The sequence below is a fragment of the Akebia trifoliata genome, chromosome 4 (genome assembly GCF_017979445.1).
Source record: "Akebia trifoliata isolate Shusen 1 chromosome 4, ASM1797944v1, whole genome shotgun sequence".
Taxonomy (NCBI): domain Eukaryota; kingdom Viridiplantae; phylum Streptophyta; class Magnoliopsida; order Ranunculales; family Lardizabalaceae; genus Akebia; species Akebia trifoliata.
Window position 1 is genome coordinate 17,554,223 of NC_141378.1, and position 144,179 is coordinate 17,698,401.

Genomic DNA, 144,179 nt, shown 5'->3' on the forward strand with positions numbered 1-144,179 from the left:
GGTTTTCTTCTTCCTAAGGAATAAAGAGCAGTCCCAACAATGAAACAAAACCAGCATTGAGGAGGGAGACACCCAAGAGATCTTGAATAGAGAGAAAAAGAATAGAAGTCGAAAACTTGCAATGAAATAGAACATGGTCAATAGATTCCGCATTGGAGTTGCACAGAAAACAACGGTATAGAGTTATCATACCATGAGAAATAAGGAGGTCCAAGGTAGAAAGTCTACAAAGGGTGGTTAACAAAAAAATAAAAAAAGGAATTTTCAAAGGAATCTTTAACCCCCAAATAAGAGTAAAATGGAAGTTAATGACAGTACCTAGAAACACTTCTATCACTAAGGTGAAAGAGCTAACAGAGAAAGAATTACCTTTCGAGCAAATCCACTCCCTCACTAATGCCCTACTATTTATTATGCATTTAAGTTGAGTGAACGAAATCAATAACTCGGGTCAATTCAACATAAAAGATTGATCGGTATATATGAGAATATCTGATAAAAAAGTACGAAAACTAAGCAATTTGGGCCAATTACGCAGAGCCAGACCCATAACACAATATAGGTTTGGTACGATTATGACACTTGCTATTTGTTTGATGCAGCCCACAAATCGTCTTTCGAGACATCTCTAAATTTTAACTAGTTCTCATTGCTCCCACGCAATTGGTTATGGAAAACTTCTTCTTTTTTGCATCTCGAAAGATTTCAACAATGGTATTGAGTTTTGATCTTACTTGTTTTGTTTTATCCTAATACCTAAAAAATTCAATCGAGTCGAAGTAATTCATTATATGAAAATTTTTGTGTGCGAAATTTTCTATCTGGTAGGTCTATACTGAATCATTTTTGCAATGTTTGGTGGGTACCTACCGATCATATAAATAGAGACTTAGTACTAGTACATCGAACACAAAAATTTACGTGAGAGAATTATGTTTGGTAAGCACCTACAGAATTAGTTAAAACAACTTCGATCTGAATCTCCTGAACAAAATCTGTAAAAAAAAACTGACTTTTTCCATCTAAAACCATCATTTTGAAGGTTTTATAAGTGATTTTTCAGTTTCCTCGAAGATTAAATACAAAGGAATTTTTTTTTTTTAAAGAAATAAGATAACTTTTGGTATAAAAAACAAAAAACGCCAGGTGTGTTGAGTATTGTAGGAGTTTGCAAATAACGCCACCCTTTTTCTCGTCCCAGATCTCGCTGTCCAACGAGATTTAAAAGTTCAAACCATTTCTCGAATTCGTGAAGTTTGGAGCTTGGACTGGTCTGAGGTCTCAGTCATGGACGATTTGCAGAGAGCCCTATCAGTCGTTGGGTTTGCTGTTTCTTCAATCCCAGAGAAAGGTCGTTGTCTCGTCACAACCAGAGACTTCTCACCGGGTCTCTCTCTCTCTCTCTCTCTCACTCACACACACACACACACACACGCACGCACGCACGCACACACGCACACCCTGAGAACTAACCTTCATGTTCTTCTCGTTTTGATGGATGATGGGTTTTCGGTTAATTTCATAGTTTGTGAATAATGGTGGAGTTCTTACTTCTTATCATCTTTTGTAAAAATATACAAAAATAATAGGTTTTAAGAGAGTGGAGTTTAAGGTTTTGGGTTTTCAATCTGGTTCTCATTCACTCATGAAATTAAGAATTAAACTTGGTTTTCATCATAATTGTACGAATGGGTCCAAGTTTTCATCTCCCAAAATAAAGAACTAAACTTGGTTTTTAATCATAATTGGGTTCATGATTGACACACTTAGGCCAAGTAGGCCATTACAATATAAAATTCCTGCAAGACCCAAAGATGATTTTTCAGGAAGAAAATAACCCATCATGGGTAAGCAATTCAAGTAATAAATCTTGGGTTTAGAATAACAAACACCCGCGAGTAACTATATCCGGATAAGCGAATGAAGGTCTTGTTTGATCAAACGAAGACTTGATTTTAAGTGTTGAATTATGAGCATGGTAGGTAGTATTGCTTATTATGAAAAATTGGTGACATTTGTAACTTACAAATTACTAATGGAGCTTACATTGTGCAGGGGACATGATTATATCCCAAGAGCCTTATGCCTACGTACCAAATAATTCATCCGATTCAAGATGCGATGGATGTTTTGCACAGGGTAATCTCAAAAAATGCTCGGCATGCCACGTTCCCTTGTACTGTGGGAGTGTATGTCAGGTATAAATTTTGTGGCGTCTAAAGTTGGGTCATCCGGGAATGAATCAATCTCCCTGGTGGAGCCCATCAAAGTATTGGTCCGATTTTGCATGTGGAAAACATTCATGCTTATGCAAAACCTTAAATTGTTCCCTGAAATTATGCCTACATGTGTGTGTGTGTGTGTGGGCATCCTCTAAGGGGTTTAGGGGGTAGAAGAGGAAAGACAACAAAGTTGGAGGGGAATCATTGGAAAAGGGGGAGAAGAGGAAAGGCAACAAGGTCGGAGGGGTATTCTTGGAAAGGGAAAAAAGAAAAGAAAAGAATAAAGTTGAAAGTTTTCCTCAGTATTTATGTTGAGATTAAATCCCAGCCCATCTTTATTTGTGTGTGTGTGTGTGTGTGTTGGGGGGGGGGGGGGGGGGTTGATAAGGAGGGGGAAAACCATCCTAAAAAAAATAAAAAATTATAGTGCCTACGGCACGGACATCCTCTTTGGGGTTAAAGAGGAAATATAGTAAAGTTTTTTTTTTTTTTTTTGATAAGTAGAAATATAGTAAAGTTAGAGGGTTATTATTGAAAAAGGGGTAAAAGAGGAAAGATTGGGTTGGGGGGGGGGGGGGGAGTGGGGTAGCGTTTTATTATATATAGATATATATTGGTGGTGTTGGGGTGGTACTATTTAACTTTTTTTAGCAGTTGAACATGCTTAAGAATAGAAATGGATCAAATGCAAATTTATACCTTGCAAAGCCCAGGGCATTAGTCACACTGTGTAGACATCTCTGTTAGTTTGCACTTCTGTGCATTTTATTACTGCTTTAGACATTATTGCAAAACTATGGGACTGGAATTCTTCTCTTATCAAATCATTTATAGTCTTTTCTAATCCTTTCAGAAATCAGAATGGAAGTTGCATCAACTTGAATGCAAAGCTCTCATAGGACTTAGTAAGGACAGAAGAAAATCACTTACACCTTCGATACGTTTGATGGTGAGACTCTACTTGAGAAGAAAATTACAAAACGAGCAGGTGAATGAACTTTCATTGACTTGTTTTATTGTTGCATATTTTGATGTTGGTTTTAATTTCTTTGTTTCTTTCCTTTCCATGTCAATCGTCAAGTCGTCAACAGTTCTATTCAGTTTATCTCCTCCCATCTTTTTAAAGAGTGCCCGTGGTACCTTAATTACATGGATATGGATATGGATATCCTATCCGATATTTGCTAATGTAATTTTTATTATTTACATCATATTAAAGGTAGTTAAACATCTAATATTGCAAAGACTTCTACGACAAATCTGTTTACAATATGATATATAGTTTAGTTGAAAAAACAAATGAATAATTTTTTATTAGTTAAGAATATAACCAGTAGATCGTGTGGATATGGGTGCACTGGGCATATTGGAATTTAGGGTATCATAGGTAGTGATCCAGAGGACCAGAATTTGTTCGTTTTGAAGCTGTAACACAAGAAGCTTGATTTAGAATAATGCCTCTATGAGGTTTTATGTGAAATTTCTTTCTCATGCCAGCAATACGTTATATGTTAATGTCTCAATTTGGACAATGTTGTTAAGATTTTGTTACTTGTTATACTATCAGGTCATACCAATTACTGCAACAGATAACTACAATTTGGTGGAGGCATTAGTGGATCGTATCCTTATTCATTTTTTTCTATTGTTGATGATAATCATACGTTGCTCATATCTCTTCTAGCAGTTTCGGATTTGCAGTCGTTAAGTTTGAACTGACGTTCACCTAGATATGTTCGATATTGATGAGCAGCAACTAGTGTTGTATGCACAGATGGCTAACCTTGTCAACTTGATACTTCAGTGGCCTGAGATCAACATAAAAGAGATTGCACAGAATTTTTCCAAGGTTTGCTACTAGATTGTGTGCATGGGGACAAATTATACAGATTATAAAAAATAAAAAATAAAAAAAAACAGAAAGATACAAGATCTTCCGAGAAGACGGAGATACTAAAGGGAATCTCAGACCCCTTTTGGGATGGGACTGGTCCCTATGGTTGTACACCTCGACCCCACAGACTTACTACCTTTTGATGTGTACCTACCTTACCAAGAACCAACTTCCTCTCGACCCCCACCCCCTTATTAGTTTTTCATGGCTACCAAAATTTAGTTTACAACAGCTATCAAAGAGGTCTCTGTTGAGTGTATATTTTCCTCCACTCTTGGGTATGTCATACCTCAGTTAAACCCCATGATCCTCTTATATTCATAGTTCTCCCCCTCTCCAACAGATCGATCTTTTGGAGTAGTTGGTTGGTTAGCATGGTATCAGAGTGCTAGGTTTGTATAGGTCACAGGTTCTATTTTTCCACCCTTATGGGTGAGAGGGAGTGTTGAGTGTAGGTTTCCCTCCACCCTCGGGTGTGTCATACCCCAGTTAGGCCCCATGACCTCTTATATTTATAGTTCTCCCCCTCTCCAACAGTCTCTACTAAAAAGATTGAGGTACACGGTTGAAGGCTTGTTTGATCATCTTTAATATTGTGCAGCTTGCATGCAATGCCCATACAATCTGCGACAGTGAACTGAGACCTCTGGGGACAGGACTATATCCTGTAATTTCCATCATTAACCACAGGTAATCAACTTTTTTTTCATTCTATGTAACATGCTCAATTTTTTCTTATAAATCTTCATATTGTTAGTTGTTTTAAATGTCTTTGGATTTGTAGTTGCTTGCCCAATTCGGTGCTGGTTTTTGAAGGAAGGAAGGCTGTGGTTCGTGCTGTGGAACCTATACCAAAAGGTACAGAGGTAAGACATGCTTTCCTGATCTCTCTGCTCTTATATATATAATAAAACAGGATGGTTGTCCCCCTCCTTCGTCTCAATCTTTATCCCATCATAAAGAACATATCTCGAGGACAATTTTGTTGCCTTTCCTCTTCTCCTCTTTTCCAATAATATCCCTCCAACTTCATTGTCTTTCCTCTTTTCCCCCTTCACCCCAAAGAGGATGCCCGTGCCGTAGGTGTGGGAAAACTCTAGCGTATACATATCACATTTCTTTCTCATTTTGGTTTTTGTTTTGGAGTTGCTTCCTAATGTTGTTTACTTGGTTATATCTTGTAAGGTGTTGATAAGCTACATTGAAACTGCTGGAAGCACTGCAACACGGCAAAAAGCTCTCAAAGAACAATACCATTTCTTATGCACATGTCCTCGCTGCATAAAAGTGGTAATGTTTAGACTGATTTTCATACAATACTTCATTGTTGACCTGTGGCCTCTTATCTCTAAACTTGAACTTCTCTCAGATTTAGATGGCCGCAATTTAACTTATCTACTGCTATATCGAAGGGGCAATATGAGGATATTCAAGAAAGTGCTATTCTGGAAGGCTATAGATGCAAGGACGATAGGTGCAATGGTTTCTTGCTTCGTGATTCTGGTATGTCCTCAACTGTGGCCAAGATAATTAACTATGTCTTTTATCCTCTCTTTTTTCTGTTTCTTTTGGATACATGTTTATTTATTCTGCTTATGTTTTAAAGTGGGAATTTTGTGTAGATGACAGAGGATTTATATGTCAACAATGTGGACATTTTAGAAACAAGGAAGAGATAAGAAAGATTGCAAGTGAAGTAAAATTTATGCAAGATAAGGCTTTGACATTTCTATCCTCTGGAAGTATCCTTCTCTAATGCATGTGTTGAGAGTAAATTTATATTTATTTGCAACATCGCTGTAGTATGATATATATAGGGTGGCGTTCGGAGGCCCTAAAGAGAACCAAACATTGTGCCAAACATTTTTCAATGTATGGGTTAGAAGTTTCCGAATGGGCTGATTTTTGGTGAGGATGATCTCCTATGGGTTAGAAATTTTGGAATGGGCTGATTTTTGGTCCCATTCCGAAACTTCTAACCCCATCAAAAGTGGTTTACAAAAATTGGACAGTCCACAATTCTTCAACTTGTAAACTAGGGTTAGAAGTTTTGGAATGAGCTGATGTTTGGTGAGGAAGATCTCTTCACCGTAGAGATCAACCTCACAAAAAATCAGCCCATTCCAAAACTTCTAACCCCAATTTTGAAAAATGTTGGCTCTCTTTAGGACCTCCGAACGCTTCCCATATGTATATATCTCATCTAACTCTTTGTATGTTTTGCCAATTTGATGTACTTCTACTTCACATACAAAAGAAATTTATTCTTGAATATATGTCCAAACCATGATATTGTTCCCTTGACAGAAGGTAGATTATCTGGAAGCCAGTACCATGTATAGGACAATTGAGCAACTCCAACTGAAATTGTATCATTCCTTTTCGATCAATTTGATGCGAACTCGAGAAAGTCTTCTGAAGGTGCCAGTCACAATTTGTTTATTCCCTCCCCCCCCCCCCCCCCCCCCTTTTTTTTTTGCTACTTTTGCGCTTACTTTTCTTACTTGTCATAAAATTTGTTAACTCTTTCTCGAAACTAATCAAATTGAGGATATATGGACCTTAATCTTGCTTCCCAAAATCCTCTTTGTTTGAATACTTATCCTTGATTGCAAAATTACATAATGTTTTGATCACAAAACCATATTTCTCTAGAAGCTCAGGCAGTATGGAATATATTACAATATTTTTAACCAATTACTTCCTCATGATGTTTATGCCTCATGGGTAATTTTTTACTATAATGATGACATCATTTGTCTGCTCAGATTTTGATGGAGCTGAAAGATTGGAGAGGAGCACTGACATATTGCAGGTTGACCATTCCAGTTTATCAAAGTATGTGAGGTTTTAACTCCATTTACATAAGAGACCTATCTATTAGTTTTCCTGAGGTATTTTGACCACCATCAATTGCATTATATTTGGTCTTAGTGTTTTGTAGTTGAAGCCTTATGTATCAGAAGAATTTCTTTGGTAATTATTATTCTTGTTATTTATTCGTATCCCATTGACTCTATTAAATAGTACACATTGTTACTTAACTAGATGCATTTCCCCCTTTTCAAGGTCATATTTTGGGCTTATTATATCGTCTTTTCTTGAGGCTTTCATCTTGTTTGTGCCCCTTAAGATTTCTTCTTGTACTACACATGAGCTTGTGTGGGGCTTTCCTTTCACCAATAAGTAACGTTTTGAAGTAGTGTATTGAAATTGAAAATCAAGATAAAAGCTAAAAGCGCTTCCAATATGTAACCATTGCCTAAACATTCCTTTCTTTGCCAGTGATGGCACTTCTACGCAAGGTTTGAAATCTTGTCTCAAAGCAATGTTTCAGTTGAGAGAAAACCCAAGTTGTCTCGACCAAAACATTGTGAGACAAACCAATTTTTTTATGAAACATTGAATGTTTCAGAATCAATGTTTCATTCCAGTTTTGGTCGAAACTAAAATGTTTCAGCCAAAATATTCTGGAAACGTTACAAAACCTTAAATCCTGCTTCTATGAGTATGCCTCTACTAGAGTTTCAAGATCTATGCATAGTCTCTGATATTGTCCACAATATTGCAAGCCTTCAAGGACTGCAGAAGTATCCAATCCAATGCCCATGCAATAGCATTCTTGACAAGTTAGGATTGAATCAAAATGCATATAATGCGGTGTGGATTCAGACATTTTTGTGAGTAAGTCGTGTGGATGCAAACATTATCAACCTCTACGAATGCTTATAATACATTCCTCAGGCTCTAAAAGTGATGAAAATGGAACATTGGGACCAACGAACTATAATATTTGATTTTGTGCACTAAGTATATTGGTCATAATCATAAGCACGCCACTTTACTTAATTTAGGTGGTTAAAGGTTGGTACTGAGATATTTGCTAGAGTGGGACTGAAGAAAATTCAAAATTATAAAAGCTCCATGAGATGAATGGTCGTGGTCTACTTTTTGATCTACATATTAATTGAACGCTTTCATTTTTGATCCCTCACCCCCCACCCCTCAATGCTTGATAAGATATAGAAATTTTGGTTTGTACCCCTTCGAAAACTTTATAAAATTAAAATTGAGTAAATTTTCTGTCATATGTGGAACCAAGTATTTGGTGATCATGGTGGATCAGAAAATGGAAAATAGCATCAGACTTCGAATTTTTCTTTGATGTCTTTTTGCGTAGTCCTAGGGAAATTCCCAAGGGTAAACAAGGGTATTTTATTATATGTACCTACAAGTAATTCCCATCTTTGTATTCCTATTCCCTTCCTAAATCCATAATGCCTCCCTTATGATGAGTAAGTTGAAGAGAGAAAAGGGTAATTTGTAATGGGTCTTTTGTTTTTGTGTTGTAAAATTTCTAAGGAGCATCTTTTTTGAAGATTTCATGGGGCGGTGGGAGTGGGTCTATAATTTAGCTTCTTTGTAATTTGGGTTGTGGTTCTTTTCTCTCTTGTATCTTTGATGGTCATCGCGAGTCGTGACCACATTAATGCAATTTGCTTTTACCGATAAAAAAAAATTTGTAATCAATGTTGAACTAGTCTCCTTCCATTTCTAGTCATAGATCAAGATCCCATGTATACGAGTAGATGTAAAATCACAAAATTATGTATGCTAAATTATTATAGCTTTTAGTTTAGATCATATTTTGCAAAACCTTATATTAGCTTTTTGACCCCTTTTATATTTGAAAAAAGCCGATAGTTCCCATGCATTGATTCCATAGTGATTTTGTCCACTTACGATGTAACAAGGAAAAATACCTCTGTGCATATGCTCGTCTTAACATGAACTTTTATGTATACTGCACATTCTGATTTCTGATACTGAAAACTAAATATCATTGCCAGTTTCCTTTTGATGTTTGATTTTTTCTGTTTTACTGCAGGAGTGTATCCAGCAATTCACCCTTTACTTGGACTGCAATATTATTCCTGTGGGAAGCTCGAATGGTCAGATTCTAGTTCCTCTAATTTACTTTTTTCTTTTTTAAGATTTTGTTATTGTAAAGAGAGGGAGGTCAAGGAGACCCTAAGAAAAAACACAGAAAAACAAAATTAGCTATTAGTCATACAAACTGAATCCCATCGAAACAATAAATCCTCTAAAAGTACCCCTTTGAACTCCGAATACAACTTACACCAAAAGAACAACAAACCCAAAATGGAAATATTACCGCATGAAGGGAATGCCCCTCCCCTTCAAAATTCCTTCTATTTCTTCCAGATGTCCCAGTAAACAACAAAAGGTACAAGTTTCGACATGATTCTCTCTGTGTCAACAAAGTCCTTGATCCAACAGCTTTGGAACGAATGAATCCACATCGTTACTTACATTTGACATTTTCAGTGAATACAAGCAAAACTCCTGGAAAATGTTCCCTGGCCTGGAAACCAGAGACATAGAAATAGGTGATACATACACTTGTCACAAACATAAAACACATTTTGAAGCCTACCCAAATACCAATCCATGACATTACGTACGTGGAAGGTTTAGATAATAACTCTAGTGTGTGAGGCAAAATAACTTTCAAACATATCTTGTAAGTATCTATATATGAAAGAAATGGGTTGGAAGTCAGTTGACCTAGGGTGGTCTTTCTGAAGAATTTAAAGGCAGTTTGATGAAAAAAAAGTATCTTTCAGCAATGCTAAAGGGGGGTAAAATAGTAACTAAACTGTTTCTGATTTATTTTATATTTTATTTTTGTTGAGTGTATATGTTCCTCCTCTTGGGTGTGTCATACCTAGTTAAGCCCCGTGACCCTCTTATAGTTCTCCCACTCTCCGACAGATAGCTCTTTTGGTGTAGTTGGCTGGTTAACAATTTTTATATTTTTTAGGGTAAATTACACTTTGACTGCCCTAACATTTTGACAATTGAACTTACCTCCACTTTCACAGGGTGTTAAGGTTTAGATGTTCTTTTACTATTTTAACCTCTCATTTTATTTTTTTTATGAAATAAATAAATTTTAAAACTATAAAAATATCCCATCTAAGCATTCACAAGTAAACCCATTTTTTTTTTCAGACGGATATTTTTGTTTATAAAAAAGAATAAATTTTAAAAAGCCCAAATGGTCTTTATGAAAAGTTAAAATCATTTTTTAACTGTTTAGTTGATGGCATGGGGTACCTGTTAGAAAACTATAGGGCAGGTAAGTGCAATTGTCAAATGTTTTGGGGCCAACATGTAATTATGCCAAACCACAGTGTGAAAGTGTAATGTACCCTATTTCTTGACAAAATTTTCTCTCATTTATTTTCTATAGTAGGCTCCATGCTTCTGAACCTATGGCATCCCAGTTTTTTTGGTATTTTTATTTATTTATTTTTGAGAGAGACGGATAATGGTTAGCAGTTTAGTGGGTGAAGATGGGTTTTAAATCTGGAATGTAGGATTTTAACAAACTGGCATCGTAAACGATAAATTACTGCTGACTGTGGCATTCAAACTCATTCAAATTTACTACTTGAAACCCATTCCCCCTCTATTTGCACTCTACACATAATGACTGATGCTAGTCCTCACAGGTTACTTGGGGATACAGAGGATTCCATTAAATCTCTGACCAAGGCTATTGATATATTGAGAATTACTCATGGGACAAATACATCTTTCATGAAGGATCTTCTAATCAGGTTGGAGGAAGCCCATGCTGAAGCTGCGTACAAAAAACGTTCATCCGAGGACAACTAGCGGTGTCTAGCTTTCCTTCATTCCTGTAAAACTAGCTGTGTTGAGGAAATAATAAAAGTTGCAATTTTAGGAGTACTTTCTTGTAGGATTGTTTTTTGTAACATTAACTTTGAAGACATACATAATTGTTGTATTAAAAATATTTAAATATGAAAAAGAGAAATGACTTTACCAAATAAAATTGTCATTATCATCCTAAAGTTTTGCAATCAGTTTAACGAATCTCGTTATTCAATTTCTTTAAGTTCTCTCTTTTGTTAATTCTACTTTGTTCATATCTCCTTGTACCACCTTATTTCACATTCTTTTTGGTCTTCCTTGCATTGTTGTGGAGCCTTCAATTTGCACATTCCTTCTCAGACTATAATTAAGTCCATGAACAAGCCATCTCATTCGATTCTCACCCAATTGATCATCTATTGGTGCTATTCTTATTTTTCTCAGTCGAATACATTTCTAATTTATTTTGTTTTTTAGGTTTTCTTCTCATTCATCTATAAGTAAGATCATCTTTGCCACACTTGACACGTTCCATTAACATTTTTTTCTTGACATAATTTATTAATATTGGTGCTGGTTCAGTTTGAATACCATATTGCCAAGATTCGGAAAACATTACCGAGTCGACTTGATCAGCCCCAAAACTTGATGAAACTAACTTGCCAAGTCAGCTTGCAAACTTGGCCAAGGTAGCATGAAAGTGCATTGAGTTGGGTTAGAAACTTGATGGAGCCATTTGGTTATCTATCTTGATAAAGGAAGCTAATTAATGATAGTTGATTTTCTTCATCAAGATTGGGTTGGTGTTCAGTGTACCGTAGTACTACATCGAAATGGTGCATCCCATGTCTTTCTTGGTTGACAACCCAATTGGCACTGCTCCGACAAGAACAAGTCTCTCTATTTTCTCTTTGGGGGAGCAGAGTAGTTTAGTAAGAGAATGAATCAAATCAAATGATTGTTCTAGAATGACTATTATTCACAATCACTCCTTGTGATGCAACGCGGAATCATAATCATGGCAAATAGGATCTCAAGATGCAACACCACCTATGATGCAAGGAATATGCAAGGAATAATTGACTTACAGCACGATAACTTTTTCTTTCTCATTCTGATTTTAGGAGAATAAAAAATAATAATAATTTATGTTAAAATATTAAAATTTATATATTCATATTTGACTCATAAAAGTTAATTTGTGAGTTTTGGACTTGACTCAACCAGTCAAATTTTAAAAGTATGCATGATGCCATGGGACACTGAGTGGTGGCCACAGAAAGAAATGAGCTGGTATTTGAGTTACATCTCATACGAAGAATTTGTATGACCTAGGTTTAGAATCTCTTCTTAAAACAATGTTTCGATCAGGAGAAATTTGAAACGGTCTCAAAATATTCTATAACATTTCCTTGAAGATCTTTAACAATTATTAATCTTTTATCTGATTTGATTCTCAAATTGCCCAAAAAAAATCCAAACCAACATCTCCAACACTAATGAGTACCATTGTTATGCCATGATTACCTTGTTAAAACCATGAAATTCTCAAAATTACCTTGAATACCATACACATACTGCCAATAGGCTGCATTAAACATTGGTTTCAAGATTTAACTACATTACCATTTTTTTTATAAACCTTGTCATGAGTTGAAAAGAAAAAGAAAATGAATGCCATATCCATTAGAGAGAGAGAGAGAGAGAGAGAGCTGATATTAGCACCCCAACTTTTACTTATTACACCCCAATTTCTTAAATTATTTTACACCCCAATTGAAGATTAAAAGACAATTCAAACATTACAAAGGTTTAGCTCAAATTATTGTCTCAACATTACAACACTCATTCAAACAATTTCAGTAGTTGTTTACAATTATGATAAGGCTTGAATAAAATTTTGAACCAAAAGAGAGAGAGCTTCTATTGGCATCCCAACTTTTACTTATTCTCAGCCATTTTCTTATTTTCTTTATTTAGTTGGGGTGCCAATAGCAGCTCTCTAAAAAAAGACTGGAAGAGACTCCTAAGAACCACAATAGAGCTGCTTTTGCTTGTTAAGATGTTGAGAATGTAAACTTCGAGCCATTTACGCGTAGGAGAGACCATTTAATATTTTGCGCGTGGAAGCAATTTATAAAGCAGAGGCCTCAACACATGATTTCAGAAGACATTACTTGAATAAACGACCATGGTGCCAGCTTTGCTACGTTGGTTTGAAGTCTAGAGTCTTGATACAACAATATGAGTTCAAAATCCACCTTCACAAACTAATTATTCAGTGCCTGCAGTTTCTATGCAAATTTTGTAGATTGGTTATGAAGCCGAACACAGGAAGTATATAAGCATGAAATATATGAATGTCAATTCAGTTAAAAAAGTACAAAAATATACAACCAAAGAAGTTATAACTCACAGAAGTATATAAGCATGAAATATATATATGTCAATTCAGTGAAAAAAGTACAAAAATATACAACCAAAGAAGTTATAACTCACAGAAGTATATCGTGCTTTCTTCTTTTCTTTCCATTTCAATGGGAACACAAAAGCTAACACCACCAATTACAAGGGATTATAAAGAAAAGGAAACAACATGACCTCATTTGCTCATAAAATACAGAAGTTGAAGTTGATTTGTTCTTTACACGTTTGAATACATTACCTATTTTCAAGGTTTGCTAGGTGTTGCTGGAGTTGAGAGCAAAGCCTTGACATTTGCAATAGCAACACACAATGTCGGTCTCGTGACGTAGATGAAAGAGATGTTATGGGAGTGGCAGAGTCTGATACGAGCTGTTGGAGCTGAGAACATAGCCTGGATGCTTCGTGATCATTCCGGTAAACTTCAGCAATTTGATGAAGAAGTTTACAGTCTCGGTCTTGAATTGAGAACAATTGGGTTGGTATTGGAGGAACAAGGAAGGGATGATGAAGAAGTTGAGGTATTCGCCACCTTTCATTGCGGTCCCATGCAAGACACTTCTTCATCAGATCAAGTAGCCACAGGTTTGTAATGGGTCTATAAGTAATACAATGGTTTCGATCTGTTATGACTTTGAACTTGGCCCAGAATGTCTTGTATTCTGAAAATGGTGTCCTCCCATATACCATTTGGTATAAGATGCAACCAAGGGACCAAATATCAGATGGCCGGCCACACTTGATAGCGTTCCCATTTGCATCATTCTCATTGCACATGAATGCTTCTGGAGACATGTAGCTCAATGTACCCACCTGCAATAGTAGACATTACAAGCAGATGAGATGAAAGTAATTTGTTACTTTTTCTCATATTTTTCTATAATGCGCTTTATGTATATACTAGAGTCTGCCCATGCCCTCTTTGGGGTTAGGGGGTAAAAGAGTAAAGCTAGTAAAATTGGAAAGATATTATTGAAAAAGACGGGGGAGGAGGAGAGGAAAGACGATAAAGTTGAAAGGGGTTAAGAGGAATGGGGAGAGTAGTGTGGACCCAATGCATCACCAAAACAATGATTTTTTTCACGTCTCTGAAAAGGAATCCTATTTTGTCGTTCAGTGGCAAAAGGCAAAGATCTCATTGCCATTATGCAATGGTATTTTTGTAAATAACTATTCAAGTTACAAAAATATATTATACAATGAAATTTAAATAAATATATAAATAAAAACTTTTGGCCACTAAAAGACGATAAAATTGCTTTCTAAAGGCATTATGGAGAAAATAAAAAAAAAGAACATGATTTTGGAAGTTAGCATTCTCCTTATACAATGAAGTGAAGTGAACTGAACCTGTGAGTCTCGTTGGATGTTGGTCGTATCACTCAGTATAGCTTTGGCAATGCCAAAATCAATCAGCTTGAGCGAGCCTCTGACAAGAAGGAAGTTAGCCGGCTTCAAATCTGAGTGCACAATGCGCTCCTCGTGAATTGTGCTTACTGCTTGAAGTATTTGCTGCCAAAACAGAACATGTCAGCATTTTTCAGTGCAGAGAATTTCTGAAAGATTAGTCTGGTGTTGCCTGAAGATCAAGAAGTAGATCAAAGACAGTACGGGCATAATCTGAATTCGATCAAGATATCAAAATTAAAAAAAAAAAAAAAAGTAAATATAAAAAATGTTTTGCATTAAAAGTTACTGATTTGAATAATTTGTAAATCATTCATAAACACTAGACACTTTGTATTTTTTTTTATAAAAAAAAATATGGATGCTTAAAATATTCCATGATTTTTGTTTTGTTTTGAAATTTCCGCTTTTAAGTGCGAATAAAATGGCAAGTTGCTGGTTAGGGTTCCGCAAATATGCTAGTTCTTGGCAACACTGCTAACATCTCAAGACCTGAAATTTTTATATAAATGATTCATTTCACCTTACCTGTCCTAGGTATAAGGAGTGCCAAAACCAATTTGAGAATGACATGGTTCATCAACAACTAATTGGAAATCAGCCAGTGATTTTCAATCCTTTAATTATACAAAGCAGAACTTATGTACCAAGGAACGGATACATGTGTCTAAGTCCAACAAGGGTATGAAGTGCCTTACGTATTGACCCCCAAAAAGTTGATAAGCCAACATGCCAATAAAGGTTACTTTATTAATTTGAAAGACAACTTGCTAGAAATACACTTTTTTTCCAAAAAGAATTGGATTCGAATCCAAGTTGTACGAATAATTAACCTATAAAAAAAAAGTACGAACGAGTACCCAAGATAGAAAGAATGTACAGATGTTAGTACATTAGAATCTCATAAACAAGAAACAATATCCAAAAATAAAATTTCTTAAATAAGTTAAAAAAAAATTCTTTGGTGAAGAGTGTCGCCATGTGTCTGAACATGGGTACAAAACTGTTTCTGGAATTAAAAAATTATTAAAATACGAAGTGTCCTTGTTACACAGAACAGAACTATGATCAAATAAACTTTTAGAATAAAGCATTGTTTATGATAAACCAGTTATTTCTTAAATGATTCAGATTCATTCGACCAGCGTGTTGATATCGAAAACTCAGAACCGAAACAGAAAAAAAAAAATTTATGAGAACACCATCTGATTCATGTCGTGCAATTTTAGCATCACATCATCTGCTCATGCAATTATGAATAAAAATGAAGACCATGACTTACAGCCATGGGAAAGAATGTCAAACAAATTGGAAAGCAATGTTAGAAGCATATCAAGCAATCAAATGCAGTTAAGGTTGATACTTAACAGCTTGAAGAAATGATAAACTGCCAATGTGAAATGGATGAGAAATTCACTGAAAAAGATGAGATGGTGACAGGATACAACTAAGATGGTGCTGAAAACAATAAAATATAAAAGCAAACAGTAAGTCAGATTTCAATGAAAAATTTAGCCTTCATAAAAGTTAGAATATTGATTCCTAAATATATAAAGTAGGGTCTCACAATTTTCAGGGATGGAAATTAAAAAGTGAAGATACACGAATTTGGAATAGAGAACATTTTTTCCCCGCTATTATAAAGGAGTTTCTCAGAAGGCAACTGTACCACGCTGCTGCTCAAAAAGTCGAAAACCGGTTCATACCACATCATTTGATAATATCTGGTTTCCTACCTTCATAGGTGACTCAGATGGCTATGGTTTAAACGACAGTAAGAATAATCCAAACTATCAGGCAAAATCAAATGCTACAATCTAGTTTCCTACCTTGCAAAATCAAAATGCTACAAGTAGCAACTGTTAACCATCATTAGTAGATTCTTTGATCACATATAAATTACTAGTTACAATTCACTATCAGGAATTAATGCATAGTGTAGATAGAAGACCTGCCAATAAAACCGAAGCCAGTTCTCATCTGTATTCCAACTGGAGCCGTCCATTTCTTTCCATTTTAGGGACAGCATATGAGCCAAATCAATCTCTCCATATTCAAGTACCATGTATATATATCCATCATCTCTGATTCTGCCATCCTTTATACTCATGGAACCATTCAGTACTTCCTCAAGCAAAGTTTTATCTGTCACCTAAGAAGGAATGTGGATATCAGAAATAGTATACATAACAATAATATACATGATAACCAAAACAGAAAACTATCATTAGTGATGCCAGACATGAAGACAATAACAAAGTAACTAATTTTTTGAAGTATAAATTTCGTGCGGTGATTTTCCTCTGAGAGATGAATTCCATGTTCTTTTATCCCTATTGAATTAGAAAGACCACCCAATCTCTTGGGACTTTAGATTCAAAAGGGAAAATGAATAACAGGAAAATTGACTTAGTTGTTAACTGTTGAATTGTGGGTGATGATGGGAGTTATGATCGTGGAATCAACATGTTTCTTTTATGGTCTGATCTTCAATTTCTGTTTGGGTCCCCAAAATCCCTTCTAAATTGTCCCTTTGTTTGAATTGTCTCTTTGGATAAATCTTGAGTGCGATCATTTCATACTCAGTAAGAGACTTATTACATCTTTTGTTCCATTTGCAAGCCTATATACAAATTATGTTTTTTGATAAGTAATAAAATTTATACTATTCATCTATTACTCCATTTCGATATAGCTAGGCCTCTTTTTAAATCAACCTAATATTTGTTAGATTCTTCCAAAGCTAATTTTGACCTTTTTAACAGTTGGAAGTAGGTACACCGCAAACGGTATCATTCTCTTCCAAGGCGCTTATTTCAAGATTCCTTCCCTTTGTGATCACAAGGCCTTCAAAAGAAAAGAAATGGGAGGGCTATTCAAGGTAAGGAGGAGACAGTCCACATTATCATCTTGACTATCAGAGTGCTCTTGTACCTCAAGCTATTTAGGGACTGCAGGGAAATATATTTTTGAAGTTCTATTTTCAGATAGGATCTCTCTTTTGCTTTTTTTTTTTTTTTTTTTTCTGATAATTTGAAATTTTATTAAAAAGAGAGAAAAAGGTAGATAGGATCTCTTTGTAAATGGCATTAAGATAACATTTTATTGCTTTAGTCGTTTTCCTTGGCAAAGCTCCTCAAACTCCTTGGTTGCTTGTACTTCTTTTATGGTTGTAATAAATTGACCCATGCCAAAATATACGAGGATCAGTTGAACAAATCAAGTTCCACCATTCAACTTTATCGAGAGTCGTGTTCTTTCTTAATTAGACGTGTCTTCAAATCTGCCATAACCACATCAATCAACATCGGCCAGCACATTCCTTCTAACTAGACTTCCCCCTAATTGATCACCTTTGCACTTCCATATTTTCACAAATTTGTGCACATTTTTTATTTTATTTTCTTAGAATTTTCACACATCTAATTCAACATTGACGTCTCTATTGTGTTCATTATATGAAAATGTTTATTGATTACTGGACATTTAGCTCCATAAATAATTGTCAGTCTTATAAAATTTACCTTTTAATGCCAAGAAGTAACTGTAGCAACCGTTTTTATCATGAATTTATTATCCATAAAAACGAAGAGACTGATGAGGATTTGCCCATAGAATTAGATCTAGGTGGTTAAAATGGAATGTACATAGCAAACAAAATATCTTCTAATATAATTATTCAAAAAAGATATAAACATTTACATTTTAAAATGGTTAAAATTGTCAGTACCTCGTAGTCAATCAATTGTATAATGTTGTTCTTCCCCTTCAGCTTGTTTAGATACTCAATCTCCTGGCAAAACCCATAAGCAGTAGAGTAATCACGACCTTTAAGCTTGATCCTTTTAAGGGCATAGATAGTACAATCTGATGTAATGACTTTGTAAACCTCACTGCTTCCTCCACTACCTATCTTGCCAAGCTTTTGATAGAGCTTCCCATTAACTTTAAAGAACAACTCTGGATCATAATTCTTCTTACGAGGAGCTGATGGTCCTTTGGAACTTACAGCCTTTTCTGGTTTAACGGATTTAGAAGTCTCCAATTTCAAACTTGAAGACGAGGTGTTCGTCAATGGAGCCTGAGATTGTACTTCGGTAACGTCACCCGAAAACCCTTGCACTTTAGTTGACTTATGTTCCAAAAGCGAAGAACTCTTTGCATGATCAACAATTCCATCTCCCAACCCATCACTTTCCTTCAATAATAATCCTTGCTGTCCCTTTGACAGCAAGTTATCCCTGTTTCCCACTTGGGTCTCTGGAGCAGAGAGAGACAATTGGGTTGGAGTGGCCAACGGATCAGCTAACATCCCACTAGTGCACTTAAATGTGGGCCACGATGGCTGCTCTTGATCTCCTTGAGTTGTAGATTGAGGGTTCACATTAAACTCTTCCACGGATTCTATTTCCTTGTGAAAATTGCTATCTTGACATGGATACGAGCTATGGGTCGTAGAATTCAACATGGGTGCAGATCTTGAATGGACCGAAGTTGTGGTCATACACGACGAAGCTACAACCGAAGATTGAGTCATGGGATCCTTCCCAAGAAATGCATCAAATTGGTGATGCTGATCCTGCATTAGTGCGTTTCTCTTTGCTAACAAAGAAGAAATACCATCATCGGACATTTCCGTTTGCTGAAAATCCCGCTGTTTCGGATCCTGATCGTTAATGCTTCCACCCCTATTGCTCACATCCAATTCCATCTCTGTCAATGCAAGATAACCCATATGAGACGACAAGTTGTCCATTGTAGTGCCCACTTGCTCGTGGACCCCTGCATAAACAGAACAATAGAAATAGATGGGAAAAAATAGCCCATCCAAAGCAAAGTCACAAAATTCTCTGAATTTTTCATAAAATTCTCTGAATTAGAGACTAGGCAAACAAATCTGCGAATCAACGAATTAATCAGCAATTTCTTGATTAATCTTGAAATATGGTAAAACATTTTGTCCTTCACCATCAAAATTTTATTTTCTTCAATATTTAAATCTGAAGAACAACATGGGGTTTTTAGGGATGTTGAAGATGATGGATTTTGGTAAGAAATTTAAATACATCATTGGTATATTTTCTGAAATTTTTACGAAACATTCTCAAATTTATTCAAATTGAGCCCTTTTGATCATGGTTTTAAAACTCGGTTTCACGTCTCGTCTCGTACGAGTTTTTCGATACATTTGAGGCGTATCGTCCAAAAATAAAAATAAAAATGAACGTGAGGTATTAAATCTCGTTCTAAAAATTGACTTGTGTGTCCATCAGTTCATGCCTGAGACCAAGACGACTCGGACGATACATCTCGGTCTCATACGAGTTTTGAAACCATGCCCTTACCGAATAAATACCGAATCCGAATTTTGTTACTATGATCCAAAGCTGCTTAATGAAGTAATTCTTTTAGTAATATCAGAGAATCATCTACTTACTCTTGGAATTCGTAGTTTCACCCGAAACAAATTGAACTTTCTTCTGACAATCGGCGGTTGAGACGTGTTGATTTACAACATTTGAGGGCGAAATAATGATATCCTCCTTTCGACCAATTGTGCAAGTTGTTTCATTTTTCCGCAAATCAAACGGGTTCATGTTCCCATCATGGGTTTTCGTTATAGTCCCTGTAATCGAAGGCGGAGTAATTGAAGAATCATCAGGAGTTTCCGCAACAACCGCGACACTCTTCCTCTGCTCAAACAACTGCTGTGATGTTTTAGCCTCTTTCAACGACGCCAACTCTTGTGACTCACCCGTGTCAACCATAAGGTTGGCATCGGTACTATGGGTATTCAATGGTTCTCTTTGGGGAACCAATATACGCCTAGCTCGAATACTACTGGACTGCATTGTACCTGGAAATGTATTTTATTTTTCAGGAAACCCAACAAAGCTTAGTGACAAAGTTCGAGATAATTTAGCAAGGAAAAAAATAGAAAAAATTATTACTCATGGACAATATGGAGGTGTATAGTTCATATGTTAAACATAATATTAAACAAAAATACGATTTTTCATAATTATTAAACAAAATTTCATACTAAACATAATATAAAAAATGCATTTTTTTACGAAACTTTGCAAATAAGTCAGGATTAAATCCTCTATGGAAAGAATTACGAATTAATTGTGACTTTTTCAAAAAAATCGAAGAATGTTGTCACTATCCAACAAAGAAACAAAACCCTAACTTTAAATTTTCATTCTAATTTTTCAAACCCTAAATGTAAGATAAGAAACCCTAGAGAGAGAATTACCGAGAGGTCTGTGACGCTTGAGAGCGGCTTGAACATCTCTGAGGAAATCAAGCGATGAAGATGAAGAGGTGAAAGAGCGAGAGGAGTGTGGCTCAGCCAGGATCGGACGGTTGAGATTCGAAGTTGATGAAGGTTGGGCTGGAGGAAGGTTAGCCTCCCTTTCCATGGCTAGATCTCAACGGCATTTCTGATCCGTGAAGAGGAAACCATCGAAGTTGTAAAAAGCTCTAGTTGGGGAATATTAGGGTTTCATCCATGGATTCAAGCAGAGATGATTTCGCTGTGTTGCTGCGAAATGGAGTTTTGCGGATTAGGGAAGAAAAGTTTGGAGGAACAGAGCTCTACATTTGCAGTGTGAAGTTTGAAGTCTGAATGCCGCTCTTTTTATTACATGAACCGGCTTTTGGTTCAGTTCGCTATGAGCCATTCCGCTTTGAACCGGCTATTCAATTCCCACTTTCCACTCAAATCGGTTCAAATCCATTTAACCAAGTCGCAAATTTGAGTAAAAGTGGTTCGACGCCAAAATTCGAGTAGTGCCCCCTACTTTTACATTTATATTTAATAATAGTCCCCTCAACAATTACTAAAGAGCACATGGGTTTCCTCCCCAGGTCGTGTCTTTGAATCTTTATATGCCCCTCCATCAAACGGTGGTTACTTAATGGTTTCACACGACAAGGGTGGGATGGTGCATGCTGTCTGGGGATTAGTCCTGTTGGATAAGGTTGGTGTTTGGATTGGGCAAAGCCCGAAGGACCGAAGGTTGACATGTTACCATAGGATCACCTTATTAAAAAAACAAAAAAAAAAAGAAATAGTAAGGATTCCACCCTTGTTAAGGGCCCTTGGGATCACCTCTTAGCATCCAAAACCATGATGTTGGATGCTTAAAGGTTATAGATAACAAAATTTTAAAGGGGAAAAAATTAAAGAAAAGTTATTTTTCACTGATGAAATTTCCTTTTTTAAGTTTGAGAGTTAAATGGAAGTTCAGTAGCCATCCATTTTTATTTTTGGATTTGAATTTTTCGATGAAACTTAGAGGGTTATGGTGTTGGACTTTTGAAGTGATAGTCCATTTGAGCAAAATGACTCTTGGTAAAGCTCAAAATCTTACTATGTTAGTAACGTAAGGGTTTCACTATATTTAATAATAGAATTGTTAATCAAGATCATTTTGGTAAAAAAATCAAGAAAATTATAAGTCTCATTGCTTAGTTTTCAAAATTACAAAAGTATCATTTTATTATGTCGTCTTAAAAAAAAAAAAAAGACCCCTTTAATCAAATTATAAATAAATCTTTTTGATACATATATGTTTAGATATGCCATCTTCTAGTTGAAAATTAAGGTAAAAAAAGTTTTAATAGAGATCGACTAGTTGCACGTAAATAAGTTCTCAGTTGCACCCCAACCTCAAAAAGGCTCCTGCTTGAACAACTGTGCTCTTAGAGGGATCTTTACATTTTTGTTTTTTTTTCTTTATTTATTATTATTATTAATATTATTTTGGGGGGGGGGGGGGGGGGATTACTTGTAAGAATGAGCCTTGTAAGAAAGTTCTCAACATTTCAGATATGGATATGAGTATGCAAACTTTATTAGAAGAATGAGCCCACCAACGTAATTATTTTCATTTGTTTGCCTTTTCTTTTCTTCTATTTTTTTACGTTGAAATCTCCTTTATACCCAACATTACCAATTGAGTCCGTTTGACAGGGAATATGTTGGAGGAGTTGACCTCTTTTGCTTAGTTTGTTGATGGTATCACAATGATGCATGGATTTGGAAAGATGTTAAGGATGGTCTATTCACAACGAGGTCTTTCTATAGATCACTCCAAGAGGATGACAAGTCAAGCTTTCTAGTGGTAGCTATCTGGGCCTAAAGTTCCGTCTAAAATTGCATTATTTGTTTGGACAACGACTTTAGATAGTATCCTTACTCTTGATGGGATTATTTGTATGACACTTTACAATTCAAATTTCTACCATGTGTAGGAGGGATGGAGAATCAACGAGATACTTACTGTAACATTGGTCCTCGACTCATGAGATCTTGATGTATTTCTTTAATCTTTTTGGTATTTGGGATTGTATTCCCTACTCGGTCAATGTCTCTTTGAGTGTTGGCTGGGATTGGGGTCTGCTTTCTCTTTGTCCAAAAGTATCCTTTGGTCTCTTACTCCATTTGTCAGTTGTTAGAATATCTAGAGAGAGAGGAATCATCGGATCTTTTAGTATAAAGTCTTTGAAGAATTCAAAGGTGTCTTCTTTAAGGATTTTATGGGGTGGTGGGACTAGGTATGTAGACTATCTTGCTTGTTTTGGGTCCTCGTTTTGGTTTCGATTCTTATTTTCACCTTGATCATTTTTTATGAAAGTTACTTTTACCCATCGAAAAGAAAATAGTTACACATGCAATTTGGTAAAGTTGGTTTATAAGAAAATGTCATTCGCAATTGTATAATTCTCGCTATATTGATTAACTAGAGATCGCCTGTGCTTGTATACGAGCATCCTCTTTGCGAGTTTAAGAGATAAAAGAGAAAAACAATAAAATTGAAGGGATATTATTAAATAATCTTTGGGATTGAAAGATTAAAAGATGAAATATAATAAAATTAGAAGGATATTATTGAAAAAATGAAAGGGCACGAGAGAAGGAGAGTAAAGACACTAAAATCAAAGGAGAAAAAAAATATAATAATAATGTTACCATTATATTTTATTATATAGATTATTTTCACTTTGTCGGAAACAAATATTTTTTCTCATCTTGCGATGATATTCATGGATTAACCTCAGTACCTTACAACCAAAGCTAAAAAATCTACTCTCCCTTTGACTTTTTAGTAGGTGCAATCAAACATTCTTATCGTGGAAAACGTTTTTTTTTTTTTTGCAAATTTATTGTGGGGGAACATTATCGTACTCCGCGGAGTACGAGATCATCTGCACTCTTACGAAGACCTTCAGACAGCAAACTCAAGACATAATTGCTCTCTGTATCTCTGTCTCTCTCGAACTAAAAAAGAAAGAAATGAAATTCGATTTCATAACGACCCGCCCAAGACCATTACCAGTGTCACCTTTTTCTATAACCCAATTCAGAGATTTTCGCAAGTTCGGATTCTCTACAAGAACATCTCCAAAACAAAGGTTTCGTCTCAAGCTCGTCTCCCGATCACTTGGAGATAGATGGAAATTAAACGATATAGATCCTAGTGAGTTTTATTTATTTATTTTCTTAATTAGATTAATTTTTAGTTTTTTTTTTTTTTTTTAAATCCGTACGTTGCTCTACTTAAAAGTAGTATCCACTATTAATTTTGCTGAAAAATCATTTTGATTGATAGATTTTTATCGGTCGAGAAATGGGTACTTTTTGAATTTAGGAGTTATGTCGATTATTTTTCTTGAGTGAATCAAGGAATTACTATTAGTTCTGCTGAGCAATCCATTTTAATTGATAAATTTCAGTTGGTTGAGAATTGGGTATTATACGAATTTTGGAGTTCTATCCATTATTTTCTTGTGTGAATCAAGGAATTACTGATAGTTTTGCTGAAAAATCATTTTTTATTGATAAATTTTGATTAGTTGAGAAGTGGGTACTATGCGAATTTAGGACTTCTATTGAGTATTATACAGAGTGAATCATTAGGAATTTGAACAGTAATCATCAGGAACTTAGATTATTGTGGGAAATAAGGTGGGTGTGGGTTTTGTACAGCTCGAGCAATCTTTACTTGATTCCATCCAAGTTTTCCCTCTCTTCTATTTAAGTTCACATTTTTTTCGTTTAAAAAAAAAACAAAAAAAAGATTAGAGCACCTTTGAACTTCTCATAGAGCATCGTCAAGCCTTTTGGCTATATCAGTTCACAGGGTCCTATTTGTTTGGTGGTTTTAATTCTCCTAGTAGTTTCATCTTTTGCAAAGCCTAATATATGAATAAGGTGCCTAGTTCTCGTTGCACCATCTTCCATAGGCTTCTTGAAGATTCCAACTAGCTAAGTTGGTTAAAGTCTATGAGTATTGATATCATGACCTAGGTTCAAAACCTGCTTTGACCTACTAATTCCTAACCACTAATCTTGCTTTCCTAGCCAAATAAAAAAGATCATTTAAGGTGTTCTATTCCTATAGAATAGGAGGGGTGTCTATGTGGCACGTTTTTGTAGGAGTTTAAAGTACACTTGGCTCCTAACTAAGCCATTTTCTACATGGCACACGACCTGAAGTGTTTAATATCCAACCAAAATGTGCCACGTAGAACCGTATGTTGCTATAGGAACGAGATACAATTTTGGATTGCGGCTCATAAAAAAAACCAAAGGCTTCCAAAGAAATATGGTGGTATTTTTAGTGTTTGATGCTTGAAATAATATGTATTCTCCCGATAATTGTGCATCACATGGCAATCATACAACCAAGGTCTCTTTAGCAATATTTGTTCCGCATTTAGGGGAGGATATACCACAAAACCTCATATTTGCATTCTACAAGCTGGTCGGTGGAAGACGGTTGTCTCCGATTCTTATAAAAAGTGGTGAGAACATCTAGACTATCTGTCTGGTTTCTAACTTTGAGGGTTTTGGTCTATGGACTTGGCAGTATATCTGCGGTCACCAATATGTACCCTCTTTGGGAAGACACCAAAGTAGTCATCTTTCAGATTATTAGTACCCCTTCCAATATCCACTTAATTTTTCTTGAGAATAAGGGAAGCTTGATGCTTAGTGATATGTGATGATGACATTCTTGATTGAATTGCGATTCATCCAGGTTCATGTTGTGGGGGTCTAAAGCTCGTGTTATGCCTAAAATAGGGTGTTCATGACCATGCTGGGTCCATATCCATGGCCTCACCTTTGAAAAACTATACATGTACGTTGATTGGAGTCACTGTCGGAGGTTGTTGTAGGTTGGCAGCAATACAAAGGCTCCTATTGATCTTAGTCATGCGAGGATAGGGGTCAAGGCTGCTCTTACTTAGATTTTGTGGGCAGTGTTGATTGAGGATCCATCACCCTGTTATGTTAGAGATTGTTTATTATCAGGTTGTTGTCACAATGGCTAGCTGATTATTGAACATGATAGGTGGAGTTACTTCAACATAAGACAAAACACAAAAAATATAATAAAGTGCAGTTAGCTTGTTTTGGGTTGGTGAAAGGAGGAGAATCCTTGGAGTTGGAACATTGTCAAGATGCTTTGGGGAGATAAGGATTTGAGGATGGATGCTTCAATGGTTCCTTCATAATCTAGGAAATGTTCTGATCCGCATAGGAAGATGCCAACATGGTTATGGGGGCTGACCTGGTGACTAGACAATATGATGCAGGACTATGAGGAGAGATAAGAAAATTGAATTTGGTTTAGGATTGGGTAAACCCAAAAGGTAAAATGAAACAATGATTGTAAGTGTATGACCACAATCCCAATGAAAATGGTTAAAGATTTGTAAGTTTCAAGAATCAAGAATAAATTTCAAGAATCAAGAAATCAAGAAATCAAGAACAAGGAACTGAAAGAAAACAAGAAAAATAAAAGAATAGAAAAGAAAAATAAAGATTAGAAGAAAAGAATGTTATATTGGACTCATTCCAAAGTGATCTCACACCACACCCTCTGTTGAGAAGACCAAACTCAAGTTTTTTTTTTATTCATCATATTCATCATTTTTCATTTTAAAAAAATAACCCTAATACAATCTATATAAAGAAAATAAATCAAAAATCATAGTCAAACTAAAATACCAAATAAATCTTATTTTCGTAACTTTCTCTCTCCTAATTTTCAAATCCTAATAAACTTAAATATAAGATAAATTAAAGTTACTAAATTGCCCTAAATATTATACTAAGACCATGGGCCAATAAAACATCAAACTAAGCTCAAAAAATATATATTAAAGTCCTAAAACATAAATCTAAATAAAAATTAAAATATACTCTTCAAGATTTGATGTCCCCATCATTCTCCTCGGTTGTGAAGATTTCGCCAATGTAGAAATAAAATTGTGTTAATTTCCTAGCAAATGAAGTCTTTGTAGTCCTTGTGCAATATGATCTTAGCTTGCTTCTCAATCAATGCACCCTCCACACTCCAATAAATATCATCAAATCAAATAAAAATTCGTTGGACTCTTATTTTCTGGCAAAAACTGAAGTTGGCACTCTGAAATATTTCATATATAATTTAACTCATTAGTTTATCCCAAATGTCATCTACCTTTTCTTTTCTGTGGGACAAAACTTGTGTAAACGGTAAAGGATGTAGTGATTCAACAATTTTCTTTTCCAATTATTCAAAATTTTCAAACATTGATTCTTCTTCAAGTCCCAATAATGATGTCTCACATTCGTCAATCTCACTATCGCTTAGATCGGGCTCATAGATTTCTTCATTTCTCGCTTTGAGTTTAGGTGCATGGATTTTCATCACATTTGCTTCGTTATCTTTGTTCGAGCACTCCGATTTGAAGTGTCGAAAATGATTCCACTTGGAGCGCAAGTTTTGTTACCTGAACTCATACTATGGATCACATAATTGCTTATGCTCTTTGCTTTGCTTTCCTTTATGATATGGTCACAAACAATGCAAAAATATGCCCAAGAGTGGTGTATTTGACGTTGTTCTAACAACATATTTTTCAGCTCCTCTGAGAACATCTCTGTTGTATCCATTTCTCATCAACGTGATCTGTTATTTTGTATTGCATGAACTTAGGCTATGATGCCAAATTTGATGTAGGACGATGAGGGGAGATAAGAAAATATGGGGGGTTTAGGGAATTTGATTTAGGATTGGGTTAAAGATTTGGGCGAGGATAGGGTAAACCCAAAAGTAATTTTTTTTTTTTTTTTTTGCAATTATGATGGGATAGGTGAAAAGGGTTAAAGGTTAACGTTTATAGGTTAATGATTAAGGGTTGATGTTTGTAGGTTTCAAGAATCAAGAAAAAAGAACTAAAAAAAAAAAAGAAAAACAAGAAAAATAGAAGAATAGAAAAAAAAAAAAAATAAAGATTAGAAGAAAAAAATGTTATATTGGACTCACTCCAAAATGACCTCATACCACACCCATTGTTGGGAAGATCAAGCTCAAGCTTTCCTTTTTATTCATCATATTCATCATTTTCATTTTTAAAAAATAACCCTAATACAATTTATATAAAGAAAATAAATTAAGAATCCTAGTTAAACTAAAATACAAAATAAATCTTATTTTCGTAACTTTCTCTCTCCTAATTTTCAAACCCTAATAAACTTAAATATAAGACAAATTAAAGTTACTAAATTGCTCCTAAATATTATACTAAGACTATAGGCCAATAAAACATAAAAAATAAACCTAAAAAACATAAAATTAAAGCCCTAAAACATAAATCTAAATAAAAATTAAAATCTACTCTTCAAGATTTGATGTCCCCGTCACAATACTTTCAAAAAATTTCAACAAATAATTGGTTTGTGATATTGAGAAAAAAAAAGGCTAGGTTTGTGATTCGATGCTGGTTTTGAAAGAGTTCCGAGAATAGTATTTAGAAAATGTTTGTCCAGTCTTAAGGTGAATATGGCCAATCTACATAAATGATGTTATTTCGATGACTAGCCATGTAATAGATCACCATTCATTGTGTAGTCCAAAAGGCCCTAAGTACAAACACAAGTTTAGAACTTTTTCATGCAAGATGCAAATCTTAAGAAAATTGAATGTTAATGAAATCCCCTCGCGAACACCAATGAAGATCACAATGGTTTCTCACCTCATCCATTTACTGTTCCCTTCAAGTACTTGTACATTGTTGTCAAAACACATGAGAAATGGTCATCAAGATTTTTAAATCTATTTACTAAAACACAACAATGGACCACACTCCCTTTATCCTCTCATATAGAGGCGTTGGCTTTACTCTTTCTACGGATCTCAAGGATAACTTTTAACTTTTTTTTATCTTTCCTCTTCTATTCCTTTCCAAGAATTCCCTTCTAACTTTATTGTCTTTCCTCTTCTATCCATTTTTTCAAAATACCCCTCTAACTATATTGTTTTTCCTCTTCTCCTCTCATATTCAATAATATCCCTCTAGCTTTATTGCCTTTCCTTTTCTACCCCTTTAGTCCCAAAGAAGATGCCCATGTTGTAGGCTCAGACAAACTTTAGTATAACATAAATGGAGAAGTCAACAATCTCCACCTCTGTTTTATAATTGGGTGTGCTACCCAGGGTCGTGAGATCGAGTCTTCCCATCTGCGACTTTACCCGATACACTTGCTTGTGGTGGTAGGACGTATTCTTAAGGATTGGTCCTACTTTTAAAGGGTGGGACACCTTGTTATATAAAAAATATGTTTTTTCGTATATTTTTCTAGCTGTTTCTCCGCACCTCCTGTCCCAACAAAATAATATTGTTATTTATCATACCCAATGTGTAATAAGTATGTTTCCCTTTATCATTCCCTAGATTGAAACCCAATCTCTATTTGAGCAGACCTAGTTTTGTATCCCATATATTCAAATTATCTAGAAGACCTTATTTATCAAAAACAAATTATGTAGAAGACCTTGACGAAACTACATCCATGTAGAGGACTCGATGTGGTTGTACTATGATAACAAAACAACAATTAGTATTGTACACAACCCAATTCAACATGAAAGAACTAAGCATATGGTGGTTGACCGTTCTTTCATCAGAGAGAAGATTATGTCTGGTATTATTTGCAGAAATTCTCACTAAAGGCATTAATAGACCTCAACTTCATGGTATTTTGGGCAAGTTGGGGATGGTGGATATCTACGTACCAACTTGAGAGGAGAGTTATAAGGGTAGATTATCCTTTTACTCCACCATTATGTAATTATTAGTATTTTCAGTCTATGTATGGGGGTATTTCTGTTACTCTCAATTTATTTTAATATAAATAATAATTTCCTGGAGCACGAGAGTTAACTCATGATCTCCTTTTCTCTCCATCTATCTCTTCTCTCTTCTCTTTTTCTATTTTCGTTTTTCTTCTTTGTTTTCTACTTAATTTTCTACTATCCTGACCTCCTATGTCGACTTACATTATAGCTTTGCATTCCTTCTAAAAAGATATCTAACTTGTCATAAAAAAATTGGGACTTACGCTGTATATGAGCCTCTGATTTTCTTTTCACACACATGATCATTTACATTCAATTATATGCTTGTGTTGTTAACCAATCAATTACTCCAAAAGACCGATATGTTTGAGAGGGTGAGAACTATGAATATTAGAAGGCCACGGGGCTTAACTAGGGTATGACACACCTGAGAGTGGAGGACAATATGCACTCAACATATGTCACTATATTTTCTTGAGAATTATTATATATTTTGTGACTTTCGGGAGAATATTCTAATTGTATTGGAAGATATTTATTCTGTGTTAGGCACCTATTTATTTGATAAGTTGAAATTTTATTAAAATGTGTGACAGAGGCGGGGTCGAGATGACCCTTAATACAACTTAACAAAGGAGATAGAAAAAGAAACCCTCTTAGGCCGCCTCTAGTTACAAATAAACTCCCACCTTAGTTCTTTAAAAACCTTCCCTCAAAAGAACAAAATCTCTAGAACGGATAAGATGAGATCATGTCATATTTTGTTCCTTTCCCTCGAAGGCTCTTCCATTTCTTTCCTTCCAAATCCCCCAACAAATGGCTAAAGGCAGCAAACTCCACAAAATATGCTTAGAAGCTTTGAAAGAAAACCCCACGCTAGCCAAATTTGAAAAGCTCCTTGACCGTCTTTGGAAAGCAACCGATCATGTCAAAGAGACCAAAGAAATGAGACCACACCTGCCAAGCAAGAGCACAATGCAGAAATAAATGATCAGCTGTCTCCTCACTCCTCATGCACAACAGGCAACAAGTTGGAGTATGGAAGAGTTTAAGCTGCTTTAGTTGTTTGTATTTGAAGATAAAAATATTTTATGTGCATCATAGCCTGACTCATTGGTGTACCTTACATAAGACTATTTTGACCCTCGGCCAAACACATGATGATAAGACATTTTAGAACCTCTTAAATGCAATGAACATATGTTTAATATACTTACCATTTGAGCTATTTGAAACACTTATTTTTCTGACAGATTTGGTTCAAGAGAGATTGAATTTGTGGCTGCTAAAGACCCAGAACTTTTTGAATGAAGTGACCGCTCCTCTTGTGAAAACTGGGCAGGATAGAAGGCCAGATGTAAAAAATTCCTTGAATACTAACGAGATTGAAGAACTATTTATCGCGGAACAGACCATTGATAGTAGAGCAGAAAATGGGAGTCTTTCTTTACCTGCTATTGTTTCTATTGAGCAATTCAGCAGGTAAAGAAACTTATTGGCAGTGCTTTGATGTTTTGTTTTGCTCAAACCTTTTCCTTTTTTTTTTTTTTTGGGTTTTATTTTGCTGTGTATTTGATAATTGATTCTTTTACCATAGTACGTTGTATAGAAAGGATGAAGTACTTTGAAAGGAATCTGGAACCATGCTTTAAAAAAGGGATAAATTAAAAAAAAAAAAGTGCTGCTATTGGCACCCCAACTTTTACTTATTACACCCGAATTTCTTAAATTATTTATCACACCCCAATTAAAGATTAAAACACACTCTTCAAACATTACAAAGGTTTGGCTCAAATATAATCTCAACATTAAAGCACTTGTTCAAATAATTTTGTTTACAATTATGATTAGGCTAATATAAAATCCTAAACCAAAAAAGTAGACATCTAGCACAAAAAAAAAAAAAAAAAAAAAAAACAAAAAAAAAAACCAAGGGCACCCCAACTTTTACTAATTCTCAACCATTCACTTATTTTGTTTATTTTTAATTGGGGCGTAATAAGTAAAATTTGGGGTGCCAATAGCAGCTCTAAGAAAAAAAGGTTATAGGGTCTGTTATTACATTAACAACCCTATCCTTTTTCTGTTATTTACCATTAAAACACCAAAATGTCCGTTAAAATAATGGCAACAATTTCCTACCGTAAAGCCATTATAACGATCCCTTTCAAACCTTTTTTGGAACTATCAAGCCATATTATTTTCATTTATATTTCAGAATATTTGACTTGACCAAAATTTATTTTTTGAGCTGAGTTTGCTTAAATTTCAATGGAATATATTTTCCTAGACCAAAACAGATGTGATACTAAAAGATAAGTTATGTAGGCAACTTTGTGAACCATGTGGAAGAAGTTTGAGAACTTCCATTCCATTCTGAAGCCCTAATTGCATGCAAGTGCTCTAAGAATACGTACAATTCTACAAAAACAAAGCCAACCAAAGCACAAATTTAACCTTCATTATGAGAAATGCCCTCATAGTACATTTAACTGAGGCATGAAGATAAGGGTATGATGTCAGTTTTTAAATTCTTTTCCCTATCTAGCTGTCTCTATTCCTCTGTCATCATCATCATTTTTCTTTCTGTTCATATGCACGCACGCATGCATGTAAGGTAATAAAATATTAAAAAAAAGGCAATAACGTTTAGAAGTGACCTTGAGAATTATTTTTAGTGAAGTATTATTGAATAAGCCTTTTGTACACATTCGAATTTGTACAAGCATTGACTTCGTTCTCTCTGCCAGTCATTCTTGGTAAATATTTTCTCTGATTTCAATTTTGTAACATGCAGGATGAATGGATTAACAGGGCATAAAATGCAAAAAATATTTGAAGCACTCGTTTCCGAATCAATACATAATGATGCCCGCAACTTGGTGGAGTATTGTTGCTTTAGGTTCTTGTCGAGGGATAGTTCTGATGTTCATCCTTGCTTGAAGGTTTGTGGAGCTCATTGAAGTGAACTTTTATTCATTGTTCTCGTCAGTAACACAATCAATTTAAATGATAAATGGGCAGTCCTTTCTATTGGAACTAATAGTTTTTTCTTGTTTTTATTATATGAAAGGGCATTTATGTCCATTCACACTTTAGATAATATATATATATATATATATCTACCAAGCTCTCATTATGAGGCTTGTCTATTACTTTTTTAAATTCTTCTTGGTATCAAAGCATTCTAGAGGACATCCCACTCTCTCTTTGAGTTATCCTCTTTGATTTCCTTTTGGACCTTGAAGTTTCTTATCATCTCCTCTCCTTTCTTCTCTTTTCCTCCTTTCTCAAAATCCATGGATCTTGAGACCTACTAACCTAGCCGTAACTTCATTAGAAAGTCTTCCCTTTGGAGGCCTTTTTTTAATCTTTGATTCATACCCTCTTTATCGCATATTGCGATAAATTTTTTCTGAGGTTCTTTCACATGTTGCGATTCGGCGCTGTGATTTTTTGTGCCTTTCAATAGGGTTCTTTCTCTTACCCTCGACTTTCTGTGACCAACAACAACCACAGTGTGCTGTGTAGGTGAGTGCAACAACACCTTAGCAATTTCCCTTTGGCGATCATGTCAATAACAATCACCTAGGAGGTGTTATTGACCCACGACAACAACAGCTTGCTGTATTGTGCTGTATTTTTGGACCTACGATAGCAGCAACTTGCTCTATTAGCATCCATGACGGCAACCAGCCTGGTTTGGGGTCATACGACAACAACTTAGCCTTGTTTGGGGTCATAGAACAGCAGCCAGCCTTATCTGGGAGACCTATGACTGCAATTTTTGGGGGCTACGTGAAGCCCTAAGACAACAACAGTCGGATTTGGTGGCTTCTGACAACAGCAGTCGGATTTGATGGCTTCTACAATAGCAAATTGCTGTGTGGATATTTGTGACAGTAATACAGGGTTCCCTGAAGCCCTACGACAATAGTTCAGTCTAATTTGAGGGCTTACAACAGCTGCAGATTGCTGTGTTGGTGTTTGCGACATCACGAAACTTATGTGAAGCTCTTCAATAACAACCCAATCAATTTTCTGACCTACGAAAACAATTAAGGAGCTATTTGTAGTGATTTCTACTTGGCCCCTTGGTTACCTTTCAACTGCAACAATTTTGTGTGTTTCTGGAACCACAGTAGTCTCCCTTCAAACCAAAGTTTCTACCTTTTTGTTTGTAGTAAGTAATGCCATTGCATCAAGAGACCAAGGACTCCAATTCCATTCTTGGAGCACACCTCTCAGCACAATGCAGTACTAATGCCCTTTTAGATCGAAATTTTCAGTCTTGGTCTCGGTCAATTAGCTTTATTTGGGGAGTAGAGGAAAATCTGAATGCTTATTGGGCACCATTAATAAACCACCCCTTACTGATCCTAAAATTGAACAATGGGAAATTGACAACTATACTATCCTTGGATGACTCTTTAACTCCATGGAGCAGCACATCTACATCATGTTCATGTATTTTGAGACTGTTTCTTTGTTGTGGTTAGTCCTCACTTAGACATATGCGTATGCTCGAAATGACTTGAGGATTTACAAGCTTTATTAAGACATCGCTTAGGCTACCTAGGGGACTCAAAGTGTAGCTGACTATTTTGGATTCCTACAGTCTCGTTGGGAGGAGCTCTCACACTATGAGTCTATGGTTGAGCTGTTTGCAGAGGCAGTTAAATTTGTGGTTACGTGAATTGCTAAACACCGGACATACCAGTTTCTTATGGGTTTATGTCCTGAATTCGAGGCGCTTCGGACTTAGATCCTTAACACTATACCGTTACCCTCTTTATTTGAGACATTTGCAACCATTGATAGTGATGAGCATCGTCACCGTGTAGTTTCTTCTTAGACTCAAGCCCTCTGGTATTATCTCTGTTCTAGCTACAGATCAAATGGCTCTAGTAGTCAATTCGGATTTTCTGACTTTCGTACTTAAGGATCTGGGAGTCGAGGTCATGGAGGCCGTGGTAAAGGCAGTGGTGTTACTTACAGCCATTGTGGGAAGATTGGTCATGAGAAAGCCTGCTACTTTTAACTCTATCCCCATCTGGTGTGATCTTTTTCTACCCCTTCTTTGGGACAGTCTGCTCCTAGTGCTGTTACTGTGGAGTCATCATTAGTCCCTCCTACTGATACTCATACTTCTCGTGACACTATTGATTTGCAACAACTCCAAACTCAGATTGCTGCTATTGTATGAGATCAGATTCATACTCATATTCACTCATTTTCGATTGTGGTCTTAAGGTCTGTCTTCTGCACTTCATGCTACTTAGTTTGATTCTATTCCTCTGACTTGGGTAATTGATTCTGATGCTTCTGATCACATGACCTGTGAGTTTAACCATTTTATTTCTTCTATTTTTCTTGCTACTCATAAGGAGGTTCGCCTTGCTGATGGGTCTTTTACTCTTATCCACAGTAAGGGTACCATCCCCTTATCCTCTGATGTTTCTCTTGACTCTACGTTTTATGTTCTTATCTCTTAACATTTTGTTTGTGAGTATTACAAAATCTCTAAATTGCTCCGTAATCTTTTTCCCTACTCACTGTATTTTTCAAGACCCGACTTCGAGGAGGATTTTTGGCAAGGGGTATGAGAGAGATGGGCTATACTTGTTTGGATCTCAATTTACTGTGATTCCGGCGTTTGTGCTTCCACTCTCCGGGAGTCATATTTTTTCTTCTCAGACTTTAGTTTATGGAATGCTTACTTAGGACATGTTAATTTTCAACACTTATCTTCTTTATTTCTTGCTTTAAAAATTTCTTGTAGTGGATATGAGTTTTAGTGCTCTGTGTGTGAGCTTTCTAAACACACGTATTTCTTATATTTCTCGCATGCATCGATATAATACAATGTTTGATTTGATTCATTCTGATGTGTGGGGACCTTCTCCTGTTATTGCTTTTAATGGTTATAGATATTATGTTATATTTATTGATGACCATTCTCGTTGTACTTGGGTTTAGTTGATGCGTTCTCGTTCTGAGGTGTTCCTTATTTTTATTAATTTTTTTAAATGATTCAAACCCAATACAACAACACTGTTAAATGTCTTTGGTTTGGTTATGGAGGGGAATATATTTCTGATGAGATTCAATCTCATCTTCATGATCATGGTATAGTTTACCAGTTGACTTGCCCCTACACTCCTGAACAGAACGGGGTGGCGGAACACAAGAATTACCATCTTATGAATATTGTCCGCTATCTTCTTCGAGGGATGCATGTTCTCAAGTTATATTGGAATATGACAGTCCTCACTGAGGCTTTTCTTCTTAACTATGTTTTGAGTCGCACCTTAAGGGGATAGGTGCCTCTTCATGTTATTCAACTTGATAGCACTCTCTTCCCCATTACACCTAGCGTCTTTGGATGTACTTGTTTCATTTAGTATAGGACACCGTATCACACGAAATTAGATGACAAAGCCAGTCGATGTCTTCTTGGGTTACTCGTTTATGTCAAAGGGGTATTCTTGTTATGGCCCCCTTTCTCATCGTGTAATTCATTTTTTGGATATCACTTTTTTTGAAAATATTCCCTATTTTCGTGCTACATTTTCTTTGCAAGATTCATCTCCTATAGTGCTATCTTCTCCGTTTTTCTCTCAATCTTCATCTCTTTTGCATGACTCTTTTCCTTTACAAGATACACCTTCATCTTCCTTGCATGACTTTTTTCCTTTGCAGGATATATCTTCATCGTTGCCGCCTTTTAAGGTCTACTCTCGTCGTCCCTCTCCAACCATGTCAACTTCCACTTTGGACTCAGGTATACCCTCTTCTACTCTTACTCCTATTCCTTTTATTTATGACTCTCACTTGCCTATTGCACTTCGTAAAGGTAAACGGGGGTGTGTTACTGATCATCCTATTGCCCAGTTTATTTTCTATCAGGGACTCTATTCTTCTTATCAAACCTACCTTGCTGTCACTGATTTTATTCAAGTTCCTCGATCTGTATCAGAGGCTTTGCGAGATTCTAAATGGATTGGAGTTGTGACTGCTGAGATGGATGTTTTGTAGAAGAATCACACTTGGGAGCTTGTTCCCCTTCCCTCTGGAGAGTGGACTGTTGGTTGTAAATGGGTTTTCACTGGCAAGTATCTTGCGGATGGCACTGTTGATTGATACAAGGTCCGTTTAGCTACTAAAGGATTTACACAAACTCCAGGCAAGGATTTTGGTGCTACATTTGCCCCAATAGCTCAATTTTTTACTGGTCACCTCTTTATCTCTTTAACTGCTTGTTATTCCTAGTCTCTTCACTAGCTTGATGTGAAGAATGCTTTTCTGAATGTTGATCTGATTGAGGTTGTCTATATGGACCCCCCTCTTAGGTTTCATTTTTAGGGGGAGTATTCTGGAAAAATATGTCGTCTGTTCAAATCTCTGTGTGGCCTGAAGTAATTTCTTTGAGTTTGGTTTTAACATTTTTCTGAGGTCATTTTATCTATGGAGTTTTCCAGATGCCACTCAGATCATACTTACTTTGTTCGTCGAGAAGTGGATGGCCATTGCACCATTGTTCTGGTTTATGTGAATGATATTACAGTGACAGGAGATGATGCATAGTGGATTGATAGGGTTAAGATATTATTGGATTGTGTTTTTGAGATTAAGGACTTGAGTCCTTTCAAATACTTCTTGGGGATAGAAGTGACCCGCTTTTGCCATGGTATTTCGTTATCTCAGTGTAAATACACATTGGATCTTCTTCAGGACATTGGTAGGCTTGGTTATCGTCTTGTTTCCTCTCCTATGGATCAAAATCATTACCTCCATGTCGAAGCTGGTGATTTATTATCTGATCCTTCTTATTAGAGATTGGTAGGCTACCTGATATATTTGACTAACCTGAGACCAAACTTGACCTTCGCGGTTAGTGTGGTCAGTCAGTTCATGCATGCCCCCGCGTACCTCTCATCTTGATGCTGTTTATCGTATTCTTTGGTACTTGAAGTCTCGTCCTGATCTTGGGCTTTTCTATTCTTACACTGTTCAACCATATTTATCTTGCTTCACTGATACTGATTATGTTGGTTATCTTACAAATAGGAGATCTACCTCTGGTTTCTGTACATTTCATGGTAGTAACTTAATCTCATGGAAAAGTAAGAAACAGAATGTGGTTTCTCGCTCCTCAGTTGAAGCTGAGTAACGTGGTATGGCCCTTGGTACTTGTAAGTTATTTAGCTTAGATCTTTGTTGATGGAGCTTGGTTTTCCGGTCTCTTGTTCTTCCATTTTGTTTTGTAATAACAAGTCTGCCATCATGCTTACTTTTGACTTAGTTCTTCATGAAAGAACCAAGTATATAGAGGTTGATGTTTACTTTCCCAGGGAGAAAGTTCAATTTGGTGTTCTTCAGACAGTCTTTGTATCCTCTTCAGAACAACTTGCTGATATGCTTACAAAGTCTGTTGGTCCTTCTGTTACTAATTCTCATCTTGTCAAGCTGGGCTTAATTGATTTATTTTCCCCAACTTGAGGGGGAGTATTGGAAATAATAATTTTTTCTTGTTTTTATTTTATGTAAGGGCATTTATGTCTATTCACACTTTAGATAATATGTATGTATATATATCTGCCAAGCTTTCATTATGAGGTTTATCTATTACTTTTCTAAATTCTTCTCTTTCAAGAACTTTTATTTTGGTTTTCATTTTCTAGAAACTGATAAAATTTGTCATGTGTATCCGACGATGTGGCTACAATTTTTTTCCTGCATTTATTATACAATATAAGCTAGAGTTCATTACTCTTCTGATGCCATGTGATCCCAAAAGATTTTAGAAGGCTTTGTAGATAAAATAGCCGAGGTCGCAAATGACTCTAGAAAATGTTGAAGTTCCAAACAAGCCCAACTAGGATGACGTGTCAAAGTCAGCTATTAAAATTTTTCTTGAAAACTTGTAACTTCCAAGACAAATATACTCCCATTGATTGGAAAAAAAAGACATACTCCCAACATTGTGTTATCAATTTCTTCTTTTGCCTATGGACCTATGTTTATTTGATAAAGTTGGTTTGTTTACAGGAGCCTGCCTTTCAGAGGCTGATATTCATTACTATGCTTGCATGGGAGCATCCTTACAAAGAAGTCATTGATTCATCTGCTAATGTTTCAGAGAATTCTTTACAGGTTTGTCTTTCCATATACTATATATTTGTATGCCTATCACTGCTTATTGCTAAGTGTTCATTTTTGTTAATCAGCACTAGTACACTTTTGGAGTAATTTATGACTCATCTAAATTCTGTCAGAATCTGGTAGACAATTTTTTTTTGATAAGTAATTTGGTAGAATTTTTTTGGTCATTGTAATATTGAAAGCCTGATCTGTACACTTTGCTTTGTTAGTACTAGTTTAGAATCACTTGTGAAAGTAGATTGCTGCTAATACAAATACTAGAATTCTAAAACATCCAAGCAACAAATGATAGCTGTGGTGGTTCATGCTTTTAGTATGCTGGAAGTATGATGTATTTGCTTTGTTGTTCATTTACCCAAACCTGGTAATCAGCCAGATAATCCATGGGACCTCTCCATGTACTAGTAGACTTCATGGTGGTTCCGTGGTGGCTGTTCGTCATCATTCTTCAAGAAGCTGCTTCATGAACCTGATAATTCAGTACGCAAATTTCAGTTCACTATAAGGTTAGCGGTAAGTTCGTTAATCATTTGCTCCTTCCTTTCAATATGGCTCATGAAATTCAGTCCCATTTCATTTCTGGAATTGATTCTCAAGCGAATAAGCTGGCAGATCAGATCATCCATTTCTTTCGGCAATACCATTTTGGGCTGGTGGAGATCAACTCTACGACGCTCGACATTCAAAGGTGAAAGGCTATACAAATAAATTCGATTTCCTGCGGTCTTAAACCGTCCCCTTCCTGTAATATTGGTTAGAGACTGAGGATCGATGTAATTGAGCTTGATGAACCGCCTGAACTAAACCTGCCCGAACGACCCTAGCGTACGGAAAAGAAAGAAGGTTTAGTTTACCACTTCCACTAGACTGGAGCTTCCGGCTTTAATGAAATTCAAGAAGCAGTAATGTTTGTTGCCAGAGTTTTGTGTAGCTTTTGGACTAGTAGCAGCTTTCGGTGCAAGATACGGCTTTGAATCTCCCTACCATGAACGTCAACATGGAACTTCTATACGACGGCGTAAGTCACGGCTTTTGTGTCTGTCGTCTTAGGCATTGGCGCTTTTGGACTTGTTCCATATTTTTGGGTGTCTCCCCAATTTTTTCTTCTCTTTTGGAGGATTAGTAGGTCTTTAGATTTTCTTTTTCTAATTCTAGAAGGATTCTTTGGAGTTTAATCCCTATTGCCGTATGCTGGAGCACTTGGAAGGAGAGGACTTTTCGAGTTTTCGAGGGTCAGGAGCATTCACTTCAAGATAGCATTCTTGGTTATATTTTCTTTTGGTGCAAAGTTTATATGGTGTTTAAGGAGATTTCTTTGAAGATCTCATATTTAGATGGGATTGGATTCTACAACATTTGAGGGTAAAAGGGATTGTTGTATCCTCTTTTTTGTTTGTTTGTTTGTGTTTTTTGGTTGTTTTTCAATTTCTGTCTTTTCTTTCATTTCCTTTTTCTCCATCTTTAAAAAAAATTTATACCTATAAAAAAAATCAATGATGTGAACAATTTGAATGTTCACCTGGATCGTTTCAAAATTACTAATGGCTCTATGGATCTAGGAAATAATCTCTACAATATTGAGTCTTTTTGTTTTCTTGGTATTATTCCTGTGCATCAATGATTATGATAGTTGTCTCATATATCTATCGAATGAATAGAAATTTTGATCTTAGCTAATTTGTGTACTTAAATGTGTGTTTTAAAGGCTTTTGCTTTATTTTTCCAAGGGTTAAAAAAATATTTTTGGAGGTTTTTTCTGAAATAGATTCTTCCTCATTGACATTAAAGAGGAAGCTTGTAGGAGAAGAAGCTTTTGTTCGTATTGCTCCGGCTGTTGCTGGTGTAGCTGATAGGTCAACAGCACATTATCTTTTCAAGGCTCTTGTTGGAGATGAACAAGGGATTTCTCTAAGCTTGTGGACAACATACATTGAGGAACTTCTCAAGTAAGTTTGCTTATTTTTCCCTTTTTGGCTTTTGTTGTAACACATTGTAATTGGAGGTATTTTTTTTTTCCTGATTCCTCTTAATTGTAATAACATCATTCATTTTAGAAGGTATTGAGGTGTTAACAGGGGCGGAGCCACGATTTTCTTGTAGAGGGGGCAAACTATAGTTAACTTGTAAGATTGAAGAGCTTGAAAAGAATTGTTACTGGGGAGATAATTCAAGGGTTTTTGGTTAGAAGTTGAAGAAAATTGGCATTTAGGTCATTTCTCAATAGTCTATGAAAGAACACCTAATTCTAGGGGGCAATGTCATTAGTTTGAACACATAAGGTATCTCAAATATTCACTAAAACATCTATGTGCCCCCTTTGATCTTGCTCTTCTCTAATAAATTAATGCAAAATAATCTCATTACTCTCGTTTTCGATCAGAAATCAAAATCCCTTTGATTTCTCTTCCCAAAATCGATCATCTTCAACCTATTGGGTAAATTTTTTACCCTGGTCTTCGACCTTGAGGTTAATATACTTTAATCTTCAAACCAAAAGAAGAAGAAAATAAGATTTTTAGAGTAGAAGATGATATCATTTTTTAAGAGAAAATTTATGGTTTTTCAATAAAGGATTAAGGTGACTAGGCGAGGTAGTGGTGCTTGAAGATGTAGTTTAAAAAATAGTAGCTGGTTTTAGGAATAGTTTGAAGATAACTGGTTTTAGGAAGAAAAAAAAAATGGTTTTAGGTTGCAAATGAGAGGGTATTTAGGTTATTTCTGTAAGTCTGGCAAAGAAGAACAAGGTCAAAGGGGGCATGTCATCAGATTTTAAAACATAGGGGTATCTCAAATGTTTGCCAAAATGTAGAGGGGTGCCTAAATCACCCAAAAATAGGGGCAAGAAGGTCAAAGGGGCATGTCATCAATTTAAAAAAATTGGGGTATCTCAAATATTCGTCAAAATGTAAAGGGGGTCACCAAAAATTAAGGAGGAGAGGGGAGGGCAAGAAGGTCAAAGCATGTCATCAGTTTTATACATAGGGGTATCTCAAATACTCATCAAGACTTACAGGGGTCCCTAAATCACCCAAAAAAATTTAGAGGGCCAAAGAATTGAGAGAAAGGTGGCAAACAGTTTTTTGGGGGAAGGAGATGGGGCAACAGGGTCAAAGAGGCCTGCCATCAGTTTGTAAACAAGGAGGCATCTCAAATATAACCAAATGTGCAGGGGTGTTTAAATGAGCTGAAAAGTTGAGAGCCCCTCCCCCCCCAGCTCTGCCCTTGGGTGTTAATCAGCCGCACACCGTTTATCTGTAAAAGAGTTTTAAGGTCTAAGAAATTTCTCTCTGATCCAATGTTTCGAATGTAAATGTAATCCAATTTAGATTTCATAATTATGATAATCTTGAGACAAGACCAATTTTTGGGGCAAAGCTTGACCTTTAGCTCCATACATGTTTTAATTTTTGTTTTTTTATAACTAGTTGTTGCTTTTGAGATTTTTCTCATTAGCTTCTCTACGCATAGAGGCTTTTTGTATGGATGGATTTCCCCATGCTTTATGGTAAATACATACTAAGAAATACAAATAAAAGCTTGCAGAGTTACTGTTCTTCTATAGAGAATTATGGTGCAAGAACAATTTGCAAGTGATATAATCTGAGACTCCTGTCAGACTGTTGTTTTTGTATAAGGATGTGAGTGGAGTAGAATGGAAATAGTTTGATTTAGGTGATTGAATGAGGATGTCTTTGGACGATGCTATACTTTCTACGGTCCAAAATTCTGGGCTAGTCATCGTTTGGATTGTAAAGCAATATGATGTTTGAAAGTTTAATCATATGTGGGCCCTGACTTTCTATTGTTTGTGAATGCTGGCATCTTTACTTGCAAGATAGATTTCCACTATGATATATGTAAATTAAAATCAAAGTGAAATATGTAAATTAAAACTATATTTTTTCTTTCTTTCTCATATAGCATGTTTCTGATATTTGTTGTACAATTTCTTTTTTCTATTCTTGGATTTTTTGTATATGTTTCCCACTATTTCCTTAATTTGCACTGATCCACTTGTTTTCTTTTGTATAGGGTGCACAAAGGACGGAAATCATACCAGATTCGAGAAAGCCCCCAGCTTTCTACTGAGCGAATCTTATGCGTAGGATCTAGTAGGAAGCGACCTGTTCTGAAATGGGAGAATAACATGGCATGGCCTGGAAATCTTACTTTGACAGATAATGCGCTCTATTTTGAGGTATGCATTTTTTTGTGCAATTTAAATAAGGTAACTTTTATTGACACATCAAGAAACTTTAAGGGCGGGGCCAAAGTGGAAAAAAAAAAAAACCTTTAAAATTTTGTTTTTGACATGGTGTAGGTGCCCCTAAAAATATGAGATCCCTTAGAGTTTGTCGGCGTGTCAATAAAATTCCCCTTTAAATAATTTCATTCAAGTTTTCTTTGTCAAAGGGAATCTAGGAGAGGACGACCAAATTTTTTTACTGATGATGGACTATGTTTTTAGGTATGCATTCATGCGATTTGAATAATTTCCTGCAACATTAGTCTGATCAAAAGACATGTTGTAGAGGACGGAGAACCACATTCATGTGGATTCGGCTATATACTTGAATAACACTCATCTCCTAATATGGGTTGTAATGTATTATGTAGTGGTTGTAATGACACTCTAAACCTTTAACTTGAATGACGGGGTTTTCTTTGTAGGTGGCATCCAAAGTGGCAGAGTTATGGAGTCCATGTGACTCACTATGGCTTGGTATGAGACACTATAGGCTTTAGGCATAATGTGAAGGCAACTATCCATGTTGCTGACCTAGAGAGTTGTCTATTAGATGGATTAGCACTTTGCAGCTCACGCAACAACCTCATCTTGCTTCCCTTTTCCAGGAACAAGGAGTCAATATCATCCTTTCTATAAACTGTAGCAATTTCTTCTAACATCGATTTCTCGATATCCTATACTTCCAAATCCCCCCCACTCTTCTTTCAAGAACTTCTTTCTTCTGAAGACACAAACCACTCTTCCCTAAAAAACAAAAGAACTCCAACACTCCTCAACCTCATCCTTATAGTCTAGAACCTAGAGCTTGCAATAACATTTATGAATTGAAAAGAGGGTTGGCCATTATTGTTACCACCACAATCTAGAACCAAGGGAACATGATTCAAGGTCAGTTTAGGGATTGTTAATCTTCATCTCCAGGAAAGATGTCTACCCAACTACCATAAAAAGACTATTCAATCTATAGAGGGGGGATTTTCTTATTTGCGAGTAAGAAACCCTCTTTAAATCGAAACGTGCATATGGTTTTTGTTAAAAATTCCACAGTTTGTCATGCTTCTATTTAGATATAAAGTCTATCTTGAGGCATTGTATCGGTCAAGAGAAAAAAATTTAAGGTTGTTTGATGCAGGATGGTGGGGGAAGAAAAGTTAAAAAATGGTGGTTAGGGGATCTGATTTGGCATTTGGAATTGCGTTAAGGATTTAGGTGACAATAGGAAAAGGGTTTCCAAAATCCCAATTGGCTATTGAGATGTATAATGCAAAGTTTTGTAAATTACGATATTTTGGTTGGGGTTGGATAAGGGTAAAAGGAAAGGTAAAAAGATTAAGGGTTGAGGTTTATAGGTTTCAAGAATTAAGAACCAATAATTCAAGAAAGTTAAGAGAAGATAATAAAAATAAAAATACAGATTAGAAGAAAAAAAAAAAGAATGGATAGAAAGAATCTTTGAATCACACCAAGAGTTTCTTGGAATCATACCAAAAATGGTGGAGAACTCACTTCACTTTACGAAAGGAATATCCTTTATTTATCAAATTCTTCGTTAAAAAAAAGTCTTAATGCAATCTATATATAAAGAAAATAAATCTAAGAATTCTGATAAACTAAACTACCACATAAATAACTTAATTTTCGTAACTTTCTCTCTCCTAAATTTTCAACTCTTATAAACTTAAATAAAAGAAAAATTAAATTTACCTAGTTACTTCTAAATATTATACTAAGACTATGAACCAATAAAACATGAAAATAAGCCTAAAAACATAAAAATAAAGTCCTAAAATAGATAACTAAATAAAAATAAAATCTACTCTTTAATCTTTGATGTTCCCATCCATTCTCTTTGGTTGGGAATATTTCGCCACTAGAAAAATAAAATTATGGTAATTCCCTAACAAATGAAGTCTCTATATTCCATGTGCAATATGATCATGACTTGTTTCTCAATGAATGCACCTTCCACGCTCCAATAGATATCGTCAAACCAAATAAATAACAATTGGACTCTTATTTTCTAGCAAGAACTAAAGCTGACACTTTGAAAAGCTCCATGCATAATGTAATTTATTGGTTTATCCAAAATATTATTTACCTTTTTTTCCCATGGGATGAAACCTGTGTAAGCGGGTACAGGATGTAGCGACTCAACAATTTCCTTTTCCAGTTGTTCAGATTTTCCAAGCATAGATTTTTCTTCAAGATCCAATAGTGATGCTTCACACTCGTCGATCTCACTCTCACTTTAATCAAGTTCATTGATTTCTTCATTACTCGCCTTGAGTTTAGGTTCATGGACTTTGATCACATTTGCTTCATTCTCCCAATTTGAACACTCTAATTGATAATGTCCACGACAATTGCATTTGCTGCATAAATTTTGTTGTCTGAGCTCTTCATAACATTGTTCATGTCGTTGTTTGTGCTCTTTGCTTTCTTATATAATATGGTTGCAGACATAGCAAAAATATGCTCGAGAGTAGCGTGTTTGACATAAATTTGAAAACATCTCTATTGAGTCCATTTTCTCCCAATGCGATCTGCTAATTTTTTGTTGCCTGAACCTAGTCTTTGATACCAATTTGATGCAGGATGGTGGGGGAAGAAAAAAATGGGTGGTTAGGAGATCTAATTTGGGATTTGGAATTGGGTTAATGATTTAGGCGACAATAGGAAAAAGGTTTCCAAAATCCCAATTGACTATTGAGATGTAAAATGCAAAGTTCTGTAAATTACGATATTTCGGTTGGGGTTGGATAAAAGTTAAAAGAAAGGGGAAAGGATTCAGAGTTGAGGTTTGTAGGTTTCAAGAATTAAGAACCGAGAACTGGGAATCTAGAATTCAAGAAAGTTAAGAGAATATAATAAAAAGAAAAATAAAGATTAGAAAAAAAAAAAAGGGGATATAAAGATAGAATCTTGGAATTACACAAAGGGTTTCTTAGAATCACACCAAGAATGGTGGAGAACTTACTTCACTTTATGAAAAAAACTCATTCTTTATTCATCAAATTCTTCTTTAAAAAAATTCCTTATACAATTTATATATAAAGAAAATAAATCTAAGAATCCTAATAAACTAAAATACTGAATAAATAACCTAACTTTCTCTCTCTTAAATTTTCAACCCTTATAGACTTAAATAAAAGACAAAATAAATTTATCAGACTACCCCTAAATATTATATGTTAAGACTATGGGCCAATAAAACATGAAAATGAGCCCAAAAAACACAAAATAAAGTCCTAAAATAGAAAACTAAATAAAAATAAAATCTACTCTGCAATCTTCGATGTCCTCATCATTGTCTCGACTGAAAATTTAAGACATCCAAAGACAAGAATCAATATTTCGTTCCAGTCTCGGCTAGAACCGAGATGTTTTGGTCAAGTCATTCTTTGAGAGTATAGAACTTTAAGCGATTCTTGTGGTCACCTTATTTCCTCTCGTCTTTCCATGGGAAAATATATTCACATTAAAATCCATTCTCATACACCATGGATGTTCCCAATAACCATCTAGATCATCTAATTCCTACCAAAATTAGTTTATGTACTTTCTATTGTAAGCCCATAAACACTAGTAAAAACCCAAGCATGATGCTCCTCCACATCGTTACACTAGATATAATTTGAGAGTGCACCTCCAATTTCCTCTACTTGGATGGCATTCTTATCGCATATGATAACAATCCCCTCAATATATCCTAAAGTTGGAGCTCATAAAACTTATATACTCCAAAAATCTACAACAAAATTGTTCATTTTCTCCAATTGTGTCTCATAAAGGACTACCAAATTAGTCATTGAATATACGAGGTTCACCTTTTATGGACTGTGTCCTTGGCGGCAATCAATTGTCTTTACTACCGCAAGCAAATAATCACAAAAGGATTCACCTGTCTCTGTCTTCCTCCAAGAAAACTTCTTTACCTAGGCCTATATGCTAACCGATTGTTGCAACTTTTTTATAAGGTACAAATAAATTACTCTCCTAGAAAATACTTCCACCTGCCCTACTAGTCTTGGAAATCATATCATGACCACTCCTCAAAAGATCCATCCAATCTACTTTCCTACAAATCCTACCGGTCACCAAGCACACTATCATTGGCTTCCTCAAGTTAAATCCCAGTGATATAATTATTTTTTCCTTATAGTCCTCTACCAACCTTTTTGACAATCGATCTCTTAGACCCTCCCCCAAGCTCCCACAATTCCATAAAAGGGTTTTCATGGTAAGCTACAGGGTTACCCCATTCTATTTTTTGGCATTCGTCTTTTTGAAAAGATCTTTTATCGATAAAAAAGCAATTAGTGATCGTTATTACTAGTTAAAAAAATTATAACCTTTTTTTTTTGGCTTTGCATTTCTGCGTAGATTAAGGTATATTAATAAAGATCCGCTGTAAGCAATGGTCGCTTTTTTAGGTTTTTCTACTTTTTTGCACTATACCTAGTGTGTGCTGGATTTATTTTAAAGTTTTTTCATCAATCGCCTTTCTTCCAGAGCTTGGATGTTATGGTGGCCTCTCCCTGCAATTTGTTTGATTTTCGGAAAGAACTCATCATAAGGGTGTTAGATGGTACATAGAACATGTTTAGGCCATTGTTTTAAGGATCAAAGCTGCCATGTTTTGATGGTCTTCGATCTTTGAGGATTAGTCTTTTTAAATAATTTTACATTTAGGTGGGATACATTGGGGGGAGGGGGGCTGACAATCTTTTAACCTTTGTACATTCTTTTTGCTTGTTATGGCTTGTGCTGTTCTCTAGAACCCCTATTATCGGGATTGATAGGTAAATTTTTTTGTTAGATTATTTGTAAGTGTTCTTTTAAAGTTTTGTTACTGAAAAAAATTGTTATCTATGCTTATGCTTTGATATTTTAGTGGAAGATATTATGTGAAATATTTCATAGCTGAGACCATTTGCAGGAAGATGTTTTGACTAGTAGCAATACTTTCAAAACTTGAATTTTGTTTCTTATCATGAAAGCTGCAGTTTTAGTGCTTTCTTTCACTCACTTTAGTTGAAATGGTCTGGTTCCTAATTGCCTTTTCACTTGTACATGTATTGCAGGCGATTGACTTCAGGGGTCAGAAAGAACCTATAAGATTAGGTCTTACAAGACATGGTTCAAGGGTGGAGAAAGCTAGAGTTGGTCCTTTCGGATCTTCACTTTTTGATTCTGCTGTTTCTGTTTCATCTGGTTCCAAGTGAGTAAGCTTCTGTACACCTTTTCTTTTAGGAATTGTAATATTTCCCCTCAATTCTAAAACATTCATTTAACTGAAATAATTCCCACTTGTTTGGCAGCTAATATATATATTATTTCCAACTCTAGCTATTAAATTAGACACCATGCTGCAACCAGTCTTAATCTGTCATTCTTAAATCATTCAATGTTCTAGTACAGTATTCGTTACCTCATTTGTCCCTTTCTAGCAAAGCAGAAACAGAATATCTTTCTATGAGTAATATTTATTGCCATTTGTTAGGGAACTCAAAAAATTAATCTATCACAAAGCAAAAAAAAAAAAAAAAAACAAAAGGAAAATTTTAAAATGCCCCATATTTATTTCCTATTATCTCTTTGATCAATTGGATAACAATCTCATAAGTAATGCAATGCTTTCCAAGTAAACAGTAGTAACATGTGGTGCCCTTAAACTAAATGATCCGTTAATGACACCCTTGATTGGTCATGGCGACATCCACCAAATCAGCTTTTTATAAATGCCGGAAGATGTAATAGGCCCCAACCTAGTGTAAAGGCTCCATTTGTCTGCAAGAGCACAGAAAGCACATTGCACTCCCAGATCATCTAGTGAAGTGTCTGAAAGAAGCAAATGGTCAACTACTGAATTCGAAGATAAAGCTGAATTAGGAGTCATATTTCAAGTTTCTTTTTGACAAGTAGAGTTTTCATAATATCTTTAGGAAGATATTCAATTTTGATTTCTGTGTCTATTTTGGTCAACCGCGAAATGAATAGTGATTTCTCTAGAATACCTCATGTTATAGGATTATTCTGGGTCAGTTTGAACACGAGCCCAGACAAATAAATCCCCTATAGGGTTATTTTGGGTAGTAGTGGTATTCTTGCAATTAGACCATGTAGGAGATGTATTTTCTCAAGTCATTTTGGTATATAAAATAATAGATGTAGAGAGTAAGATTACTGTCAACTCATTTTCTTCCCCAAATCTCTTTTCTCTTCTTCTTCATTGTTCTTCAAACCCTGCTTGATCAACAACAACCAACTTGGTATCAAAGCATCTACAAATCATGGGAAGTACGAAATTCATCTAGCGAAGTAAAAGGAAGTAGATAGGAGATTTCTTTATGTTGTGTTTTATTAAGTTAGCAACCGTACGTGCTTAGCAAAAAAAAAAAAATTGTCAACCAGGGGCGGAGCCAGGGGGGCAGTTGCCCACCCTCAAATCTTTTAGTCTTTCAGACACCCTTAGTGTTTGGTTATAATTTGAGATTCAACATACTTCAAACTGATGATTTGCACCTCTGACTGTGTTACCCACCTCACAATTCAATTTTTTGCCCCCCTCTAATTGATTTAGACAACACCCTTGGGTTGGGTTAATATTAATTTGAAATGCCCCTCCTTTCATCAAACTGATGACATGCCCCCTTTGACCTTGCTGTCCCGGGATGGCAACGGCCCCGCGACCCACTCTCCTCTTTAATGTCTCAATACAACCAAGGCCCACCCATTTTTAATGTTAATAAGTCAAAAGAACATTGGTGGAGTTGTGGAGATTTGAACACAAGATGTAGACACTTTTTTGTGTATCTTACCACTCACCTAGTTGACGTTTTCTGATAATAGCACTAATATAAATACATATATAATGTACATAATTGGGGTGGGTTGGCGGGGTATATAAAAACCGTCCCCGCCCCGAGTCCAAATCGATTTTTAATTTTCAATACCGAAACCGTTGAAAATAGTGAAAAACCGAACCTATAGGGGCGGGGAAAAATTGTCATCCCTAGCTGCCCCCCACTCTTTCAATCTATGGTTATGTGCACACCTCCACGTCAGCAATGTGTGAAACGATGCCAAATTTAATTTCACTCCAGCACAACTCAATTGTTAAATATAGTTCCCCCCCCCGACTAAAATCCTGGCTTCGACCATGTTAGCAATCGAACGTGTTGATGTCATCTGACATGTCGAATCACGATTGTGATGGAGATTTCAAGGTGTTTTGATCTTAGGGATTTTTTTTTTGGGTTGAAGTTTCAAGTGATTCGGAGCTTTGAGCGAGTTATAAATTTTTTAGTGAAAAATTGAAGAAATACCGAAAAGTGATGTTTTCTCTCCAGATTCATACGATTAGTTTTTTTTGCGTTGGATCATAAGATAGATGGCCGTTTTTTTCTATTAGAGCTAATGGAATCGGTATCAAATTGTTCAAATTAGATTGAAGCTCCAATAATGTGTTTTTCAGACTATATTTGATATTTCATGTCATTTATTTATGTATTTATTTTTTGTCATTTTTTTATATCTTATTTCATCCATATTTCTTGGTATTTCTCATTGAATTGGGACTAAGAGAATGTCATTGTGATGGCTTGGCTTCTTTAGTCCACGCAACTAAGTATTAGTAACCAATATTTGTTCTTATCCATCACACTACTGATTTGGGATTATAATGAATACTAGATATTTTGAAACTGGGAAAACTGCTTAGGTGTATGAGCTTCAATAGAGTATCTGGTAGATAGTACATGAAGACAAGCTTTTATCTGCCTATCACTCTACTCTTCGCGGTTCGTGGGAATAGTTTGTCTACTATTAAACTTTTCAGGCCGAATGCTCAACAAATGTTGTTGTGTGTTTATTGGTTGAGGAAAGTAAGGTATTTGAATTCCTTGTTGGTTTGAATTTTGATTATGAGCAAGTGAGGGTTTAAATTATGGGTAAAAAGTCGTTTCTATCTTTTTTTGAGTTGTATACTTATCTATACCGTTCATGAGAAGCGTGTCGTAATGCTATACAAGCGCCCCCTATAGTTGAGAAATTTGTTTTGACCTCCATGTCTCAGAGAGATGGAAGAAGTGATTGTCATATTAAAAGTGTTGGTCAATTGGGAATATCTGGAAATGATTATGATAAATTGAAGTGTGAACGTTGTCAATAGACTCGTCATATTAGGGACACTTATTGGGATCTCCTTGATCATTCTCAGCAAAGATGTTTCTCTAGTAGTAGATGAGGTGGAAACCGCTACGATAGTACATGGGAATTGAGTGTCCATTATGTTACACCTACTTGGCATTTACTGCCAATTACTCTACCTACACAAACTCCTTCTGTGAGCTATATTTGCATCTCTCATGAGATTGAGGTTCTTAGATGTTTCATGACTCAATTGGAGTCACCCAATACTTGTTCCAGATCCTTTTCACATGTAAGTATATTTGTTTCGGCTTTTAGTGCATCTATTTCCATTCCTAGTCACTCTTGGATTATTGATTCATGGGGCCTTCGGTTATAGGATTGGTATAACTTTTTTCTTATCATATCATATTTTTTAATAAAGATAAATAAAAAATTGTTGATGACTTTTACTCTTGCATTACTTGCAAGAGTAATATCTCTATTAATCTTTTTCCATTATCTTTTGTTCTTCATATACCTAATTTTGTTTTAAATATTTTATTTGTTAGTCACATTACCAAGTCCTTGAATTATAGAGTCACATTCTTTCCATCTCATTGTATTTTTTTTAGGACTTGGTGACAAGGAAGATGATGATACGTGTCATGGGGGGTGACTTTAACTATAGGATCTTCCGTTGCTTCACCAATTGAGCATATACCTTTTGCAGTTGGGACTACTACTTCTAAGGAGTTGTCATGAGGATCTTCTTTAGTTATTTTAGTTCGATAATAGAGAGAAGATTAAGTTATAATTAATTAGCCCTAATTAGGCTATAAAAGAGTTACATAAGATAAATAAAAAAGAAAAAGACTATAATAACCCTAGACTTATTTAACACTCCCCCTCAAGTTGGTGCGTGGATATCAACTATGCCCAACTTGGATAAGACATCTTCAAAGGAAGTTTTACTAACTCCTTTAGTAAGAACATCAGCAAGTTGTTGAGAGGTAGGAACAAAGGGAGTACAAATCTGTCCAGAAACTATCTTTTCTCTAATGAAATGACGATCAACTTCTATATGCTTCGTTCTATCATGCTGAACTGGATTTGCAGCTATGTTAATAGCTGATTTATTATCGCAATATAGTAAGAAGGGGACCGGCACAGGAAGACATAAATCAGCGAGTAAGATTTTGAGCCACAACAACTCGCATACTCCAAGTGCCATAGCTCTATATTCTGACTCAGCACTCGATCGAGAAACTACATCCTGCTTTTACTACGCCAAGTTACCAAGTTACCACCAACTTTAGTACAATACCCAGAAGTAGACCTTCTATCAGTCACTGAACCAGCATAATCTGCATCTGTCCATGCCTCAATGCGAAGATGACCATGGTTGTTGAATAAAATACCTCGACCAGGACATCCCTTAAGGTATCTAAGAATACGATAAACAGCAGCAAGATGAGATGTTCGAGGCGAGTGCATAAACTGACTTACAACACTAACAGCATAGGCAATGTCAGGGCGAGTCATAGATAAGTAGATCAACTTTCCCACAAGACGCTGATATTGGCCAATATCTGACACACACTCCCCCTCAGAATCAGCCAACCTATGATTCTGCTCAATAGGAGTATCAGCTGGACGAGATCCAAGCTGACCAGAGGCACTGAGTAAATCAAGAACATACTTACGCTGAGAAATAAATATACCGGACTGAGACCGGGCAACCTCAATACCCAGAAAATAGCGAAGATGGCCAAGATCCTTAATCTCAAATTGACGTCCTAAGTAAGTTTTGACCTCGGTAAGGCCATCGGCATCATCGCCAGTAATAACAATATCATCCACATACACAATCAGAGCAACAATTTTGCCTTGGGAGTGACGCAAGAACAAGGTGTGATCAGCAGAACTCTGATGGAAACCAAACTGATGCATGGCCTTAGTGAAGCGCTCAGACCAAGCACGAGGAGACTGTTTCAAACCATAAAGGGACCGGCGAAGACGACAAACATGTGCAGGAGAAGCAGAAGAAAGAAACCCAGGAGGTTGGACCATATAGACTTCTTCTTGAAGATCACCGTTGAGAAAAGCATTCTTGACATCTAACTGAAAGAGAGGCCAGCCTCGGATAGCAGCAACAGAAAGGAGAACACGAATGGTGGTCATCTTGGCAACCGGAGCAAAAGTTTCCTGATAATCAATCCCATAAGTCTGAGCATAACCTTTGGCCACCAAACGAGCCTTATAACGAGCAATGGAACCGTCCGGATTATGCTTAAGCGTGAAGACCCAGCGACAACCCACAGCTTTCCTTCCAGGCGGAAGAGGAACAATTTCCCAAGTTTGAGTCTTGTCAAGAGCAGTCAACTCATCAATCATAGCTGCTCGCCACTCAGGATGAGCAATAGCATCTGCAACAGTAGTAGGAAGAGAAACAGAGGAAACAGAAGCAAGAAAACTCCGATAGGAGGGTGATAGTGCAGAATCAGAGATATAATTTGAAATGGGATAAGTACAAGTACGCTTACCCTTACGAGTGGCAATAGGACGATCATCACAGGGAACCGACGGAGGAGGAACTGGAGGCGAGGAGGCGAGCTGGTCGGACATAGAAGTGATGGAAGTATCACGGGGACGTCGAGAGTAAACCTGCAATGGAGGAGAGGACGAACTGACGGGGGGTGGAGAGGGAGGAACAGGCATGGGAAGGGGAAATAAAGAAGGAAAAGAATCATCAGGTGAATCTAGAGGAAACCACTCAGATTGAATACCAACGGACCCACTATAGTAAGGAGTATGCTCAAAAAAGGAAACATCTCGAGAAATGAAACGCCGTCGAGAAGGAGGATGGTAACAACGGTATCCTTTCTGGGTGGAGGAATAACCAGAAAGATACATTTGACGGCCTTAGGGTCAAGTTTAGTACGAGTTGGGGCAAGAATTTGAACAAAGCAGACACACCCAAACACGCGTGGAGGAAGTGGAAACACAGGACGATCTGGAGAGAGTTTAGAGAGGGGTGTGGCAAACTGAAGAACACTAGAGGGGGTCCGATTAATAAGGTAAACGGCAGTAAGAACTGCATCGGCCCAATAGGATTGAGGCACATTCATGCCAATAGAAATGGCACGAGCTAACTCTAGAATATGGCGATTTTTTCGTTCTGAGCGACCATTCTGCTGAGGGGTTTTTACATTGGACATTTGATGCTCAATGCCAGACTCTAAACAAAGTTTCAAGACTTCACTATAGGTGTACTCAGTACCATGATCAGAACGGAAGGTCTTGATGGTACAACCAAATTGGGTATGAATCATAGCAAGAAATTGCTTGAAGATCCCATAAACCTCACTCTTGTGTTTCATAAGATAAACCCAAGTGGTACGACTGTGGTCATCGATAAACAAAACAAAATAGCGAAAACCAAGAGTGGATGTGACCGGGGAAGGACCCCACACATCAGAATGAATTAAGTCAAACATAGCAGGTGTAGTAGTATTCATACTAATAGGATAAGAAGAACGCACATGTTTAGCTAATTGACAAGTTTCACAAGAAAATCAAACAAATTGTTATTATGAAATAAAGTAGGGAACATGTGTTTTAAATATCCAAAGGAAATATGGCCTAAACGTAAATGCCAACGCATTACAAGAGCCTTATTGGACTGACTACGACTACTACTAAGCTGAAGAGCAGAATGAGTGCTAGGTGAACCGGGAACGTCCAAGAGATACAATCCATTTTCTTCATGTCCAGTGCCAATCGTCCTCTTCGACTCCAGATCCTGAAAGACACAATGAGAGGGATAAAAAGTTACACTGCAGTTCAAATTTTTTGTAAGACTACTAACAGATACAAGGTTAGTAGTAAGTTGAGGAACATGAAGTGTGTTAATTAAGGATAAAGAAGATGTAACGGGTAAATGACCTTGACCAGCTATGGAAGACAAAGAACCATCAGCCAGTCGGACCTTGCGATGACCAGAACAAACACTATAGGTTTTAAAGAGGGAGGACGTACCGGTCATGTTATCTGAGGCACCAGAATCAATGATCCATGGTGAGGAAGTGGTAGAAACACTGTGTGCAGATGCAAAGGTACCTGAGTGAGCGAAGGTAGAAACTGGCTGAGATGAAGTCTCTATCTGATTGAAGAATTTTCTAAACTTGTCAAGCTCGTCTTGGGACAGAGAAACTGAATCCGATGAGGAGGTAGTAGCTGAAGGAGGTGCTAAATCATTCATTTGCTGAGAAACTACATGAGCTGAAGACCGTTGAGACTGTTGACGATGCTGGTTAGGACGACCATGAAGTGCATAACAGCGAGCCTTCACATGACCTAATTTTCCACAATGATCACACTTATGTCGCTGACGGGTAGGCAGAGACCCACTGGGGGAGTGTGAAGAAGGTAGACGAGCAAGCATAGCGGAGTGATCTCCCGAAGAAAGGGGTATGACAGCTGCGCGACGACTCTCATCAGCCAATACATAGGAATACGCAGTCTGTAGGGAAGGAAAATGATCCATTCCCAATAAATGAACTCTCGCATACTCAAACTCATCCCGGAGACCAGCCAAAAACTGAAAAACCCGATTCTTATCCAGAATTGACGCATACAATGTCTCATCAAGAGGGTCCTTCCAAGAGTAGTACGAAGAATAAAATGTCAACTCTTCCCACCGAGCACGTAGTTGTGATATATAGGTAGTAACAGAAGAGTCACCCGCGAGAGTCGAGAAATCTCACGTTCTAGGTTAAAAATGCGAACATTGTTTTGACGTTGCGAGTAAATACTCTTTGCGGAATCCCATATCTGTTTTGCTGTCGAGGAGAACATAAAACCAGCTGCAATGTGTGATTGCATAGATGTAACCAGCCAAGAACGGACCATAGAATCATTAGCAAACCATTGTGAGTAAGAACTGTCGGTCAGTGCAGGTTGTCTAATTTCACAGTAGTAATTTGAATGCCTGGAAAGTCAGTTGAATGAGAAGGAAGACCACTCGATCCATTACTAAAACCAGTGATAGAGGAAGAGGATGAGTCAGAAGCCATCAAATAATCCGAATACTTTGGTTTGAAGAGAGTTCACGAAGATGAGGGTACGACTTTCTAGAATAAAGTGATCGCAGCACCCTAAAGGTGACAATACACGATCGAAAGAGCTATAACGGTTGATTAAACACTGTTATGGATGGCCCACGTAATCATTACCGCAAGTAATCCTCTTTGCAGCCGGGTTGATTAATAAGTTGTGTAAACAGCCAAAGGTCAAGGGTTCGAGGGTCAGTAGAGAGGTGAGAACAGCCTTAAACAGCACCTGGTTGTGATCGAAACCCTTCGTAGATGTTCAAGAACACTGTTGGAACCCTCATATGACCACTATGGGGATCGGAAAACTAAAACATAGCCACCAGCTGAGTCGCACGAACTAGAACAGCACTGATTAGGTTTGTCTGTGCAAGAAACAAGTTGCACGACGTCTAAAAAACCCACCTTGGGTGTCGCCGGACCTCAATACAGCCACCTTGGGTGTCGCCGGACCTCAATACAGCCACCGTGGGTGTCGCCGGATTGAAATATAGCTGCCTTAGGAGTCGCAGGCTCTAAACAGCATCGTTGCTGTACGTAAAACTGGATCGCAGGCTTCGAATATGGTTTAACTCCCTATCGCATGATGCGATTAGGGTTTGCAGCAACAGAGAACCCCCGTAGGGGTGATATAGGTTGAAGACAAGTAGTGTAGGGGTGTACGAAGTTGATTAAGGTCTGTTACAGGTGAAGAAGGAGGAGTTCGATAAGCTTCAGAGAACAAGCTCTGATACCAAGTTCGATAATAGAGAGAAGATTAAGTTATAATTAATTAGCCCTAATTAGGCTATAAAAGAGTTACATAAGATAAATAAAAAAGAAAAAACTATAATAACCCTAGACTTATTTAACAATTTTTTTCCTTGAGCACCTATAATTCACTCTCCCTCATAACTGGAGTATTTCCACATCCAGTACAACCGCCACTTTCCATTTTATTATTACTATTATCAAATGTGTTGAAAAGAAATAGAAATAGGAAGAGTAAGTCTCTTCATTTCTATTCTCCCTGAAGAAAAGTCCTAATAGAAAAAGATTTGAGTCAAAAAATTTGCATGGGGAGGATGGAAACATTTGTATCCTTTTTTTACTCGAACCATGACTAAGAAAATTTCATTTTAGTACTTTTGAGTTGAGCTTGGTACAATCACATCAAGACGCATGAACAGAACAAGTACAACCAAAGATTTTAAGTTGCAAGGAAAAACAAACAGTTAGGGGAACACAAAACTTCCATATAAGTCTTATATTCGAAAATACTAGATGGTACATGATATGATTGATTAGATGAACAATAGTTAAGAGAACATCAAACCAAAAAACTTCAAGTGCAATCATAGCTAACAAAAGGGAACGAGCAACTTCTAACTAGTTATAGTTTTTTTCATTCTACCATGCCTTTCTACTGAGGAATATCTGCATAAGTGGTTTGATGAATAATGCCATGATCATCAAAATAAGAAGCAAGGTGACCATCCATGTATTCCCCTACTATTATTCAATTTAAGAATTTTTATTATAGCATTGGACCAGTTTTCAATATTTTGTGGAAGGACTTAACACTAAGAAAATAAAACCTACGTAACATGAGAGAAGTCATTCACAAAAGTTACAAAATATTGAAAACCACAAAAGGAAATAATAGGGGAATGTTTCCACAAATCAAAATGAACAAGATAAACAATTGAAATGTTTTTACTACCATTGGCAGGATAAAAAGTTCTATTCTGTCTAGCATATTCAAAGATCTCACATTTTAGCTTAAAAATAATAATGAAATTAAAAAATTGAGGAAACATTTGCTTTAACAAGAAAAAAAGATGGGTGACCAAGATAATGGTGCCACAATAACAACTCTTTAGAAGTAATACTCACAATTGCTAGGTCTAGTAAGTAAAGTCTTTCTCACAACCTGCAATAATCGTCTTTTTCGTCACAAAATCTTAACAATCACAATGAGATGAAAAAAATGTATGCTACAATTCAAGGACTAGGTGATATGACTTAACATACAAGAGTTTTAAAGAAAAGTTAGGGACATGAAGAATAAATGATAATGGTAAATGATTGATAGAAATACTATCCTTGCCAACAATGGAAGATTAAGAGCCATCAATTTTTATTTGTTTTTTACTTTATCTTTAATAGAACAAATAAGATATGATGAAAAAAGAGAGGATATACGAGTTATACAATCAAGGTCCCTGAATCAATGATCCAATGGCAGTTGGAGTAGAAACAAATTCATTAAGGGCTGAAACATATCTACTTTTGTGCGCAAAAGGATGTGGAAAAAGTCTTGTATGATTTCAATTAAATCATGAAATGGTTGAGAGCCTCAATGTCATCACGAGAGAGGTCAATAGTATTCACGCAAAGTCTATGTAGGTGGAGTGATCGGAGACAGAGATTCAATGGATGCAAGAGAATAACCACTCAATCCCTTTGTACTATTATTTTCTCGTCTACCATTGGGGAAACCTCTTTGCTAAGGACGACCATGGAGATCCCTAGAAGAGTCCTTAATATGATGAGTGTGACCACAATATTCACAACACTCAAAGGCCAACTTCTTATATGTTGCAACATCTATTGGACATTTATCCTAAAAAAGATTGGTAATGGTCTAACTCTTCTAATAAATATTAAAGAGTAGAGTAATAGGTGGATAAGGCTTGTCTCCCTATCTCATCTGCTAGATACTCTGTCGGAACTCATAAACCCGATTGGTATTTCCAATTCCAGAGTGTGGTATTTACCATATCCCATATCTTTTGTGTGGTGTATTAGAATAAATATCTATGACTAATATCTAGATGCATAGAATGAAAAAGTCAAGACATCACAATGGTATTGTCTTGATCTCATTTAACATACTTAGGATCATAAGGACTACTGGGCTAGGCATAGTGATGGTGCTGTCAAGTATCCTACCATGCATTTTCCCTTAGCATATAACATAGCATACTGAGATCACATAAAGGATTTTTCTCCATTAAATTTTACTGTAATAATCTAAGGTTGGGAACATCATTCCGAGTCTCATTCATGCTCTCTTTAGCATTTAAATGAACATTGGGGAAGAACTAACCCTAGTCATCAAAACAATTCACCAATCTACACATTAGATCTCACAACTTTACGCCTAATCTCCACAGATCAAATACTATGCTGACCAATGACTACACAGTCCAAAAAACTTAAACGTGGCTCTTCACAAAGAAGAATTGTAGAATTGTCAAGTCTCTAATTAAGAGCTTGACAGATATATATAATAATAAAAAAGGTGAATGGACAAAAATGCCCTTACATAGGTGAATGGACATAAATGTCTTTACACAGAAAAAGAAACATAGAAATAACAAAATTAGACTACTACTATCTACTATTTTCCAATACTTCCCCTCAAGCTGGAACAAATATATCAACTAAACCCAGCTTGATAAGATGAGAGTTAGAGATAGAACGACCAACAGACTTTGTAAACATGTCGGCAAGTTGATCTGAAGAAGATACAAAGACTGTCTGAAGGGCACCAGATCGAACTTTCTTCCTGAGAAAGTGAACATCAACCTCTATATGCTTAGTTCGTTCATGAAGAACTGAGTCAGAAGCAAGCATGATAGCAGACTTGTTGTCGCAGAACAACGAGGAAGAACCAGAAAGAGGAAATCCCAATTCTGTTAGTAAAGATCGAAGCCAGAGAAGCTCACATGTCCCAAGAGCCATAGCACGATACTCAGCTTCAGCAGAAGAACGAGAGACCACACTCTGTTTCTTACTTTTCCATGAGATAAAGTTACCTCCATGGAATGTACAGAAACCAGAGGTAGATCTCCTATCTGTAAGAGAGCCCGCATAATCAGCATCAGTGAAACATGACAAATGTGGTTGAACAGTGGATGAGTAGAAAAGCCCAAGGACAGGACGTGACTTTAGTAGCGAAGAATACGATGAACGGCCTCAAGGTGAGATGTATGCGGAGCATGCATAAACTGACTGACCACACTAACCGCAAAGGTCAAATCCGGTCTAGTATTACTCAAATAGATCAGACGACCTACAAGTTTCTGATAAGAAGCCGGATCAGATAATAGATCACCAGATTCGATATGGAGTCGATGATTCTGATCCATAGGAGAAGAGGCAGGACGACAACCAAGCATACCAGTATCCTGAAGAAGGTCCAACGTGTATTTGCGCTGAGATAGTGAAATGCCTCATCGAGTGCGAGCTACTTCTATCCCCAAGAAGTACTTGAGAGGACCCAAGTCCTTAACCTCAAAAACACGATCCAATATCATCTTCACCCTGTCAATCCACTGGGCATCATCTCCTGTCAAGATAATATCATCTACATATACTAGAACTATGGCACATCGACCCTCCAATCCTCGATGAACAAAACAAGTATGATCTGAGTGACATCTGGTAAACTCCATAGACAAAATAACTTCTGAAAAATGCTGAAACCAAGCTCGCGGGGACTGTTTCAGACCATACAGAGATTTGAGAAGGCGACATACCTTCCCACAATATTCCCCCTGAAGACGAAACCCAGGACGGGGTCCATATATATAACTTTAGTCAAATCACTGTTCAAGAAAGCGTTCTTCACATCGAGTTGATGAAGAGGTCATGAGTGACAAGTAGCTAAAGAGATAAGAAGACGAACAGTGGAAAGTTTGGCAACAGGAGCAAATGTGGCGCCAAAATCCTTCCCTGGAGTCTGCATAAATCCCTTAGCAACTAGTCGCGCCTTATACCGATCAACAGTGCCATCTGCGAGGTATTTCACCGTAAAGACTCATTTACAACCAACGGTTCGCTCCCTAGATGGAAGGGTAACAATTTCTCAGGTATTATTTTTCTGCAAAGTATTCATCTCAATAGTCATAGCTTTAGTCCATTGAGGATCTTGCAAAGCCTCTGATACAGACCAAGGAACTCGAATAGAATCAATAAGAGCAAGGTAGGCCTGATAAGAAGGAGAAAGACCCTGATAGGCGACAAACTGGGCAATGGGATGATCAGTAACACACCCTCGTTTACTTTTGCGAAGATCAATAGGTAAGTGAGAGTTAGAAACAAAAGGAATAGGAGCAGTTATAGGTGTAAGAGTAGGAGATGATATACCTGAGTCCAAGGAGGGGTTGGCAAAGGTGGAGATGGACGAGGGCGACGAGTGTAGACCTAAAACTCCGACAGAGGTGAAGGAAAAATCGGAGAGGGTAGCACTATAGGTGATGGGTCCTGCGAAGAAAAAGGTTCCTGCAAAGAAGAAGTAGTACGAAAATATGGAATATTTTCAAAGAATGTAACATCAAGAGAATGTATGACATGGTGAGAAACCGGATCATAACACCGATACCCCTTGGACATAGTAGAATAACCCAAGAAGACGCATCGAATGACTTTATCATCTAATTTAGTACGAGTGGGAGTTCTATCTTGAACAAAACATGTGCACCCAAAGACTCTAGGAGTAATTGGGAAGAGAGTGCGGTCGGGTTGAAGAACATGAAGAGGTACTTGTCCTCCTAAGGTGCGACTCGGAACGCGGCTAATAAGAAAAGCCGCAGTTAGAACTGCCATATTCCAATATGCCTTAAGAACATGCATGCCTCGAAGAAGACACTTGACTGTATTCATGAGATGACGATTCTTACGTTCTACCACCCCATTCTGCTCAGGAGTGTATGGACATGTCAACTGATGGAGCATACCATTCTCATGAAGATAGGAACTAATCCCATTTGAAATATATTCTCCCCCATTATCTGACCTGAGAGATTTAACAGTGATGTTGTACTGAGTTTGAATCATCTTAAGAAAATTAACAAAAATAGGAAGCACTTCAGAACGAGAACGCATCAAATAAACCCAAGTGCAACGAGAATAATCATCTATAAATGTAACATATAGTATCTATGACCATTAAATGCAGTAACAGGGGGAAGGCCCCCAGACATCAGAATGAACTAAATCAAATATTGTATTAAACTGATGCATACGAGGAATATACGAGGTACAAGTGTGTTTAGAGAGTTCACACACAGAACACTGAAATTTGTACCCATTACAAGAAGTTTTTAAAGCAGGAAATAAAGAACATAAGTGCTGAAAATTAGCATGTCCTAAGCGAGCATGCCATAAATCTAAAGACTAAGATGAAAAAGTGTGGCTCCCAGACGATGGAAGCACAGAAGCTGGAGCCGCAATCGATTGAGATCCAAATATGTACAACCCATCCTTCTCGTACCCCTTGCCAAAAATACTTCTCGAAGTCAGGTCCTGAAAAATACAGTGAGTAGGAAAAAATGTTACAGAACAATTTAAAGATTTAGTAATGCTACTCACAGATAAAAGGTTAAGAGATAGGTGAGGGACATGAAGCACGGAGTCAAGAGAAAAATTAGGCGATAATGAGATAGTACCCTTTCTGTGGATAGGTGTGAGGGACCCATCAGCAAGACGAACCTCCCTATGAGTAGTAGGAAAAATAGAGGATGTAAAATGACTAGACTCACCAGTCATGTGATCAGAGGCGCCAAAATCAATTACCCATGTCAGTAGAGCAGAGCCAAACTGAGTAGCATGAACTGCAGAGGATGTACCTTGAGGTGTAATAACCAATGCAACAGTCGAGGATGAGGGAGTGTGAGCCTGGATCTGATCTCGTACAATGGTTGCAATCTGAGTCTGGAGATGTTGCAAATCGATGGTGCCAAGAGTCGCTTGAGAAACTGATGCAGACTCTACAGTAGCAGCACAAGGAGAAGGATGTCCCATAGAAGGTTGTCCCACAGAAGATCTCAAAAGGTGGGGATAAAGCTAAAAGCAACGGATCTTCTCATGTCTAACCTTCCCACAATGGCTGCAAGTAAGGCCACTCCCTTTACCACGTCCACGGCCTCCACGGGCTCGACTGCCATGTCCTTGAGTACAAGAATCAGAGAACCCTGAATTGGTTGCTAGAGCCATCTGATTTGTAGCTGGGGCAGAGATAATCCCAGGGACTTGAGTCTGAGAAGAAGCTACACGGCGACGATGCTCATCACTATCAATGGTCGCAAATGTCTCAAATAAAGATGGTAAAGGAGTCGTGTTAAGAATTTGTGTCCGAAGTACTTCAAACTCAGGACGTAGACCCATGAGGAATTGGTATGTCTGATGTCGACCAATCCGCTTAACCACATACCCAGCTGCTTCTGCAGACAACTCAGTCATAGACTCATAGTGCGAGAGCTCTTTCCAACGAGACTAAAGGAAACCAAAGTAATCTACCACACTCTGAGTGCCTTGGGTAGCTTGAGCAATATCCCAATACAGCTCATTAATCCTCGAGTCATTCATAGCATGCGCTTATGTCTGAGTGAGGGCCGACCACAAAGAAGAGACAGTCTCATGGTACATAAACATGGTATAGATGCCCTGTTCCATAGAGTTAAATAACCATCCAAGAATGGTACAGTTATCGATTTCCTATTGTTCAAATTTGGGATCAGTGGGGGGTGGCTTAGGGATGGTGCCCAATAACCAACCGGATTTACCTCTACTACCCAAATAAAGTTGCACAGACCGAGACCAGGATTAAAAGTTACGACTATCTAACAGAGCAGTAGTAATCCGTTGTACAGAAGAATTTCCCCCAAGAGCAGTGTGGGAGTCCTTTATCTCGTGAGTAGATGTCACGGTTTATACTAAACAAGAAGTGACGTAACTTGTGGATTGAAGGGAGATCTCGTACAGTCGAAAATAAGGAAGGTCACCTAGGGCTGTCAACGGATAGCTATCCAATCGGATAGTGCTATATCCGAAAAAAATATCGGATATCTGATAATATCCGAACCGATAAAAAATCCTGAACGATCACCGACCAGAGAAGACGGTGGTTATGGCTGGTTCGTCTGCGTTCTAATTGTCGAGAATCAAAGCCAGGAAGTCGTAGTTGCTGTCGTTGATCACACCCAGCACTAGTGCTATATCCGAATTCAAATCCGAAAAAAATGTCGGATATCCGATAATATCCGAACCGATATCGTAGGTCTCTAAAGGCACCCTAAGTGCTGTCACACGCCTCCACAGGCTGCAGTGCTGCTATTGTAAATAAAAAAAAGGGACCCAACAGTCCAGCCAATAGGCTAACGATGAACAAAATAGGGCATAAAACACAGCGCAGAGAGTTATCGCAGCATGTGATAAAAAAAGATGAAGGAGATCGAAGGAGAACCAAGAGAGGAATTCTAATGGCTCTGATACCAAGAAGAATTGTAGAATTGTCAAGTCTCTAATTAAGAGTTTGGCAGATATATATATAATAATAAAAAAGGTGAATGGACAAAAATGCCCTTACATAGGTGAATGGACATAAATGTCCTTACACAAGAAATATAGAAATAACAAAATTAGACTACTACTATCTACTATTTTCCAATACACAACACCCAAAGAGGTCCCACGACCATACCAACGATGCTTTCAACTACAAATGACATTTTTAAAGTTTCTAAAACCAAGCAACACATTCTACCAATTTCAATGAGACGTATCATGAAATATGACTGAATTATTAAAAAATAGTTTACAAATGACGTCAAGTCATCAATATGAAACTATTTCTACTAGTTTTAATAGGTAAAAATGACTAGCCTTCTTGGGATCAAATACACACAAATAAATAAATAAATAAATAACCATATGAATATGGAGGAGAAAAACCATCATATCTGGATTTTTCGATATATTCTTTGATTTTTCATCAAAAACTTCATAACTCACTCAAAGCTCTAAATCACCTGAAATTGTGGCAAAAAGTTCCTAAAATTAAGACCTCTTGAAATCCTCTATCACAGTCATGATTTAGCAATGGGCCAGATGACGTCAACACGTACACGGTTGTTGTTTTCTTCATACAAAATATTAAAAAATCTCTTCCCTGCTCCCCTTTACTTCTCTAGATGATTTTCTTACTTTCTAGGGGTTTGTAGATGCTTTGATACCAAGTTGGTTGTTGTAGATTACGTCTTCTAGGGGTTAGGGTTGGAAGACAAATGAAGAAGAAGAAGAGGGATTTAGGGAAGAAAAATGACACACACACACACACAAACACAAAGACTTGAAAAAATCCATCTCGCATGGACTTATTTTAAGAGTACTACTACCAGCCAAAATCCCCTATAACATGAGGCATTTTACATCTCTTCCATCCTTTTGAAGAGAGTTGGACGAGCTAGTTATTTAATATATTATTTTTCAGTACATCCTTCTTTGTTTGTTCTTTTTGAAATAATGAAGTTGCCAGTCATATATTTTTCAGTCAGAGTGGTTATGATGGAAACTCAAAATCAGTAAGAATGATTTTGATTGAAATTAAAAATGTTAGATAAAGAAACAAGTATGCCTAATACGTTAAGTATAATCGAGATGGAAAGCAAGTGGTTGTATGCTCTCATTAAAGATGTGTCCAGCATAATAAAATACCAATATTATCATTGTCAATCTAATGGAAATTTTTATAGTCTGCTAATGAATCAGAAAATCAAGAGATTGCTTGAGCATTGGAGTTGAGAAAAAGAAATACATTTTCTTCATGTTAGAAGCATTGTTGACAATAATGTTCTGATCCCCATATTAATGTGGGCCTGGTGTGCAGTCTTTGGAGTGGGCTCACAATTGTGATGCTTGCCATAATGTTCAGAGCCATAATAATGTACATGCCTCCCTTTTTAGTGTATGACTCTAATCTCTCTTCTGAACAGTTCTGAAACTTGGGTACTGGAATTCGTTGACTTTAGCGGCGAAATGAGACGAGATGTCTGGCATGCTTTCATCAGTGAAGTAATTTCTTTATACGACTTCATACGGGAATATGGACCTGAGGATAGTGATCAATCAGTGCACCATGTGTATGGAGCTCACAGAGGGAAGAGCAGAGCTATTACCAGTGCCATTAATAGTATAACTAGACTCCAGGCCCTCCAATTTATTCGCAAATTATCGGAAGACCCCACTAAACTTGTTCAGTTCTCATATTTGCGAAATGCACCTTATGGTGATGTTGTTTGCCAGACTTTGGCTGTAAATTTTTGGGGTGGGCCATTGGTCACAAAATTTACAGAAACAGACCGTCTACCGCCTCAAAGGGTAATGCTATCGGACGACATTTCTAGCAATAGCGTTCATGTGTTTGACATAGATGGAAGTGTGTACTTGAGAAAGTGGATGAGATCTCCTTCGTGGGCATCTAGCACATCAGTTGCCTTTTGGAAGAATGCTTCCGTAAGACAAGGGGTGGTTTTAAGTAAAAATCTTGTTGTGGCTGATACAACTCTTGTAGAAAGGGCAGCTATGGGATGTAAAGAAAAAAGCCAGGTGGTTGAAAAAACACAAGCTACAATTGATGCTGCCATGCTCAAAGGTATCCCCAGTAACATTGACCTCCTCAAGGTATGCTCTCGGCGTCTATTTAACCATGAACTTGTTAAATGTGTGAATTATATATATATAGGTATTGAGAGTGTATGTTTTCCTCCACTCTCAGGTGTGTCATACCCTAGTTAAACCCCGTGATCCTCTTATATTCCCCTTCTCCAACAGATTGGTCTTTTGGAGTAGTTGGTTGGTTAACATGGTATCAGAGTGTTAGGTCCGTATAGGTCACGGGTTTGAATCTTTCCACCTTACGGGTAAGGGGGAGTGTTGAGTGTATTTTCCTCCACTCTCGGGTGTGTGATACCCCAGTTAAGCCCCATGACCCTCTTATATTCGTAGTTCTCCCCTGCTCCAACAGTTCAGTCTTTTGGAGCAGTTGGTTGGTTAACATGTACGATAATGTAGATAGTTGCTATTGCCACACCAACTTTTGCTAATGCTACACCAATTCCTATGTAAATCATCAAAGAATTGCACACAGTTGGGGTGGTGTGAGCAAAAGTTGGTATGGCAATAGCAGCTCTCATAATGTATGAACTAGAATAAGTACATATTACCCCTTATTAAAATGATATTTAGGTTTTTGAGGATTAAGAAACATATAATTAAATTTTCTTGTTTGGAGGAATTGATGTTTAATAATACCCTGGTGAAAGAGGATTTTTATCACGCAACATGAAAGAGAATTGTATTGTACTGCACATTCAGAGAAAATTATCTAATTGTGCCTGATGAATCTGTAATGCCCCACGAATCTATCAGGAGGAACTGAAGTTGTAACTGAGACAACATTTTCAATTAACTTCGTTTTGGTTTTGCCATAATCAGTTTATGTGTTAACAACTTCTTGAAGAAAAAGAAATTTTTATTTCATTTAGTTATTTGGGGGCTCTTATCGTTTTTACGAGAACCTGTGTTATAGAATAGTTGTAAATAATTTGTTAGACATTTTAATTGACCCAAATCTTTTGAGATAAGGCTTTTTTTGGTATGTTATGTTAAAAAAAGGGGATAAACTGGTGTGAAATCACATGTTATAGAAACTTCTAATTTAAAGAAACACAGAAACTAAATAACTGAAACAGAATTTCGTCGTGTGAACTTCACCAGTTTTTTTTTGTCTTCAACCTTTTACCATGTGTTTATTCCAAACATACCACTAACATTCTAAGTTGGCAAACTTTGTCTATTTGAGTTTTGTCAAATAAAGCTACAAGGCTTTAGCCAAATTCTTTTGTAGTTATCGTAAATAAATTCTTTATTTCTTTACATGTCATCGTTGGTTAAAAATGGTTTCCATTTTATTGCTATGCAGGAACTTATGCTTCCTTTGATGGTTACTGCCAAGAATTTTGAAAAACTTAGGTGCTGGGAGGAGCCACATTTAACTGTCTCTTTTCTTGCTTTGGCCTACACTATTATTTTCAGGTAAGTTTAATGAGCTTCACTGGTTTACAGAATTTTGTGGTTTCATAACCCTGTTTAGAGTAGACCAGTAAATTTAGAGGAAATTGATGCTGGTATGAAATATAATACAAGCATAACATTGAGTCTTATAAAGGAGTTTGAAAATAGGAGCAACCTTACCTACAATTTTCATATAATAGATTCATGTAAGAAATATAATATCTAAAGAAATTGGTAATAACTGAGGGCTTCCACTTCAAAATGAACCAATTGTTGTCAATGTAACTTGGTGGACATACACTCGACTCTATTTTGGCAACTGACACACTTCACGCTAAGTCAACACTTGCATCTTTGTCAGCAAAGCCTTTATGCTTGGCCCAAGTATCATGATCTAAATCTTCCAAATAAAAATCTGCTATACATGTTGAGAGAAGTGATCCTTGAATGCTTCCTTTTCTTTCCCTAAAATTCAATCTATTTGAGAACTTCCATAGACTACTCATTCGAACATGCATTGGATGCTTGTTAATCAATGGGAAGAATGACGCTTTTGCATTTGCTTGTGTCATTTTTTAGAGCTGCTATTAGCACCGCAAATTTTACATTTTACACCCCAATTTAAATAATAAAAATAAGTACATTTGCCCTTTTTTTTTAGCAGCACATCTGTTTCATCCCCTTTGGTAGCAGGCCATTTTTTTTCCATTTTTATGGTATGTGTTTTTTTATGAATTCTTAAATTTCACCTACAAAAAGAATTTATTTCCATTAGCATAACTTTAATTCAAACTTACATTGAGATCCTCTTTTTTCAGAAACATGCTGTCATACGTATTTCCTGTGACATTAATGGTTATGGCAGCTGCTATGCTGTTACTAAAGGGGCTTAAAGAGCAAGGTCGTCTCGGTAGATCCTTCGGGAAAGTTATAATCCATGATCAAGCGCCTTCAAACACAATCCAAAAGATCATAGCTATTAAAGAAGCCATGCTTGAACTGGAAAACGTTCTCCAGAACTTGAACGTTACACTGTTAAAAATCCATACAATTGTTCTATCAGGTCAACCTAAGGTATTTCATGTCTAATTTCAAGGTTTCTAATTCACTCTGTTAATTTTTCGATCAAAATTACTATATTCTATAGGAAATCTTCGGGATATCTCTCTTCATCCCTGTCGTTCTGGAAAAAATAACCAAAATAGTTGGCATAATTCACAGATAATCGACTAAAATGTGACAACTAGTCTTTGCTTCCATTTATTTACTTAAAAAGAATAATATTATTTGACTCTTAAAAACTTACTATACATTTCTAGTAAAAGGGATGAGCTCTAATATTCAAGTTTCCAATTGCAAGTTTTTGTTCTCTCTTTATGTAGTGCTTTGTATCTTCCCTGTTTGTTGTTTCTTTTAACTTTTCAGCTGTTTGATACATTTTATTTATTGGTTGTGGTTTGCAATTTCTACTGTAGGTCCCTAACGTAGTGACAAGGGATGTTGTAAATAAAAGGCAACATGCATGTTTAATGCAAGTGCTTTGCCTTTTTATCATTTTTGGAGCTCTTGTGTTTTGGAGCTAATTGGAAATGATAAGTGAGAATAACTTGACAGGTTATGTGGAAGTCTACACACCCACCCACCCACAACCATACCCACACCCACACCATCCCTTACCGAATCTGATTCGGTCTCCTCTCCCTCTTTCTCATTCTCCTTCTTCTTTGAAACTACATTAGTTTCAACTAGGATTTTGTGGTACAAGAAACAATGAAACCTCAACCCTAATCTAGAAGTTAGAAAATCTCAATAGCGGAAAAAAATAAAAAAAATCAAACAAAGCTTCATTCTGTAGGTCAGAACCAAATTCGCCAACATAAATTCAGTAGGAATCTACCGAATCTAACCTAAAAGGATTCAGTAGGTTTCTAGAGTGTTCCAATTGGTAAGTTCCTATCAAGTCCTTCCAGGTGGATTCATTAGGATCCCTGCCGAGTAGCAATGTAAATCTTCAGTAGCTTCCTACTGAACAAAAAATTTGTCTTTTTTTTTTTTTTTAAGTGGGTGTGACGAGTAATTTCGCTATGTATTAGAAAATAGCATTTAAGAGGGTGAATGAGTAAAAAAGTGGGTGCATATATATTGTATATGATGATGATCTGTACATCTGTCATAATAGTTTCATCAATTACTTTCTTAAAATAATTCTAATATATTATCTATGTTCTTCACTTGAATAAGCAGCTATGTGGTTTATTAAATATTTATCTCAAATGATTTACTCACCTCCATTCCGTTTTTGTTTACCCATCTGAGACTAAGAACACTTCTCTCTTTCCTAATGGATTGTGGATCTTCATTTAATGTGAGTGCAATCTCTGCTAGGAGCCAGTCTTAACCTGTCAAGCTAATCAATACGATTTGAAAAACAAGGGGGCGTCACTAACTTATGTGCTGCCTTTTTATCAGTGATGCTCTGTACCACATGAAATGCTTTTTTAACTAACGTGTATAGTCTGAAGCCTTTTGTTTATTTAATCATGTTAAGTACCACATGCCAAATCACAAAAAAAATGGAAAGATTGGTCGTCTCATGTATTTGTTTGCCCTTTATAAAGTACTAATATTCTCACGCCTGACCTTCTTGTAGATAACAGCTGAGGTTGCTCTGGTGCTGTTTTCTTCTGCAACTGTTCTCCTCATAGTCCCTTTCAGATACATCCTTGCGTTTGTCCTCTTTGATCTGTTCACACGGGAATTTGAGTTCCGGAGAGAAATGGTCTTGAGGTTCATGACCCTTTTGAAGGAACGCTGGAACACCATCCCTGCAGCACCCGTGGTTGTGTTACCTTATGAGAATGATGAAACTGGATCAGAGAGTCCAAGTAAAGGATCTGATTATCAGGGGAAATCTGAAAAAACACAAAGTGGTGGGAAGTCTCGATAGAACTAATTATACGATATTTTTAATGTAACATATGTGCATGTATAGGTTTGTGAAGAAATGAAAAGTATCATTATTTAAGGCCTTGCCCCAAGTATTACAGTACATGTCAGTATTTTCTTACCAGCTCCATCGACACTCATTTCGAGCCATTTCAGGAAGAAATGAGTCCTAATCGGTCGATCAAACGGCATCCCTGCCTTAATTATTCCCCAGGTAATGTTACTAAAACTTTTTTTCCCTTCAATTGTGATAGTTGATTCTTGGGTAAATTACAATTGACCCCCTGAGGTTTGGCATACTTTCATTTTGACCCCTAACATTTTAACAATTGCACTTACCACCCCTTTCATACTTGTTTAAGTTCAAATGTTATTTTCCTATTTTGCCATCTCATTTTATCTTTTTTTCATTAAAAAAATAAAATTGAAATTATAAAAATGTCCCAGTCTAAACGTTCACAGGGGAACTCATTCTTTCAATAGGATATTTTTGTTTATTAAAAAAAAAACATTTTAAAAAGGGTAAAACAGTCTTTTATGAAAAGTAAAAATATTTTGTAATCATTTGGTTGACGACGAAAGGGAGGGGGTAAGTGAACCCATTAGATAATTATAGGCAAGGTAAGTGCAATTGTCAAAATGTTAGGGGGTTGACAGAATTATGCCAAACCATAGGGGGTGAAAATGTACTTTACCCTTGATTCTTTTCAAACACTAGTGATACTGTTATAGTTGATCTTAGGGACCATTTTAAAATGTTGTTGCTTGCAGGAAAAGGTACGCGTTTGCAACTTGTTGCGATGACCATGCTTGGTGTCTATCGAACCAGTCAAAAGTTCCGAGTATGTGCCGTGGTTCAGTTTTTGTATGTTAACAGTACATCTGGATCGAATAAATGATGAACTAAGTCGATAGAAAATTTGTAAGGACACCCACACCTCCCTTAATTATTACTCAAGTCTAGCAATGTTAACCCAGATAATCAGGCTTGGTACCTGTTTTCACATCCTTAATTCCAACGACGCCTAAGGTGTCCTTTTTGAAATTTATTATGATTCAGAGTTCCATGGTACCCAAAATCAATTGCTCTACTTACGTTGCTTTAATGAAATTGATTACATGTTGAATTTCAGAGCTTTATGCCATCTATATTGCTACACTTCATGACCTGACTACATCAACTTTCTCAAGGATTATAATCTCATTTCAAGGCAATATTTTAATCAGGAATTTTTTCTTTTGAGATGGTCTCGGCCAAAATAACGAGACAGTCAAAAATATTTTAAAACGATTCAAGACACTTGAAAATATTCTGAATCATTTTTGAACCAATCCAAATATTCCCAGGGTTCACAACTGAATCTGAATGTTCCATCGAAACATTCTGAAATAAAATAAGATACATCACACAACAGATCATCATAATTGTCATTTTCAAGTTGGGAGGGAGATCTTGATTTTGGGGTGGCGTCAACTCCCATTTTCTTGATCTTCCTGATTTAGAGGAAAACATGTTATCTCCCTTTTCTTTCACACTGTTGCCAAGTTACATAGCCCTACCATTCCTCCTAAGACCAATGAAGACATTAAACTTTCTGTAACTGAATTCCAAATGGAGTTCTTCACACCATCAAAGGTTCATAGCTCCAAGGGCAGAAAAACTAAAATATGGGTACTTCAGTTTTTGTCATTTTAAGGAAGAACATTTGAAGCATTGGTTTCTCGGGTCCAATAGAGGATTCACTCCGAAAAAACCCACTTTGACCAAGCTTAACTCATCAGCATGAAAGTGAATCGCCCTTGATCCAATGCACCATCAACACCATTTGACAAATATAAAGAAAAAGTCCTTGCATCGAAACAAACATTCACAAGGTCTGATGAACTTCCTCCCACTTGTCGAACTTTGTTAAACTGATTCTAGGGCCCAATCGCCCCAATCACCTCGGCTTGACAGGTTCCATGATAATGACAGTAAACGCGAGGACAGAAGAAACAATGAATGGATCTTAAATCACAATGGTTAACCAATTGTGACAGCCACACAAGTTAAGAGAAATCCTGAAGGTTGTGTTGTTTATATCACGGTTTCAAGTTGTTGGTCAAGTGCATGGACACTAAGGGTTGCTGCAATCGTTGAATTTGGTGATCTTCGAAGACAGCTGCATTCCTGAGATGGGTATGCATAGATGGAAGACCGTTTGCTGACCTTTCTAATTCTAGTCCTCATCTTTCCCTCACGATCACTTTCGACAAGCATCGCTTCCATCTGCTCTTTGAAAGCCTTCCAACTGTGTAAACCAAAGATGAAAGTTTAACAGATTTGAAAAACGAAAATATGCATACATATGTTGGTAGAAATTTGATGAGAGAGAGAGAGAGGGCCAATATAAAGATGAGCTGATATCATGGTTTTAAATCTCGCCCAAGACCAAGATTACTTGTCCGAGTCATCTCGGTATCATTCAGCAATGAGACAGATATAGATGGTGTCCCAACCTTCACACCCTCTCCCGAGATAAGCAAGATGACTTGGCAGATATTTCAAAATCTCATCCAAGTCAGCAAAACTCAGCAGAGTCAACCGGGATTTTGGTTAAAATAATTAAAATTTTTAGAATTTAAATATTTATTATATAAATAAAACATGATTTTATGACTAAACATCTTCTAATCTACCTTATTTTATTAAAAAAAAAATTATAATTATTTTCATTTATATATATATAAATAAATCATTGTAAATTGAGTTAAATGGGTTATCTCATCCAGGACGACTTGACTCGTCTGAGACAACTCGGTCTCTTCTATGGACGAGGCGAGATATCAAACTGAGTTTTGAAACCATGCCTGATATCGGTGTCCTGCAGTAGAAGAGCTAGCTTGCTTTTGTCAGGCTTGATGGTCTTGGCATGTCCATAAAGAAATCTCCTGTGACCCATTAGAAAATGTGGGAAGTTTCCGCCTTGGGTTGTCACGAAAACTTCACTAAACAAGCATACAGTGTAGTCCAAAGCAGCCAACCTCGAAGAATAACCCTATAAAACATATGGAGTTTAAAAAAACGAGAAACAAATTTACGTGTTCACGGGCAGACTTGGCAAAGTATAATACCTCAAAAGAAGCTAACTCCTCTGGAGTCGCGAGGGACTCCTTGGTCTGAAGAAGAGGAAACATCTCAAGTAGAGGAGCTAAAAACTTTTTCCCACGGTATATCTTTCCAGATGCAAGATAAATTGAAGTGTTGTTACCGAAACCCATTCCCCTAAGCATCATCCCCACCTATGCTGACAAAGAAAAAGATGTAAAAGAAAAAAAGGGTTAAAACCTATTATGATGGATGATAAGTTAATGGACAGATATGACATGAATGCAATGCAGTGCGATTGTATGAAAAACAATAGGCAGACCAAATTGCATCAACCCATCTTACTATTGGAAAGATTGGGGCCGTATCAAGTACGAGCATTCGTGGATAATACATGAGAAACTATCATCTCCTAAAGGCTTTTTCCAAGAGAAGATGAAATTTATCTTTTAGAAACTATCAAGTTTCTAGGATGGCAACAGCCACCCGGGCTTCGGTAAAAGAATAATAGGGGCTTTGAAAAAGGAACCCAATGGCCTGAATGCAATATCTCTAGCCATCAAAGGCTTAATATTTGAGGGGGGTGTGAATTCAGAGACACTTCAAGGGGGTGTGTTCTTTAAAGATTTCTTTTCTCATGTGGCAGACATTAGTGCATATGAAAACATAACATCTTGACTCCCTATTCTATAATTCTTTCATCTTTGTGTTTTGGATTTTCTTTTTGCTTTCGGATGGTCTACTCAACCTCCTCTTGTACTTTCCCCCAGGTATCATTTATGGGGTGGGTTTGTTGACTCAAGAAATGACACACAATTGTAACTATGTAAACGCTGCATCTCACAGTTGAAAATTATCCACAAGATATGTAGTATTGGGATTCACATAAAATCTCAACCGTTTGATGTTGTGCTTTCACGGTTGCAATTGTGGGTCATTTCTCAAGTCAATGGAACCCGGCCCTCATTTAAATTGCATACATTTATGGGGGAAAAAACTATCAAGTGTCTATCTCTCTTTTTTCCGAATAAGAGCTAAACGATTTACTCAGTTACCTCCAAGGGAGTCAGCGGGCATCTTCCTTTAATTCGATTTAGGTCAGGTCTATCTATACGGTCTTTACGTTTAAACTTGTCTCTCCACCCTTTTTCACGAGCAGAATCCATTTCTGACTTTTCAGTCTCCCCTCCATCATAGACACAGCATGAGAAGGCCACCATGTCCTACACATTGAAGAGAAATATATGAATCCTCACAAACCACACATTATAAATCCAAAACTTTGTCAGCATATCAAGGAGATGGGCATTGCTACCTCTTCGAAACGAAGGTGGACTGATATGTACTTTCCACCAGTCTTAGAGCTCTTGTCAACCATGCGGTTAATTAATTGCTTTGCAAGTGCTGCGATGGGAACTGAAAATCTCAATGCCTTATAGTTAGCCAGGCATCTAAGAAATTGGATATTGGGTGGAATTTGCATCGCCAATCTGTTTGCAAAAGGGGCTATCCGGATAACCCTGAAACAAGTGAAAACCAAGTCTAAATGGACCCGAGTAGATATCATACAAATTAAAATATGATCGTAAATAGATGCACACAAAGATAAGACTCCTAGAAGGAAATTAGCTGTTTGATCATCTAAAACAAACATCGCAATTGTACCCACATTTATATAAACGTGCTGAAAGTTCTCAAAGGTTTGTCCTTTTTTCTCTAGTTTTAGCAGATCATTGTATTTTCAACATAAATTTTATTATTTATTTTAAGGTTACTTTCATTTACTTTTTGCGCTTAGTCATTTAATTTGGCTCTTTAATGTTAGCAAAGTAGGAGAACGAACCCCTACGCAATTTGTAGAATCTTGGTACACAATTGTATTTCTAGATCCCCAAATTTTGTGAAGATTGTATCACATTTTCTTGATGTCTTAGGTTTGTAAATGTAATAATACAAACATGGGCATGGAGATCCCTTTGAAGAAAGGAAATACTTCCCTCAAATTACATTTGAGGTCTCCATCAGATGAACAGTTGAGATAGAAGGTGTTCCTAGGGATTCTCAAGAAAAACAGATCCCAAGGAAACCTATACTGATCCCTAGGAAAACAATTTTTTTCTCCCATCTCAACCATACATTTGGAGATCCTCAAATGACAATCCTTAGAGAAAATGGAAAATTATAAAGACTCCCATAAATTTATCATATAAATATATGCTAGCAAGTGTAAGGTAAAGTCTTTGTGTCTATAATCAAACAAAAGAAAGACATAAAGTTGAACATATGAAGAGATGATCTCATAGTGGAAGAGGAAGTAACAGTTCAAGGCATACCCTTCCTTGAGCAAGATAGGGTGAACTTCTTCAAGATAATAACTAACTGGCGCCCAACCTCTGACTCTGACGTTTGGTACATTACTGATGTTGTAATCGTATCTTTCCATCAAAATGTTGGGTAACTCTCTGACCACCGTCACATAACCCTCGAGTGTGGATATGAAATGGTTCTCATCATAAATATCTTCAAACCCACTACAAATTGCAACCAAAAAAAAAGTACAGAAATTACTAGAGGAAAAATCAATGATCTTGATCCTTAACGATTTCAATGAAGAGGCTGAACCTCTACCATGACTATAGAACTTTACCACTTAATAATTCATAGTTACAAGTTTATGTTCTATTTCAAAACATTGTTACTCACCTTGGGTCCTTCCAAACATTGTGGAAATTGAAGTGAGGGATGACAAGTATTGCATTTAAAAGCCCTGCAACAGCCACTGCATTGCAGATCTGCCAGCAGAAAATTTTACAAGTTTGAAGAACTAATTTCAATAACATATATAGAAAATCATTGTGGGCATCATGTTTGGTAATTGGCATACCTGAAAAGAAACTTTGGATCATGAAAATGTCAAGTTACTATTTTAGACACAATTATAGATTGCATTTCCAGGAATTTTTTGGTTCTCTCTCTCTCTCTCTCTTTTTGGTGGGGGGTGGGGTGGGTGATATTTGGAAAGAATAATGGTTTTCTGATGGTCCCCTCTGACACACACCCCCTGACGTGGCATGTGCTAGAACCATAGATTCCTTTCCTCGGGATACACAACCACACATATTTATGGGGATGTACAGTTTGCATCCTGAGGGAAACAAATCTATGGTTCTTGCTCATGCCACGTCAGGGAGCGTATGGGGGCATGTGTTAGAGGGGACGTCAGAAAATCACGACTCATTTGGAAATTCTATACAGTATAGTTCGTAAGATTTATAGAAAAGAAAATTCAACCTAACATATTGCAAAATTAACACCATCATACAAGACGTTCAGTTTTTTTTTAAAACCCAATTAGCCTTTTGATAACTCTTAAGATATATTTCTGAGATTATCTCAAATATTTGAGCTGTAACTTTAAAATGAGAAATCAATACTACTTTTCGAAGTTGTCTTGGATGTAATAATTCTTGCAACAAGGTGGAAATAAAGACAGAGAGAAATTACGTACCGACGAGCGCTGTTGATTGAGACCACCATTAGCCTCCACAATCAAATAACCACTAGGCTCAGGGGACCCTGAAAATTAATGTTAAACGTTAGTTTTCCATACGAAATCAATATGTTTTCTCATTCTTTTTTCAGCGCAAAAAATGATCTAAGTCGTTCACATTTCTTGATTTTTTTCTTCTTGGTGTTTGTAATTTTTAGGAAACTTGCTCAAGCTAAGACAATTTAGAGGCTTGTAAGGCTAAAACCACCTAAATTCATGGTAACAAGAGATTATACCTGAGTGTTTTCCAGAGGTAGTATTTGAACAAGGTTTCAGTTCTTTCAGCCTTTTATTTTGTCTCCACACTGCAGACAACTACAAGGGGATCATGCATACATATTAAAAAATATATATAAACCATCAAAATGCAATATAGCTTCTTCTATAACAAGAGACTGTTTCTTCCCAGATTACGTAGTAAAAGTCGCGATTAAAATCTTGGTCTCGAGGTATAACTCAATTGCTGAAAAAATGAGAAATGTTCACTGAGACATTACGAGACAAATTGAGACATATAAAAGACAAGCCTCCAATGTCTCAGCCAAGACATTAGGTGAAGAAACAAGATTTTGAACCAGGGTTATATGATAATGGATCAAATATAAGTAGAATACAGCTTAAAGATCATAGGAATCAGACTTCGAGTAATAGTCAAATCCAATAAACCAGAATCCTGAATTCCACATATCTCATAATGTATAAACAAGAACTATTTTGACAAAATCATAATTTCAAAGCTTAAGCCAATTTGTAGAAATCTCCACTACTATCCAGGAAGATTTACAAAAATTTCCATTTTCGAATTTCTCCAAATACAAACCCAATTATGAGACTTCTCTACTCATTTGTCTCCTCAAACCTCATTTAGGAACAGTTCAAATTCAAGCAATAAAACATCAAAATAGACAACTGTTTTTTCCAATGTCCCAATTCAGAACTCAACAAAAATTGATGAATTTCAACAAAAAACAAAAGCATTGAAAGAAACAGAACAACCCAATTTCACAATCGAACTCAAATTCAGGAACAATTGAGAAAAAATCAGCTAACCGCAACGGCAGATGCACTATCCGAATTTTCTTGTCCTATCTTTCAGATGCAGAACTGAAGAAAAAATCATGAATGTTGCAAAGCATTGAAAGAAACAGAACAACCAATTCATAATCAAACTCAAATTCAGGAACAATTGAGAAAAACTACTGTACAAAAAAACAAGAAAAATAGGTAAACCTCAATTGCAGATGCATCACCGACTCTTTTTTTTAACATATATATATATTTCCCAATCTTGCAAATGCAGAACCCAACAAAAATTCATGAATTTCGCCCCTCCCCCCGCGCCTCCCAAAAAAAAAAAATCAAAACAATAGCATTGAAAGAAACAGAAGAACCTAATTTCACAATCAAACTCAAATTCAGGAAAAATTAACAAATACCCAATGTACAAACCTCGCTAGCAGATGCATTACAGACTGATTTCTCTTTAAAAAAAAAACGAATTTACCCTCCATCTTTCAAATCCAGAACTCAACAAAAATTGATGAATTTCACCAAAAAAAAAAAAAAAAAAACAAGCATTGAAAAAAAAAAAAAAAAAAAACAGAACAACTCAATTTCACAATCAAACTCAACATTCAGGAAAAAGTTAACGAAAACTCAAATGCACAAACCTCAATTGCAGATGCATTATCAGACTGAATTTCAGGCCAGAGCTTATAAAAAATCTTGGGACTTTGGTAGACAGACCCAGGAATTGGATTCGGTCTTAAAATGAGGGAATAAGTTCCAACACAGATGATCAAACCAGGGATGTAAAGCAGTGGTAGAACTAAGAAAATTCGGAAATTTCGACGTGAGAGAATGCTGTAGAAGAAATTATCGCGATGAGACTTCGATCGAAGACGACGCCTGTAATATGGGCCTCTTGAGGGATGATGATTGCGAGGGGAGGAAGGAGAGCTGGAAGAACTACTTTCGCTACTGTAGCCGTTACAGGGATTGGGGAGGTGAAGTTTGTGGTGTGTTTTGTTTTTCATGGTTGGAGAGATAGTTTTTTGAGAGAGAGAGATTCTAAAAGGGATTGTTTGGCTGATAAAGGAACAGAGTGAGAGCTCTATCTGGCATTTCAGGAAAGTTGAAAGATGGGTTTTTGATTGTTATGGTTCTGAAATCTGAACAGAGTCTGTAGAGAGAGAGAAAGAGAGAGTTGCAGAAGAGAGAGGACCTACATTCATTCATTTAGAATGAAACTGAAGATTCGAAGGCTTCGGGCAGCAGAACAGGGAGAGATCCCAAGAAAGCAGGAGAGAGAGAGAGAGAGATTTAGCGGCGCAGGAAGCTCAGCTTGGGTGTGGCTTCCACTCGCCACTCGAAGCCATGGTTTCAAAAGAAAGCTGTTATTGCCACACTTTTACTTATAACACACCATACATATGTAGAACACAACTGCTTAATTTCAAGGGATTTTCCCCAAAACATGTCTTTTCATTTCATCACTTTTATGATCAACGAATTCGTTGATAAATTATCAACAAGAACATCCGCTAGTTTTTCATTAATAAATTCATAGATTATAAAAATGACGAATTCACTGTAAAAACATATTTTGGGACTTAAAATAAACAGTGTATCGAAATCAAAATTTCATCATATTCAACAGACGAAATTGAGATTCACCTTAATTTCAAAAAGATTGGTGTGTTATTAGTAAAAGTTGGTATGGTAATATAAACTTTCTTTTAAAACTAGTCTATCACATAAACACACGAGAACCGTGAACTACAATGTGACTCGTTCTTCATACTGACTCGTTGGATATATAAGACAACAAAATTAACTCGATTAATATTTAAGAAGAACGCATACCTCACAAGTTCACAAAATATCTTCTTCTTTTGTCATTTTTTTATTTGCAAAAATTGTCATCTTCTTCAAATCTAAGTTATGTGCTTTAAGAGCATTATATTTTGTTGTCTCGGTTAATATTTAAGAAGAATGCATACATCACAAGTTCACAAAAGATCTTTTTTTTGTCCTTTTTTTATTTGCCAAATTGTCATCTTCTTTAGATTTGCTTCTTTCCCGTATTATTGAAGTTAAATCAATCTAACTTATATTATTCAAAAACATGATATTTCAATGTCTTGTCTTGTCTTGTATGTCTCATTCATGAATGATATCAAGATGATTCGTCTGAGCCATCCCATTCTTGGACGATTTTTTAAATCATATTTAAGAAATTAACATCCATGAAACCTTCCAAAACAAAAATAAATTTTAGTAGAAATTGAATTGAATTGAAGATTCAACGAGTCAAACTTGGAAGTAAGTGAGAGTTACATAAATTTGACATCTCTGTCGAGATAAAATGTCATTTTCTTCTCCGTTCAATATGTGTTACCTCTAAATGAGTATAAATTTAAGAACAAGTTGAAATCGAAAAGTAGTCAATGAAATGTAATACTCTTGAATCAAAATTGATAAGATCTCCCTATATGATTTGTCTGGTTGAGAAAATAACCCTACAACCATATATCAACCAAAATCACAACAAAAATTGAGATCACGAGAATTGATTATGAAATTCCAGATAATGTTCTATGAAGATTAAATGAGAAAATAATCCATACATTTTGAAAATCCAGTACTTCACGACTCTTATGGACCTAATTCATTAAAATTTCACCCAATAAAATAAAAGAATTATAAATCTCTTAAATAATAGATAGGAATATCACAAATCGAACCATTGCGACACCCATCAAAGGGGTAGTTCCCCATTCATAAGTTACTGTACTATATTCTGAATTCAATGGTTTAATAAATCATCTACAATCGTGCGTTCGTTTTGGACCAAATCTAGAACTATCCTTAACGATTTGTGTAATCATGAATCTTATTGCATTGGTTGAGATCTATTACCTTTGTATACCATTCCGTTGTAAATAAAAGATCTAATCATAGATCCATTGTGGTCTTGAAATTAGAAATTATATAATAATGAAAACATCAACCCTGGTCGGCATCTTTATATTTGGTTTATAAGTAAGTTTTATCGAGTACGCCTTATATGCCGCTTTTGGACAACCCTCTCAACAACTAAGAGATCCGTTCGAGGAACTAGTTGAAGTACGAGTCGTCCAATATGTAAATGACATTTGTTTATTTGTAGTGCAAATGACTTTCCGTGTTAAGTTAAGCAGGACGGTTTCGTGATCACATCTCTTTGTGCGGTGGCATCCAAAATTGATCACCATTTTCTTTTATGACTTTCAAAAAAAATATTGAAAAAAGATATATGCACAATAAGATTTTAATTTTAAATTTGAGAGTTTGCTGGCCGTCCATTTTCAAAACTTTGGATTAACCACAAAAACATGATTTATTTTTTTAATTTTTTTAATCTAATCTATCTCGTGAAATCTAGAGGGTTGAGGTGTTATTTGGGTAAAAAGATAGTCCACGTGGGGCACACAAAATAATCTCAAAATCTCCCACACTTCCTTTTTTTGGTCGGGATCGATTGAATCACAAAAAATACAAAATCTCAATGGTTAAAATGCTTGATCCAACGATCAAAATGTGTCACTTTTTTGTAAGATAAATCTCAACCATTGGATTTCATATTTCAATGGGGTGACCATTGTTCTTAATGAGTAAGAGCCTTGAAGAAAATGCCAATTCATCACATTATTAGAGTAGAAATTTCGGAAGTATCACGTGCAATGCACGTGAAAGGTCGCTAATATAAATAGACCAAAAGAGTACCGTTGGCCTACACTCATCGTCAGCAGGTGCGTTGCCACAGATTCAACTATTTAAACTTTTTTCTTTTGACCGTAATGCCCTCCGTCTTCCCCGCCAAAATATATGATGTGCTGATTACTAAAATCCACGATCACCATTTCGGTTTAGTTAATTCCCTTTATTATCTTCTTTTATTACATATATGCCCTTGGCAATGATTTAAAAGAAAAATCCTTTCCTTACTAACGTAGCGAGGAAAAAGTCTTACTAAGTTTCATCCTCAGTAAAAAAAAAAAAAAAAATCTCGAGATGCATACAAAAAAAATCTTGAGATTTGTTATCAATCTCAAGGACATATTGAACCAAATCAATTCATTATATTCTTTTATTATTTATATTTAAAATTTAGATTATTATATTAATTAATTTTTATTTAACATTATAATCGTCATTGCGACTTGTATACTCGAATCATGTACACACAAACGAACTAAAGGGAATCAAGAAATGAACTATCTCTACCTACCCCTACACTAACTCGGCTCATTCTAAAGTGGCGAACCACGAACCCAAATTCCAACTGAGTGAACCGACGAACTAAATGATATAGTGAGAAAGTATTTAAATTATACTATATAGTTTGCAACATATAAAGTTTATTTAGATTTCTTATATTATATGAAATTTGATCGAATTGTTATTGGATCAAGTATGGATCTTAATATTGAAATCGATAGAATCCAATCCAAAAAGATTCTCCTCTTATGTTTATCGAATTGATTTCAAGTCCAATCTTTATCAGGTTGGTCCAAAATCAAATCAAATCCATTCCATCGACAATCCTAACCCTAATAAAGTTTAGCGAAATCGGAATAATAATAAAATTGACTTATTATAAATAAGAATTGAACCAAAAAAAAAAAAATCCAATTTTTGATATATGAAGTTTATTTACATTTTGCAAATCAAATTCGGTTCGATTCCAATTCAAACATGATTCAATTCTTATTTGATCTCAAATCAAGCTCAATCCGACCCGGATCCGATTACAAAAACTGGAATAAGGGTAAAATAGTCTTACAAATAAAAAAAACCAAACAAAACATCCAATTTCCGAAATATGCGCCTCAAACGCCTCGGGATTGAGTAGGGGACGAAGGTATAAAGTTAGGTGGTGGGCCCCACTTGTGAGCTTTTTTTAAATCCGAAAAAAAAAAAAAAAAAAGCTTTAAATATCTCACTAATGAAAACAGAGCAATGCTCTGCTTGCACGATGATAGAAGGGGCCTACCATCTAGTAAAAGCAGTTAAGGTTGACCATTAAAAGGCCGTAAGAGTCAAAAGTATCACCGTTATGACAGTAATGTGGTGGAACCCGTACATTACCGCCATGAATGGGTCCTACGCTATGTTCCAAACAACGTGCTCCAAGCCTAAAAGCCTTCAACCATGGCTTTAAAACAACTCGAGCCAAGTCGAATCAACTTTGTAGGGCCAACTCCAAATCAAATCGGCCTAAGTCGGTCTGTTTAGCAAAATAAGAACCGAAAAATGAAATAATCAATCATCCACCACCTTCTTTTATGCTGCAATTCATAATAATATTTTATTTTATTATTTATTTTATTAGGAATTCGATTTTATACCAATCTTGAATCAATAATTGAATCAAATTGATCAGTTCTACATTTTCCTAACCTAATTGAATTGAATTGAAACGAAACTTGTTCAAAATCGAACTAAAACAACTCAAATTTATCAATTTGAACCAAATCAAGTTGCACCCCTAAACTTGATTAGATTTCAAAGTGACTTGATGACAAAATTAAGACAGTGTTTGATAGCGATTTTCAACCTGTTTTTTTTTCTTTTTTTTTCTTTTTAGCTTTTGCGGCTTTAAAATGCTTTTCAAAAGGTGATTGACGTTTGATAATGAAAAGCGCAAATACGAAAAAAGGCTAAAGGGTGCTTGTTCTAAGTGTGTTTGCGGGAGAAGCTAACACCTTAAAAATGGTTGACTTGAAATGACACTCAATGTTTTCTACAATTATAATTTATATCATAATTTCATTTAATCCTCTTCTTTGTCAACAGAACCCTACACAACCCTTACCTTCAACCCAACAACCATTGTCACCATTTTCATTGTCGTTGCGTGCTCCAATCGATGAAAAACACTAGTACAAACTCAGATCAGCACTGTATATTGACTTGAACTCAGATCTGCTCCATAAGTAAGTAAAATTCCTTTTTTTTATTTTTTTAATTCAATTTTGATGTAAGCTTTGTTAAATATATTGTTTTATGAAGAATTCAACATGAATAACTTGTTTAGATTTTGTACTCAATGTATTTGAAAGATAGATTAGTATTCTTTTCCAAATGATTTGGGCAAACCATAATTGTTAGTAATTTTTAATTTGGATTTTGTGGGTTTACAATTTTTATTTTTATTTTTTATTTTATGAAATCTAGAATTTGTTAGTCATTTTAATTTAATAGATGAATAAATCAAAATTTTCTAAAATTTGGTGCATTATCAATATTAAGGGTATTATGATCATTTTATCGAAATACAATAGAATCCAGCAACAGTTTCAAATAATAATTATCAAATTTTAGTAAATATTACAATACTTTTTACAATATTCTATCAAACAAAATTTTTAGTGTTCTAACTTTTTACAATTATTTTTAATTGTAAAATTTGACATAAAAAATTGACAGCGTTATCAAACATAACCTAAATTATTAGATGGAACCAACTTATCGAGTCAACTCAAAAAATTGATCTAATCAACCTAAAAAAGCATCGAATTATATGAAAAACTCAATTAATTATTGATCTTTAATTAAGAAATTTATATAATTTTTTTTTGAATAAAATGACAATCAACTTTAAATATGTTTTGTTCTCTCGTAGAAAATTAGGTTCTAGACCATATTCACGATCGCTCACTTATTACATATCAAATCCTTGATCCATGTCTCTGGTGTTTGGATTTCCGGGTCTAATATGATCCATCGAAGTATCTAGATCATGAGTTGTTAGGGGACACAAAGTGGGAGCCGCAGTCAAGATTGAACAATCAATTGTTTGTCATTTTGATTGGATACAGCTTCTGCTTTCTCTCTTACAAACTTCAATTAATGTCGGTGGTTAGAGAAGTTTGTCCAACATAGAGGGATTGTTTGGTTGTAGATATATCTTTATCACTGTCTAGACTCAAGAGTCAAGATTACACTCTCATATCCAGGGCTGGCTCTTATGATAGTAGTAGTCTAACTAAAATAGAATGACCATTAAAAAGGAATCAAGAATCAGGATTTTCAATTTCAATTGAATGGGTATCCATGGACTGGATCACAATGGCAAACAATAAACACCAATACCTACTATGATTATGGTGTATCTAGAATATAGTTATCCCAGCAACCAAACAGACCAGAACAATCATAGGTTGGTGAGAGTGACACAAGTAATGATGGTTTAATGCCCCTTTACATTGCCACCAACCTTCCATCAACCCCAACCTTTTTCACCCAAGTTGGTGACTCGATAATTAATTAACTAATGTAGGCTTAACCATGGTTTTGAAACTCGGTCGTGTCCGATTTGACTCGAGTGAGTCGTAACAAAATGCGCCAATCGAGTTTTACCTCTGGCGACCAATTCAAACTCGGCTTTTTCTATGGAAACTAGGCCATTTAATTGCAGTATAAGTGTTGAATAGATTTGAACCATGTTGGAAGGGTTTGAGTCAGTGGATCCAAACTAATCGGCTGGTTCAAACCGATTTGAAGGGTGCCGATCCAATCCTAAAATTCAGTTCTTAAAATCATGGTTGCAACTCTATGGTGGAAAAGCCATCTCATTCTCTCTACAAGAAATGCGCCTTGTCAATGGGCTGATTTTGGGCCTAGCCTGCCCCACCATGGAATGGGTTTGACCATAACATGGGCCTTTATAGAAACATGGGCCAATAAGGTACAGACTTACGCTTGCTTCTAAACATAAATTGGGCCAGATTTTATAGGTCCATTGTTCGTGAAGACCAGGCTTGAGGTTAAAGGTATAGTACCATATGCTAGAGTTCAAACCATTTGGTCATAAAAATAATCTAAACCAACCCAGTTGGCTCAATGGAAATTTTGGACCGATAAGCTGTTCATCTCCGTAGGTCATGAGTTCGATACCCATTATGGGCATGAATTCCTCAGGGGCCACCCAGGAGGGTGCTCCCTCACTTACCTGGTGTGTGTCATGTACATGCATTGCATGTGCCCTGAGACTAGTCCTTGGACAAGACCATGGTCTATGAAATGGGCAAAGCCCAAATACGGGCCCAGTCTGATGTTTACAGGGATACCCCCGGTAATAATAATAATAATAATAAAATCTAAACCTCCATAAGCATTTAGGTGAAATAGGTAAAAGGTTCATATGAGAATGCAAATCTTTGAATTTGAAGATAAAAATTCCTAAAATTTTGCAACCCTGTTTTAATGTTATATATGGCTGATAGTGCTTGTTGGGCAAGGGCCAGTTCTAACCCTCGATGGATCGGATTTGGATAGCATATCAAGACCCATTTAATTCTTCGTATGGGTTGGGCCAGAGATATTAAATTAAAGGGATTGGCTTGGGCTTGAGTTATATCAATTGGGTGGCCGGGTCCACTCTCTCTCTCTCTCTCTCCCCTTCCTTCAATTCCTTCCTTGAGACGATAGGAATCGAATAGAGCCAAGTTGACAATTGAAGCATCTAATAATGCCAATGCCCCCACATGTGAAGTTCTTTTATTCTTTCTTCACTTACAGCCAACCAAATCTTTAGTCCCATCCATAGTTTCTCAAAGAATCGGGATAATTTGACTACCCCACGTGGCATACTAAATCGACTCCCCTTGACGTGATATGTGTTAGAAGAGTAGATCTGTACTCCTTGGGTACACAATTGCATTTTTATGGAGATGTGCAGTTGTGAATCTCGAAGACTACATATCTACGGTTCTCATACATGTCGCGTCAAGAAAATCAATTGGTATGCCACGTGGGGTGATCAGATTATCACAACTCTTTCTCAAATTGATATCCTAATATAAGGTTATCTTTCTAAATACCCCCAATTTTTTTAGGGTAAGTTAACAATAATGGTCGCTTCAACATAAATTTTAAAGTAACCAAAACTTCTTTTTTCAAACTCTTTTATGAATCATTTACAATTAGTGTAGCAAAGGACGAGCGGAGAATGAAATATTCATAATTTTGAAGATTTAGATGTAACTTATAATTTATTCTGATGACGAATGACAAATAAAGAGTGATTTACTCATAATTTAGAGCTTGCTAACTTTTAATGAGTCGAGCTCTTTAATACTTGAAACGCATAGATAATAATGAAACATATACTCAATATGAAATTACGTCTAGATCTCTAAATCTACAAATATGATATTCCTCATCTGTTAATCATTGGAATAAATTGAAAGTGTGTATATTGTGTATCGTTCATCAGTTACCGTTACAAATCATTAGAATAGATGATAATCATCATTGAAAAGCTCATTCAAATTATTATATATTATAAATAAATCTATTTTTAATGATATTAATCAAATGAAAAAAGTGTATTTTAGATACTTTAAAATTTTTCAAAAATTAGAGGATATTTATCACTTTGTTAGGATCCATTAAGTAATTTTCTCATAAATAAGACCGACACTAAGGATCATGCAGATAATTATTCTTATTCTTACTTCATTATTTTTGAACTTATTCTCATTCAAACAATAGAACCTTTTGTCCTCTCTCAAATGACTCAATGATGGGGACAAGTTCAGGAATCGTAGATCTGTGTGTCTCGGGATACACTATTTTATGGGAAAGTGCATTCATGTATCCCAAGGCGTTCAAATCTACTGTACCCAAACTTGTATTGTCACGAAGTCATTTGAGTATGTCTCTTGGTCAGTCATTTTATCATGACTCCAATGAAGAATCATGATAATCTAATTAGCCCATATGGCACACTCAATGGACTCTCTTGCTATGATAAATCGTAAATATGCACGTCTCGAGATACACAATTCCATCGGGATACTCATTTTTATATGGAGGTGTAGTTTTATACAACAAGGTGTATGTATAAATCTCCAGGTTCCCGATCCTGTCACATCAGGAGAGTTGATTGAGTGTGCCAAGTGGGCTAATCAGATTATCATGATTCATCTATAAATAGAACTTAGACTCAAATAGGCGATGCAAATAAAGCATAAAAACATATCTACACCATGAAACTGCACGTAACAATTTTCCCTTGCCCCGGAATTGGCCACGTCATCCCCCATCTCGAGCTTGCTAAGCGCCTAGTCACCCTTCATGACTGCCACGTCACCTTCCTCATCCTCAATACTGAAGCTTCAGCTGTCCAAACCAAACTCCTTCACTCCATGACCATCCCCAATGGTCTCCAAATTGTTGACCTTCCCCCAGTAAACATTTCTGACCTTGTCAAAGAAGACACAAAACCCGAAACTCGTATCTCGATAATTATGAGAGAATCTCTCCCCATCATCGAATCGGTTATTGCTAACTCAACTCGGCCAACTGTCCTAGTTACCGACCTCTTTGGGACGGATGCCTTCGACATTGCCGAGAAGCTATCAATCCCAAAGTACATTTTCTTCACTTCTCCAGCGAAACTGCTCTTGTTCATGATGTACTTGCCGACCCTTGATCGACAGATCGATGGAGAGTATGTTGATCTCGAGGAACCGCTTCAAATCCCAGGTTGCAACGAAATACGAGTGGATGACCTGATTGACCCAGTTCGGAATCGGAAAGCTGATGGATACAAGTGTTTGTTACACCAGGCAAGTAGGTTCCCTATGGCCGATGGAATTCTGGTTAACACGTGTCAAGATTTTGAACCCAAATCACTTAAAGCCTTGGAGGAAGACCCAATACTACGGCAGATACCTACTCCACGTGTCCATGCAGTGGGTCCACTTATAAGATCAGATAAACAAGAACTTGTAAAATCCGAAAGCGAGTTGATGACGTGGCTAGACATGCAACCACGTGAGTCGGTACTTTTTGTCTCGTTTGGGAGTGGTGGGACCATGTCACTAAACCAGGTCACTGAGTTGGCGTTTGGGTTGGAGTTGAGTCAGCAACGATTCATTTGGGTGATTAGAAGACCTGAAGAAGCTCGGTCATCAGGGGCTTTTTTCAACGTTGGAAGTCAACACAATGATCCCTCTGATTACTTGCCTGATGGGTTTCTAAGTAGGATCAAAGGTGTAGGTTTAGTAGTCCCAACGTGGGCTCCACAAATAGATATACTGAGCCACGTGTCAACAGGTGGGTTTCTATACCACTGTGGGTGGAACTCGACGTTGGAAAGCATCGTCCACGGTGTTCCCATGATAGCGTGGCCTTTATTCGCGGAGCAAAGGATGAATGCGGTGATGGTGACAGAAGAACATGGGGTGGCGGTGAGGGTAAAGTTTGATAGAGAGAAGGGAGTGGTTGGACGAGAAGAGATTGAGAGATTGGTGAGATTGGTGATGGAGAGTGAAGAAGGGAAGGGTATGAGAGATAGGGTTAAGGAGATGAGAGATAGTGGGTTGAGAGCTTTAGAGGAAGGTGAGTCCTCTTATAATTCTCTCTCACATGTGGTTGAAGAATGGAAGCGTAGGATTGAGGATATAACTTGGATGGGAAATATAGAGGAAGATGGAACCTCTCTTGGGTTTGATATATAGTTTTCTACGAAAGGATACAACATGAAGAGAGTTTTCCTTCTCTTTTTTTTTTTTTTCTAATCAAGCAAAGATGTTTTATGAAAAAAGAAATAAAGAAATGTTGTACCTAAATGCCTTTCTAGCTTCGAAATGAAGCTCCAATTTCCTAATATATGAGAATAACACTATTGAGCTTGGCTAATTTATACTTTAATTCCTTATCATCCATCAATTGAACACGTGTAAGTGCCTGCTTTTAATAGCTTAACAAGTGAGTTTGATTTAAAATCAAAACATTTTTCTCATGAATCGTGAATGCTTTTTTCCATCTCTTTGTATGCTTCATTCACATAATCATAGATCCATTGCTTCGAGATACACAAGGATAAATATTTATAAATTTTTATGGTTCTATAAAGGGAGTATATAAAAAACTTATAAAAAAGAGCGTTAAATTATCACGATTCGAAAAGAGTCGTACGAAAAAGAACTTACAAAGCTCTCTACGTAATTTTATACAGTTCTGTGAAGGGATCATGCACCACATTGAGTGTTCACCTAAGGAGTGCCTTTTTGCTCACAACGTAACAATCGTTTGACATGTGGCGCAAATGACATCAGTAATAGAGATAAAATTTCTCTCTCCTACCCTTGCATCCTCTGTCAACAAATTTCAATCTTAAGATTTAAAATCTTAAAATGAGTCATTGAGATCACATGGATTATCACATTATCAATTTACATCACAACCTTCTAGATTTTATGAAACAACTCATATTTAAAAAAATTTATATATATATATATATATATATATATATATATATATATATATGGGTCCCGTTCGGCACCCTAAGTTTTACCACACACTTTAACAAACGCGTTTTGTCTTACCTGGGTTAGAAGTTTCGGAATGAGCTGATTTTTGGTGAGGATGATCTCTATGGTGAGGAGATCATCCTCACCAAAAATCAGCTCATTCCAAAACTTCTAACCCCATCAAAATTGATTTACAAAAAATTGACGGTCCACGATTTTTCAACGTGTAAACATGGGGCTAAACATTTCGGAATTGGCTGATTTTTGGGGAGGATGATCTTCTAATCATAGAGATCATCCTCACCAAAAATCAGCTCATTCCAAAACTTCTAACCCATGTAGGACAAAAAACGTTTGTTAAAGTGTGTGGTAAAACTTAGGGTGCTGAACATTTCCCTATATATATATCGAGCTTGATCCAAGGAATTTAAAATGGACGACTATTTAGTACCCAAAGTTAAAATTAAAATTCAACGGTGAAAAATAAAATAATTTTTTAAAGTTCTTAGAATTAAGTCCTCTACAACCTTGTGGCATCGGATTATGTTTTGAATACCAAAAGGTGATCCAATTAGAAATTTATATTTTCCACCGTTGGTAGGAAAGAGAAATTTTCTCTTATTGTTGATATCATTTGCACCACATGTCAAATGCCTATTGGATTGTGAGCTAAAAAACACTCAAAAGTGTTCACTTAAGGATTGTTTTTTTGTTCACAGTCCAACCACCATTTGACATGTGGCGTAAATGACATCAACAATAAGAAATGAAACTTCCCACTCCTTTCCATAGAAGAAAATGAAAATTTCCTTATTAGATCACCTTGTGGCACTTAAAAACATGATCCAATGCCACAAGGTTGAACAGGACGAAATTCTATGAATTTAAAAAAAAAAAAATTGATTTTTCACCATTGAATTTTAATTTTAAGTTTAGGTACTCGGTAGCCGTCCATTTTCAATTCCATGGAAAAAATTCGAAAAGTTTTTTTTTTAATATGAGTTTTTTCATAAAATCTAAAAGGTTGTGGTGTTAGATTAAGAATTTGATAATCCATGTGGTCTCAATGATCCATTTTAAGATTTTAAATTTTAAAATTGAAATTTGTTGGCATAGCACATGTAGGTAGGAGAGAGAAATTTTCTCTCTATTGTTGATGTCATTTGTTCTTCATGTCAAACGATTGTTGAGCTGTGACATCAGCAATCATTTAATATGAAGCGCAAATGACATCAGCAATAAGAGAGGAGATTTTTCTCATGCTCACGATGGAAAATGAAAATTTTCTAATTAGATCACCTTGTGACATTCAAAAACGTGATCCGATGCAACAAGGTTGTAGAGGACAAAATTCTACGTATTATAATTATTTTTTTTTTAATTATTTTTCATTGTTGAACTTTAATTTTAAGTTTGGGTATTCAATAAGTATCCATTTTCAATTCCATGGATCAAATTCGAAAAACTTTTTTTTTTTTTTTTTTAATTTTTAGAATATGAGTTTTTTCATAAAACTTAAATAGTTGTAGTGTTAGATTATGAATGTGATGATCCATGTGGTCTCAAATATCAATGACTCATTTTAAGATATTAAATCTTAAAATTGAAATTTGTGGGCAAAGGAGGTGTGGGGAGAAAATTTTCTTTATTACTAATGTCATTTGTACCACATGTCAAATGATTGTTGGACTTTGACCAAATTTGCTCACCCCCCTTTGAGCTAAAAATCATTTTTACATGGCCCTTCGAGCATTGTTATTCTTAGACCCTAATGGTAACTAATTAATTGGGTGGTTTTTTAAGATTGAGGATCTCCATCAACATGACATTTGAGATTTGAGGAAAAATTCTCAGAGATTTTCCCTGTTATACTCATTTTCTTAGGGATACATTTCTCTTGAGAATCCCTGACATCACAACGTTCAATGTTGATGAAGTAGGTTGGAATTTTCCAATTAATTGATCCAAATTGCCTAATAAGGACTTCAATAATCCATCCTTTCGTTTTGTTTGAATCATACAAATTTTCTTTTGGAGATTGGTATTGACATTCTAGTGATTAGAAAAAACTTTTCTTCAAAAGTACTTCAATTTTCAACCGTTGTTCAAAAGAGGCGGCTCGTGTTTTATGCCCAATAATATCAACTCCCACACGTGAAGCCCTTTTTATTCTTGGACTTTTCTGAGCCTCATCTCACTGTTTGAGACTCTCCATCAAGCAGACGGTTGAGATAAGAGAATAATTAAAATTTTCTTTGACTAACCTTACTAAGTAAGAACCTCTCCTTAACTAAGAGTCCTTGCGCTCACCTCGTCACATTAAAAAGAAAAAATAAATGCTGAAATGATGAAAAAGTATTTACTGCGATTCTCACAAATCGGACGTGGGATGTGCACATAACCATAAATGTATTTTCTCATGATACAAGTAAAAATTATCTATAATTATGAATGCATGTTCACATCAAAAATGTGAGAATCACTGTAAATCTAATGTTACTCGAACATAATTCCATTAAAAATCATGATCCGATGTTTTAAGGTTGAAGGGGATAAAAGTATATGAACTTTTAAAAAAAATATATTTATTTTTTACTGTTTAATTTTAATTTTAAATTTAGAGTTAACTGAAAGTTCGATAACTAATTCATTTTCAAAACCTTGGATCAAACTCAAAAGAAATCAAAAATCTTTTTTTGATTCTAAGTTTTTCAATGAAATCTGGAGGCCTGTGCTAGATTGTTAATGTGGTAATCCATTTGATCAAAATGACCCTTAGTAAGTTTAAATCTTTGCTAAGTTAGTAAGGTTTAAAAGTTTCTCTTAATTATTGTTCCTCCATTGTCTCTATCGCTCTACATAAATAGAACATCATGTGCGCATAAGAAGAAGAAGAAAAACCCTATCAACACAATGAACTTACACGTGGCAATACTTCCTAGCTCCGGATTGGGCCACGTCATCCCCCACCTCGAGCTCGCTAAGCGTCTAGTCACTTTTCATAACTGCCACGTCAGCTTCTTCGTCCTCAATACTGAAGCTTCAACTTCGACAATCAAAACCCAGCTCCTCCGTTCAACAACCATTCCTGATGGTCTCGACATCGTTGACCTCCCTCAAGTCAACATCTCCAACCTCGTCAAAGAAGACACCCAAGTCCAAACTCGAATCTCTATAATTATCAGAGAATCTCTCCCCAATATAGAATCGGTGATAGTTAAGTCGGCTCGGCCAACGATCCTAGTTGCCGATTTCTTCGCGACCGATGCCTTCGACATAGCTGACAAGCTATCTATCCCAAAGTACATATTCTTCACTTCGTCGGCTTCTGCTCTCGCGTTCATGATGTACTTGCCAACACTCGATAGAGAGATCGATGGCGAGTTTGTTGATCTCGAGGAACCAATTCAAGTTCCGGGTTGTAACCCGATTCGAGTTGATGATCTGGTTGACCCAGTTAGGAATCGGAAGAATGAAGCCTACAAGTGGTTCTTACACCATGCAAGCAGGTTCCCTATGGCCGATGGGATTCTAGTTAACACGCATGAAGATTTTGAGCCCAAATCACTTAAAGCCTTGAATGAAGATCCAATCCTACGGCAGATACCTACACCGCGTGTCCATCCAGTGGGCCCAATTCTAAGGTCAGATAAACAAGAACTTGTGAAATCTGAAAGCTATTTGATGACGTGGCTAGACATGCAGCCGTGTGATTCAGTACTTTTTGTCTCGTTTGGGAGTGGTGGGACCATGTCACTCAACCAGGTTACTGAGTTGGCGTTTGGGTTGGAACTGAGTCAGCAACGCTTCATCTGGGTAGTTAGGAGACCTGAAGAAGCCAAGTCATCAGGGACATTTTTCAACGTTGGAAGTGAAGACAATGATCCATCTGATTACCTTCCTGATGGGTTTCTAAGTAGGATCAAAGGTGTAGGTTTAGTAGTCCCAACGTGGTCCCCACAAACAGATATACTGAGCCACGTGTCAACAGGTGGGTTTCTATCACACTGTGGGTGGAACTCGACGTTGGAAAGCATCGTCCACGGTGTTCCCATGGTAGCGTGGCCCCTATTTGCTGAGCAAAAGATGAATTCGGTGATGGTGACAGAGGAACTTGGGGTGGCGGTGAGGGTTAAGGTTGATAGAGAGAAAGGAGTGGTTGGACGAGAGGAGATTGAAAGAGTGGTGAGATTGGTGATGGAGGGTGAAGAAGGAAAGGGTTTGAGAGAGAGAATTAAGGAGTTTAAAGAGAGTGGGTTGAGAACTTTAGAGGAAGCTGAGTCATTTAATAATTCACTCTCACATGTGGTTGAAGAATGGAAATGTAGTGTTGAGGATTAGTTGATGTAGGGGAAGATGGCACCTCTCTAGGGATTAATATAGTTTTCCTTAGTTGTGGAGACCCAAACATTAAAAGTCGTACATTTTAAATTTGCAAACTTTTGTTTTTTGATATAATTGTGTAACACATTCATGGAATGTTTGAATGTTTTTTGTTTTTTTTTTTCTAATCAATAAAAGACTTCCATTTTAAAGAGAAAAAGAAAATAATAGATTTTGTACACGACCAAGATGAAAATGAAAATGGGCATAACCTCTAAGATACAATTCTAAGTAGTATACTCAATTCTAGTGTGAATATAATCATGATATTTGAGTAATGATTAAATGGCTCCCCCATGTGGCATACTCAATCGACTCCCCCGACGTGACATGTGCTAGATTCGTAGATCTATACTCCTCAGGATACATATATGGACATCTCCATAAATATGTGCACTTATGTATCTTGGAGAGTATAGATCTACTTATCTACACATGTCATGTCAGGGGAATCAATTGAGGTCATTTTATCCCAACTCTTGATATATACATGGTGAAGCATCCATTTTTCCTAGAACTTATGAGCTTATATCCATATTTTGTGAAGGGGGGCATTTATCAGAGATTACATGATTTTGTCTAATGTTAGGCTATTAAATTGACCTAACACAATGATTTAAATGAACAATTCAAATTATTATTTTTCTGCCAGCCAAGTGTCCGGGCCAGCTTGCGCGCATGAACAATTAAAATTGATCTTCGTTATTAGTTCAAATTTTCATAGTTAATTAAGAATGTCAAAGTGATTTAAAATTTTGGGAAGATGGTCTCTGAGTGAATTGTCCACTCTTGGGTCGAATCAACTCAACAAGTTAGGGATCAAGTCATCTCAGAATCCAATCGTGCTAGTCTAGTCAACTCAACAAGTTCTAAAATTATAATCATTAATTAACCAAATGAGACAAGAAATATTTGGGAATAGAAAAAAAAAGTATTATAAGGTAAAAATTAAAAACAACATGGTCAACATATTTACCTGCTGCCCATAAAAACAACTTATAGTACAAATGGAAAGTTACCTAAACGAGGCATGTTGAAGATTAACAACACCTCAAAAGTTACAAAAAAGAGCCCAAAAATTCTAACATATTTGGCAACCACATATATATATATATATATAGGGGGGCGTTCAAGGGCCAAAAAGTTTGCTAAAAAGTTGGCCCTTGAACGCCCCCCATATATATATATATAGGGAAATGTTCAACACCCTAAGTTTTACCCTACACTTTAACAAACGTGTTTTGTCCTACATGGGTTAGAAGTTTTGGAATGGGCTGATTTTTGGTGAGGATGATCTATATGATTAGAAGATCATCCTCACCAAAAATCAGCCCATTCTGAAATTTTTAACCCCATGTTTACAAGTTGAAAAATTGTGGACCATCCACTTTTTTTGTAAACCATTTTTGATGGGGTTAGAAGTTTTGGAATGAACTGATTTTTGGTGAAGATGATCTCCTCACCATAGAGATCACCCTCACCAAAAATCAGCCCATTCCAAAACTTCTAACCCATGTAGGACAAAACACGTTTGTTAAAGTGTAGGGTAAAGCTTAGGGTGGGGAACAGGACCCATATATATATGGAAAATGCTCAGCAACAAACATTTTGGCAAAACATTTTTCAAAACATGGGTTAGAGGTTTTGGAATGGGCTGATTTTTGGTGAGGATGATCTCTACGGTGATGAGATCATCCTCACCAAAAATCAGCCCATTCCAAAACTTCTAGCCCCAGTTTACAAGTTGAAATATCGTGGACCATCCATTTTTTGTAAACCATTTTTGATGGGGTTAAAAGTTTTAGAATGGGCTGATTTTTGGTGATGATGATCTCCTCACCGTAGAGATCATCCTCATCAAAAATCAGCCGATTCCAAAATCTCTAGCCCAAATTTTGAAAAATGTTTTACCAAAATGTTTGTTGCTGAACGGGACCCTATATATATATATGGGTCACGTTCAATGGCAAACTTTTTAGCAAACTTTTTGGAAAAACATTTTTCAAAACTTGAATTAAAAGTTTTGGAATGGGCTGATTTTTGGTGAGGATGATCTCTACGGTGTAGAGATCATCCTCACCAAAAAGTCAGCCCATTCCAAAACTTCTAACCCCATCAAAAATAGTTTATAAAAAATGGACAGTCCACGAGTTTTCAACTTGTAAACATGGGTTAGAAGTTTTGGAATGGGCTGATTTTTGGTGAGGATGATCTCCTCACCGTAGAGATCATCCTCACCAAAAATCAGCCCATTCCAAAACTTCTAACTCATGTTTTGAAAAATGTTTTGCCAAAAAGTTAGTCATTACCCTATATATATATTATTCTAAAAACTTATTCGAAGACCCAAGGGTTTACAGTTCCTTCCACATCTGTGAACAGCCAAATATATATATATATATATTATTCTAAAAACTTATTCGAAGACCCAAGGGTTTACATTTCCTTCCACATCTGTGAATAGCCAAATATAAAGATATTTCATCTTCTCCTCTATTTCCCATCAAGATTCCTTGGATACACTATTCTTCCATTCTTCAACCACTTGAGAGAGTGAATAATAAGAGGACCCACCTTCATCTAAAGCTCTCAACCCACTCTCTCTAAGTTCGTTAACCCTCTCTCTCAAACCCTTCCCTTCTTCACCCTCCAACATCAATCTCACCACTCTCTCAATTTCCTTTCGTCCCACCACTCCCTTCCCTCTATCAACCTTAACTCGCTCTGCAATCCTGAGTTCATCAGTAAGAATCACTGAGTTCATCTTCTGCTCCGAGTGAAGAGGCCATGCTTTCATGGGTACACCATGGCCAATACTCCACAGTGTGATATAAACCCACCTGTTGACACGTGGCTCAGTATCTTTGCTTGTGGGGCCCATGTTGGAACCAATAAACCTACCCCATGAACCCTACTTAGAAACCCATCAGGCAAGTATTCTGAGGGATCATTGTGCTCACTCCCAAGGTTGGGAAAGTCTGCTGACATCACACCTTCAGATGGTCTCCTAATAACCCATATGAATCGTTGTTGACTCAGCTCTAACCCACATGCCAACTCAGTAATTTGGTTGACTGACATGGTCCTAGCACTCCCATATGAGACAAAAAGCACTGAATCAGATGGCTGCATGTCTAGCCAGGTCATCAATTCACTATCTGTTTCCATCACTGGTTTTCCCATTCTTATAAGTGGGTCCACTGGATAAACACTTGGCATAGGTATTTGCCGTAGGATTGGATCTTCATTCAAGTCTTTAAGTGATACAGACTCCAAATCTTGACAAGTATTTATCAGAATCCCATCAGCCAAACTTAACTGATTTGAAACGTGTAAGAAACTGTAAAACAGATCACTCTCATAATCTGAGCACAAATGAATCCACATCATCAATCCACATTGACAGTTACAGCAAAAGTCTATCCCACTCTCATTCATGAAGTAGTGGTCCATAACTGTCCCAGGCACATCTTCATTCAAATAAGATCATGTCAATTAGTGGAGTTATGTTTAGTTATTCAGTTATTTAATTTTCCTATGTACTCTATAAGTAATCTCTTCAATAAACAGAAAGTAAGAAAAGAAGTTGAGAGAATAAGTTATTCTCCAATTTTAGTTGTTCTTTCATGGTATCAGAACCAAGGTGAGACTCTTAAAAAAAATAAAAATAAAAATTTCCATTCTACACTTTCACAGAAGACTACTTATGGCTTCAAGTTCAACTTCTTTGCTGCCCAACATACCCAATCTCTCTCAAGTTTCCATTAAGTTAGATCGTTCTAACTACTTCATGTGGAAGAGTCAATTCTTACCAATCTTGTATGGGTCTGATATGCTTGGTTTAGTTGACGGAACTTCTCCTCCTCCGCCAGAAACCATTGATGCGGCGTCGAGTGATGGTATTATTACACGTTCCATTGTCAATCCAGCATTTTTAGAGTGGAAGAAGAGAGAATGACAGAATAAGAGAATGGAAATTCAGATATTTTTCTGTATATTATTGAAGGAATTGATCAAATATATACAGCCAAGAGCATAACAGAATTTCCTAGTCTTAAGCCTATATACATGGAAATAGAAAGCTGAAAAACAGAATATACAAGGTTTGGTATAACAGCTGTACAATAGCTGTAGAGAACAAGTCTTGAGATGAGGACGTGTCTGTTATACCCCCTCAAGATGGAGCTCGACATGAGAGGCCAATCTTGTCTCGAAGAAACAGAAATCGAGCTCTGGGAAGCGGCTTGGTGAGAAGATCAGCAAGTTGATCATTGGAGGAGACATGAGCAACTCTGAGAATTCCACTCTGGACCTGATCACGAATGAAGTGGAAGTCTATAGCAACATGTTTCATTCTAGAGTGAAAAACAGGATTAGAACACAACTGAGTTGCCCCGACATTATCACAGTAAATGACTGGACAAGTAGGTAGCTGAATACCAAGATCACACAGCAAAGAGGACACCCAATTTAATTCAGCAGCTGTATTTGCAACAGACCGATATTCAGCTTCTGTAGATGAACGGGAAATGGTTTTCTGCTTTTTGGAGCTCCAAGATATAGGATTGCGACCAAGATAAACTATATAGGCACCTGTAGAGGAGAAGTGGTCTGGATCGCCTGTCCAATCAGCATCAGAGTAGGCATGTAAGGCTTCAGAAAATGCATGCAAGGATAGAGGAGAATCACAGTAAAGCTGAAGGCCATGATCAGGAGTACCACAAAGATAACGAAGTAGACGTTTAACAAGTGTCCAGTGCTCAGTTGTGGGCGTGTGCATAAACTGAGATAGCTTGTTGACAGCAAAGGCTATGTCAAGTCTTGTGAGAAGCAGATATTGGAGACTTCCAACAACTGCTCTAAACTCTGTAGGATCAGATAATTTATCCCCTGAATGCAGCGAGAGTGTTGTACCTGATGGAAGAGGAGTTTGAACTGGTTTAGCCTCTGACATGTGAGTTCGAGCAAGAAGATCAAGTAAGTATCGACGTTGAGAAAGTAGGAAGCCTTGCGGATTGGGAACAATTTCAACTCCAAGAAAATAAGAAAGTTTGCCAAGATCCTTAAGAGAGAACCTGTTGGCTAACAAATGAATAAACCGATTCACCAAGTGTTCATTATCCCCAGTAATAATAAGATCGTCAACATAGACCAATAAATAAACAAGATGTCCACCGGATTTAAGGACAAAGAGTGATGTATCAGCATGGGAGTTTTTGAATCCTGATTGAAGAAGAAAAGATCTGAGTTCTTGATACCATGCTCGAGGAGCCTGCTTTAGGCCATAAATAGCTTTCCGTAGCTTACAAACATGTGATGGGGAGTCTTGATCAATCAAACCTGGTGGCTGATTCATATACACATTCTCAGTGAGAGTACCTTGTAGGAAGGCGTTATTAACATCAAGCTGACGAAGTATCCAGCCACAACTGACTGCAACACTAAGGACTAGTCTGATGGTGGTAGGCTTGACTACCGGACTGAAGGTATCATAATAATCAATGCCTGGGCGTTGATGAAAACCTTTTGCAACCAAACGAGCCTTGAACCTGTCAATAGAGCCATCAGAATTATGTTTAGTACGAAAAATCCATTTACAACCCACAACATTTTGACTAGGATTGGAAGGTACTAATTCCCATGTCCCATTCCGAACAAGAGCATCATATTCCTCAGACATGGCCTTACGCCATTTTGGATCTTTAAGAGCTTGGGTTGGTGTGGTGGGTTCAAGATCAAGAGGTTTGGATAATTGGGTGTGAAGATTGAGTTTTTGAATAGGTTTGCGAATGTTGTTTTTAGCTCTAGTTTGCATGGAATGGTTAGTGGTTTGGTGGTCTTGTTGAGTGGTGGTTGGCAAGGGATTTGTGGAGGTCATTTGAGGTGGTTGGTTTTGGGCGTTGGCTGGGTTGAGAGGAGAGGTAACGGGTGCAAAAGCTTCACATTGGAGTTGCTGTTGAGGATGAACTGCAGCTGGTATGAGTGCTGAAGTAGTGGTGTTGATGTTGATTACCGGTGGTATCCAAGTAGAAACAGAGGTTGATTCCGGTCGTGGAGCTTGTGTAAGATATGATTTAAAAGGAAAAATTGATTCAACAAATCTAACATGCCTAGAAACAAAAATTTTTGATGTGGAGGGATCATAGCAGAAATAGGCACTTTGAGTTAGAGAGTATCCGAGAAAGATACATGGCATGAAACGAAAGTCAAGTTTATGGCTAGTATAGGGGCGAAGCCAAGGATAGCATAGACAACCAAAGACTTTGAGTTTTGAGTAATTGGGAGGAGTACCAAAATTTTTTTCGTAAGGAGATAATAGATTTAATGTTGGAGTTGGCATCCGATTGATCAAGTAGACTGCTGTGGCAAAGGCATTAGACCAATGAGTCAAAGGAATAGAAGCATGAGAGAGAAGGGTGAGACCTGTTTCAACAATGTGAAGATGACGCCGCTCAGAGAATCCATTGTGTTCGGGTGTGTGAGGTGGAGTAGTGAGATGAGATATACCATGGAGAGCCAAAAAGTTAGAGAGAGCAACGTATTCACCACCATTATCAGAGTACAGTGTATGGATGTTTTGATTGAAGTGTTTTTCTACAATGGCTTTAAATCTAATGAATATGTCTTTTACTTGGGATTTCTGTTTTAAAGGATAAAACCAGATATACTTAGTAAAATGATCAACAAAAATTACATAATACTTAAAGCCATCATAAGAAACAATTGGTGAAGTCCATACATCTGAATAGATTATTTGAAGAGGACGAGTTGAAGTAATGGTAGAATTGTAAAATGAGAGTTTGTGACTCTTATTACAATGACATGCGTTACAAGAAAATTTTAAAAGACTAGAAGAAGATAAATCTAGATTATTTGTCGAGATGACATGCTTTAAAATAGGTAAGGCAGGGTGTCCCAATCTGTGATGCCATTCTGATGAGCTGGTTTTGACACTGGAAAAGGCAAGTAGAGGTGATGTTACCGGCCACTCATACACACCATCCTTAGTTTTACCCTTCAAAAGCGTTGCTCCTGTGCGAAGATCCTTTACAAGAAAAGAAAACGGTAAGAATTCAATTGAAACATTGTTGGAGATACAGAATTTGGAAATTGAAATCAGATTTTTTTTCATGCTAGGTACACAGAGAACATTGGTTAAGGAAAATTGAGCATTGGAAGTGTGAAGAGAGAGGGAACCAGTATGTGTTATGGGAAATCCTGTGCCATCTCCAATCATAATGTCATCCGAGCCATTGTATGGTGCATGAATAGAGAGATTGCTCAAGTCGGAAGTGACGTGATGAGAAGCACCACTATCCAATAGCCATGTTGGGGTGTTGGAGGTATTGGCAGCAAAGTGAGCTTTTGGTTGCCAGGATGAGTTTAGCGTTGCTGTATTAGTGTTGGCAGATGTCTCAATTGGTATCAATCTGAAAGAAGGACAGCGCTTAGCTGTATGTCCTTGAATTCTGCAGATTTGGCAGTAGCCAAGATAAGGCTTTGGAGAGCTGCGATCAAAACGAGAATTGTTAGTTCCAGTGTGTGTAGAGGTAGGGAATCGATTACTAGACGTGGGTGATGGGCGCCAGCCCGTATTGCCGTTGCCAGTATTGGAAGGTGGACGCCAGCCTGTGTTGTTGCCTGAGGGAGATTTAAAGTATGGCAGGTTTCGTGACCCATTGTAGGCACTATTTGCTGGATTAGCAGAGGCAGGGAAGTAGGATTGTTCAGTTTTGGTGGTGCTTTGAAGAGAAGCTTCAAAGTTGAGAAGCTTTTCATGTAGTTCATCAAAGGTGATTGGAGTATCTCTAGCTTGAACTGCCCGAACCAATTCTTTGTAGTCTTCATCAAGTCCCTCAAGAATTTTTTCTGAGAGATCTTCATCATCAACAGCTGCACCAAGGATGGCAAGTTCATCAGCCCGAGCCTTGATGGTTTGAAGGAACTCAGAGACTCCCATGGATCCCTTCGTGATTTGTTTTAATTGATTTTTCACCTGCTTGATTCTTCCACGAGATGGTTTGGCATATGTATTAGCCAATATCGTCCAGGCTTCCCTTGATGTTTTTGCTCGAGCAATGAAGGAAATTATAGTGGAGACAGAGAACCAAGAATGGCATTGAGAAGGAGTTGATCTTGCCTGATCCAGAGTGTATGTGCTGGATTTGGTGTAGTGGTTCCTTGAAGAGTTGTTGCTGGACAAGGATGTGATCCGTCGATGAATCCTAGAAGATCATACCCAATAAAGAGAGTCTGAAATTGTAGTTTCCAGGATACATAGTTGGTGGAGGTAAGTTTTAATGGAGTTTGAGCTGCAACATTGATGCTAATCAATGTGCTATGAGGGTCATTTGTGTTGTGAATGGCAGTCATTGGAACAGATGAAAGAGACGGGTAAAAAATTTAAGCTATTTGCTCTGATACCATGACAGAATAAGAGAATGGAAATTCAGATATTTTTCTGTATATTATTGAAGGAATTGATCAAATATATACAGCCAAGAGCATAGCAGAATTTCCTAGTCTTAAGCCTATATACATGGAAATAGAAAGCTGAAAAACAGAATATACAAGGTTTGGTATAACAGATGTACAATAGCTGTAGAGAACAAGTCTTGAGATGAGGACGTGTCTGTTATCAGATCCTTCTCAGTTGGATCCATGCAACTCTCACACCACCAATCTTTGCACAAATCGTCGGCTATACATCAGCTCGTGCTGTCTGGGATGCCTTAAACAGGGCATTTACTTCTCAAACTCATGCCAGACTCTATCAAATTAAACACAACTTTCAAACTTACAAAAAGGTTCTTTGTCTATCTCTGAATACATGGACAAGATAAAACTGCTTACCGATGAACTTGCAATTATTCAACAACCAGTTTCACATAAAGACCTGATTTGTTATGCTCTTGATGGTCTTGGACTGGACTATGACCCTATCGTCGCGGCAGTAACTTCTAATATTGAACTTCCCTCATTTGAAGCTCTTTACAGCATACTTCTTAGTCGTGAAAAACGACTAGAACTCTATCATCAGCCACCCTCACAACGCACAACAACTGCTCTGTTTACCTCTCATAATCGTGGTCGTGGTCGTGGCCGTGGTGGTGGACGTGGACGTGGATGTAACTTCAATCAACCCAATACTCAAGGAAATTTTACAGGTACACATCCACACAAGTTTATTGGATCATCCAAAGGTGTTTCTAGTACTAATTCTCATGCCTCCATCGTTTGTCAAATATGCGGCAAGCCTTGTCATGGTGCCTTGAAATGTCGCCAACGACACAACTATTCTTATCAACCAGATGATCTTCCTGCAGCCTTTTCTGCCATGAATCTCTCTCCTTAGCCATATGACACCACTTGGTATCCGGACACAGGTGCTACCAATCATATGACGGCTGACCCCTCTACCATAACCAATCGAAGTGATTATCATGGCACAGACCAAATCACTGTTGCTAATGGTAATACTATACCCATTCTTAGTGTTGGAAATATGCATCTATCTATAAATTCTTCTACTTTCATTTTGAAGGATATCTTACATGTGCCACATATTCAAGCTAACCTTCTTTTCGTCTCTCGTTTTGTTAAAGATAATGATTGTGTTTTTATTTTTCACCCTCATGGTTTTTGTATCAAGGAATGTCGCACGGGGAGGATTCTCTACCAAGGTCCGAGTAAAGATTCTCTTTTCCCTATCCAAGCAGTTTCTTCATCATCATCTACTTCCACATTGATCCCTACAACTTTTTCTGGTGTGGTGCACAAAAATTCTTCTTTAAACGTTTGGCACAAACGTTTGGGTCATCCCGGTTCTCGAATTTTAGAACATATGATTCGTTCAAAATGTCTTAATTTTACTGGTAGTACAAAACATGTAACTTGTTTGGATTGTTCTATAAATAAAAGCAGTCGTTTACCTTTTTCAATATCTGAATCATCTTCTTTTTCACCCCTGGATTTGATTCACTTTGATCTTTGGGGACCAGTCCTAGCAATATCATGTAGAGGTCATCATTACTATCTGATTTTTGTGGATGATTACTCAAAATACACATGGATTTTTCCTTTAATTCAAAAATCTGAAACTTTTTCCTACTTTTGCAAATTTAAACTTGTTGTTGAAAATATGTTCGGCACTAAAATTAAATTCCTTCAATCTGATGGTGGCACTGAATTTGTGAATAAGATATTTGCTAATTTCCTATCTACTTGTGGTATTCAACATCGTATTTCCTGTCCACACACCCCTGAACAAAATGGAGTTGCGAAACGGAGACATCGACATATCGTGGAAATAGGTCTTACACTTCTTCAACAAGCCAAATTGCCACGCAAATTTTGGATGGAAGCTTTTTCCACCGCTGTTTATTTGATCAATTGATTGCCCACTCCCACGTTACAACTTCATAGCACGTATGAGATTCTTTTTTCTGAAAAGTCGAACTATATTATTTTACATTCCTTTGGGTGCCAATGCTTTCCCTTTTTGGGGTCATATCGTCGTGACAAGCTCTCATCAAAATCTGTGGAATGTGTCTTTCTTGGTTACGGATCGCAACATAAAGGATATCGTTGCGTTGATCCTCTTACTGGTCGTATTTACCTATCAAGGCATGTATGCTTCAATGAGGACATTTTTCCATCTATTGCTTCCAACCTTTCACTCTTTCCAAATGAATCTGCTGATTTGTGGATTGAAACCATGCTTCAAAACCCAACCAACACAACTTCTCCTCCCATTTTCTCTCCAATTACCACTTGTGTACCTGAACCTTATCCTTGTGGTTCACAACCTAGTACACCCACTCTTTGTATTCCTATTACTTCACATACTACTCCTACTTCTCCCCTTCCATCGTCAACTGGGCAACATCTTGCTTCTTCTACGTCTTCTTTACCATTGGCCCACACAACTCACCCAATGATTACCCGCACTCAAACTGGAACTCGCAAAATCAAAATTCCATTTGATTGTCTAGGCACTTGCCACCCTTTACCCATTTGCCTCACCGCGTCCTTAGATTCTAACATTCCTGAACCTATTTGTTACACATCAGCTATTAAACATCCTCAATGGCATTCAGCAATGATTGAAGAATTTAATGCTCTACTAAAGAATCACACTTGGTCTTTGGTTCCGGCTTCAACCGCTACAAACTTAGTTGGATGTAAATGAGTTTTCAAATTAAAGAGACGTGCAGATGGTTCTATTGAGCGTTACAAGGCCCGTCTTGTTGCTAAGGGGTTCAATCAACGTCATGGTTTAGATTTTGATGAGACTTTTAGTCCAGTGGTTAAACCCCTGACTATTCGTTTTGTTCTCTCCATAGCACTTAATTGAGGGTGGTCCATACGGCAACTTGATGTCAAAAATATTTTTTTACATGGGGTTCTGAATGAAGTTGTTTACATGAAACAACCACTAGGTTTTACAGATCCTAATTACCCTCATCATGTTTGTCGTCTTCATAAAGCACTTTATGGTTTACGTCAAGCTCCACGGGCCTGGTTTGAAGGTTTTAGTAGCTATCTTCTGGAATTGGGTTTTCAATGTTGTCCCTCTGATACATCTATGTTTATTCATCATGGTGTTCATGGTACGACTATTCTACTTCTCTATGTGGATGATATTATTCTTACCGGAGATAGTACTTATTTTATCTCTCAACTAATTTGAGCGTTAAATGCTAAATTCGAGGTTAAAGATTTAGGTGATCTACATTATTTTTTGGGTATTGAAGTCTCATCATTTTCAAATGGCCTTGATTTGTGCCAAACAAAATACAGTCTTGAATTACTACGTCGTGCCAATATGCTTGGAGCCCGACCTTGTTCTTCTCCAATTGCAGCTGGGGCCAAATTATCTCTTTATGATGGTGATCCTCTTATCGATGCCACCTTATATCGTAGCCTGGTTGGTGCACTTCAATATCTCACCATGACTAGACCTGATATCACCTATGCAGTGAATCAAGTCTGTCAATTTATGCATCAGCCCCATACTTCTCATCTTGTTGTTGTTAAACGCATCTTGCGCTACATCAAAGGTACTCCACATTATGGCATTCGTCTTAATCGTTCTAAAGATGAGGTTGTTCGTGTTTTTTTCGATGCTAATTGGGCAGGTTGTCCTGATAATCGTCGCTCTACTACGGGTCTATGCATTTTCTTTGGCCCCAATTTAATTTTGTGGAACACTAAAAAGCAAGCTACGTGACTTGCAACGGTTCCTCGAGATCAACGTACTCGCCATCAATCTATCTATCAAAGGTTGGCAAGTAGATCATGAAGGCTAGAAGGGAAGCCGGGGAGGCGAAGAACGCGTACTTCGGGATAGATAGTTTGTCGACAATGTCAAAGGTGTCTATGGTGAAGAAGCCGGCAATTAAGACTGTTGGCCGAGCTGAGTTAGCAAGCACCGATTCGATACTTGAGAGAGATTCTTTGATGATTATCAAGATTCGAGTTTGGATATGGGTGTCTTCTTTGACAAGGGAGGAGATGTTAACTGGAGGGAGGTCAACAAATTGGAGACCATCAATAAGGGTCAACGACTAGAGGAAATTGTATTATATGGGTGAGGCCTCGGTAGTGATGATGAGGAAAGTGACGTGGCAGCTATGAAGGGTGACGAGGCGCTTAGCAAGCTCGATACAGGGGATGATGTGGCCCATTCCAGGGATTGGGAGTAATACTATGTGCAGCTTCATGGTTTATATGAATTGAGAGAGAGAGAGGCTTGCATTGTTAGTGAACTCACGTTTGCTTAATTTATACTAATTAGCATTTGCAATATTAGAATTTTTTTTTCTTCTCAAATCTCAACTGGCCTCACAATAAGATTCGCATGTAATCTTTAATTGCATTATTTGATGGTTTATACATTTTAATTTCTTAATTTGGACTCAACTACTCTAGGCAGGGGTGGAGCTAGTAAAGAGCTGGTGGGGGCAATTACCCCACAGAACTTTGAGACACCCTTATATTTTCAACTAATTATATGCCCCATTTGTCCCCACTCCCTCACCTCTCTCCCCATTTGTCCCCCACACTCTCACCTCTGTCCGATCATATTTTTCAGCACAAATAATTTTCCTACCATTCAAGTTCTTCAACTATACAACTCATAGTTTGCCCCCACTACAAGATAATCCTGGCTCCGCCCCTGACTATAGGTTGTTAATATCTTGGGGAAAGCATAGGTAAATTATTAAATTATGTATGCTTTGCAAATATTCATAAGTCCAGAACCTATGCACCCAAGTTGGAGGAACGAAACCCTCCTCCCACATAGAGGAGGAATTAAAACTTTTCCAAATTTAAAATATCTCCTTTTCCAAATTTCCTTGGATTGTAACTTCCATGACATACATTGAGGGGTGGGAGGAGGGTTTCATTCCTCCACCTGGGAGCATACACTCTAGTTTCATTGAATAATGATAAATGAATGGTAAATCATAAGTAGTCTGTACACGGTTGATGTGGCAAGGGTACAAAATCATAAATCTTTTTTTCTTATGTATCTCGAAAAATAATCTATGATTTTATGCCCTTGCCACTTAAATTGTGTATAGACCACGTATGATTTATCGCCTGCATTCGTCACGACTTATATTCATTAGGCATTAACATGCTTGCCAACATGCCTGATCCCAAACCATATATATATGTGTATGTATAAGAATTCTAAAAAATTTAACTTTAGAAGAGACTTTTCAAGATTTGTTAATTATACTTTCTTGGAGGACTCTTTGGGTTTTCCATCCCTTCATGTGTTGTAAGGGGTACGCCCGAAGATTGATGAGATAGGTTGCAATTGAGTTACTTCAACCCATAAGTCCTGCTGGATGACCTCAAGATTGTATCTCATATCGCACTTTCCTGACGTGGAAGTTTGTAGAAATCGTAGATGCTTTTTCACTCGTATCTAAATGAAAAGCATCTATGATTCTTACACACTTCCATGTCAAGAGAGTGCAATACAAGGTATAATCTTGAGTTCACTTCAACATTATTCAATATAGATAAAAAATATTGAGTGGTGTTCAAAGGCCCTAAAGAGAGTCTAATATTTTTTCAATATATGGGCTAGTTTTTTGTGAGTATAATCTCTACAGTTAGGGGATCATCATCACCCTGGTACACATTAGTACTTCAGAGCATTTCTCTCTCTGAGTCAAAATAAAAATCAGCCCATTCCGAAACTTCTAACCCCATCAAAAGTATTGATTTACAAAAATAAGACAGTCCAGATTCTTCAACTTGTAAGCTAGGGTTAGAAGTTTCAAAATGAGCTGATTTTTAGTGAAGATCATCTCTTCACCATAGAGATCATCGTCATAAAAAATCAGCTCATTTCAAAACTTAGAACCCGAATTTTGAAAAATATTTGACACAATGTTTGACTCTCTCCAGGGCCTCTAAATGCTTCCTTAAGATACTACTTGAGATACGCAAGGAGCACAGTCTCCCACAATAATAATAATAATAACAATTATAGAGTATTGATGTTTCCATCAATTATGAACACCTCGAGATTACTAACACCACAAGTTGAAAGTCTACTATAAGTGATGTCTTCTTTATCCTCGGGCATCATAGAAAATATCTTTGAAGTTCAAGTTAGAAATCTTAAGTACAGAAAATCATAAAAAATAAAAAAATAATAAAAGGTCCTACCACTAAGGGGTTTTTTTCCCCTTATTTAAGGTCTACCAACGATAATCCTTTCCGGAATTTACACTATTAGTCATGTTGGTTCTTTGGAGATTTATTGAATCTTTCTTCTATAATTGTAAATTAATTAATCAAAGTTTGCTTGCTAAATAATAATAAAAATGTATGGTTGGTCATCCCGATGAGTTATAATTTGGTGTATGTGATTTACTCGGAATTATATATTACTCAATTGTTTCTTGATGTATACACATATATAAAGCACTAGTTATTAGGAGTGAACAATTTATAATGTCAATTATGGCAAGCCACTGATTAGTACATAATTGAATAGATTAACTTGGATAGTAGACAATTCTAGAAAAGTAATCGATATTTAATGTTCTTTGAGTATTATTGATATTTTAATATTTAATATAATAGCGTTGTGGGATATAAACTACAAAATGATACCATAGTTTTAACTTTTAAGACTTGTTGAGTCGATGTGAATCATGATTGAGTTGACTCAACAAAATTAAATAGTTGAGTCAACATGAATAATCTCTGAATTGGATAAATATTTTGATTGAATTTATATATAATATTTTGTAGAGAACAAATAATATATTTTATTACATATTTAAAATACTAAAAACTATTTTTTAAATTTTTATACAGTTAATATATCTTTATTTGATTTGCAAAAAGGTATTTATTTATTTGACGCATCATAAATCAATTGACTCACAAATTGTTGAATCGACTCGATAGACATTCGAATCTCATCGAGTTCTTAAATTTTAAAACTTTGGATAATACAAAAAATACTTTAAAAAAAGTCAATTTAGAATTTTACAGAGAATCACGACTGACCAATCGCATGAATTTAAATGTATTGAGGACATCCCCAATTTACAAAACTACTCACATTAAGCTTCGTGCAATTGGTCGGTTGGGATCCATAAATCTCGTAATGAATTTTCTGCAAAGAAAAAATCTCTCACAAAAGATTACGTTGCTAGTGCATAAAATTGTAAGAATTATGACTATAAAAACTAGGTGCAACTTGGTTTGGTTTGAAGTTAAATTGAAACCAAACAGATATAAGTCGGTTCTACAAATTTGAAATCGAAATCGAACTAACTATCCCCTAGAACCGAACCAACCCAAATCGACATTAATTTGGTTCAATTCACGGTTCTCCTAAATCATAATGACCATTTTCAATGGTTCTAGCATTCAATTTATACGAAAAGAAGAACTTCAATCGTGTCGTCTGTAAGATCTTCAATGGGGGAAAAACTTCAATCGATGATATAGAGCTTTAATGAAAATCATTCGATTGATCCAAAATCTAATCAATTTCACTAACTTGCAGATTTGTAACATTCGTTACATTTGCGATCCTGTAAGGGATTTAATCCACTCTAAACTCTAATAGCTATAACAAGGTGATGTATCACATGTTGCCACTTGCACATAGATACATCACAAAATCTCTTAATGGCTAGCTTTTATTAGGGGTGCACATTGGATCGATCTAAACTGAACCAAACTAGTTAAGAGTGGTTTGGTTCGATTTTGTATAAAGTCGGTTTGGTTCTAGGTTAAAGTTAAAAAAATCGATTAATTAGGTTGGATTCTCGATTTAGGAGTGTCCTAGAATCGAATCAAAATACATGTAAGGGATGATTTGACAATTAAATATAAAAACATTATAAATTAATTTATTATATTAATTCAATCAATGACACAATTGTATTCAAATTAAATGAGACAGCTTTATTTTAAAAAAATAAAAAACAAAAACAAAACAAAATGTCAACTTTATGTCAAATCAAATCAAAAATTAAATTGCTCAAGAGTCCTGCTACCCTTACTAACTTAGTGAGAAAACAATACCTTACCCAACTTTGTCCACGGTCAACATGACCTTGAGATGTACTTTATTAATAAGTCTACTACAATCCATCTCATTCAAATTAATCATTTTCTAACACAAATTACCTAAGAACATATTTTTCAAACATTGATCAATAATTCTAAACATAGATTTGAACCCCAAAGGTTTTACATGCATGTATTAACAAATCCATGCATGTATATATAACTATCAAACCATCAATTTGTTTCTAATCAAATTTCCCTCAATAATACACTTCTCTTCCATTCTTCAACCACGTGTGACAGAGAATTATAAGAGGACCCACTTTCCTCTAAAGCTCTCAACCCACTCTCTTTAAGCTCCTTAACCCTTTCTCTCAAACCCTTCCCTTCTTCACCCTCCATCACCAACCTCACCACTCTCTCAATCTCCTCTCGTCCAACCATTCCCTTCTCAACCTTAACTCGCTCTGCAACCCCGAGTTCATCCATAAGTATCACTGAGTTCATCTTCTGCTCTGAGTGAAGAGGCCATGCTATCATGGGTACACCATGGCTGATGCTCTCTAGGGTTGAGTTCCATCCACAGTGAGATAGAAACCCACCTGTTGACACGTGTCCTAGAATCTTTATCTGTGGGGCCCATGTTGGGATCACCAAACCTAATCCATGGACCCTACTTAGAAACCCATCAGGTAAGTAATCGGAAGGTTCATTGTGCTCTCTTCCAAGATTGGTAAAACTCGCTGACGTCATGGTTTCTTCAGGTCTCCTAACCACCCAGATGAATCGTTGCCGACTCATCTCCAACCCATACGCCAACTCAGTGACCTGTTTCAGTGACATCGTCCCACCACTCCCAAACGAGACAAAAATAACCGAATCTAACGGCTGCCTGTCTAGCCACGTCATCAAATCAATTTCTGATTTCATATCGGATCTTATAAGCGGACCCACTGGATAAACACGTGGAGTAGGTATCTGCCGTAGGATCGGATCTTCATTCAAGGCTTTAATAGATGTGCTCTCCAAATCTTGACACGTGTTAACCAAAATCCCATCGGCCAAGTGCAATCGACTAGCATGGTGTAAGAAGCACTTGTACCCATCTACCTTTCGATTTCGAACTGGGTCAATCAGGTCAACGATTCGAATTGGGTTGCAACCCGGGACATGAACAGGTTCATCGAGATCAACAAACTCGCCATCGATATCTCTATCAAGGATCGGTAAGTAGATCATGAAGGCGAGAAGTGTTGCTGGAGAAGTGAAGAAGACGTACTTAGGGATAGATAGCTTGTCTGCGATGTCGAAGGCGTGGGTGGCGAAGAGGTCAACGATGAGTACTGTTGACCGAGTTGAGTTGGCAATAATAAACGATTCGATGTTGGGGAGAGATTGTTTGATGATGATAGATGTGCGTATCTTGATGTCGTCTGTGGGAAAGATGGAGATGTTGACTGGAGGAAGGTCAACTATGTGGAGGTTATTGGGAAGGATCATGGAATGGAGGAACTGGGATAGGATAGGTGAGGCGTCGGTAGTGAGGATGAGGAGGCTGACGTGGCAATCATGAAGGGTGACGAGGCGTTTGGCCAGCTCTAGATGGGGGATGACGTGGCCCATACCAGGGATTGGAAGTATTGCTACGTGAAGCTTCATGGTTTTTACACACACGTACGCACGCACGTACGAACACACAAGGGGGGGGAAAGAGAGAGAGACTGCGTTTTATTTACGAAGAGAGTTGGAATTAATGGAACCTTTTGTTCGATCAAAATATTCGTTTTGTCTTTAGATTGAATAACTTAGTTGAATTAGATTCGTGTTGTCCATGAAATTATTATAAAAAAATGGAAAATGCTGGAATGACACAAACGGAGACAAAAGGTGACACAAATGATGTGGTGGCGCGCACATAACCATAGATGCTTTTGACATATATCTCATGAAAAATCATCCACGATAAGGGTGTCAATGGGTCGGTTCCGATTCGGCTCCTATGATATTTGGAACCATAATCTTTATATTTTATCAGTTCTGATTCTTGTCGATTTCGATTCCGATTTTAAAATAAGTGGAATCGGAATCGGAATCATAAAAAATCATGGGTACCCGTCGATTCCAATTCTTAATAATTGAATGAGAAAAATTATTTCAAAATCATTGTAGTAAAAAATTTCTTCTAAACAATAACATATTATTTGTAAAGTATTAACTTAATAATAATTTGTTCCACTAAAATGATGATTTAATGACATTTATTTTCAAACATTAAAATGTATTTTCTTTATGAGTAATAAATTTGAAAAGAAATGACTCTTCTTAAACTCAAATATTTAGTTTATATGAAATTTGAAGAATTTTATATCATATATGTTAATTTTAAAATATAGGATTACCTTGAATCATGTATAATGTAAAAATAAATGACAAAATAAATCCATTCTGGGTACCCACGGGTACCCATTGGATAGAATCATCCTATACAAATTTAACATTTCTCTTCAGCATTTCATTACTTTCAACTTAAAATTTAACTCTTTATAGAAATTTTTAGATTTCTCTATGAAAATTTAATCATTTTTTCCCCAAAAATCTTGTTTTGTTAGTCTTCCTAAAATCAGTCATCTTCAAACTCTTCAATCCCTTTAGTAATTTTAATTTATTTAACTTTTTCTCTAATTCATCTTTTTTTTTTCAATTTGCAATAATTCACTGTAGAAAACCCTAAATTTTTCTATCCATGATTTCATCGTTTTATGCTTTAAAAAAAAAGATCTATCTTTCCTTAAAGTATGAAGATTGAAGTAGATAAAATCTTCAAGCTTGAAGATGAGAGTAAAACTTTCACTCAAATAGATTGAAGATAATTAGTTTTGAGATTGAAGTTAGGGGTATTTGGGTCTTTTTATTTTAGTCTATAAGAGGACTGTGGTCGAGGGAGACTCGTCATTAGGTTCTATAAGGGGTATCTCTAATATTGAGCAAAAATAGGGTGCAGCATGTCTAAATCACCCTAAAATTGCTTCTTAATTTAGAATTGCGGTGTATCATACTAGCTGTTGCCAGGTTATCAATGGATCGGATCAGATCGAAATCTGAATTCGATAATTCCAAGTCCAGATCATAATGAATTCCATGACCCAATATGATAACTTGTAGTTGTAGGATCAATTTTGGATCAACCATATGGTATTGGTTTCAGATAGGGTCGAGATCTCATACAAAGTCTCATTTCTATAGATAGAAACCGTGTCTACATGGCACAATTTGATTAGGAAACAAATGCATTAGACTTTGTGAGGTTAGTAGTCCAAGGTGTTTTAAACATCAACTAAACTGTGTCACATAGATACCTATTCTTTTTAATAGGAATGATACATAGATTCTGTTTCTTTCAAATCTAATCTAATCATCTTTCGAACCCAATGGATCGACTAGTCAATGTATAAAGGGTTAGGATTTAATCTCACAACGAATCTCGAGAATAACTTTAATTTTATTATTTTTTCTCTTTTATTAAATTTTCAAGAATACCCTTTAAATTTTATTGTCTTTTCTCTTCTACATTCTTTCTCTTCTAAATTTTCAAGAATACCATTTATCCTCTTCTCCCCTCGTTTTCAATAATACTCTTCCAACTTTATTATCTTTTTTATATTACCCATTTCCAATAACACATCTCCAAGTTTATTGTCATTCTTCTCCTAGGTAAAGTCTAGTTAATTAATTTTAAAAAAAAATATAATTAATGAATATTTATAGGGTTGGGTTCTGTTGATTCAAGAAATATATAACACATAATCTTGATTATGTAAAAAGAAAATCCAATGGTTGAAATTATTCTCGAAATATGTTTCATTGAGATATATATTACCAAGATATGCATAAAATTCCAATTGTATTACATGGCCGAGATCATGTGTTATTTCTTGAGCCAACTTAACCGGACCCATATTTAAGTTATATATTTTACTTATATATATAGTTCCATCATGTTGTATTAGGTTCAATCCAAATATTGATTTTGGATCGAATTCGAAACTACACACATTATACCAAATATGAGTCTAAAGTTTAAAATGATAAATCCGATAAAGAATGTCTAAAGGTAGGGCTATCAATGGATTGGATCATATTCGACATTTAATCTGTTCCAATATAACTACATGTCTAGAACAAGGATTTGCATTGTGATGCAATCTAATAAGAATTCGATGTGATAGCTCGTTGGATCAGTTTTGGATCAAACCATCTCCCAATCTGTTAGGGATCAACCCAATAATGTGTTTGAAATATATAAATGATGGACATTTAATTATATCTTACTAGTAAGTGGCACGTGCAATCACACATGTATCACAAGCTCTTATCTGTAAGTTAAAATATTATTAAAGTAATCTTGAAGATAATATATATATATTAAAAATATATTGTTATAATTAAAAAACTAACTAACATGATTATAGGATAAATTTCTTACTAGATCGATACTCATTCGAACAAAACTTGATCTAGTAATAATCATACCTAGTAGAATCTATATATAATCAAAATCGATATACTCCATGTTTGTACTCAGGCCTATGGGCTCATGTGGCTAACATTTTACATCATCCAATCGTACAATGAATTGTCCATGTCTTGATGACCATCCCTATAAAATTTCAGTTCATTTTTGACATAACCCATCAAGGGAGTTGAGCTCCATACATCTTGCCTGTTCGAGAGGGAAAAACCTCTTAATGGACTTCTCAAAAAAAAATTTCTCCAAACCTAATTTCCTAAACCTTTAACTATCGTCTACTTTTCAAAGATTAGGAAAAGTAAATCTAACCTAAGTAATCACATCCTCGAACAAATTTTTAAGAATTCTACTTATATACAAATCAAATCCCGTTTGATTATAAATTAACTCTAAGCAATAATAAATTTATTTTAATTATTAATAGGGTTTGGAATAGTATATATAATATTGTCTTGTTTCTTTCTTATGCATTTTCGATTGAACATGCTCAAACACTAAAGGTATGTTTGATTGCATGGAAAGTCACTTTCCATGGAATTTGAAATCCATGGAAAATTAGTTGTGGAAAATAGGTAGGGTTGGAAAATCAAATTCCATTGTTTGATTTCACTTAGATAAAATCATGGAAAATTATGAGAAAAAAGAAGAAGAGGAGAAGGAGGAAGAAGATGAGAGGAGGGGGAGAGGAAGAAGAAGATGACGAGGAAGAGGGAGGGGGGAGGATGTGGTGGCGGCGGCGACGACAACAACAACGATGGCGACGACTAAGACGGCGACAGTGGCGACGACGACGGAGGTAAGTGAGGAAGATGGGGGGAGAACGTGGTGTGGTGACGGAAGAGGTGGCGGATGAAGAAGAAGGAGAAAAAGAAAAAAAAGAAGAGAGAGAGAGAGAGAAGGTGGTCGGAGACGGAGCTAACGGCTACGGCAATGGCTATGGTAACGACGGCAATGACGACGACGGTGAGGTTAGTGTAATGGTGGTGGTGGTGGTAGGGAAGAATTGATGATGAAAAATATGGGTGAATTTTATTTTCCCACCTATATGGGTGGGAAAGTGAAATCCATGATTTAGTGGACTTTTTGAATGGGGTGGAAAATGAAATTCCATTTCCATGTGCAATCAAACACTTGTAAAATGTCATTTTCCATGAAAATTGATTTTCCACCCTATTTTCCATGTGCAATCAAACATACCCTAAGAGTGTGTTTGATTGTAGAACAAATCCTATGGCAAATCATTTGCCCCAGAAAATCCTTATTTTCCGGTGTTTGACAACAAAATAAAATAAAAAAGACAGAGAAAAAGAATTTTCTCGTGCATAGAATTTTCTGTCACAAGATGAAAATCTTTTCCTACCCTCTCGTTTAGGAAACCATTTTCCACAGCTCATTGTTTGTAATTTACACGTTAATAGTTTTTATATCAATTAAAGAAAGTCATTAACCCATCTCAAAAAAAAAAAAGAGTCATTAATCTATCCATACAAAAATAATCAATTTATCCATAAAAAATGGGTATAGTTTGTTAAACAAATTAATAATATTTATTTATAATTTTATTAATATAAAGATTCTGTTCTCCGTTTGGTTCGATTCTATACAAGGCATGAGTCAAGAACCGAATCAAATTTGTCAGTTCTCTAGAACCAAACCAAAGTTAATTATAAATGGAATCAAACCAATTCAAAACTCTTGATTTGGTTCGATTCTTGATTTGAACCAGACCAAGTTGCACCCCTAACAACAACAATGAACAAGTCAGAAATAATTAATGTGGTTGTTACAACATCAATTAACGTGTAAGTTATAACCAAACTTGGGAAACCAAATGACAAGCCCACCTACAAAAAATACGATCTGGAGTCTGGCCAAAGTTCTGGCTAGGCCGAGTTTTGGGCCAGAGAAATTGGGTCGCACCGGCCCATAAGTCCAATATAAGTAATTTATAATTTATCTTCTTTTGTGAAAATTATAAGTCAGAGATGGATATGTTACTGGTTAGTAAGATCCGAATCGTTATTTAATAAAACAAAAAAAAAAAGGGATTTGTATCTGGATATTCTTAGATCCGAAAAGACCCTATCCAACCCATTTTATGCCCTAGGTTAGGGTAGTAGTGCCTTCTCTCAAACTTAAAATTTACTATCTAAATAAAAATATGATCCACTGAAATTAAGTAATTTCTAATTTATCTCTTTTCATAAAAAAAAATTATGACTTTTTCAAAATATATATTAGAGTTGTCGATGAGCTCCCTTTTTTTTTTTTTTTTTAATTAAAAATGAGCTTCCATTTAATCGTAAACCCCGATTTTGATTCCATATTTTCAACACTCGATTAGAGTTGGGTCTAAAAGAAATTGAATCGACAGGAACTGAAATTAATTGGTTCTACTCGATGGATACCCATGAGTACCGAAAATTGATTTATTTTACTATTTTTTACATATTATAAATTGTTAAAGGTTTGCCATACCACTTAAAGTAATTAGATTTTTTATAAAATACATAAAGTTTTCATATAAATTATACATTCTAATTTAAAATGTTCATCATTCTTGCTCGTTTATTACTTATAAAGAAGATGAATTTTAATTTTTTTTAAAAAGAGTTAATTTATATATATTATTAGAATAAATTGTATTTATTTTATTATATAATCTTTAAAAGTCTTTTATTTGATATTTTAAATTATAAATAAATCCTTTTGGAACATGTGGATTTTTGTACATGCTCTTAGTAATAGTTGGGAATAGAAGTTTTCTTTTATAAATAGATAGACAATTTAAACTGAGTTAAATGGTTTATCTCGAACAAAACGAGGTGACTCGAGAGTCAACTTGGTATGCGTGTTGGTTGGACGAGACGAGACAAAATACCGAGTTTTAAATCCACTTTAGGTCTCAAAATTTTCATTTCTTGGTGGGGGAGAAACCAGAGCACGAAGCACGACATCGAAGTCAAGAGGCCGGAGTAGACAGTCGACATCATCAGGTGGGACCCACACACACTCTCTCTCTCTCTCTCTATCTCTCTCTCTCTGTTTCAAAATTGGAGAGAGAGATGAACTCCATTAATGGCTTCCGCCAAGTTTAAGAGCATCTCTCTCTATCTCTATGTGAAAGGGCGAATTCTTGCCCTAATTTAAATCAAAGACTATTTATGTATTTTTGTTAGATTTCTGATTTTCTAGGTGTAGGGTTTTGTATGAGTTCTAGTGAGAAGAATAACTCCTCTGACTACTGAAATTGCTTGATTCAAATCTAGTTTCTTGTTTAAAAGGTTGTCTTTGATGGGGGAGATTAGAAGCTGATGCCAACAGTAGAAAAATGCATAGATTCACATTAAAACTATAAAAATCTAGGGCTTTCTTGCCCTAGTCATCTTGTCTCGGATGAGATAAATACTCGGTTTAGAATTATTTATTAATCTATATTTATATTGCAATAATTATAATTATAATTATAATTTTTATATAAAATAATGTGGATTACAAGATGCTTAGTCACAATATCATATTTTGTTAAGATAATAAATTTTAAAATTTTTTAAAATTAATTATTTTTATAAAAAAAATACAACAACAACAACAAAATACCCAGTTGACTCGGTCGATATTCTCAAAATATCGGGTGATTCACATTGGATGTCGCACTCGTTCATGAGCGATATGGAGATGACTCGTTGGACGATTTTTGTGGTTTTGGATGCTTTGAAGGATCGAAACCACGGTGATAATAGCATATCTGTCAATTGTTCCTAAGTGGAAGTTTTGAAGGGACAAATTGATAGTGTTAATTCAATGGTCTTTGGTGAGAAAGCTTTAAATGATGTAATCCATGGATGATCGGTTTGTGCTTTTGTGGAAATTTGTGTTCCTGATCTGTGGTGGGTACTGGGTAGTTCTGTTTTGAGGAAGAAAATTGTGGTGATTATATGTTATTTTGATTGAAGTTAAGGTTTTTAGCTTTTGTAGATCTTATTTTACTCAAGTATCATCTTTAGTTTGTTTTTAAAAGTTTAAATGAGACAAATTTTGGAGGTTATAATGATTAGGGTTGGTAATGGTATGGATTTGAAGGGGTTGGAGGTTTGCATGCATATATTGTTGTTATTTTGACTTGTAGAGAGACAAAAAGGGATTGATTTCTCGCAAGAGCATTATTCAAGTCATGAATGGGGACATTAGTATACCTTATGTGGGAGTTAATGGGATTGGATTTAAAGTCTTGGACATAATGGATTTCAATTATTTTTCATTTTTCTTATTACAGTGTGATTCTTATTGTTTCAACCATTCTCCAAGCCTCACATCGAAAATTCCGTTGTGTTTCAATCATCTATGGATATTATTTGATGCCTTGGAGATTTTCTTGCCTAATGATAGTAGTAAAAGAACAGATTATGAAGCTGGTGTTGGGCCTAAGATTGAATGGAATTTTGGAGAGAGAAGGTTAGTTTTATCTAGTGCTATTTTTCCTCATAAAATATGTCAAACTTTTTATGAAGTTCCCTCAACTTTTTGTTTGGGGGGGGCTGAACACCACACAAATCAGAATGAACTGCTTACACATTTCTCTCTTCAAGTCATCCTACTTGTTAATGTCACACTAAATGTTCTTTGTCTCGGCATACTGCACCCCACCATAGCTAGGTGTCACCTGTGAGGTACATTTTTTTGGGATAAAAAAATGTCCAAAGGAAGGCCTTTTCAACCTTTCCTCAAAACAATTGTGCCACCCGCTGAGGGGCTAAGGCATGAGTAGGTTGTTTTAGGAGTAATACCCTTGTAGTTGATTGGCATTGTGGGTTTAGAGATGTTACTATTTTCCTGATCATTGAGGAAATTGACATATCTTGGAAGCACTTATTTGATGACATATATTTCTTCACAGTTGGACTTGGATTTTTTTTTTTTTTGATAAGCAGATTAATTGTATTAAAAAGAGGACGATCAAGATAACCAGCCAAAGAACAAGAGTTGGACTTGGATTTCCTTATTGGGTTTGAGGTCTTGGGTAATTGTATCTCCGTAATTATCAAATTCTGTTGTTTGAACTTGCTATGAACTCTTTTGTTGGAGCTATGGACAATTCTTTGCTAGTAAAGTAATGATCCATTTTTTTTTAAATTAAAAATAAAATATTTAAATTTATTTAGACAACTTATTTAAAATAATAATAATAATTCTTAATAGATTGAAGAAGTTTAAAAGAACTGGTTTTCGAAAAAAAATATGAAGATATTGTTTTTAGTTAAAAGTTAAGGATGAGGGCATCCAAGTCATTTTCATAAGCTTATGAGAAAAGCCTAAGTTCAAGGGGGTTCATATTATTTAGTTGTAAACAAAAAGAGGCATCTCAAATACTTACAAAATCTTGGGGAGCTACATCTAATTTATGCAAAATAAATTAACCCTTCCTTTCAACAGAATAGGGAGAAGAGTTGAAAGAAAGCAAGAGATCGAGAGAAGGTTTGAGAGAGAGTTTCTAGAGAGGTTAAAGGAGAATTGAGAGAGGGAGATCGGCAAAAAAGAAGGTTTTTAGAGAAAAATAGAGAATCTAGAGAGAGAGAGAGAGAGAACGTTGGAAGAAAGAGGGTTGTTGTTGTACATGTGTGTAGTTGGGGGTAAATACCAAAATAGAAATTGAAGAAAAAGAAAAGGAAGGATTGGTGGTTCAGTGTTGGGATTTACTAATTAAGGTAAGTATTTGGTTTTAATGTTTGGGTTTCAGTTGATTTCATCTTGAATTACATTAGAAGTTTTTTTTTTTTTGGTTGGTGTGGTATTCATTGATAGATATTTAATTGATGATTGGATTATGAGTTGATGGATTTATGGTTAAATGAACTTAATGTTAGGTGCTTGAAGAATTGTCAAGCCTAAGTAAATTATTGTTTATGGTGCTTCAAGTGTTTGAGAAATTGTCAAACTTAGAAAAAATTTGCATTGGGTTTTGTTAGAAGTTGAGTATGATAAAAAGGAAACTTATTGGTGGCTAGATAAGAACCTAATTGTAAAATGCATGCAATTAGGTGAATTTAAATGAGTTTGTGTTAGTATTCATTGTATTATAACTAGGCGATGTTGATGATGTGATTAATTTCACAATTATCAGTAGCAAGTGTTAAGTTTAGTTTAATAACAATGTATTAGTTAGGTTTATGCTCACAGGTTATAATGCTTTAAGGTTAAGAGGGAGGTGAAATTACATTTTTGGTAGCTTCAATAATTTTGATTAATTTCAGGTTTGAATGGATATTCCCATTGATGAGAAATTAGTAGAAAAGATATGTATCGGTATTTTGATATTTATGAATGTAAAGTACAAAGAATGCATGAGAATGTAAGATTATGGAACTATTTATGGATAATGAAACTATGGTGTTTAGGCCTTAGGTGGGGATATGCTAATTTGGGCAAGTGAAGTTTAGGACATGTTGTGTTGTTAGTTAGATTGTTAGTATATAAGCTATAAAATTATTTTATTGTAAGCATTTGCATGTGTTATTAATAAAATTAGTTTTGATTTTATTATTTTAGAAAGAAGCAAGCGGGAAAAAGGAAACGATGCCAATTTAGCCATTGTATCTACAACTTATGATTTAGGTAAGTAGTCTTCCTTATTCTAGAGTTTTATAATAGTAATTAGAAAAAGTTTAATTGAATTACAGGTTTAAAGAAGTTGTTTTTATTTAATGAGTGCTACTTTGAAAAGGTAACCGTACTCTTGATAAAAGGTGCACGGGTTTTGATTTATAAGCTTGATTGAAAAGTGCATTTGCATATAAATGATTATTTGGTTTATGGTAAATGAAGGTTTGCTTGTGTTAAAGCATATGAATTTTTGTGTAATGTTTTAAAACCCTTTCTTTTTTATTTTCCATAAATTAGATGTAGCTCCCCAAGATTTCGTAAATATTTGAGATGCCCCCTTTTGTTTATAACTTAATAATATGACCCCCAATAAACTTAGTCTTTTCTTATAAACTTATGAGAACGACTTGAATGCCCTCATCCTCAACTTTTAACTAAAAATATATCTTTTTTTTTTTTTTAAACCAGTTCTTTTCAACTTCTTCAATCTCTTGGAATTTTTTCATTTTTTTAAAATAAGTTATCTAAATTAATTTAAATCTTTTATTTTCTAAATAAAAAATATTGGATCATTACAAGTAAGTTTATGCATGGTTCATGGTCTTCACTTACATTTGATTAACAAGATTAAGAATTTCTATATTGGATTTATATCCATTCATTTTCGGGGATGGCATCTTTTCTTTGGATCAGAATCTACCTTGACTAAGCATAACTTCATATCATGAAGTGGTATAATATCAAGAATGTGATCTACAATTTCTTAGCAGTGCACTTCATATCATGAAGTGGTATGAATATCAAGAATGTGATCTACAATTTCTTAGCAGTGCAACTGCATCGTTTTTCCGTGGTTTGTATGGTGATGAAAAATGATACTAAATTTTGAATTGTTAACATATTTTTGTAACCTGCTTTACTGGTCGTAATCTCATTGTTTTCCTCATGTGTCTCTATAGACTTTAGCCATAATTTTTCTTTCCTTTTTTGTGCAGTTATTTTGTGGAATTGAGTGGTTTCTTGCTTAGCTTGCAGAGTCTGTTCTATTAGGTTGCAATGTCGGCCAATAGCAATAACCCAATGAGGAATATCGGTGGTCTGTCCCCTTTGGATAATGCTGGAATGGTCTCGTCATCTCTGCCAATAAACCATCCATCTCATCTTCACCCTCAGTCACAAACTCAAACACCAGATGGTTCTCATTTTCAGGGTCAGTTTCAGTCTCCCCTTCGGTCCCAGGCTTTGAACCAGGTTCAAGCTCAAGCTCTGGCACAGGCACAAGCACAAGCTCAGGTTCAGTCCCACCAAGCTCAAGCTCAAGCGGCACATGCCCAATTTCAAGCGCAGTTACAAGCTCAAGTTCAAGCGCAATCCCTTGCCCAGAACCAAATTGCCCCCGGAATTGGTCATCTAGGTGCCTCTTCACCCTCTATGTCAACACCTGGTACAACAAGTGCTAAGCGGATTCTTCAGAAACCCCCCACACGTCCTCCTGGTCCCAACACTCCGAACACTGCTTCCCCATTCAAAACTATGGAGCTAACCCCTGCTGCTCGTCGAAAGAAGCGGAAGCTTCCTGAGAAACAGTTGCCAGATAGGGTAGCGGCGCTTCTGCCTGAGTCTACTCTCTATACTCAGCTACTTGAGTTTGAGGCTCGGGTGGATGCCGCTCTGGCAAGAAAGAAGATTGACATCCAGGAATCCTTAAAAAACCCTCCTTGTATACAAAAGACTCTTAGAATTTACATTTTCAATACATTTGCTAATCAGATTCGCACAATCCCTGAGAAGCAGAACGCTGATCCCCCTTCTTGGTCATTGAAGATAATTGGGAGGATTTTGGAAGATGGGGTGGATCCAGACTCTGGTGGAGTGATCCAGAAACCAAGCTCATCATATCCAAAGTTCTCATCTTTCTTCAAGAGAATTACCATTTCCTTGGATCCAAGTCTCTATCCAGATAACCCTACCATTATATGGGAAAATGCTCGATCACCAGCCCCTAATGAGGGTTTTGAGGTTAAAAGAAAGGGAGACAAAGAATTCACTGCGAGTATACGCCTTGAAATGAATTATGTACCTGAAAAATTCAAGCTTTCACCGGCTTTGACGGAAGTTCTCGGTATTGAAGTTGATACCCGTCAAAGAATTATTGCTGCAATTTGGCATTATGTCAAGGCGAGAAAATTGCAGAACCCAAATGACGCATCTTTGTTTTCATGCGACCCGCCTCTTAGAAAAGTGTTTGGGGAAGAAAAGATGAAGTTTGCGATGGTTTCACAAAAGATCTCACATCATCTGTCCCCTCCACAGCCTATACATTTGGAGCATAAGATAAGGCTTTCAGGAAGCCAGCCAGCTGGGAATGCTTGTTATGATGTCTTGGTCGATGTTCCTTTCCCATTACAAAAGGAAATGTCAGCTTTCTTGGCTAATACGGAGAAACATAAAGAGATTGATGCGTGTGATGAAGCAATTTGTGCTGCTATAAAGAAGATTCATGAGCATCGTAGGAGGCGTGCCTTCTTTCTTGGGTTCAGTCAATCTCCAGTGGAGTTTATTAATGCTTTAATTGCTTCTCAAAGCAGGGATCTGAAGCTTGTTGCCGGAGAAACGAGCAACGCTGAAAAAGAGCGTCGTTCAGACTTCTACAACCAGCCATGGTGCGTATCGTCATTCCAATACTACATACTTTTTTGCATACATTTGAATGTGTGTTCAAAATATTTTCTCCACTTTGTTGGTTTAGAATAATTGTGATTCACGCTTTTATCTGCAAGGAAATTCCACTCTGTATGGTCTTTTTGGATGCATATGATCATCCAGTTCCCATGAATTTGGGCCGTGAGATTTCCGACACAGAGCTCATCATATCAAACTCAATTAACAACTTTATGCAGACTTATCAAAAAAAAATACCACCTAATGCTTGGTGGCAGCTGAGCAAGTTGTTCATCAAGCCTTGTCCTAAAAATTTGGGGCTCCATTCATTTCTGTCTAAAGGCATGTCTACAGTAGGGGTGTCAATGGGTACCCATTTACCTGGAACCGGAAAACCCACCAATTCCGGTTCCCTTTTTATTGGAACCAATTAGAGTTGGGTCTGATATGGAACCAGTTTATTTTGTCATTTATTTTTACATTATACATGATTTAAGATTTTCCTGTATTTTAAAATTAATACATATTGTGCAAAGTTCTTCTATTTTTCACATAAACTATGCATTGGAACTTAACATGGATAATCTATTCTAAAAGTTTGTTACTTGTAAAGAAGATAAATTTTAATTTTTGAAAAATACAAAAATAATAAAAATCAGAACTCATAGCTTTAGTGGAACATATTATAATTAAGCTAATACTTTGTAGATAATATGTTAATTTTTAAAAGGAATTTTTTTTATCATGATTTGAAATAGTTTTTCCCATTCAATTCTTGAGAATCTGAACTGACTGGTACCCGTGTGATTCTTGGTGGTTCCGGTTCCACTAATTTTAGAACTGGAACCGGAAAAAAAAAAAATGCTTATGGTTCTAATTACTGTAGGAACTGAACTGAAACCGACCCATTGACACCCCTAGTCTACAGAGCACATGAGTTAATTTATTTATTTCTCTTCCGATTTTTTGGTTAAGTGTAAAAATAATCACAACTTCTTCCTTTTTATGCAAATTGTGACGAATTTTCCTTTCCTCCTTAATTTTAATTAGGGTTGAAGATGCTGTAATTCGCTACCTGAACCGCAAGCCAGCTGGCACAGGAAGTGACGCTCCTGGAAGCACATGAATGTGGGACATCATTGTCTGCCGAGGAACAGGTTTAATGTATTGCTGATTATTCTGATTTCCATTCATAGACCCTTTCAATGTCAATTTAACACAGCTTTTATCATTTTGGATGAGAGAGACTCTTGAAAAAGGGTTCCTGATTTGCTCCACGAAACCAGATTGGTTTTTTGTCCGACATGAAAAGGGTCATATTGCTGCACCAGCATTTCCAGTTAAGTTGAAGTCGATGTGTGGATCTTGAAGGATAACTAGCGTAGACTTGTACTCAATTTTCTTTTCAACCAGACTGCTAATGTATGGTAAAAGGTGATGTATTTACTTCTGTTTCTCATATTTGTTTTCAGTAGTTAATTTGTGCACTTGTACACAATTTTATTGTTTACTAAGTCATGAAGCCCTGGATAAAGGTTGGCGGCTGGTTTAAACTCTGCTACCCCCCTAACATGAATCTTAACCAGACATTTCTTTCTGTTCATGTTGGGAGGATGATCAGATTTGGCTTTGGACTGAGTGGAATGGAAGAATGGTGTTGTAGTAGTAGTTGGTTCACAATGCTCAAGGGCATAACATGGGAGCTGTTGAACCCAAAATTTGAGCTGATTCTTACCTGTATTATATGGGTTTGGTCTTTAGAGAAGGATCAGATATGGTCTAATTCTAATTGAATGTGGCCGAGCTGCTGTAATCGTATCATGTGTTTATGTGGCTGTGGCCGTGGCCGGATTTGTGAATCGGATTTAATTGGATCCTTGCATTATTTTATAGCAAGATGTGGAACTAAATGGTATTTTTCTGCCATGAATGGGGCTTTACATTTGGCATAGTTTCTGAGTCAGGGTTAAACTCATGGCTGCTATATTGATACTTCAACCCATTCCGGATCTTGCCTATTTTATATCTCAAGTCAATATGGTTGTAGGGCAAAATGTCATCAAGGCCACACTACTTTTTACTCCTTCACACCCCCCTGAAACCAACCAAACCCATTTAATGCCATAGTTGTACCTTATCAAGAGTAATGGACAATTAAAACTTCCAAGATTTTTACTAAAAAGAATCCAAATCATTTCTGCCATTGGCAAGAGAATAAAATGAGGCTCTGGATTTTGAAAACTGGTTTGGATCTGGATCCTACTAAGATCATATCCAAACCAACCCAAATTATAGTTTTCAAAGTAATATATCATTTGAAATCATACATATATAATATAGGGGATAGATCCTTATCGGACCTGGATCTGAGTCAAGGGAAATTAAATTATATTTGATTCGCATTTTTTGAATCAGATCTACTCCAAGGGTCCTAACTCACTAAATTCAATTTTTGGATGACTGTAATAGGTCGGGGCTTGATGGAAGATTACTTCTGTGCATTTTATATTTTGTTTTTTTATCAATGTAGCCCCTAACGAAAATTTTCCGAATGACCTCATCTTCAACCTCTAGCTGAAAACCTTTGATTTTTCTTCTTGAAAAGCAGTCTTCAGCTAGCAAACTCATCCATTTCTCCAGCTTGAATCTGGTTCAATCCATAAATACATGCAATCTCATCTCCAACTGAGGAACTGATCTAATCTATTTTCAAATTTGTGTGGAAGTGGGTAATTTTACTTTCTAGAGTGGGTCAACTATGGGAGAAAGTTAGGGCTGCAACTTAGGCGAGTTGGAGGGTAAACCCGGGTTCAACCCACGTATTAAAACCTTCAACCCAATCATCGGGCTTATCTCATTAACCCGGGCTCAACCCAAGATTGAATTCCCAAAATCAGATTGAGTTCAGATTCGCCCGAGTTAGGTAATTTTATGCAGGTTGGATTCATTGAAGAAGCCTAATTCCATTTTTATCAACATATATAACAAATAGAAATAAAAATCAATTAAAAAAAATGTATTTTTTACTTAATTTTACAAATATATGTAGAAAGAGATAATTAAAATATTTATATATTAATGTATAGCATTGGATTGAGTTGAGTTGCCCGAACCCTCAACTTGAATTGAGGTCGGGTTGAAATATCCTAGCCCAGGCTCAACTCAAATTCTACATAACTCAACCCAGGTTCGCCCATCAATTGGGTTGAGTACGGGTCAGCCCGGCCTGGTTGCAGCCCTAAGAGAAAACTCCATGACAAATTTGGTGGAGTTTCCAACCTCTAACCAGTCAAATGATTGTAACTGTCATTTAGTACCCCATTGCCACTATTCCATACCATCCATCTTAATTCTTAACCTCTTCAATTCTACTACACGTCAATATTCTCCTCATAAAATCATAGTTGACATAAATCTGAATTTTTTTTTTTCAAGGAAAATAATATAAATAATCTTTCCTTCGACCTATAGTAAAAAACCCTACATTGCGGTCAACCGACTTATTTTAATTTTTTTAAATAAAAAGTTGAAACAAGACGGTCAAACAACCTAATCTGAAGAAAAATAATTTGAATGCAAATAGGTTATTAGCCACCTTTTTTCAATTTTGAATTTAACTTCCAGGTAAAAATTGGAATGAAATCAGGCAGTTCAAAAGTCAATTTTCAGTTACAACAGTCTATTTTTTCACTTACAAATATGGGTTTCAATGTATTTTCCGCACTTAGTTGTAGTGGTCTTACTCTCTCTCTTGACCTCGGCATTCAAGTTATTTTATTAGCTTATCAGAGAAGACCTAAGTTAATGTGTATGTTATAAATTTAAAACTCGAGGGTATATCACTCTCAAGACTTATGACCAAAGATGAGAGATTTCAAAAATGTAATTTGTAAACAAAAAGCGGAGAAACATATGGCTAAAAAGATGAACTCAGGCATTTAAACTTAAATGTATGAAATTATTCTTTTGTCATCATAAAAATTGATTAAAATATTTTTTTAAATAAGTTAAAGAGAGGAGTGAAGTTTTCTATAGTCCTCTTTCTCCTCTTAAAAAATGTGAGAAATTGTGCCAATGAGCCGATTAACACGTTTCGATGAGGATCATGGGAACATTCGTTTATAGTTTTAATCGTATTCTGATAATTCCCCTACACTAATTTCAGGAACATACCCATGTAGCTTCAATTCGCCGGATAGCTGAGTCAAAATCGCATAAATCTGGTCCGAGTGGATGTGGGATTTATCTCTGGCTACAAATTTGTGGACACTACAATCGATCTCAACAGCACTAAATCCTGGTGTCTTCCTTATTCCAAGGGCCTTCATTGTCTTCCTAACATTGCCCACACCATCCCATCGTCCACCCGCGGCATAAATATTTGAAAGGAGAACATAATTGGAATCGCCATCAGGGTCCAACTCAACAAGATAACCCATCAACCTCTCCGCCAAACTAATATTCCCACAAGTCCTACAAGCTGCTAACAAGGACCCCAATACAACTTCATTTGGCTTCATGGGCATGCTTTCTATTACTTGGAAAGCATCTTCCAACTTCCCAGCACGGCTGAGAAGATCCACCACACACCCGTAATGCTCAATTCTAGGAGGGATTCTGTGAACTCTCTTCATGGTGTCATAGAATTGGAGCCCCTCGTTAACCAAGCCAGCATGGCTACAAGCCGTAAGTGCCCCCGTGAAACTAACTCCATCCGGCTTGAACCCTTCTTTATGCATCATCGAGAAGTGTTCGAGAGCATCCTCTGCGTGCCCATTAATAGCAAAACCGACAATGATCGAATTCCATGATACTAAACTTCGCTTTTGCATGTTATTGAACTCTTGACGAGCAAACTCAATGCATCCACATCTTGAGTACATGTCGATTAAAGAGTTGCTCACTCGAATATTCTCTTTGAAATCTTGTTGTAACACATATCGATGAACCCATATGCCTAGCCCAATCGCCCCCAAATTGGCAATTGCAGAGAGGACGGCAATAATGGTCACATAGTCGGGTTCAACCCCGGAGAGCTGCATTTCTCGGAACCATTCCAATGCTTCTTCGAAGTGACCTTTCTTTACAAACCCACCAATTAATGCAGTCCAAGACACCTTATCTCTCTTGGGCATTTGATCAAACAATTTGATCGCATCCTCAACATCCCCATTCCTCATATACCCATCGATCATGGTGTTCCAAGACATCGAGTTCTTGACACACATTTCATCAAACACATGGCGGGCGAGATCGACATGAGCACATTTCGAATACATACCAACGAGGGATGTACCCAACGAAACGTTGTTTTTATCGAAACCCAATTTGCGGATGTACCCATGTATCGAAGACCCAAAACGAAGAGATTTGGAGGGGAAATCGGCACAAGCGGAAAGAAGAGTTACGAATGTGACGTGATTGGGTTCGACACCGGAAAGTCTCATGCGGACGAACTCTGCTGCTGCATCGGATAACATTCCGTTTCGGCAGCGGCGAGCAATAGAGGAAGTCCATGAAACAGTGTGATCGATTGATTGGTCGTCGTTACTTCGTACTGAGAGTTGAGTTTTATTGACTAAATTACGATTAGGGTTAGGAAGGGTCAGGGTTGGTTTTAGGTAGGTGAGAGGGGAAAGGGAGAGGGAGAGTGGTTTTGGAAGTTGGGTTGTAATTGTATTGGAAGAGTAAGCTGCTGGAAGGCTCATAGTTCAAATTACCGTTGGTTCTAAAGGTAACCAACACATCACAATCCTATCCTATAGAAGATTAAGTGTATATATATATATATATATATGGGTCCCTTTCAGCAACAAACATTTTGGCAAAACATTTTTCAAAACATGGGTTAGAGGTTTTGGAATGGGCTGATTTTGGTGAGGATGATCTCTATGGTGAGGAGATCACCCTCTCCAAAAATCAGCCCATTCCAAACCTTCTAGCCCATGTTTACAAGTTAAAAAATCCTGGACCGTCCACTTTTTGTAAACCATTTTTGATGGGTTAGAAGTTTTAGAATGGGCTGATTTTTGGTGATGATGATCTCCTCACCATAGAGATCATCCTCACCAAAATCAGCCCATTCCAAAACCTCTCCCATATTTTGAAAAATGTTTTGCCAAAATGTTTGTCAAAATGTTTGTTGTTGAACATTTCCCTATATATATATATATGGGAAATGTTCAGCACCCTAAGTTTTACCACACACTTTAACAAACGTTTTTTGTTCTACATGGGTTAGAAGTTTTGGAATGGGCTGATTTTTGGTGAGGATGATCTCTATGATTAGAAGATCATCCTCCCCCAAAAATCAGCCTTCCGAAAATGTTTAGCCCCATGTTTACTTGTTGAAAATCGTGGACCGTCCATTTTTTGTAAATCATTTTTTATGGGGTTAGAAGTTTGGGATGAGCTGATTTTTGGTGAGGATGATCTCCTCACCATAGAGATCATCCTCACCAAAATCAGCCCATTCCAAACTTCTAACCCATGTAGGACAAAAACGTTTGTTAAAGTGTGTGGTAAGCTTAGGGTGCAGAACGGGACCCTATATATATATATAGGGAAATGTTCAGCACCCTAAGTTTTACCACACACTTTAACAAATGTTTTTTGTCCTACATGGGTTAGAAGTTTTGGAATGAGCTGATTTTGATGAGGATGATCTCTATGATTAGAAGATCATCCTCCCCAAAAATCAGCCTTCCGAAATGTTTAGCCCCATGTTTACACGTTGAAAAATCGTGGACCGTCCATTTTTTGTAAATCAATTTGATGGGGTTAGAAGTTTTGGAATGAGCTGATTTTTGGTGAGGATGATTTCTATGATTAGAAGATCATCCTCCCCAAAAATCAGCCCATTCCGAAATGTTTAGCCCCATGTTTACACATTGAAAAATCGTGGACCGTCCATTTTTTGTAAATCATTTTGATGGGGTTAGAAGTTTTGGAATGAGCTGATTTTTGGTGAGGATGATCTCTATAGTGGGTTAGAAGTTTTGGAATGAGCTGATTTGGTGAGGATGATCTCCTCACCATAGAGATCATCCTCACCAAAAATCAGCTCATTCCGAAACTTCTAACTCATGTAAGACAAAACGCGTTTGTTAAAGTGTGTGGTAAAACTAAGGGTGGCGAACGGGACCCATATATATATATGGACGCGTGAGTCCCATCAATTGCAATATTAGAAAAATTTTTAATATTAAATAGAATTAATAGTAGAAAATTTTAAGAATACAAATGTAAGATAGTAGTAATTTGATTAATTTAATGTTCAACATTCGCAACCTGCATAAGGTAGATTTTATGTGGTGAGTTAATTCGCTTGTGCTGGCTTCCTTCTGGGTCCGAATCGATGATGGCGTCCCTAGGGGTCAAGCTTTGAATTCATGGCATGAACAAGGCCTTTAAGTGATAGGATCTGGAAATCCATGTTTGATAAAGAATGTCATTTATGAAATCTGTATTTATGGAGAGGGAGGCTGGCCCCAAGGGCTTATTTTTCCCCCATTGTCATCCATGGTTTCCTTGCCGACACCCAGGTACGAGCAGCTGAAAATCAATCATGTGCACAAGTATAAGACCGATGGATGCTTGGGCCCATCTCTTGGTGTATCTTCGAAAATCAGTTTGATTCGTGATTTATAAACATGGACAGAATCCCCCTACAAAAAAAAATGCTAGTATCCTATATCTGGAAAAAGCCCATAATCTCAAATCATTAATCGGGCTGATTTTGATTAAAGACAAAGGTGCGTTGTGGCAAAAATCCAACTGGTTTGTGGGTCTAAAATTTCACTAATAGATCAGACATTAGTAGTGAATGAAATGTGACTCAACCATGTTAATCAAGCTAGACGTAGTTGTCTAGCACACCATGCAGAGAGAAAATCAACTATAGTCAATTATGCCTCACTAATTTATTTTATTTCGACTCTTGTCAGTCTGGCTGACCTGGACATATTTATATCAGCACTAAAGCATCAAATCTCATCAGAACCCAGCTCGTTCATTCATTTTATTTTTTATTTTTATAGATGAAAAAAATAGAACACCTTGTACACATTTACAAAGCTTCCTTAAAACAGATTGGCTTGTGCAATTCCCCGAACGTGACCTTGACACTAAGTCAGCCAAGGCTGGCTTATCCAAACATTACAACAAACCCAAACCCAATCCCATGGTAACAGAAATCCTCAAAATGATAATCCCTTGAAGTTGTGAATGGCTTTGCACAAGAAATACAAGATCGCAGTAACATACACGATGAACTCAAGGAGAGATTGCATTCTTAACAATCTCATAAGACAAACTTCTGCTAAAGATGCATGAAAATACATGTTTTGAAATACACTTCTCATGTTTTCCATTCTTACCTGCAAAATGAAAAAAAAACAATAGTTTCGCAAATTCACACAACAATAAAATCATCACCATGGCCCCATCAGGGAAATACAACACCAATGAGCAAATAAATCATCTAGATTTGACCTTTGGGGTTCTGGATTGGATTGTACATAGGCTGCTTCGCCAAACAAGTGGTTATAGGCATATGCTGTCCAATCCAAGCCAAAAACTGCACTATTAGCCCCAACAAATCATTCAACTTGGCATCCTGCAAAAGTAAGCAAGGATAATGTTGTTTTGCAGGGATCTGTTTTCAAGAGTAAAGCCAGTGTTAAAAAAAAAAAAAAAGGAGGAGAAATAAGCCTACGATGAATCTGTTTAGCCAAGTACATACAAGGTGAGTGTGATTGATAAGAGAAATGAAGTTTTACCGACTACCGACTAACATAAAATATCCATTAAAACCAGAGCAAATAAACTATTAGCTAATGCAAAAATCTGTTTTGCCAAGAATTGTAAATGGTGAACGTCATTGTGATATGAACCATGAATGACATGACACCAATTATGAACCCAACCACAAAAAGGGCTAGTAGATGTGTGTGTTGTTCTGCATACTATACCAAAAAAATGAATCTGGGAAGAATGATTGGGACAGTAGGTAACCAACACAAATAAAAAGATTAAATACATAAAATGATATTTACCTCAAATATTTTGATTTTCAAATGCTGAGGAGGTGACTTAATACCGTCTCCAGTTATTAAGCAATGGAGACATAGATCCCGAGGAAGTTGGCAAAGGCCTCTTCACAAATGGATGGTCCAAGAGCTGAGTGGCAGTGGGCCGGTTTTGTGGTTTAACTTGTAAGCATTGGAGGATGAAATCTCGTGCATCTCTTGAAAGGGAATTGGGAACCTGTGGTGGTTCACCATTGCCGATCCTAAATAATGCTTGCATCTGTTATGGCAGAGAGAGATTAAACATTGAGACCAACATCTAAAGTGGGTGCAGTGCATCATTTTTATGGAAGATTGATTGGGATAGATATTTGACTACAATATCAAAATAGCTGAATGGCCGAATGATTTCCTGCATCACACAATAAAAATATCCAAAGGAAACAGAATGTGATGATTACTATTTCACCGATTACACAGCACATGTGTTGGTGTCCAACATTGCTACAGTTCTCTGACATGGAGAGCCTTAGAGACACAGGAAATACAGATAAGCCAATAAACATGTATAAGACATTCTATCTTAATTATTTTTTAACAGAAGCTTTTTAAATAGTAAAAGAATGAAACAACAATTTCAGTTGACTTTCATGTTGTACTTGGTTGGAAATGAAATTTAAAACTTTGCAACAGAAAATCATATTATTGAGTGACCACTTCAATTTAAGGATTGAGATTGTAAGAGTAGATGAAGGGCCACCAAAACATGAAGATATAATCTCGTAATGTTTGTGCCCTGATAATGCTAACTACAAAGAAGATTTTTTTTAACCGAAGTTTCAGGCTTAGAGAAGCCAAATCTATTTCATTAACTCAGTTAACTGTTTCAGGCTTATAACAGGTTATTCCATACCTTCTTTTTGTACAGATATTAGTTATCAATACCAAACTATATGTCATAGAAATTGAATTCTAGGGCACATTCCAAAAGTGGCAAGAATATAAGATTCATTCAAGTTAATAGCTCTACCTATCTAAAGTTGATAGCTCTACCTATCTATGTGTGATAAAATTGCTTACTAAACCAAATCAAGGCAATTATAACTCTGAAATCTGAATTTTAGTAATTAACTTCTTGCTAGCTCCTGTTAATGAAATATATCCATGTACAAGAAGCCAGAGTAAATTGATGGGACAATCAGGCCCATGGGCCAGATTTTAGGATACTTAAGTTTTTATTTTATTAAGATAAGTAGAGCGATCCCTCTGGGGGTCCATCGTCTGGTGTAAGCCTATTCCCTCTAAAGTCTCTTTTTTTGTTTGGTTGGCCTCCCTTGGTAGGATACTCACAATGGATAATTTGATTGTTAGGGGTTGGATCACCCCTAATTGTTGTACACTTTGTTTGAGGGACGAGGAATCTGTGGATCATATTTTAATTCATTGCTCATTCTCTTCTATTATTTGGTCTTATTTCCTTGGTCGGTTTTGCATGTATTGGGTCCTTCCCCGTAAGTTTTCCTCCCTGGTAGTTGAATGGGCTAGTAATGACTTCCATTCCAGAAAAAGACAACTGTGGGCTATGCTTCCCTCGACTATTGTTTGGGGGGTCTGGAATGAGAGAAACAACATGGTGTTCAATAGTAAGAGTAGAAACTCGCATGCAGGTTTTTTGGAGATCTTGGGCTATTTGTACCTTTGGACAAAACAGTCTAAAGAGTTTGCAGGATTTCCCTTCGATGATTTTGTCTTTAGATGGAATGATCTTTGTAATCATTGATGCTTTATTTTCCTTCTTGTTCTTTGAGAGGCTTCCTCAGCCTCCTTGTATTTGTTTTTTCCTTTATCAATATATTATACTTTTCAAAAAAAAAACTTAAGTAAGGGGGTTATGTTCAATCTTATTTCCCCCTCAGTTAGAGTGATCCACGACTTAAGTGGGAAGGCAGAGCCCTCATGATCGGTATTTTTTATTAGGTTGCTTTTATTCCAGATTTGTTTCTATTTTATAGGATTATAGTTTGAGATAGGATACTACGTTGGACACAATATATTCCTGTTTCCACTTATTTTATAAATCAAGATGAATTAAAACATCTTTAGGTTTCTTGTGAAAAGCTTCTCCTGACTGGTGGTGTGGAGTGGAACCATACTTGTTCTTAATGTAAATCCAAGGTAAGTCTAATCTTGCTCTATTTTTTTATTCTTCCTCTCAATCTTTCTCTTATATTTTCTGGTTTTCTATCACCATACCTGCAGAACCTACTGGCCGAACCATTCCCACACCTCAAAAATCCCCATTGCTACCCTTAAAACCGCAATCGAGCCCTACCATACGTTTCAACCCTGCTGTATTTTACTTTTACAGCACCTAGCCCAGCCACACCTAACCCTCAATCCCTAAATCATTGCTAAGCTTGCATAACAGCCCATTAGATCCCAACTGAATCCTTCTTGCAGCCCCTATGCCCAAGTCGGACCACCTTTTAATTCATATAAATCTGCTGAAACTGTTTCAACCATCCATTTACCCCATCCAAGCCCCTTATCCTAACCATAAAACCCCAAGCAAGCTACCTAACCTTTCTTTAAGTCCACATTCCCAAATCAAGCCCTTTCTCATTCTTTTCGTTAATATTTTGAAACAACATGCTGCTGGAAGTTTTCTTAATGACATGGAGCTTTGAAACAAATCAGTTATACTTGAATTCTAGTAGTGAAAACTATATAATCCTAGACTTATCTTGAAATCCTTAATTGGGCCAAGAGATTCCACTTGATTTTGTAATTACATAGTTATTTATTTGATTTTCTTGTGTTATGGATGAATAAAGTTAGTTTTTTTTTTTTTTTTTTTTTTGCTCTTCGTAATCTGTTCTTGATCTCAGACCCATTGTTTAGCTTAGGCATCATAGCCCTGAATCAAAAATAAATGCAGGTAGGTATAGAAAGAAAATGGCATCGTATTGACATTGAAGTCCTGAATCATCAGATCTTTATATAAAAATCAACCAGTGCAAGAGAGAAGCCAAAACAATTTGGGAAAAAAAAAAACCAAGCTTATAACATATCACATACCCATTCCAAATTAGAGTAAGGAAGCTGACGAGTTAGCATCTCTAAAACAGTGCAACCAAGGCTCCATATATCAGCTGCAAGCCCATAGCCGTGGTTCTTCCGATTAACAACCTGTAATTGTGGAATGAACTCTATATATCAAAAAAGAGGGGGAGGAGGGGGGTGGTGGATTTGTGAAATGAACTCCATAAATAGAAAAACTTCATACAAAGCATGCATCTTGGAGCACACATTCTTATCATATAAATGCAATAATAACTTTCCCCACAAAAGTGACAGAATCACCTGAAAGAAATAACTCCATGCTTGAAATTGTCAAATGATGATAAATGTCTCATAATAAGATATATGCTCCAGAAGATAAAGTGAGATCATTCTATCTAGGATCTAACCAGCAAATCAAAATATGCCACTGTGTGAACAAAAGAGAATCTTCAGGGGGCAAATTGCTCTTCAAACACTAGACACATCCATAACTCTTAACAAACATTTATCTACCACTGATGCTCATGGGTATATTCAAGATCGCAGACAATATCATCCAATGCTTGTTACATTGTATTAATAATATCAATTTTCAAATGCAAGCAGGTGCAAGGAGAACATTACTTTCAAGAGGCATGCAGAAGATAAAACGATACTAGAGAAAGAACCAAATAATATTAATAATAATTTGCCAAAGAGGACCATCCACTTTCATAGTCACAATAATGAACAAAAAAACTCCAGGCGAAAAAGACAAAATAGAGATGTCCTAGGGTTAGCATCTTCAGTTTTAATCCATGTAGCTGTGGTAGGAATATGATAAACGATAAGTTAGTTGAAGCCAGTTAGGAACCTTCCTGATTTGAATTTAAATGGCAGAGAGGAATTTTACACTAAACTAGGAATCGGTCTTTTACTAGTCCTTCAAGCTTATTCCATATGTTGAGAACTACAATTTAAATGTTAAAATGTTCAATATCAAAAGAATATATTTAGACAACCTGATATACATTAAAATCATATAAACAATATATATGATTTCCATTGTGGAAATCTTTGAACATTTTTAGTTATCAAATTGTTCAGAATTGGGGAGAAATCTTAGAGTTTCACGTGACTACTTATGTTTTTCTTACTGAATATATTGGCTTGTATTGTGCAGGTGGACTATGATATACCAAAACAATCTGAAATACAGAGGAATTCAATATTTTCCTCAATATTTCGTATCAGTAATCAAAAACCAATGTATCTTACGCGAAACTTCGAATTATACAACATGGTATATGTGATCTTCTAAAATCAATAAATATCAATTCTCCTTAAGCATGGACCTATGGCCTCTCTGATCACTTTGAAATAGAAGAAATTAGAAGATTGCACACCAAAGTGTGCTAAAAGTTAATGAAGTAATAGGCCTTGCTTGACCCCTACATGAATCTCTACGGAAATTAAATAACCCAAAATCGGCTCTTGTATCCACATCAAAGTGATTCCATTGGCTAGAGAGTATCATATCTCCATCCCTCCATCCTCTAACTTTTCATGTTCAGGCTTACTTTATTCTTTTGAATTTAGACTGGAATAAATTCAGGGAGTAGTGATTTGGTTCACGTTGAAGTCTCTAAAGAAGTGAGAGGAAGACTGAAACTGATATGAGTTGTAGTAAGAAAAGATTTGAACGAAAATATTACTGAAGAGAGAGTTAAATGGAAAAAATAGCATTCATGTTGCCAATCCCATTGAAGATGACGATACAACTTAAAAAGTACTCTATATGGGATGCAGTTATAACCATCTGCATCCCATACAATGCGGCATATAACCATCTGCATTGGCGATATTTAACACCATGCTTTTCCATCAGATTGACACTTAGTGATGGATATCTATTCCATTGAACTTACACTGCTACAAGCACTTAATGCAGAAAACAACAATATCAAAGAAAAGAAGCAAACCTCTGGAGCCATCCAGAATGCAGTCCCTTTGCAAGATTTCACATCGTTGAATCTGGTTGCCTGAGAAGGAGCACAACCATCAATATAAAATAAAGAAATTTACAACCCTTGAAAAAGATATAAGAAACATCAGAGTGTTGGCATGCAGCGGAAAAAAGAAACCTTTGCCAATCCAAAATCTGCAAGCTTCACAGATCCATTTGCATCCACCAATATATTGGCACATTTGATGTCCCTTGAAGATGGGGAAAAAAGGAAATCTGATTTTAGATTGGAGCAAGTATAACAAAACATCTATCAAAGTTACTATAAATGGTAATCAGAACACTGGCAAAATTAGGAAACATCTGAAATCATCAAATGTAAACATTTCTGGATTTCAAAAAATAAAATAAAATAAACACACCCACTTTATGCAAACTACATAGATTATTCGTCTTGAGAGGAGCATTTTCTCAGTACTGCTCAGATTACAATCCCAGAACAGTGTCTGATCATATCCCCCCCCCCCCCCCCAAACTTTTGCAAGAAGCCGGGGGGACATCAGAGAAAAGGCCTATCCCTTTCCCATATGAAAATATGTGATTCTCACACCTAGATTTCTTGGAGTTGACTACAGGTTGGTTGTAGACCAGGAGTTCAATTTAGGCAGAAGCGTAAAGCCCTTAAAGAGAATCTCAAGGTGTGGAAAAAAAATTAGTAAATTTCATGCGAGGAAGAATAAAATTCTGTAAGAGATAGTTCAGCTGGATGTCTTAGAAGAAAATAGATCTCTATCCTCAGAAAAAGAGATGACAACCCAACCTAAATGTTTAACACCAGAAATTTTTTAATCTTGAGGTGTTTAGTTGGAGGAAAAAATCAACAGTGAGGCGGTTGAGATAAATAATCACATCATTAGGATGAAAATCAATGGATCTACGGTGAGGGGTGAAGATAGAATCAGAGATGGTGTGGTGGATTATTATAGAAATTTATATTTGGAGCAACATATTGTGATATCTCTCTTAGATAATCTTCTCTTTGATGGGATTTCTTCGAAGCCTCAACCGTGATTGGAATGACCATCAAAGGAAGATAGGGTGTGGGAACTATTAGTCGCATGAAAGGTGATAAGGCACCATGACCAAATGGATTCTCAATGCATGTTTTAAAATTTGCTAGAACATCATTAAGGAGGATTGATGCTTGTTATTAGGGATTTCCAAGAAGAGGCTTTTCTTGATTACGCCTCTAATGTCACTTTTGTCACTCTCACTCCAAAAAAATTGGGCTTTGGAGCATTGAGCATGATAGGGATATTGAAGTGTATATCCACTAATCAAAACAGAAAAATGTATATCCTCCCCTTTCTACTCTATTTGGTGGATGGCGATCCAATAGATTTTATTTTTAAAGCTCAAAGGTTGGCAAGGAGATCCATTGTGCTTGTTCCTTTTTGATATTCAACTTCAGTAGACTTGTTATTAACACCATGGAAATGAGTGAGTTGTATAGATTTGTGATTAACAAAAAAAATCCAATGGTAACTCACCTTCAATTCATCGGTAATAGGTTTATTGTGGATGTGTCTCCCACTCAGCTTAGCTTTCTTAGGGTTTGTTGTATTGTTTTGAGGCATTGTTGGGCCTAGAAATTAAGCTTTAAAAAAAAAAAGGTTTCGAGGTCGGGTCATTTCTAATATAGCGGAGTTAGAAAGGGTCCTAGGATGTGAGGTTCACACTTCGCTCAACTTTGTCTTCCACTTGGTGTTGCCAATAGGTCGAAGGCCATCTGGCTTCTAAATTAGGTTCCTAAAAATTTAGATATTTATGAAAAGGGGAGAAATTAATTTTGATGAAGAGCACTTTGGAGAGAATTCCAATATACTGTCACATTTTTTTTTGGTTCCTAGGAGTGTCCAGAGGTAACTAGATAAATTGGTTCATAATTTCTTGTGGAATACCAAGGGCGGTAACAACCAAATTCACCCAGTTGATTGGAGGTCTATCTATGCCCCCAAAACAGGTGCTGCGTCAGGAATCCATATCATTTGTTTGATGAGCATCTCTCTAGTAGTGGTGGGTTAATATCCACCTGGTTGTTGGCTGTCGCTCAATAATACAGACCCCACCTGCTCAAACAAGTAAGCCATATCCCAAAAATTTAGGAACGGTAATAGAAACCAATTTTGCTATATGTTCTACCAAAGCATCTGTCTTTGTATCTTTTCTTAATCCTTACCACCTCATTTGAAACATTTTTGGCCTTCGCCTTGCCCTCTTATGATTGTTTATTATTTTTATACATCATAATGTTATTCTAAAATGTACCAAATGAACTACGGTACGGCTAAGCCACTAGAGAGACAAATCCCATACACAAATCCTTGTTGTGTTGTTTGACACAGATAGCCTAGGGTTTTCAGGAATCAAGATAACCGTGTTTCTATCAATATCAACGAGTTTTGAGACCAAGAACTGTCACTCAATAATACAGGTCCTTGCCAATTCGGATAAGTAGGTCAACTGGTTGACAATCTGTACCCCAACCACAAGGTCATGGGTTCCATACCAGCTTTCCCACCAAAAACAAAACCAAAAAAAATTAACTAAAAGTGTAGCTTGAGAAAAACTGGCAGACTAGTTAGCAAAACTACAGTTTACAGAATTCACTTCGTACATCTCCTGTTACACAGCCTGGGAAGACTACTGTTTTCTCCCCTTGGGTAAGCACACTAGTTACATGCAGCATATTGGTTACAAAGATAATAAACAACTTTGGTAGGAAAGGGCAAATGAAGATAAGTAACATATAATCTAAGAAATAGACAAACAAAAGTACGTGGGAACATTGAAACATCAAGATACAAATAAATGAACATTCAAAATAGACAAAAACCTCAAGTTCGGTTGTACTACCTGTGAACCACATTTTGATCATGAAGATACTTCAAACCATGGAGAATTTGCCTTGTATATGAAGAGACTTGAGAATCTTGCAAATTATACTTTGTGTACAGTTGTGCAAGAGATCCTTTTGTTACAAGCTCAAGGAAGATATACAGTTTTGATTCATTCTGAAAATGTACAGAGAAACATAAGACAAAAATATAAATGGGGAATATAATAGTATAGATTAATTGGAATTCATTCCATGATGCAAATCCACTTTACAGTAAAATCCTTAAAAATCAAATAGGAATACCGTCATAGTTTCTTGGTAAAATTGCTTTCAATACAAAGGATAGGAAGAAAGGCAGCATCACACAGCCAAACTTACCCAAAGATAATGAGTGAGATTGCACAAGTTCCTCATATTAGTTTATGAATTTTACATCCTTACAACAAAAATAATAGAGGTAACACAATAGAAGTTTGTGGATACATTATTTTCGTGCCTTTGGTATATATTGCCCAGTAAAAAATCAGTTTTTTTTTTTTAAATAAGCAAAAGTAGTTCAAAGTCAGTTTCATCCACATGGTTCATAGTTTGCCCCATTTTTTAGGATATACTAAGAGAGCTATTTGGCACTTAAATCCCTAAGCTCGCATGTGATAAACTGGGGGCTATAGGCATGTAAGATCAATGTTGTCAATGCAAATTGAGGTGCAGGGTTACTCAAGCAAGGCGGTTTCAAGGAGGCATGCACTGCAGTCGAGGCACGAGGTGCAAGCTGCGGCGCCTAGACGAACTTTGAAGATAAGTTGATTCAAAACAATATTTTCACTGATAGGATGCACTATATCAATTAAACCACGTAAATAGTGCACACACACACACACACACACAAACAAACAATACTAGGAAGTACGGAGTGTAAAGCCAACTTAAAAAGCTAAGAAGCAATACCTTGTCTGTGCCAAGATATCGAACTATGTTCTCATGCTCGAACTGACTTAAAAGAGCAATTTCCTGAACCAATAAGGAGATAGTTAAAAGAATGAAGCAATCTAAGGAAGCAACTTTGATCACTATACAATAATTTCTAGATGCATAGTCTGAGAAGGTGCCAAACAAGTATCCAATGTTCATGGTTAATACACAGAGTGCATCTCATCAGGACAATCCTTGGCATTGTCTCACCTGCTCAAGTTGAAGAATACTTTGCTTGCCCTGGCTTCCTTGATCAAGCAACGATACCTCTTTTACAGCAAAAAAGAATCCATCACTGCATAGAAAAAGCTTAATGAGAACCTAAAATATGATAATGTTGCAGAATCGATAGAA

The 144,179-nt window shown here is 36.4% G+C and overlaps 10 protein-coding genes and 1 pseudogene across 21 annotated transcripts in view; 5 read left to right on the forward strand and 6 right to left on the reverse strand.

Annotated features, from left to right (window-relative positions):
* The first annotated feature begins 1,146 nt into the window (after positions 1-1,146).
* Positions 1,147-11,033, forward strand: SDG37 (SET domain group 37). 4 transcript variants are annotated; one of them, XM_086440110.1, is made up of 14 exons: positions 1,147-1,387; positions 2,056-2,198; positions 3,076-3,210; positions 3,790-3,844; positions 3,953-4,071; positions 4,718-4,806; positions 4,901-4,982; positions 5,302-5,406; positions 5,529-5,619; positions 5,739-5,858; positions 6,431-6,537; positions 6,885-6,954; positions 7,051-7,092; positions 9,005-9,045. In XM_086440110.1, the coding sequence occupies exons 1-13, from the start codon at positions 1,288-1,290 to the stop codon at positions 7,062-7,064; spliced, it is 1,230 nt and encodes a 409-aa protein (XP_086296236.1). In that variant the 5' UTR covers positions 1,147-1,287; the 3' UTR covers positions 7,065-7,092; positions 9,005-9,045. The 4 variants fall into 4 exon arrangements, with proteins under 4 accessions (XP_086296236.1, XP_086296235.1, XP_086296233.1 ...); XM_086440109.1 differs by lacking the exon at positions 7,051-7,092 and adding an exon at positions 10,656-11,033 and having other exon boundaries at positions 1,148-1,387; positions 3,076-3,171; positions 9,005-9,068; XM_086440107.1 differs by lacking the exon at positions 7,051-7,092 and adding an exon at positions 10,656-11,033 and having other exon boundaries at positions 1,148-1,351; positions 9,005-9,068.
* A 1,549-nt stretch (positions 11,034-12,582) lies between these two features.
* On the reverse strand, positions 12,583-21,317 carry LOC147404236 (serine/threonine-protein kinase MPS1-like). 2 transcript variants are annotated; one of them, XM_086440104.1, is made up of 6 exons: positions 20,912-21,317; positions 20,090-20,509; positions 18,383-19,434; positions 16,604-16,804; positions 14,596-14,757; positions 12,583-14,058 (listed from the first exon to the last, which is right to left on the reverse strand). In XM_086440104.1, the coding sequence occupies exons 1-6, from the start codon at positions 21,075-21,077 to the stop codon at positions 13,483-13,485; spliced, it is 2,577 nt and encodes an 858-aa protein (XP_086296230.1). In that variant the 5' UTR covers positions 21,078-21,317; the 3' UTR covers positions 12,583-13,482. The 2 variants fall into 2 exon arrangements, with proteins under 2 accessions (XP_086296230.1, XP_086296231.1); XM_086440105.1 differs by having other exon boundaries at positions 12,584-14,058; positions 18,383-19,365; positions 20,912-21,316.
* A 2,581-nt stretch (positions 21,318-23,898) lies between these two features.
* On the forward strand, positions 23,899-72,289 carry LOC147404237 (chromosome-partitioning protein, putative (DUF639)). Its single transcript, XM_086440111.1, has 15 exons — positions 23,899-24,140; positions 31,046-31,274; positions 32,590-32,737; positions 38,844-38,948; positions 39,366-39,463; positions 39,570-39,645; positions 40,746-40,903; positions 42,990-43,155; positions 48,291-48,427; positions 66,212-66,899; positions 68,200-68,312; positions 69,110-69,365; positions 70,677-70,742; positions 70,942-71,451; positions 72,009-72,289. The coding sequence occupies exons 1-14, from the start codon at positions 23,957-23,959 to the stop codon at positions 71,236-71,238; spliced, it is 2,721 nt and encodes a 906-aa protein (XP_086296237.1). The 5' UTR covers positions 23,899-23,956; the 3' UTR covers positions 71,239-71,451; positions 72,009-72,289.
* A 248-nt stretch (positions 72,290-72,537) lies between these two features.
* On the reverse strand, positions 72,538-80,260 carry LOC147404238 (O-fucosyltransferase 10-like). Its single transcript, XM_086440112.1, has 10 exons — positions 79,546-80,260; positions 78,112-78,190; positions 77,834-77,901; positions 77,029-77,117; positions 76,659-76,856; positions 75,641-75,845; positions 75,381-75,548; positions 74,352-74,519; positions 74,088-74,275; positions 72,538-73,528 (listed from the first exon to the last, which is right to left on the reverse strand). Exons 1-10 carry the CDS (start codon positions 79,909-79,911, stop codon positions 73,315-73,317), a joined length of 1,743 nt encoding a protein of 580 aa, XP_086296238.1. The 5' UTR covers positions 79,912-80,260; the 3' UTR covers positions 72,538-73,314.
* An 8,639-nt stretch (positions 80,261-88,899) lies between these two features.
* On the forward strand, positions 88,900-90,593 carry LOC147404239 (hydroquinone glucosyltransferase-like). The gene has a single exon (XM_086440113.1). The coding sequence runs from the start codon at positions 88,915-88,917 to the stop codon at positions 90,388-90,390; it is 1,476 nt and encodes a 491-aa protein (XP_086296239.1). The 5' UTR covers positions 88,900-88,914; the 3' UTR covers positions 90,391-90,593.
* A 3,442-nt stretch (positions 90,594-94,035) lies between these two features.
* On the forward strand, positions 94,036-95,701 carry LOC147404240 (anthocyanidin 3-O-glucosyltransferase 5-like). The gene has a single exon (XM_086437719.1). The coding sequence runs from the start codon at positions 94,099-94,101 to the stop codon at positions 95,524-95,526; it is 1,428 nt and encodes a 475-aa protein (XP_086293845.1). The 5' UTR covers positions 94,036-94,098; the 3' UTR covers positions 95,527-95,701.
* A 2,660-nt stretch (positions 95,702-98,361) lies between these two features.
* Positions 98,362-99,486, reverse strand: LOC147404241 (hydroquinone glucosyltransferase pseudogene; annotated as a pseudogene).
* Positions 99,487-112,085: 12,599 nt separating this feature from the next.
* LOC147404242 (hydroquinone glucosyltransferase-like) lies at positions 112,086-113,726 on the reverse strand. Its single transcript, XM_086437720.1, has one exon. The coding sequence runs from the start codon at positions 113,626-113,628 to the stop codon at positions 112,378-112,380; it is 1,251 nt and encodes a 416-aa protein (XP_086293846.1). The 5' UTR covers positions 113,629-113,726; the 3' UTR covers positions 112,086-112,377.
* A 5,823-nt stretch (positions 113,727-119,549) lies between these two features.
* On the forward strand, positions 119,550-127,376 carry CHC1 (SWIB/MDM2 domain superfamily protein). 6 transcript variants are annotated; one of them, XM_086440115.1, is made up of 4 exons: positions 119,566-119,652; positions 123,203-123,268; positions 124,252-125,919; positions 126,968-127,376. In XM_086440115.1, the coding sequence occupies exons 3-4, from the start codon at positions 124,313-124,315 to the stop codon at positions 127,041-127,043; spliced, it is 1,683 nt and encodes a 560-aa protein (XP_086296241.1). In that variant the 5' UTR covers positions 119,566-119,652; positions 123,203-123,268; positions 124,252-124,312; the 3' UTR covers positions 127,044-127,376. The 6 variants fall into 6 exon arrangements, with proteins under 6 accessions (XP_086296245.1, XP_086296241.1, XP_086296240.1 ...); XM_086440114.1 differs by having other exon boundaries at positions 124,285-125,919; XM_086440116.1 differs by having other exon boundaries at positions 124,292-125,919.
* A 2,522-nt stretch (positions 127,377-129,898) lies between these two features.
* On the reverse strand, positions 129,899-131,627 carry PDE247 (Tetratricopeptide repeat (TPR)-like superfamily protein). Its single transcript, XM_086440120.1, has one exon. The coding sequence runs from the start codon at positions 131,623-131,625 to the stop codon at positions 130,045-130,047; it is 1,581 nt and encodes a 526-aa protein (XP_086296246.1). The 5' UTR covers positions 131,626-131,627; the 3' UTR covers positions 129,899-130,044.
* Positions 131,628-134,115: 2,488 nt separating this feature from the next.
* Positions 134,116-144,179, reverse strand: part of LOC147404245 (mitogen-activated protein kinase kinase kinase 1-like) — a 13,047-nt gene continuing 2,983 nt past the window's right edge. The window contains exons 2-10 of one of the 3 annotated variants that reach the window (XR_015177721.1): positions 144,036-144,120; positions 143,802-143,864; positions 142,871-143,028; positions 140,133-140,205; positions 139,971-140,030; positions 138,025-138,135; positions 134,974-135,226; positions 134,411-134,534; positions 134,116-134,295 (exon numbers count right to left, since the gene is read on the reverse strand). Coding sequence is in view for 2 of the 3 variants with exons in the window: in XM_086440123.1 (XP_086296249.1) it covers positions 135,011-135,226; positions 138,025-138,135; positions 139,971-140,030; positions 140,133-140,205; positions 142,871-143,028; positions 143,802-143,864; positions 144,036-144,120 (766 nt within the window). In the remaining variant the exon portion in view is untranslated. Of the gene's footprint in view, positions 134,574-134,973; positions 135,227-138,024; positions 138,136-139,970; positions 140,031-140,132; positions 140,206-142,870; positions 143,029-143,801; positions 143,865-144,035; positions 144,121-144,179 lie in introns of all 3 variants that reach the window. The other 2 variants (XM_086440123.1, XM_086440122.1) reach the window with 2 other exon arrangements.

Bases quoted from the DNA above. Each gene is read 5' to 3' on its own strand.
- LOC147404238 (XM_086440112.1), bottom strand. From the start codon at position 79,911: ATGAAAAACAAAACACACCACAAACTTCACCTCCCCAATCCCTGTAAC. The intron at 77,118-77,833 runs GTACGTAATTTC...TTCTGCTGGCAG, and splicing joins TCAATCAACAGCGCTCGTCG to ATCTGCAATGCAGTGGCTGT. The intron at 75,549-75,640 runs GTAGCAATGCCC...TTCAATGTGTAG, and splicing joins TCCACCTTCGTTTCGAAGAG to GACATGGTGGCCTTCTCATG.
- LOC147404242 (XM_086437720.1), bottom strand. From the start codon at position 113,628: ATGATCCTTCCCAATAACCTCCACATAGTTGACCTTCCTCCAGTCAAC.
- LOC147404240 (XM_086437719.1), top strand. From the start codon at position 94,099: ATGAACTTACACGTGGCAATACTTCCTAGCTCCGGATTGGGCCACGTC.
- LOC147404237 (XM_086440111.1), top strand. From the start codon at position 23,957: ATGAAATTCGATTTCATAACGACCCGCCCAAGACCATTACCAGTGTCA. The intron at 39,646-40,745 runs GTGAAAGGCTAT...TTGACATTAAAG, and splicing joins ACGACGCTCGACATTCAAAG to AGGAAGCTTGTAGGAGAAGA. The intron at 68,313-69,109 runs GTAAGTTTAATG...CTCTTTTTTCAG, and splicing joins GCCTACACTATTATTTTCAG to AAACATGCTGTCATACGTAT.
- LOC147404239 (XM_086440113.1), top strand. From the start codon at position 88,915: ATGAAACTGCACGTAACAATTTTCCCTTGCCCCGGAATTGGCCACGTC.
- CHC1 (XM_086440119.1), top strand. From the start codon at position 124,313: ATGTCGGCCAATAGCAATAACCCAATGAGGAATATCGGTGGTCTGTCC. The intron at 125,920-126,967 runs GTGCGTATCGTC...AATTTTAATTAG, and splicing joins GACTTCTACAACCAGCCATG to GGTTGAAGATGCTGTAATTC.
- SDG37 (XM_086440106.1), top strand. From the start codon at position 1,288: ATGGACGATTTGCAGAGAGCCCTATCAGTCGTTGGGTTTGCTGTTTCT. The intron at 1,388-2,055 runs GTCTCTCTCTCT...TACATTGTGCAG, and splicing joins AACCAGAGACTTCTCACCGG to GGGACATGATTATATCCCAA. The intron at 2,199-3,075 runs GTATAAATTTTG...TAATCCTTTCAG, and splicing joins ACTGTGGGAGTGTATGTCAG to AAATCAGAATGGAAGTTGCA.
- LOC147404236 (XM_086440104.1), bottom strand. From the start codon at position 21,077: ATGGAAAGGGAGGCTAACCTTCCTCCAGCCCAACCTTCATCAACTTCG. The intron at 20,510-20,911 runs GTAATTCTCTCT...ATACATTTCCAG, and splicing joins CAAGCGTCACAGACCTCTCG to GTACAATGCAGTCCAGTAGT. The intron at 16,805-18,382 runs GTACTGACAATT...ATTCCTTCTTAG, and splicing joins TACAATTGATTGACTACGAG to GTGACAGATAAAACTTTGCT.
- PDE247 (XM_086440120.1), bottom strand. From the start codon at position 131,625: ATGAGCCTTCCAGCAGCTTACTCTTCCAATACAATTACAACCCAACTT.